General features: G+C 36.3%; 2 protein-coding genes across 5 annotated transcripts; both read left to right on the top strand.

The window, feature by feature from the left end:
- The first annotated feature begins 49353 nt into the window (after nt 1-49353).
- Exoc1l (exocyst complex component 1 like) lies at nt 49354-66024 on the top strand. Its single transcript, XM_026385174.2, has 3 exons — nt 49354-49474; nt 60328-60458; nt 65758-66024. The coding sequence occupies exons 1-3, from the start codon at nt 49354-49356 to the stop codon at nt 66022-66024; spliced, it is 519 nt and encodes a 172-aa protein (XP_026240959.1).
- Nucleotides 66025-81900: 15876 nt separating this feature from the next.
- On the top strand, nt 81901-132832 carry Exoc1 (exocyst complex component 1). Of its 4 annotated transcripts, XM_026386243.1 has the most exons (20): nt 81901-82035; nt 84832-84965; nt 88516-88646; nt 91470-91629; nt 94697-94717; nt 96291-96478; nt 98189-98416; nt 98612-98744; nt 99506-99615; nt 100493-100546; nt 105875-106024; nt 110933-111038; nt 116583-116746; nt 117570-117677; nt 119026-119102; nt 119675-119903; nt 123527-123710; nt 126242-126441; nt 129373-129567; nt 132137-132832. In XM_026386243.1, exons 2-20 carry the CDS (start codon nt 84842-84844, stop codon nt 132287-132289), a joined length of 2715 nt encoding a protein of 904 aa, XP_026242028.1. In that variant the 5' UTR covers nt 81901-82035; nt 84832-84841; the 3' UTR covers nt 132290-132832. The 4 variants fall into 4 exon arrangements, with proteins under 4 accessions (XP_026242028.1, XP_026242035.1, XP_026242043.1 ...); XM_026386250.1 differs by lacking the exon at nt 94697-94717; XM_026386258.1 differs by lacking the exon at nt 100493-100546.
- The last annotated feature ends 11347 nt before the right edge of the window (nt 132833-144179 follow it).

The raw sequence follows: 144179 nt of genomic DNA, 5'->3' as shown, positions 1-144179 counted from the left end.
TTCAGGATTCCAATAGACCTAGTCAAACTTCTGCTCCCTAGAATGGCCACATGGACCAAAGAAGGAAACCAACATCTAGGACCAGGGAAACAGAGCCAGCCAAAGAGCAAAGGGACACCAGAGAAAGTGATAAAAGAGAGAAAAATGGGGGTAATTGATAGTAGTTTATTTTAAACCCATGGGTTCTAGCTCATGTCTAAGAATCCGACTTTCTTTCTCTGATTGCTTAGGGTTTCAATTCCTAACTGAATTCAGTTCAAAGACCTTGTCTAAAATTTAGTTCATGGGGAAATATAGTAGAAATGAATTAAATAGATGAAAGAATTGGAAGATCTAACCAAAGAAAGATTCATGGATTATATATATCTAATGTTTCAGCTCTAAAGAAATATGGCATTGTGTGTGTGTGTCTGTCTGTCTGTCTGTCTATACTGAACCCTGTGCCTCCTGCATGCAGGGCAAGCACTCTACCACCTTAATCCCAGCCCCCTAAGCAAGTGCTTTAACACTGAAACACATTCCCAACCCTAGCATTTCTTTTTTTTTTTTTTAAAGAGAGAGGAGAGGTGGGGAGAGCGAGAGAGAGAATTTATTTATTTATTTAGTTATTTAGTTCTCGGCGGACACAACATCTTTGTTTGTATGTGGTGCTGAGGATCGAACCCGGGCCGCACGCATGCCAGGCGATCGCGCTACCGCTTGAGCCACATCCCCAGCCCCACCTAGCATTTCTTGAATAGATAGATAGGTACAAGCAAAGAGAAGAATTTCATTTTGACATGGGTACAAAAAAAGTCCTAATTTGGCAAAAAAAAAAAAAAACACAACCCATTAGGGGTTAAATAAAAAACACACAATCACTTTAAAGAGATGGTATGATCTTAACTTACGATGGTAACTTAACCTTGATGATATTAGTATATCACTGTAGACTGAGTCACTCAGAAGAGTCATCAGTCCAAGATGGGAAACGAGGATCAGAAAGCATTAGCAGTGAGTTCCCAGCACTGGCAGGATATGGAATCTGTAGATACCATGGGTTTTCTCTGGAGGTGCTCTTAACTGCAGGGTGTAGATTTATACCAGGTGGCCCCATGGCCTGGATAAAAGATCCCTTGGAACCATTTACCTGACTTTACTTCAATCCCATCTTCACTTAGCAACTCTCTGACTGTTAATTCAGTCTCTCAGGCACCCTGATACTGGAAGGATTCATTAGATGATAAAAACGAATGTCTTAGTGACTGGAAGGAGACATTCCCCCATCGAAATTAATAAATCAATAATCAGATTTATGCACCATTCTCTTATAAGTTAATAGGAGCTTGTCCTCTCCTCTTGTCTCAGGAGGCATCCTGTGAGGCACTGGCACAGAAACCTCTAGAACTGCACGTCTAAAATCAAGCCCAGATGATAGGAATTCTACCACCCAGTGAGTCAGTTTGGCAGCCAGACAAACAGCCCACTCAAGTGTTCCGACCCCTTCAAGTTACAGAAAAAAAAAAAAAGAATCATGTAAGAACAATGATTCACTAATGTCTTATGAATTTAGCACCAGAAGATTATGTGAGTTGGAAAGCAATTCTATAAATCAAAAGTCAATATTGAATTAATTTGACTGTGCAAGAAAAGACATCATATTTATTTTGCTTGTTGTGGTCTCCAACTCAGTGTCTGGTACATTTTAAGAACTCAAGAAATACTTTTTAAGTAAATAAAATTTGAAGAAAGAAGATAAAAAGAAAGAATCCAATGTCTTCCTTGAAGATTAAGCTACTGATGAGATGGGATGACTTTTTTGCAAGATTATTATGTTAAGTGGTTTCCATTCTTTGGAGAAGCTATACATAAAATTTTGGGAAGAACAGAGAGAAATAGACTTGTGATGTAATTGGACTATTGATAATAGTACAAAGCTATAAAGATATTAGTTGTCCCTACTTGTGTCAGTCAACTTTCTGCTACTACAACAAAATGCCTGAGATAGTCAACTTATAAAGAGAAAAGGTTTATTGGCTCACAGTTTTGGAGGTTTTAGTCCATGGTTGCCATCCCCATTCCTTTTGGGCCTGTGGTGAGGCAGCAAATCATGGTGGGAAGCATATTGAGGGGCAAAATTCCTCACTTCCTGTTCAAGATGTGAAAAACTGGAAAAGGAAAGAGCTGGGGTTACACAATCTCCTTCAAGGACATTTCCCCCGTGACAGAAAGACTTTCCTCTAGGCCTCACCTCTTAAAGTTTCCCTCACCTCCCAATAGCACCAAGCTGGGGGCTAAGCTCTTAGCTCATGGACCTTTGGGGAACATTCCAGATCCAAACTGTAGCACTGCTTTAATATGAACATAAACTGAGATGATCTTATCCCACCTGTAATGGTTAATGTGAATTGTCAACTTGATTAAGAGAGGCTGATGATTAAGAGGTGTGTCCATGAGGGTGTTCTAGGAATGACTGGCATGTGGGATAGCCAACAGAAATGGAGACCCTCCCTAAGCATGGGCAGCACTATCCAATAGGATGATGGCTTGGATGATAAAAGTCAGAAGAATAAGGAAGCAGCAGCAGATGCAGCTCGGTTCTTCTGGTACTGGTTCTTGATTGCCACTGTGACCATCTGAGGATATTGGACTCTTGCTTCTTCACTCTTCCTCAGTGGACTCTGACAGTGATTCTCGAGGGAGTTTCTGGAAGCCTTCAGTCTCTTGTTCTGGGGCTTCAGCCTCTTGGACTGTGCAGCTACTGGTGCCTCCAGCTCTCCAGCCTGCAGATGGCCATTGTGGACCATCCAGCTTCTGGTCACATAAGCCAAGCTAATAAATCCCCTTTTTATGATTATACTTCCTGTCGATTCTGTTCCTCCAGAGAACCCTAATACACTACCTGAAGAAACAAACACCTGAAAGTCCACAGTATTTGTCTATCATATGACTCAGGTACACATCATCTTCAGAACCAGGCTTCCACAACATATATGAGGGAGAGAAAGTGAGACTAATAACCTCTAAGAAGATAATACACCGCTACCTCCATATTGTCCTCACATTATCTGAGGGAACAGAAAAAGTCACAGATAAGTCAGGACCCTCAAATGTTTACCATGGAGTCTCATCAAGCCTTTCACACTTGCCAGGGACACTGCTGTGGCATCTTTAGTTTGCTGAAATACTATGAGCTCCCTCACATCTAGCAGTTCCAATGTTGTCATGGTGTCAGAGTTCAGGGTCCAAGAAAAAGACCTGCTAAAACCCAGAGAGGACAGGTGCCGAGTGAATAATCCAGTCACGAAAGGGCAGACGCTGCATGGGCATGAGTCCCCTTATCGAGGGATCTCCAGGAGTTAGGTGTAGAGACAGGGGTTACGAGGGCTGGGGGAGGGGGAAATGGGACTTATTACTTAAAAGGTACAGAGTGTCCTCCTGGGATGATCGGCGGTGGTGAGGGATGCACACCAATGTGAATGTACTTAATATCACTGAACTGTACACTTAAAACATGGTTAAAGCCTGGGGGTATAGTATCCTGGCATGTATGAGGCACTGGATTTAATCCCCAGCTCCACCAAAAAAAAAAATTGTTAAAATCACCAGTTTTATGTTATGTAGTTTGCCACAATTAAAAAAAAAAAGAAGAAAGAAAGAAAGAAAGAAAGAAAGAAAGAAAGAAAGAAAGAAAGAAAGAAAGAAAGAAAGAAAGAAAGAAAGAAAGAAATCTAGTGAGGAGCTAGTCCCTGGACTCTGTAGCCACAAGGGGAATGGGATGGCCTGCGACCCAGGCCAGTGATCTCTCCCCCTCATATGGTTGTAATCTAAATGTTCTGAGCAGTGAGCTTCATCATGACCCTTGAGTAGATGCAGAATGTCCCTCCCTTCCTGGGAGTGACCGATTCTAAGAATTCAAGTGTCCACTGCTAATAGCCATGTCGTCATCCACTGAGGTGGGCCATGTGCCAGCATTGATCCCTTTATGTAAGCCATTTCTTTGGAATGAAATCCCAGTACCTTGTGCTGTGCCCTGGCTTCACTCTCCTGCCTCCTCCTTCTCAGGCTGTGTGCTCGACCCCCTGCATCTCTCCAGAATGCACCAGTCTTTTCCCCTGCAGTTACACACACACACACACACACACACACACACACACACACACACACACCGAACTCTGGAACATCCAGCAAGCTGCAGCTAGACACTCCACCTTCCTCTGATGAGCATTCCTAAACACAGCCTAAACCAATGTTTCTCAAATGTTTCTTCTTGGCACCATATTTGAATCACCTGGGGGTTTAAAAATTCTGATTTAGCTGTGATGAGACCAAGACATTGGTTTTATTGGACAACAGTCAAGGCAGAGATCCACGGACCTAAACCGTTACTTACTTTTACCCTCGAGCACCTCAAGCCCTTTAAATTTCTCACTATCTTAGTCTGCATATTATTTTATTATAATTGCTTGTTAGCTTGCCTCTGCCCTTTGAAGTTCAAGTTTATTACCATCTCCAAAAGGCCTGGAATGGTGCCTGGCACATGGTAAAGTTTCAATAACCACCTTGAGTTGCATTCTTGAATTAATTCTGTCGCCACTGTATTTAAAAGACATTATCTTCCCCATTTGCAGGTGAGCCAACTGAGGCTCAGTGAGGCTGTCATTTTATTCAAAGTCACACAGCAAGTAAGTAGCAGTGTCAGGATTAGAATTTATTTCTCTCTGGTCGTTAGTCACAATGCTGTACTGCTTTTGGACTTCTTGAGTAAATTAATTGTATAAAATGAGTCATTCCTACTGAACGAGTCTGAAATAAGGCAAGAGTGGAAACTGTAAGTGTGCTGAGAGCAAATGGGTAATACACATCCGAAGATCAATTTCCTAAGAACTTTTAGGAGACAAGTGTTTGTACAATCTGGACCTCGAATAGATAATCAGCCACATGCTGCTAAAGAGTTTAATCTCTAATCTCACAGGGCCTTTTATTTCTCAGTGCTCAGAACTCTTTTTTAGGGCTTTAGATCTAATCAAACCTAAAATGGTATTGATGGATCAAGATTCTGAGCAAACAAGGAGCAGAACAAACATAGAAAGAGAAAAAGGTGACATTGTAATGTCTCCTGTAATTTTCTTGGGCGACCATAGCAGTACTGGTGACAGCCATCCAACAATTTTGGGTACAACCTGTGATGCAGATGTTCCAAATGCAAAATGAGGCCTCCAGTTCCCTGTGGCTACCCACTCTCTGCCACAGTACTCATCCCCCTCCCCCCCACACACAACCAAGGGAAGACTCAGCAGAGACCACTCCATTGCGGGCTGAGCACAGCACCTACCAGCATGAAAACTGAAGTGAGGTGTGCTCATGTCCTGGGATGAACCTCTCTACTGCTCTGGGGAGAGCGTGGCTGCCCAGTGCCAGGTGGCGTGGCAGCTCCACCTGCCTTCTTCTCAGTACCCAGCCCACCTTTACTATGGAAAAATGTTGAGCATAAATCTAGTAAGAAAACACTGTCACCTGTGCTTGAGCCAGGCGGTTAGCATAGATGTTGAGTCAGGCACAAAGTGAGGTTTGGCAAGGGTTCTGGTGCCAAACTGCAGGATAGGCCACTAGACAGTGAGTCTTGGCACAAATGATTCAAGAGCCCTTTTCATTATCCTGGGAACCAGGAAGTTTCACAACCATCTCTCCAGGCTCACCTAGTCAGGTCCTTGGCGTGAGTCCTAGTTCCAAGGTTTATTCGTCTGGGAACCTTGGATAACTTGCTTAATATCCCTTAGCTTCCCCCTGCTTAATTATTGAAAGAGTGGGGAAAGTAGCCCATGGAATATTGTAAGAATTAAATGAGATAATGCAAGCAAAATCCTTAGCACACCCATGTTTTTACTTTAGAGTGCTCAATAAGTCATAGTGTGTGATACTGTCACCCCCTCTCACTCCCAAGCTCTCCTGATGGGCTCTCACCCAGCAGCCAGTGGCCTGGGTTTCCCCAGGGTCTCATGACCACTGCCACTTCACCGCATCTTCACCTCGAATATTCTAACCACCTTCGGGCAGCTGAGTGAGTTGGATAATTGGAACAGCTCTGAAGTCAGGGGACCGTGAGGCCACTCAGGCCTGAAGTGATCCATAAAGATTTGTTAGTGCAGGAGGCAGAAATTTAAAGTCAATAATTTCATTTATTCATATCTTACCCCATACCAATTATTTGCAGGATTTATTTAAAATGCACATAATACAAGGGTGAAAATGAATAGGTGAGGGGGTCAGAGGGAGGGGAGAAATATAGATAGGAAAAGAGAAAGAGCTGGCTGTGTTATTTTACCAAATCATGTCCCAGGCAACGTGGAGTTAGATATGCATAGATCTAGTTATAAATGTCCCGTTGCCAAGGCAAAGAAGGAACGTCATTCAGTTGCAAAATTCATATATGTCATATACCAGGCACTATTCTAAGCATTTTATCTGTATTAACTAATTTAATGGGCACTGTTAACCCCTCAGTCCACTATTACCATTGTCTCTCTTTACACAGAAAAGAAAATGAAGCTCTTGAAGGCTTAAGTAAGTGGCCATGTGCTCACGGAGGCAGCACTGAAACTTGAACCCTGGTCACCTGAGTTCACAGCCCTTGCTCTTCAGCACGAAGCAAAACGGTTTTGATAGTCAATGTAGCACAGACAACAGCAAACCAGCAATGTAGCATCTCCTGACATGAGATCTGAGTCCTCATAAGACAAAATGGTCTGACAAACTACACAGTTTCCAGATTGGGGGATTTTCCAGAGAGGCTGAAAAAAATTTTTTATCATAGAAGTAGAGGAATTTATCTAGAGCCAGAAACCACTTTTTGGTTTGTGTGTGCCAAGAAAGAACATTAAAACAACAACTACCAGGGATGGTCAGTATCATTTCATTTTTTTAAATATGGCCTTATGCACCAAAAAATAAATAAATGAATAAAAAGGACATTATCTAAAAAGTTCCTCTGAACAAATAGAAAAATGCTGCCCATGTGTTAGCCTCAGGAAAACATATAACGTGCCTAACATCTAAAAGATTCTCCTTTAAAAAAAATGTGAATAAATTCAGCTTTGCAAAAATAATGGACACTGTCCATACTGTTCTCATTCTGTCCCTGGAGCAGAATGAGATTGGAGCAGACCAGTCAGAGAATGTGGTGTGTGAACTAGCCCTTGAGACCACTCCTGACCTCTCCCTGGAGTCACTCCGGGACTCAGAACACCTAGTACCTATGAGCAGAACTGAGACATCTGGTCTCTTCCTCCTGGCTGGAAGTTCTCAAAATCAGTCTCTTCAGAACCAGATGATGTGATCAGATCAGAGAACTCAGGAGGTTTGTGAAGAGGCGCCTGAGCCAAAGCCCACGGGTCATGATCTTCACCAAGACAGGCACAGTGCTCCCAGGCGTGAGCACATCACGGCTGAGATACACCACAGGGACGCTTGTGACTCTATAATCGGAGTCCTGAATGAAATGAACCCTTTAAAAAGAACATGACAGGCGTACAGATTAATGCCAGGAATGTTCTTATGTTTTCCTGATGGTAACACATGGGTAGCATTTTTCTATTTTGTTTGTTAAGGAATTTGAGTTTTGTATAAATGTATACTGAAACCTGGGACATGTTCAGAAGCCAAAATAAGCAACCCTTCCTCTTCACTGTGTTGTATTTACAATACCTAGTGTTCCTGTATTTCCATTAGAATGCAATTATCCTGCTTGGGAAAAAATAAATAAATAAAGGTCACTGGGTTAATGGAACTCACCTTTCTTTCTTAGTCCATAAATAATAAATCAAATATGATTTAAAATGAAAACCACATCCTATATATCATTGTATTCCTGCTGCGTTTTTTTTTTTTCATAGAAACGTTGACTCTGTGGCACTTACTGTGACCATAATAGCTGCAGCCCATCAGGTTCCTGTAGCACCGGCTCAGTGAAGAAGAGCACAGCGTGTTATCTATTAAGTTGCTATTCATCGATGCTAAAGTGTTCAAGAAATTTCTCATGACATTTTCAAATTAGATTACTGCATATTCTACTCCAAATTCAAGGAGCATATCACAGAATGATTAATGCACAGAAAATCTCATGAACTTCATCTGATAAGCATCGACAAAGGTATCCATTTTAAAAATTCTAATCAAATGCAGACTTAAGCACATTCCTTTGCTTCCAGAATGGCTCACCAACAGTGCCTCTGAGAGACAGATGGTTCTTAGGACCATAGGACTAATAATAAATACCTCTAGGCAAGATTCTGATGCTACCAGTTTCTCTAATGAAAGAACAAATAATTTCCTACCAGCTACATAGCTGAACAGCATCCTCCCTAATCAATGAGTTCACTTCAACATTCCCAAGGGATCGATTAAGCCATTTCTCCACTCCCTGGCACATCAAGATTTATAAGGCAGGGTGGGAATGCATGGCCTAAATAGCTTCAGAAAACCATTTGTCTTGAGTAATAATAATAAAACCAAAAAAATAAAATAAAAGATAGCTTACAGTAGCTGTTGTTAGATCACCATTAACCTCAAACTAAGGTCGTGTGTCTTCTGAGATTTACCTAATAAATATTTCTAAATAAAAGGGGGATGATAATGCACCCCTGAGCCTATTATAAAAACTGTTAAACACTTCTAATCACTCCCCCCAAACGATGAAAATTTAGAACTTTGCTTTCCACTCGATGCAGTAACACAACACACAGTGATGGCCAAACACCAGACGCGCACATGGCTCTTGTCCAATTATTAAGAGTCTCAGCAGGGGCTGGGGTTATGGCTCAGTGGTAGAGTGCTTGCCTAGCATGTGTGAGGCACTGGGTTTGAGTCGCATATAAATAAATAAAATAAAGGTCCACTGACAACTAGAAAAGATTTTTTTTTTAAATTACAAACAAAGTAACAAGCCAGCAAACTGTCTTGTTCCTAAACAATACAGCATTTATACTCATGTGACAATTTTATTAGAAGGACATATTTGCCATCAACAGCAAGAACTTATTTGTTCTCATGATAATCAAGAACAGCAACAGTTACTACCACTTACCATTTTGTTCTTTTCCAGGTACAGATCTAACAGATTTAATTTAATCCTTCAAAATGCCTTATGGTGTGTGATAAGACCTAACATTATTTATTCCATAGGCATAATTTTCATTAGTATTCATTCTCAATGTGAATATTTTTAGCTTTGAAAGATATCTGGGATTCCTTAAAACATCAGCTGTTTTAATGTGCATCATCAGATACTCACTTCTTTACTTACCACCAGAAGTTCAACATTTGTTTCACATACAACTGAAGTAGGTCGATTGGCATTTGTTAAGAGGCAGATTTCCTGAAAAACAAAAACAAATGCACCTCTTTAAAGTTATTTCAGTTCTGACATTAATCTTACACTGGAAGTCTGGGAAACTATAAAATTACAATGATGTATCATTTTAAATAAATAACTTAATGTTTAAATTGATACATAATAATTAAACATATTTTGGAGGTACAGCATGATATCTTTTTAAAAATATTTTTTATTGTAGATGGACACAATATCTTTATTTTGTTTATTTATTTTTATGTGGTGCTGAGGATTGAACCCAGTGCCTCACGTGTGAGGCAACCTCTCCCCCACTGAGCTATAACCCCAGCCTAATGATATAGTGATACATATGGACAGTGTTTGATGATAAAGTCTGGTCTGTGGCATATCAATAACCTCAAATAGTTATCATTTCTTTGTGGTGGGAACATTCAAAATCCTGTCTTCTAGTGATTGTTGACTACAGTCACCCTACTGTGCTATAGAACACTGGAACTTGAGAAACTCAAGAACTCAAGAACATCTTGATCTTACAGATTAAATGAATAAGGACTAGTGTGGTCCTTGCTTTCATATAACCCACAGTCCCAGCAGCATTAGTTCATGCAGAGTTTTCTATGAAAACAGAACCCCAGGTGGAGACTTCCTTACTCTGAAACACTTCATGTGTCAAAACAGAAGCATGATCTACAAAAATACGTAATGCTGTGTCCTACCTCCATTTAACACTTTATTACTGAGGAAAAGGGGTGCTTGGTTCTGAAGATAGCAAGCTTGAGGTAGATAAACTGATATAGATCCATGACACTAACGGGCCCGGGCCAGGGACAGGGAGACATTAGTGTGGACATTTACAAAACTGTAACACTTCTTTGTGATTATAAAATTGAAAAGGTTGTGGTAATAAAGAACAAAAGTGTGCATATCTTAGCCAAGGGAACACAGCATGACTTTAATATTAAATTTGCGTTGGGGTTTCGAGGACAGCCTCAGCAATTTAGTAAGGCCCTAAGCAATTTAGTGAGAACCTCTCAAAATAAAAAGGGCTCAGTAGCAAAGTTCTCCTGAGTTCAATACCAAAGGGAAGAAGGAGGAGGAAAGAGATCACAATTTTTTTAAAAAAAATTAAATTTGAGAAACACCAGATGATATCCAAGATTCTTTCCTTTAGTTGAAAAACAATGGCTTAATTTGATCTGCACAGAGTCAGGGCAGCACAGTGGACTCACTAGGATTAAAATCATTACAGAAAATGTAGGAGGAGGCTTCTGCAGCCCGCATCCTTCTTGGTATCCCCACATCCAGTGCCTTGGTCTGGGGGCTCCTGATCAGTCTCCCAACTCCAATTCCATTTTGTCTTCCCTCTGTTAACACAATCCCCACATCACCACTAGTCATTCATCTTAATGAAAATTCAATCCATCTCCTCCTTACTAAAAAAAACCCAACCAGTTTCACTGCCTGGAGAATCAGTCCAGACTCTTTATCACTGTTTCTGATACTATATCTCACCTCAGTTGACATTTCTGAAATCAACCCAGCAAATGCTCCCACTTTGCAAGATCTCTATACTTAGGGACTTCAGGGATCTCCAAATCCAATCTGGCCTTGACTAAATGTAGAAATGAAGTAAGTTTGATTTCTACACACAAGCTGCTTTCTTAGCCTAAATCTTATCCCTTTTACATAAAATCTTTTGCAAGCATAGAATTTCTTTAAAGAACCAAAAAGAGCTCTTTGAGGGTTGCGGCTATACCTCAGTGGCAGAGCGCTTGTCTAACATGTGTGAGGCACTGGGTTCGATCTTTAGCACCACATAAAAATAAATAAAATAAGGGCATTCTGTCCATCTACAACTACAAAAAAAAAATTTTATTGAAAAAAAGAGCTCTTTGAATAAGTAGCAGTTAATTTGTGAATATCACCCTACCTCCAAAGCTACATAGTTTGCAATTCATTCATTAAATTGGTCAATAAAACAACAATTGTTTATTAATTATTGATAAATTTTGAGAAACTATATTAGGAAATATGTTGGCTCTACATTACTAATGAAAAATGTATTGTTTTTGAAGTATTTCAGTTACTAAAATATCTAATACTCGAGGACAACATTGTAGCACCTTGTTATTTTAACACAATGACCTACAGATGACATAATTTTTTTTATTGGTACTGGAGATTGAACCCAGGGCCTCATGTATTCCAAGAACAAATTCTACCACTGGGTGATACCCCCATCACAATTTTAAGAAATTTTTAAATAAAAAAATTATAATGAGAGACTGAGAAAGTGAGACAGTATTTACCCCAATGAAGTCGCCTTCTTCAAACTCACTTAAAATGTCAGAGTTTTTGTTCATGCTTGTGTTACTTGATACAACCCTTAAACGGCCAGCGAGAATCAAGTAGCATTCAAGAGGTGCGTGTCCTTGCCTTAGAACCAGGCTTTCGGCTCCAAACCTGGAGGGAAAGAACATCAAAGACATTTCTCCTGCAAAAAAGCAAAAACCCTGTCATTTTTTGCCTAACAGAGGTTTACTGTTGTTAAGGAGCAGTTACCATCCTCTTCTGTGTAGACCCTGAGGGCAGTTGATACCCAGGGCTGTGGCGGCAGTGCCTGGAATGGCGCTGGTCCCAGAAAGTAGGCACTCAATGTATATAGATTGAGTGAATTTATGAATAGGCAAAAGGAGGTACTGCACAACCACAGAGTGGAAGGTCTCCACACAAATGAATTACTTAGGTGAACCCGCTATTTCACAAATATAGGCCTTTTTTGAAAACCACTACTGCTAAATTCATGATATAAGTCAAAGGTTTTGACTTTCTGGGAGACAGATCTGGTGATGATTTGTGCACCTTTTATCAAGAATTTTTTAAAGTAATATATTTAGGAACAGTTTTGTAAAATTCGCCACTTTTTCTAAATGTAGATATTTAGCCAGAGCATAGTAGTTTACTCACTATTGGTTTATAGAAGCAGTTCATCTCTGGCAATAATTCATGATAAGCTTTAACAGACACAAACGTTTACCTGGGTAAACTTTTAAAAAACATGGTTCTCTTGCAGCCTGGAAATTCTGACTAGGTAGATCTGGATGGAACCCAGAGATCTATCCCTACAAGGCTCTCCACAATACTTTGAGGAAACGATACTTAAGAAACACTGTAAGGCTGAGAATGAACACCATTAATTTTATTTTAGTTTTCTCATATGAATATTACCATTTGTGAAGACTAGAACAGAACATGTTCTATTGAAATATCGGTAAATCTGTGTAATTTCAGATTATCAGTTAGTAATTATACTACCAGGAATCCTTTCTTCCTAGAACAGAAATTATAATCCCTAAGTCCCAAATGAAGTTGGTATCATCATTGCAGAAAAACCTTAGTGAGAAAGATGGCAGTATTACGTGGTAAAGATGCCTCCATTCTGATGTGATCACTGAAAAGGTCTGAATCGGGCATTTGATCTTCTATCAGTTACTTAAATGACCTTGAGAAAATCACTTAACCTCCCCTTCTAATCCTTCATTGACAAAATGGAATAAACATGCACCTATTAGGATTCATAATGTTTTGGGGGGAAAAATAGAGTACATCTACCAGTGATTTAGATTCTTCAAAAGAATGATATTTTATAAACACACTATTGGGATTCAGCCCTATTTCTATAAGTATTACAGTGTGAAGGAGAGTTCAAAGCAGGAAAACCCCACCCAAAAAGAATAACACAAGTTAAGAAGTTAGGCTTCCACAGTGCCATGGATGCTGATAGAAGGCACTAGACTCCTGAGCCACATTCAAAAAATTTATTAGTTACATCAGCCACAGTGACAGTAGTGTCAGCATGGTTGCACAAGTTTCCCAAGGCCCATAGGACAATACCTAGGACTAGTGGAACCTCAATATGCAGCAGGATGAGTCACAAGAGACTTGAGCTTAGGGAATCCATTGATCTTATAGCAAGCAGTGTTCAAGCCTATTATTTGTCTGGAAGGAGCCCAGCTTTGGTACAAGAACTGCAATGCACTATTATCTCAGAATTATTAGGTGTCTGAACAATCCTGACAAGTGGCCCTTTTGAAAAAAATGATAATAATCGTCAAATTTCTGGGAGTTTTGGCATACATGGCAAGGCATGTAGTAGCACAAGAAGACCATAGCAGACTCAACTGTACCTCAACATACAGGACATGATAATGCCAGTGAACAGAATTTTAAGATCAACTTATATGGTTACTTAAAGAACTATGATTCTAGTTCCAAAGGAAGAAGACGCAAGAAGTTGTTATTTTCACTACTGTTAGGAAGAAAATTATAAGATTAAAATGTGAAGACTTCTGACTTTCCTTTTTTTTATGTTAACAAAGACTCAAAATTTTTTTAAAGCCCTTATCTCGACTCCACAGTCTTGAAAAATGATTTAAAATTTCAGAGATAACTGTTACACCATGAAATGTCCTTAAGATAATGATGTGTTTCTAAGAACAAAGAATAGGGTAATAGTCCAGTGGATCACTGTGGAATCATGAGAATGAGGCCAATAATAAGTATGTGATGGAAAAGGAAGGGAGAGGGCACGTGGGAAGGCAAAGTTAGAGGGAAGAGTTCATGTACGAAAAGCCCTCCAGCAGATGCAAGTCTGATTTTCAGGGATCTGTCAGATTAAAATCATCACAGAAAATGAGGGAGGAGGATTCTGCATCCTGCTTTCTCTTTTTTATATTGCAAAAATGTGGGTGAGGGCCAGTTCTTCTCAGCCAGATTTGGAAGTGCATCATTCGGGTGCCAGATGTCCATTACACTAATTGGATCATCAGCCTCTTCTACATTTCATTGACACAAAGATTACAGGGCTGCCCATTTCTCCTGCAGCATTAAAATTTAAGAATATTGCCCATATAATAAAACTATAAAATATTTACATGGACCTGTACTCTACTTTTGTATTATTCTACAACCCCAGAATGATTCTTCAAGAGCCTATTTAGTGATGGAATGCCAATACTAAATACAGTTCTCATGTTTAAACATTTAATTTTATGCTTCCGGAGCATTTGAAGCACTTATGAATGGATTCCTCTTCCTCCTTAATATTTATTTTCCTTGTTAAGCCTAAAGACACAACTATTCCAACACAACTAATATAGAAATCAGAGTATTTTTAAGAATAGAAAATGGCTTAACACCTTCACACTCAGAAATTACACTATCTACATAAATATGCATATGGCTATATAGGTAAATTTTCTATTAAACTCTAAGAAGAGCCTATGAAAATTATTAATTATTTATAGAAAATATTGATTCACTTTTGGTTTTTAACCTCCATTGAAAAGGGAAAATCTGAGTAAATATTAATGGTAATTTTCATTGAATGAACTGGTACTTAATGAAAGTAACTCCTCACTAAAAGTTCTGTATATCCATGATTTTTACTTGACAGTCTCCTGAGAAAAGCAGTCAATGATTCACAAGTTTTTTCCAAGAAGGAATCACAAATGGATCTTTTATTAGACAGCTCTGAGTTGCAGACAACAGAATCCACTTGGATTGGTTTAAGAAAGAAAGGGTTTACTACAGGGATAAGGTACCATAGAAATTCTTTGAAAAGGTTAGTAAAGTGTTTTTTTAGGCTCAACTTCTAGCATCCACTCTGGTGAAGACACTGGGCCAAACCCACTCCACACTATCTCCACCACAGTTAGGAAACCAACTCACTCAAGCAAGGATTCATGTGACCTTTGCCCATACCTGTACCAGAAACACTGAGGCCCTCGCCCTGCTTTTTCTCTATATATTAACTTCAAATCAAAATATCTCAAAGCATATCTATCAGAATCTAAATCATTGTCTTATATATTAAGAGGGGTTCTGAAAAAGGTAGCTATTCTGTTTGTTTATAGTCCATATTGAGAAGGTAGGGTTAACCTATGAAGAACTATGAAAAAGTTAGTTAGCATTTAAAGAGATTTGGGGTGACTCCAAATTACAAATTGTCAACTGCAGACCTTTATCATGAAACTTAAAGTACTTTGCCTAATACGTTTTGCCTGGATTTGCATGTTCTCCCTCATTCTGTAGAAGTCTAGTCATTTTTTTTTATCATTTTGCTCTTTTGCTTATAACAATCTTAGTCATCTCATCATCCTATTTTCTAGTTTGCTTCAGATTGGTTTGAAACTCATCATTGTATTACAGAGTTCAAAGCACAAACTACAAATGGTGACATATTCCTTTTGGTCAATATTCCCTTTTGTAACATGCCTTTTGTTTCTGAAGTTTTGCTAAACTCTACTCACCATCTGGCACTGCCTTTCTTAGGGACTGCAAAGACTTGAATGGGATATTTCTGTGTCACTTACTTTTTTTTATATACTGGTGATTTTCCAAGGGATTCTTAACCACTGAGTCACATCCCCAGCCCTTTTTTATTTTATTTACAGATGGGTATCTCCAAGATGCTTACAGCCCCTCTAAGTTACTGAGGCTGACTTTGAACTTACAATCCTCCTGCCTCAGCCTCTCGAGAGTCGCTGGGATTATAGACCTGTGCCACCACGCCAGGCTGTGTCACTTACTCTTGATAGATTGCCGTCTGGCAAAGTTGGAGCTGAACTTCATTTGGCAGACTGCAAAATGACCTGTTCATCTTTAGACATTGTTGAATCTTAAAAAAAAGAAGAAGAAAAAGAAGAAAGAAAGAAAATAAATAAATAATAGCTCAGAAAAGGTCTAAAGGGAAGTTATTATGCTGATGTTCTGCTATTAGCTTGGATCCTTCAATATTTCTGATAATCAAAACAAGAATAGGTTTTATGTGTTCTCCAAAGGCTAGCCAAGTTTTACATAGTGGATACTGGGATATAAAATATTCTATGTACAGAGTGATAAGACTTTGTTACGATTTTTTTTTTTTTTTTGAGACCAGGGTCTCACTGTTTTCCCCTTGCTGGTCTCAAACTCTTGGACTCAAGTGATCGTACCACCTCAGTTTCTCAAATGCTTGGACCACAGAAGCATGTCACCATGCCCAGCTTGGTATGATCCTAATAAGGCAAAACTTCCCCTGTGGAAGGGAAGAAGTTATGAGACACAGCAAGAAGATGATGGTCCTCACCTGCATTCACACATGAACTTCCATAATGTCAGAACTTCACTTACCTCTGTGAAGATGGTCTTTCTTTAAAGGCTACTGGAAGTGAGAAGTTCAGATATGCCTTTTTTCCCTTCTTCCAAAGTACTAAGTTTGATATGCATTAATATTGATCTGCCTACTATTTTTGAGAATGTACGTGACATGGCTACTAAATCTTTAAAATGTTTGCATTTTTTTAAGTCTTAAAAAAATAGCTCAGAACCCCTAACTCCTACCTTATACAAAGATTAGCTTCAGGGGCTGGCGTCAGCAAGATGGTCAGCTAGAAGTTCCTAGCACTTTTCAACTACATTTCAACCAAATTAACTAAAGAAGAGCACTGGAGAGGAGCAAAAAGGAAACAGAAACCCACTGAGAAAGGAAGGAAACACATTGCCTCCAACACCCCCATCCACCCATTTGGGATCAGCTCAGAACCAGGAGGACCTTCTCCCTGCAGGGAAACAGTAGGCAAGAGGACCCTAGAAGTCCATGTCACCATCAACACCTACCATCTTTGCTAATGGAAGCTCCGGGAGCCTCAGAGGCTCTGAACCTTGCTGGACTCTAAGCACTGAGCTACTTCACAGTGGAGCAGATGCTGTCCTCTGCCTGTGCTGCTATTGTTTTTTACCATCTTAGAACCAGAGCCACTTGTAGAGTGCGCCCTATTCTAGTGGAGAGTAGCCATTGCATTCTGCCATCCCTGAGGCTCAACCACCACTGCACCATACCCACCCAGTAGCATGTCATCCCCAAGCAAAGCTGCTCATTATTATGTTTTAGGGCCACGCTGCCATATAGCTACTTTGTTCTCCACCTATCCCAGTCCCAGCACTGTCCTAGTGCACCATCCCCTTAGGGCCAAGCTGAAGTGGTACCCTGCTACTGGGAATCCCGAGTTTTGAGCTACTGGAGTTGTCCCACCCCAGCACCACAGCCAAGGCAGTACTTCATCTCCGAGGACCCCAGGCCCCCTGCACATTGGAATAGTCACACCCTACCCCTAGCATCATAGCTGATACAGCACCCTACCCCTTGGGGACCTCAGGCCTCCTGCACTTAAAAACAGTCTCCCAGCCACTACAAATAAGGCTTGGAGCACCTCTGGGGGCTCCAAGCCTCTAGAACACAGGAGCAATTGCACCTCTTAGCACCACAGCGGATGTAGCACCATCTCCCTTAAGGGATCCAAATAGCTGTGATTTCTGAGGCTGAGCAGATATGACACCTCCCAACTCAAGATATCTAAGCCTTGGCCAAGTTTGGTCACCCTGACCTCCAAGACAGCTTGCCGACCTGGAATGGGGCTAGCTCTCCACAGTCTGAGCTACTTCTCCAGGCAATGGAGTCATTGCTAAACTGCTCTGTGCCACCTAGGACCCAAGTCACAGCATCCCCAACCCACTCCTGGGTTCTTAAGGCTGCTGCACTTCACCTCACAGAGCATGAACTACTGCTGTGACCCACCATCCCAGAATCGTTACTATATGGTAGCTTATTCCCTAGACCCCCAGGTGCCACTATTCCCTGGTGTTTCTGGGTCCCAGTTTTGCAGCTGTGCCCTGGTCCTGGGGAACCAAACCTCTGGAGCACCATGGTTTCCCAGAACCATGATGGTACCTTGTCCCCAAGGTCAGAACCCCAGTTATACCCAGTCCCTTGGACCTGAACTGCTGGGGTATGTCTGAGAGCAGGAGATCCCAGCTTAGTGGAAGATGACATCCATGCATGCCTCAGAGAATAACCCTGTGCTTCAAGTCCCAGATGCTGCAGTAGTTTCCTAAGATCCCGAGCACAGAAACCTTGTTCCACAGTTTGACACAAAGCGGGACAAGAGAGGAAGAAAGGAAAAAAAAGGAGCTATAAAAAGCCACAAACCAAATTGGAAAAGGGAAGTTAGTGAGTCCTTATCTATCAATAATATCCTGAATGTAAATGGTTTTAATTCTTCAATTAAAAGCCACAGAATATCTGAATAGATTGGGGGGGGGGGATTTGTATGCTATGCTATCTACTACAGACCCAGATAATCTTTAAGGACATTCATAGGCTGACAGTGAAAAGATAGAAGCTATTACCATGCAAACTGTAACCAAAAGCAGGGAAGCTATGCTTAAATCTGATAAAATAGACTTCAAGGAATCAATTCATCAAGACAACATGATAATTGTAAATATATATGTTGCTAATATTGGAGTGTGTTACTATATAAAGTAATCATCAATGGACATGAAAGGAGAAATAGATAGCAACACAACAATAGTAAGGAACTCCAATACCCCACTTTCAACAATAGGCAGATCAACTAAACAGAAAATAAATAAAGAAATCCTAGACTTGAATAGCACTTTTAACCACATAACCCCAACAGACATACACAGAAATCTGTATATGTCCAACAGGAAAACACTGCACATTTTCCCAGTGCATATGGAACATTCTCCAGGATAGATCATATATTGAGCTAAAAAAAACAAATTTAAGAAGATCAAAATAATGTCTAGCATTGGCTCAAACCACAATGCTATGAAATTAGAAATCAACAACAGGAGAAATCTTAGAAAATACATGGAAATTAAACAACATGCTCCTGAAAAACAACATGGTCAAGGAAGACATCAAAAGGGAAATAAAAAATATATTGAAACAAGTGACAATGACAATACAAAATAAAAAAATATATGGAATACAGCAAAAGCAGTTCTAAGAGGGAAGTTTATAACAATAATGGTCAATATTTAAAAAGAAAAATCCTAAATATATAAACTAGCTTTACGCCTCAAGGAACTAGGAGAAGGATTACAAATTAAACACCAAATCAGAAGGAAGTAACAAAAATCAGAACATAAATAAAATAGAGAATAGAAAAACTGTGGAAAGAATCAATAAAAACAAGAGTTGGTCTTTTCAAAAATTAACAAATTGCCAAACACTTAGCTAGTCTATCATAAGAAAAAAATAGAGAAGACGCAAATAAATAAAAAATAAAAGTGGAGAAATTACATATTTTCTCAGGAAAAAAGTGAAAAAAGAATACTTATATAAAATTGAAAATGAAAGCAAAGAAATCATAGATGCCTCACAACTAAAAAGGATTGTAAGAAACTATTATGAATAATTATTTGTCAACAAATTAGATAACAGAGGAAATGAAATAAAATTCTAGAAAAATACAATCTAACTGATTGATTCAGGAAAAAATAGAAAGTATGAGCAGACAAAAAAAAAACAAAAAAAAAGGAGATCGAAGAATAAATTAAAAATCTCCCTACAAAGAAAGTCCCAGGACCAGATGGCTTCACCAGTAAACTTGAGCAAACATTCAAAGAAAAATTAATGCCAATACTTCTTAAACACTGCAGCTGGAGAGAATAGTTCCAAGTATATTTTATGAGGCCAGTATCATTCTAATAACTAAGCCAGTCAAAGACATCAAACAAACAAGCCAAAAGAAAAAAAAAAGGAAGGAAAAGAAAACTACCAGCCAATTTCTCCAACAAACATTGAAGCAAAAATTCTAAATGAAATATTAGCAAGCTAAATCCAACAACACATAAAAAAGATTATATATGATGACAAACTTAGTTTTATCCTTTACATACAAGAATGGTTTAACATACCCAAATTAATCAGTGTGATACACATTAACATAATGAAAGATAAAAACCATACAAACATAGCAATTGACATGGAAAACATATCATAAAGTCCAACATGCTTTCTTAATAAAAACTCTCAAAAACTTCCTTTCATACAGAAGGAAGTTCCCCAACATAAGAGATATTTATGAAAAACCCACAAGTAACACTATAATCAACAGGGAAATAATGAAAGTTTTTCCACTAAATTCCAGTATAAGGTAAGCATGCTTACCTACTCTCACCACTTCTATTCAACACAGTAATACTAGCTAGAGCAATAAGACAAGACAAAGAAATAAAAGACTTGAAATCAGAAAGGAAGAAGGAAAATCATTTGCAAATAACATTCTGTATGTAAAACTCCCAAATATTTCACCATCAAGACTCTTAAAACTAATAAACAAATTCAATAAAATTTCAGGACACAAAATCAACATAAAAATCAGTAGCATTCTTATATACAAATAACAATCTAACTGAAAAAAAATTAAGAGAACAATTCCATTTGTGATAGCTTCAAATAAAAAAACTAGAAATAATGGGCTGGGGATGTGGCTCAAGCGGTAGCGTGCTCGCCTGGCATGCGTGCGACCCGGGTTCGATCCTCAGCACCACATACCAACAAAGATGTTGTGTCTGCCGAGAACTAAAAAAAATAAATATTAAAAATCCTCTCTCTCTCTCCTCTCTCACTCTTTCTTAAAAAAAAAAAAAACTAGAAATAAATCTAACCAAAGATATGAACAGTCTGTACTCTAAAAACTCAAAAATATTGGTGAAAGAAGTTGAAGAAGACACAAATAAGTGGAAATATATATATCACACTCATGGATCATAAGAATTAATATTTTTAAATGTCCATATTTTCCAAATTAATCTGTAGACTCAATGTAATCCTTATTGAAATCCTAATGACATTCTTCATATGAATTTTTAAAAATCTAAAATTCATATGGAACCATGCAATACTGAGAAGAAAAAACAAAATTGGAGGATTATACTTTCTGATTTAGAATTACATTACAAAATGGTAGTAATAAAATAGTATAGTTCTAGCATAAAAACAGACACATAGACCAGAGGAATGGAATAGGGAGCCCAGAAATAAATACAAACATATGTGGTTAACTATGGGCACCAATAAGACACAATGGGGGAAAGACAATCTTCAATAAATGTTGCTAGGAAAACTAGATTTCCATCTGCAAAACAATGAAATTGGTCCCTTTTCTTACATCATGCACAAATGTCAACTCAAAATGAATAAAAGACATAAGTATAAGATCAGAAATTATAAAATTCCTAGGAAAGAATATAGGGGGAGAGCGCCTGGATATTGACCATGGCCATAATTTGGGGGTTATTGCAAAGTTAAATGAGATTATTCATGTACCTATGGTAAAGTCAGAATAATATGTAAATTTTATTTGCTTCAGCTAGAACCATGAACTGACTCAGCATGAGAATATCAGTCATATTGCTGATCAAAAGTGCTAACTGATGGTAAGAGGTGATTTTTTTTTTATTTTTTTAGTGGGGAGATAAACTATTAATGAATGACTTTTGTAGGGGAAATAAAGCCTTTCAAACCACCAAACACAGGGTCATGAAGCTGCAATGATTAGGAGCCAGTGTGCTACTGTAAGACGCCTGCCCTCTCCTCTTGGCTCTGAAAGCTGTCACCTCCACCTCATCATCAGTATCTTCACCCCTGGCACTTCTTTCAATCCTGGAAAGTGTTCTTTGGTAATCTCTACTGTAAATCACAACTGCTTGATAATTTAACACATCTTGACTGATTTGTGCATACTCAAAAAAATATGTGAATTGAGCTTCTATAAACATTGATGTGGCTGTGTCACTGATTTTAACTCCCTTGGATTATACCTAGGAGTGGTATAACCAGGTCAAATATGGTTTCATTCCTTGCTTTTAGAGGTATCTGCATACTGCTTTCCAGAATGGTTGCACCAATGTTCAGTCCTACCAGCAATGTTTACAGCAGCTCAATTCACAATAGCTAAGCTATAGAACCAACATAGGTGCCCTTCAACGATTAATTGATAAAGAAAATGTATACACACAATGAAATGATATTCAGCCATAAAAAAGAAAAACTTTATGACATTTGCCAGTAAATGGATGAATCTGGAGACTATCATGCTAAGTGAAATAAGTTAGTCCCCCCAAACCAAAGGTTCAATATTCTTTCTGATATGTGGATGCTACACACAAGAGGGGGCAGAGAATAGAAGTTCAGTGGAATTATACAAAGGAGAATGAACGGAAGGGAGGCGAATAGGAAAGACAGTGGAATGAATCTAACGTGACTTTCCTATGTACACGTATGAATACATCACAGTGAATCTCCACATCATGTACATCCACAAGACTGAGATCCTAATTAGAATAAGACATACTTCATGTTTGTACGAATATGTCAAAATATACTCCACTGTAATGTATAAATAAAGAGAAGATATAAAATTTTTTAAAAAGAAGATATATAGCTCATAGTATGCATGTGATTCATAGAGTAAACCTCATGTCTGTTTATACACCTTCAGGAAAAATATTCAAAACGATTCTATGTGAAAAATTAATTTCAATCATGTTTACTTATATTACTCTTTCCAGGTTATAAGTTCAGAGCTCAGACAAAAAGTTCAGCACTTAGCAACAAGAATTCCATGGCTGTGCTATTTACTAATGTTCGATTGCCCTGGTAAAAAAATGGTGTAGGTATATTTAAGGAAATGTCAGAAGCACACAAAAAACCCCACTTTTAGAAATATCTGATGTCAAAAATAATGATTAATACCTTAATATGGCACTTTATTCTTTAGGATACTTTGAAATGTTTTATATCTTAAAATGTTTAAAAATCAATACAGCTTTTTACTTTATAGCTAGTTCATAAAACACAACATTCTTTAGAGGCTAAAAAACAACAAACACAATTCTGATTTACCTAAGCATATTAAAATTTTAATAGAAAGAGAATTAGGTTCACCTAATTTCTTAGTGACAAAAATTCACATCCACATAATGGATCACTGAAGTTCATTCAAAGATTAGTAAGTTAAAATTATGGAAAACATTTTAATAGGCTTTAAATAAATTGATTTATATTCACAATCAATTATTTATGTCAAATACATACCTCAAATAAATGGAACACAAAGTAGGAAACTTGAGGACTAAAATTTCTTTAATCAGTGTATAAAAGTAATGAAAGAAAATAATTGCTTCACTAGACCAAAAGAAAATATTAATATCTCCACCACCTTTATTTAACCTCAATTTGATTTCTAAACTTCTAAAAGTTAGGCAAGGATTAGGATGATAGAAATGTAAGTAAAATTATTTGGCATGATTTTTTTATAGTGTGAACTTGTATTTGTTGACTGATAGGTCAGGGGCTGCCCTGAACAGGAGTTATGCACACCTCTTTAAGTCCTGAGCCAGGAGGTACTGGACTGGCATCGACCCACTGCAATGCATGTGGACTTGCCTCTGCTCAGGTAATAAAGGTGCAGCTCTGGGAGTGGGCATCAACCAATGGGGCTGAGTTACACCCATTTGTTGTAACCCTACCCTTTGCCCTTTTTGGATAGAATGTTCTATGGATTCGTTTCCCCCCAATAATAAAGGCCGAGCCTCAGGATGTGCTCCCCCTCTCTGTCGCCTGCCTGCCATGTTTTTCTCTTGCCCCTCTTGTGGGAGCCTGTGACTGGAGGCGGGAAGCTGTCTTGATGCCCAGAAAAAAGTATTTTCCATGTCTGTGTGGTCATTTCCTGTCACCCCAAATTCACCCAAGTGACCTTGGTTCAATAGCCCGAGCTGGAGGGGGGGGGTTATGCTGATAGAAGAAATGCACAATTGATTAACATTGTAATAATCATGTATAGGGAAAATTTTTATTATTATTATTTTTTTACCTCTTTGAGATTTTCTTGGCTCCTTTGCTTAGGCTGAGTGAACAACAGTGTCTTCAGCTTTTCAAACTTTTTGCTCTGTAAAATAATGTGTATTTACATTGAATGTATGCTACTTGTTCCCATGGACAAAATTTCTTCTAAAAACTTGTGAAGGATTTATAGTCTGGGGAACATGAAGCGGTATGTTTATGTAATATTGACTTTAAACTCTGCACATAAACTTTGTTGAAATAACGTGAAGAAAAAGATTTACTTAAAGCAGTTGAAGTAGCAAGTAATGGAATTTATTGACCGTTAAGTGTAGACATGTTTGATTATAACTAAGAAAACAAACCTTTATAATAAGCTGAGGATTGTTTGCACAATAAAATGCTATTTTGTGAGTTATGATCATGAGTCTCTGTGTGAATTTAAATCATCTCAGGTTCACCAAAAAAGACTTTGTGTACCATTAAAAGAGGGTCAACAGTATTTACAGTCCCCTCCTTATCTGTGAAAGATATGCTCAACCACCCTCTGTGAATGTCTGAAAAGACCAACAGTACCAAACCCCAAATATACTATTTTTCTATACCTACACATCTATGATAACATTTAATTTTAAAGTATGCATAGTAAGGGATTAATGATAACTAATAATAACATAAAATAATTATAACAATATGCTGTAATAAAAGTTATATGAATGTGGTCTCATATACTCAAGAAATACAACGGAGATCCATAAGTCAAGGAACTTTGCTTCACTCTGACACCTGCCTACATTGGAAACTATACCATACAAGCAAATTAACACTTGTGCCAAGCTGGGACTAGTAAATGGGATCTAGTAAATGTTATTCACACAGGGCCATGAAAAACACACTTTTACCCTGACAAACCCTACATAATCTACTCTTAATGAGTGCCTGCAACCAGAAGAAAACTGTTATTGATATGACTAATAATAATAATTGAATTGTACCAAATAAAATGAGAATGAATTGTTTTTATTTGATATCCATATACTTACTGACTATATATACACAGTATTAAAAAAGGAAGCATAATCAATGAGTTTTTTGAATTGACTTTTAACTTGATAGAATAAGCTAATTTTCTAATTTTAATAAACTTTTAAGCATTATTAAACATAATAAACTAATTTTCAGAATTAAGTTTTAATTTGATAGAATGATCTGAATAGTAATCTCAAATTATGTTTAGTATTGAATATGCTAAAATTTCAAACTGTTCTACCAAACATATATCACCATAAAAATTTTGAATACATTCATATCCACAGAAAGAAAGGAATCATATATCCAAAATGTTAAGATTGATCATCTGTCCTCTTGGGATGAAATTCTTTAATCATTTTCATTTTCTTCTTTATGACTTTTCTATAAATTCCAAATTTCTTTCATGAAACCTGAATTACTTTTATTTTACTTCAAATTTTTAAAAATAACTATTACAATGTTATAGTAAAGATAATACTTTTACATACCAAAATAAAAACAGTTGAAATGTACATTGCTTTCTTTTTAAAAAGTTATAAACAATTGAAAGAAAATTTTTGAATATACAAATGTGTGCACTTATCTAATCATACTCATGAGGTGAATTTCTAAAATTGCCAAGAAAAATACAACAGAGGTGAGACAACACATGATCCATAAGCCAAGGAATGTGGCGTGCACATTCTGGACAATATTATGTATTGTCAAATTGACCTCCAGATCCCTGTAAGAATTTACATGCCCACAGGAGGAGGAAAGTATTCGTTTCTCCATGTCTTGGCAACAATGAACATTGTTATCCTTTAACCTTTACCATAGGTGATATCTTATAATTATTCATCACATTTATAATCAAAAAATAATAATTTTAAAATCTATTAAGATTTTGCTATTCTAAAAACTATGGTTATTAATTAGGATGCAAACAAAAAATACTAACCAAATTATATTTAGAAAAATCACTCATGGTAAACAAAAATGGTTCATTAGCTGAATGATTCTTCATATTCAAGTAAAATAGTGCCCACTCTTCTGCTCGACTCTTCTCAATGTATCTGCAGGAAAGATAATATAAATAAAAAGGAAAATTATGTAGAAAAAATAGGTGCCTACTTGATGGAGAAAATATGCACAATAAAAAGCTAATATGGAAATATGTCAACTAGAGTAGAACATACACAGATTAATGTACAAGTCAGGATGTGAAGTGAAACTCTATGGCATAGATTCAAAAAATAAGGTGAAATTGACAATATCAAGGCGGTTCCCTTAGTCCATTTTCTGTTACTACAACAAAATATCTGAGACCAAGTAGTTTATAAAGAAAAGAGTTTGTTTAGCTCACAGTTCTGGGGGTTCAAGATCATGGCATTAGCATCTTCTCAGTTCTGCTCAGCACCTTATGGTAAATGGCATCACACTGGAGGGAACGCAGGTGAGTGGTGAGCATTGGAAGAGAGACTTGGGGGAGTTTCTGGACCCACTTATGAGAAACCATTTTTTTATGGGCACTAGTACAGTTTCATTGAAACCTGACCCATTCCACAGGCCAGACTGCATTAATCTCATCAAGAGAGTGATGCCTTCAAGCTCCTCCTCTCTTCTAGTTATTCAAGAAATATATAATAAGTTATTGTGAACTGTAGTTCTTCCACTGTTCTGTAGAATGCTAGAATTTATCTACCTGTGTTTGTGCACCCATTGCCTAACCTCCCACTATCCTCTCTCCCCTCCACCATTCCCAGCCCCTAGCAATCACTAGCTATACATTCTGACAAACATTTTTTTTTTTCTACCCTATGTGAAATGGACCATGCAGATGTTGTCTTTCTGAATCTGGCTTATTTTACTTAACATGTAGTCCAGTTCCGTCCATTTTACAGCAAGGGATAGGATATCATTCTTTTATATGTATACACATATACATGTATTTATACATATATGTATCTATTCTCCACATTTTTTGTCCATTCTTTTGTTTATAGATAGCTAATACCTTAGCTATTGTGAATAATGCAGCAATAAACATGAGTGTGGGGGGTGTCTCTCTGGTATGCTGATAATCACTTCCTTTGGATATAATACCCAGAAGCAGGATAGCTGGATATATGTAGATCTATTTTTAGTTTCTTGAGGAACTTCCATATTGCCATACTGTTCACCACGGTGGTTGCACTCATTTACATTCCTGCCAGTGATGTATGAGAGTTCTCTTTTCGCCACAACCTTGCCAGGGTTGGCTTTTTTTTTTTTTTTTTTTTTTTGTCTCTGTGTTAACAGCCATTCTAACTGGAACAAAAGGATATGTGATTATGGTTTTGATTTACATTTCCATGATGTAGTGAAGTTGAGCATTTTTTCATAAATTTGCTGGTCATTGGAATTTCTTTTGAGAAGTGTCTGTTCATATCTTTTGCCAATGTTTTTAATTGGATTGTTTGTTTTTGTTACAAAGTTCCTTATATATTTTGCCTATTAATCCTTTATCAGATGAATAATTTGCAAAATTTTTTCCCATTCTATAAAAAAAAGTTTCAGGAGATGGAAAAGTTAACTACCCTAATTTGATTGTTACACGCTGTATACATGTATTGAATAATCATGTGGTATCCCACAAGTTTTTATAATTAAAATAATAACAAAATTTTTCATACAGATAATTTGTTAAAATGATCATAATTGAGATACTAGGCTGAAAATATATTTTTAAAAACAATTTCACTTGTTTCTCTCCACCACCCCACTTATACACACCTGTTTTGGATTTTTGATTGTTAGAGATTTTCGTTGTTATCGTTTTGTTGGTTTTTGTAGCACTAGGGATTGAACCAAGTGGTGGTCTACATTGAGTTACAAACCTTTATTTTTTATTTTGAGGCAAGGTTTTGCTAAGTTGCCCAAGTTGGCCTCCAACTTGCTGCATTCTCCTGTCTCCACCTCCCAAGTAGCAAACACTAGTGCACCAGAACCTCTTCCCCTTTTTATTGTGACTACAAGAAAATTCAAAATTACAAATGTAATTTACATTTGTGATTTGCATTGTATTTGTATTGGACACGAACGATCTAAATCAGTAAGGTCAAGGGCTGGATTATGAAGTTATCAGAGTGAATGTTGTGCCCTAAGAATCCTCCAGAAAGGAGCCATAAAGTGAGAATTTAAAGGAGCTAGGAAAATAAACTGTGAATTGGGCTTGGCTTGGATCCAAACTATAGCAGATGCTATCTCAAAGTCAGCTTTTTTTTTTTCATTTCCATGAAAGACCTCCATAGGTACATTCTTCATCCAGTTCATGTCAGGAAAAACAAACATCAAACAAAAATAAAACCCCTCTGCCACCCATGCTGTCCGACTCCCACGTCTAACCCAGAGCTCTCCTGGGTCAGCAAACATTCCCAGGGTTACTCCCTACACTTGGAGCAACACTTACAATCCAAGTCCCAGGGGGCCAGATTCCTGACTCTCGCACTCTCCAGAGGCAAATGTGATAAACCTGGGACATCCTCAGGTCTCTTTGTTTGGGGGCCAAATTGACACCTCTGATTCACTTGGAGAAGGTGAGATGGGTCACTGGCGACTAAACACGGTTCCCCAGAGAAGAAAGGCAGAGATTTTCCCCTTAGGGATTACCAGCAAATTAACAGAGGGGCCGACGGGGCTGCTTTGGCCGGCTGCCTTCTGTTCTGCCCAAGGAGCCCAGTGGAGGCTGCCATTCGCAACCAGGGCGGGAGGCAAGGGGCGGCCCTGGCCGCGGCAGGCCAGCACCTGGGCGGCAGTTACCTTTTCATATACAGCGCTAGTCCGCAGACGTGCGCCAGGATCCCCGCGGCCCGTCGCAGCCTTTCCCTAGCCCCAGAGCCGGGCGTCCCCAAAGAGCCCCCGGGGCTTGGGGTGAAAGCCATCGCCATCTGCGCACTTCGGACTCTTGGTCCCCGGAGACGCCCAGAGAGGGGCGCCCTCCTGGGAGGTGGCCGGAGGGCGGGGTCTGGGGAGGACACTCCTCTGACTCAAAGATCCCCTGGCTCCTCCAAGTGGGCACCCAGGTAGTGAACCGGGTCTGGCAAAGGGACGCGGGGCGAGAGCCGAGGAGTTGGAGCAGAAACAGTCAATGCGTTCGTGGAAGTGGGGAATTTGAACTTTAATTAATTGATTAATTAATTAATGTGAAACTAAAAAGGATAAGCTGAAGAGGTAGAAGAGAACATTTGCATTCGTTTTTAAAATAATGCCTGATTTTAAAATAAATGTAGCTGGGCGAGAGAGACCATCCGGTAGGCATCAGGGATGTCCTTCGGAGACAAGTTTGAGAAGTGCTGTTAGGCAAAAGATGCTTTTTTCTAAATACAAAGTCCTGAGGCTTGACCCTGAGTTCCCTCTTGATCTGGATCCAGGAAACGCCCTTGGACTGCAAACTGCTTGAAGTCACTCACCGGGAAAGGTGGAAGGCAGGACAGAGGACCCCCATCCCCACTCTTTACCAAGAAAGAGTGTAACCTGCATCTGGGCCCTTAGGGAGAAAAATGAAGGGACTGAAGCATTCAAAAGCCATAAGCATAACTTTAGGGACCTGTGCTGTGACAGCCAAGGTCTCTACTTTTATAAACCACGCTGTGGACACTAGTGGTGCAAAGGACCCTAGAAAGTCCTTTATTAGATGGAGTCATAAGTCAAGTCTGTTTTCACCAGATAGCTTAACATTACCAAAATTACCGCCTTAGCCTTAAGTTTCCTGGGAAATGAAGTTAAATACATTTTCGCCCTTTATAAAAATGTACGTCGTCACCAAAAAACAGCCACTGTAATGAATTGATCATCAAGGAATTTGATGTCTTCTACAATTTTCACCTTTTCATTTCATTAGAAAGGCTTCAGGATGGAGTCACACCAAGAGTATATGGAAATTCACTTGGTTTTGTAAGGAAATTCATCTAAGATAGTCAATCTATGAAATCCACTATTGCTTGTATAAACCAACTTTACTTTTTAAATAATCATGATTTTCAACTGGAGAAGAATACAAGGATGCCCAGCTGTCTTAAGACTTAAGGAATTCTAATAGTAATCACGAATATAAGACCTTTCCACTTCTAAACATACACTGATTTTTCTTGTGCAAAATCAGCTCTAATCAATCAGTTCCCCACTCCACAAGATTTGGTGAAAGACTTGTTTTCTGAGGTGTTTCCCTGGCTGAGTGAATGGAACCACCTGTCCACTCGTCCAAGACAGAGATCTGAGAATCACTCTTGACTCCTCCCCCTCTGCCCTCCACCTCTCTGCAACTACAAGAATGACATGTATAAAATGCAAACCTGTACACATACCACTCCCTTGCAAGAAACCTTTAAAAGGTTCTCCATTAGCTTGAGGATAATCCTAATTTCTTCATTGAATTTTAAAGGCTTTTGGACAGGGGGTGTGGCTCAGTGGTAGAGCCCTTGCCTGGCCTGTACCAGGCCCTGGGTTCAATCCTCAGAACCACAAAAAAAAAAAAAAAAAAAATTTAAAGTAAACTAAAAAAAGAGGAAGGTAGATTCTTTTATGCTTCACCCCCGACCCCCTCCACTTGCTTCTCTAGTCTTATCTCTTCTTACCCTCCTTATCTCTCCACCACCCACCATCCCTCCTTCCCAATGGCACTCTTTGGGAAATTACTCCAATTTCCCCAAGGCTCAGGAATGTCTCTTTGATCACTCAACCTGCTGTGCATCTTAGACTCCCCACACTTTGATAACGAGGCACTGTAATGCTGGTACCCCCTAGCACACAGTACAGTAATTACCTATTTCCCTTTATTTTAGTTGACCTGGGCCCAAAAGGATGCTGAATAAGAAAAGAACCTGAGCTTTCAAGTAAGAAAAATTGGGGTTCCAAACCTGGTGACCCACACTTACTAACTGTGCACACTTCAGCGAGTTTCTTAACCGCTCTGCATCTAGTTTGATTCTGTAAAGAAAGAAGATCATAACAAAATTTAAAGTATTTTGCATACAGTCAGGTACTTGATAGATGCTGAGGAGCTTCTTATAAATGGTAACAATTCTGCCTCAAATCTCCATCCTGATTGGTCTCTTCTCAGGAGAGTAGACAGTTCTTATGACACTAAGTAGAGATAGTTGAAGAAAACCAAGATTGTCCCAACCCCAGAAAGATCCTTAATAACTGCATATTCTTAGAAAGGTTATTAGGTCTCTTTGATACCTCATTTTTTTTTAATATTTGAACCTGCTTCATGTAATTAGTATAATCCAAGGATAAACATGAAAGTATTTTGAATGAAAATACTATCTTAAAAAGATATATTCTTTCGCTTATTGTTTGCTGAAAGAAATGTGATTTTAAAACATTAAAAATTTGAAACTAACTGGAGGCTAAGAGATAATAAATAATTTAAAACAGCAAACCCTCATTTTTAGCCAAGACTCTTAACGTTTTTCTTTTCGGCATCCCTTTTACCAGAAAAGATAAGCTATAGAAGAAGTTGTTAGGAATTTCATCCTACTTTCTGGCCCTGTTCAATATGACAGCTATGTAACTAAGCAAATGAATAGCTAGTATAAAACAGGCCCTAGTAAAAGTCAGGAAAATCTATATCTTGTTATCTTTTTTTTTCTAGTTGTTGATAGTTATGTGGTGCTGAGAATCAAACCCAGTGCCTCACACATGCCAGGCAAGTGCACTACCGCTGAGCCCCAGCCCCAGCCCTATCTTGTTATCTTGTACAACACGGCCAGGCATGATTGAGACTAGGCGTGTTTTTGGTTTTTGTTTTTATCCTCACAATTCTACATCCACATTTTAGACTGAGACTCAAAACCAGAAAACATAGTATTCTGGGTAAAAGGAGAAGACTGAGCACATATTTACTTTCATTACCTTCAAATTTTACAAAAATAAAAGTAAAAAAGATTGTTGTAAAACACACAAGATAAAAAAGAATGAAAGAGTACATTTTGCTTTGCAACGAAATTATGTAAGTTGGAAAATGGTAAATGAGAAGAAATTGACTTAGATGACTTTTGTTTCTTATTTTTAATTAACAAATAACTTTATATATGGGGTGTGATATTTTTATGCATGAATATGTTGTGGAATAATCAGATCAGGTTAATTAACATATTCATCATCTCAAATATTTATCATTTCCTTGGGTAAGAATGTTTAAAATCATATATCTTAGCTATTTGGAAATATCATTAAAATTATCTCCTGTCGCCACGCTGTGAATAGGTCATAAAAACTGAGATTTTGTAGTCTTTGACCAGATAACTGATTTAAACCTCAATCCTAAACCAATACAGGGAAAGCTCAGAAGCAGCCCAGTACCACTTCTAAATCCCCAAGATTAGGAGATGGCAACTTCAGGTATTCTTGAAAGTAGGGACAAAACTAGGGCTATTGAAGAAACGGGTAATGTTTTATTTATTCATTCATTCATTCACTTTCTTCTAATTTTGGACAGGGTCTCACTAAGTTGCCCAGGCTGGCCTCCAACTCACATCTTCCTGCCTCAGTATCCCTAGTCACTGGGATTACAGACTACTTGATTACAAGCCAGGTCTTTCAGCAGATTGGGTAACATTTGTTTAAGAAGGATTTAGAGCTTAACATCACTCTCTCCCACTCTGTGCAGCAAACCAAATGCCTTTCTCTACCCATCCAAATACTGGAGTCCTATTTTCTGGAAATAGAAAGACAGAGTTTCTGGACTTGGGGAAATTCAGCACAGATATGAGAGTATTGTGAACCCAGAAATACAAACAGAACACACACTGCAAACGTTGAGATCTCCTATCTCTCCCCAGGCCCTTTTCAATACCTTTTCTTGATGAATTCCAGAGTGAAGGGCAACAGGACTGGCTCTTTCAAGCAGAAAATTAGAAGACACTTCCCTGAACATTTTGTTCCAACAATTTCACTTCTGATCCAACAATTCCACTTCTGAGTATAAACTCACAATAGTTCCCATACACAAAACCAGGAAGTGTTCCATTTAAAAAAGTAAAAAGTGTCAATGGGAATATGGGGAACTCTCTTGCACTATTGATAGGAATGTAAATTTTAATGCAGCCACTATAGAAAACAGTATGACAGTTTCCCAAAAAATTAAACACAGTTGCCGTATGATCTGATAATTCCAATTCTGAGTTCTCAAAAGAACTGTACACCCATATTATTCACAGTAGTTTTATTCACAATAATTGAAAGGTAGAAGTAACCCAAATGCCCTCTGACAGACAAATGTATAAACAAAACATGGTGTTTGCATACGATAGAATATTATTCAACCTTAAAAGGGAAGGAAATTCTGACATAAGCTACAATATGAACAAACTGGTAAAACATTGTTCTGAATGGAATAAGCTAGTCACAAAAAGTGAAATTGCATAATTTCACTAATGTAAAATACTCTATGGAGACAGATTGGAGGACAGTGGTTACTAGGGATTGGTGCAGGGGATCTTGGGGAATTATTGTTTAATGGGTACCCAGTTTCAGTTTGGGATGAGAAGAGCAAAGACAATGGTGAATGCACAGTCATGTGAATGTCTTTACCTCCACTGAATTATGTACTTAAAATTCTAAACCTCATGTACTTTTTGCCACAATAAGAAAAACTAGCAACTAAGCATGTAACTTAAAAGATACAGAGGCTAATATTAAAAAATAATAATTTGGAATTAGAAGTAGTTTCCTCTAAGGATGAGAACTGTCAGGGGAGAAGATGCTGTTTTTCAAAGAAGCTTTGTAGAACTAGCTCTCAAAATTATGAGCACATAAAATTTTGATAGTACTATAAACAAACAACACTAATAACAAATTCAAGATAATTTTCAGTCCTTCGGTTTTATAGATAAGCAACTCACAGAGAGACTACGGTAATTCTAAACAGTAAGTGGCAAATTGAGGTCTTGAACCATGTTTGAAATCAGAGTTCAGCCTCCTTCCCACCTCAAACACCCTGGAACCTATAATAGCATCTTCTTGCATCTCCTAAAATAAACTTTTCTGGGAGTCCTGCCTTAAGCCTTCTTAAATTACTTTTCTTCATGTTTTATTAAATGCATAATAATACTGCAGATTTTTCCATTTTGCCTAGCATCACTTGTTAATGACAGTTTTTTTCCCTAACCCAAGCATACTTTTGAAATAATGTGCTTTTCCTGATTTTCTTCTCTATTTTCATAATTCAAATTGAATAGGATTTTTGGGACTCACATTTAGTGTTACTCTCTGAATTGTTCGGGAGATTTTGCTGTGGATGAATAAGACACTATTCCTTTATTTCTCATGTAGAGTATCTTGTACTAGCTGAGTCCAAAAACCTACCCATGGCCACCTTTTGGCAACAGAAAGCATTTCCATTTCAATTCAACTCAAGTCACCAGTCTAATATTAATTTTAATGTTAATATTTTCCATTAGAAATATGATATCATTATAAAGAGCAGTTAGACTAAGCAATAATATATAATTTACTGTGCTTCAAGCTTTGAGTGAAACCCTTATGTGCACAGTGCTTCCAACAATACCCCATTAGTTATCAGTTGAACGTATGCTAATGGGCATCTATAAAATAATTTTTTAAAGAACTATAAGGACATATCATCAGCACATCCGCCAACACTGACAGAGAGCTTTTTCCCAGAAGAGTGCTTGATAAGTCATTAGTCTTTGAACTCTGAAAAAAGAAATTCACTGTGCAGTTATATTACCACTCTTTATCACAAAGTGGAGATTATTGTGTGTCATTTCTCATCTCATCTGACTGTCTTGACCAGGTTGTGTGCTTCCTGAGGGCAAGGTAGTACAGGATTACATTCATAAGAAGTGCTCCGTTAGTATTCGTAAAGAACCCATGAACCAAGGTGGAATTATGGAATGTTAACACTAAAATGGGTCTTAGGGATCCATGGATCTAACTGCTTCGTTTTTTACAATAAAAGAAATACTAATAAACATTGAATGTGAGACTGGGGTTGTAGCTCAGTGGTAGAGCACTTGCCTGGCAAATGTGAGGCCCTGGGTTCAAGCCTCAGCACCACATAAAAATAAATAAAATAAAATAAAGTTATTGTGTCCATCTACAACTAAAGATATTTTTTAAAAAATGTTGAAAATGTGCTTATGTGAAACATTTCATATGAATTTGGTCATAGCAGCCCCTCTGAATAGGTACTACTTTATTACCCCACATTAAAGATAAGAAAAAAGAAGGTCAGAGAGATCAAGTAACATGCCCAAGGTTACACAGATCACCAGTACTTGTACTTGGACTGCACCAAGGTGATTAGAGTCCAGAGCTGAAGCTTTGCTGCAGCCCAGAGATGGTGTCAACTGACCCACATGGGCATTCGTTTGACTGGCTGCTGAAAAACAGTCAGACCCAGAATTTAGAGTGACTGACTTCCTAGAGCAATAGCTCATGTGGGACCCACTGGTGCATATTTTAAGTTAAAAATAAGTTTCCTTCTGGGGATGCTCTTGACTATAATTTCTCATTTTTGTATAGCAGAATTTGATAAGACTTTGCATGTCAAGTACTCCTGAAAAATTGTCTCTTTGAAATATATATTTTAGAACTGACAAAAGCTATAGCTTCAATTGTCTCCCATTTCTTAAATAAGGAAACAAGCTCAGCGACAGGAAGAAACTGATCTGACACCAACCATCCCACAGATAAGAGAAGACATGGAACTGGGACCAGGTCTCCTGCCTCCTGTTTCCATGCATTAACAGAAGCCACTATATCCCATGCTGTATAAATCCATACTCCGTACACATCCTTTTGGAATTTCCCATTTCCCAATTATTTGCATTGGTATTTCACATACTTTCAATCTCTGGTTTTCTCATTATTTTTTAAATATATTTTTAGTTGTTGAGGGACCTTTATTTTATTTATTTATTCATATGTGGTGCTGAGAATCAAACCCAGTGCCTCACACATGCTAGACAAGCACTCCACCACTGAGCCAGACCCTCACCCTTGGTTTTCTCATTATTGTACATATCAAATCCAATTTATTTATATCCCCAGATTAGATCAGTGCCACCTGCCCCTCGCTCAGTTGAAAGCTCTGGCCACCACCTTGGTGATTTCTCCTCCCAGAACTGCTGAAGTTCTCTTCCTTCCAAGGAGGAAGACAGAGTAGAGGTACGTGGCCTTCCCCGAGCCCCACATGGTAGCAGTCCTAGCAGCTTCAACCCCAAAATTAGGCTTACAGACAGCAGAGGCTCTGTGCTGCACAGCTCACCTGTCCAAAGGGTCAAGTAACACAGCAAAAGAGAAGCAAAGGTTGGCCATTGAGAGACAGGCCGCAGAAGGAAGCAACAAGCTCATTTCATTTCTTTCCCGTGATAGTGTGCTTAGAGGCACAGGGATTCCATGCAGCCTATCTGGAACCTATTTCTGATACCAGTGTTTTCTTTTGCAGCTGTGTCCAGTGCAGGAGTGCTCCACCCTCCCTCTGTGTGTCCTCTCACTCTTGCCACCTTGGGGTGTGACTCCCTGAGAAAACATTAGCATGAACTCTGGCCTCAGGTTCTGCTCCCTCCTGGCAGCATGAAGACAGCTTGGGAAGCAGGTATGTTCTGGAGGAAAAAAAACTCCCAAAGGAAAAGCATCCTTCCACATGCTCAGATGGCTATTGTGAGTGAGGATTCTTTTTGGAGACCTCTTAAGTCCTGGCAAGGGAGAGGAGGGTCATACAGGAGGCAGCAGAGAAGTAGACAGTGGCCGTAATCTCCATCTTTTCCTCCAGTTTCAAAGCAATTTAACACGTAGATTCTAAGAGGGTATTTGATGGACTTGGAGAGAAGGTCCTCCAGTCAGGTGAGATAGTAGATGTGTGTATTTTTCTAGGACATCTAGGCTAGATGTGGAATCGTTGGATTGCTGTTAAACTCAATGCCAAGGGCGAAGACCTCCCTCCCCTTTGAAAGCTAAGTATTAGCCATTCACTCTGGCACTGGGAGGAGGGGAGAGGTTCAACTCGTGGGGGAAAAGGATCAGGAAAGTACCTGGCAGCCCTGGAAACTAAACCAGCTGCAGTATATGGCTCTGGGGGTCCAGCTATGGAGGGTACCTAGAGAGCACTCAGCTGCTGGGGCATCCGGTTTGGGCACTTCTGGTAAGATATAACTGTTAATATTTACTGAGCCCTTTCTATCTGCTTAGCACTGCTTTCAGTGCTAAGGATTAACTTATTTCATCCTTACCACAACCTATAAGGTAGATAATATTATCTATATTTTATAGATATGGAAAGTGAATGAGATAAGGAGACACAGAGAGGTTCAGTAACTTGCCTAAGACCCACCCAGGTTGAAAGGGGCAAAGCCAGAACACAAATTCAATCTGACTGACTCTAGGACCTACTATCTTAAGCTTTATGATACTGTGATACTCAGAAACCCCATTACATGGAAGGGACATGGCAAAATCTTCATCTTCATCTGTGGTCATTATTATGCTACTGTCTCTCAGTTCCAAATGCATGCCTCTATACCTGCCTAGGGCTGGGACCTCTGAAAATCACGTTTTTGCTTTGCCAGTGGGCTCATGATTACCCCCTGCCAACAGAGGGATGCAGGAAAAGGGAGAAGGGGCCTGTCCACATGCTGTGGGCTTCTTGGTACTCTCTGGCTTCCTGCTCCCAAGCAATGGCCCCACAACACTTCTCCAGCCTGGTGGGGAGGCAGTTCCTGTAGCTGCTGCTGAATCCAGTCTGTAATTTCCATGGCTCTTCCAGAGACCACAGCACCAGCTGTCTGAAGATCCCTCCCCAGAGTTCAGGTCCCAGCCCTGGCCCCCTCCCGGGGACTCAGAAACACCAGCCCAGCCCCCACAGTGCCCCTCCTCAGAGACCTGTGTGTCATGCCAGAGGGCCCCTCCTCTAAGTCTCCAAATTTTAATCATTTTAGCCTCCTTCCTTTGTTCCCCCAGGTCAAGGGACATGGTTGCTTCTGCATTTGCTACTCCATGAGTTCTTCTTCTGCCTTTCAGTCAAAGGTTCTTGGTACCTAGTCAACAAGTCTTTACATCAAATCTTCTCTGTCCAAATAACTCCTGCTCTCTGCCTCTTGACCAGACTGATGAAAACTTCATCTTCTGCTCAGTTCTGGCATTTGGGTTTGCATCAGAGTTTAATAATTTATCAATAGCTCATGAGATATTGCCAAGGTTGGGGGGAGGTACATGTAGAATCAACTCAGACAGTAAAAATGCTGGGCAAAGAGATTCAGATCAACTTGTGATATATCATTCTCAAGAAAATAATGCTCAATTCCTCGAACCTGCCAATTCCTCATTGTATACATCAATGATATTCTAAGTCTTCACCTTTTATTAAATCAATATTGGGAATCCATCCAAATATCTATTGTCAATAAAGGTCACAATACATTTCTAATCTTATGAAAATGGAGAGGGCTTCAAAAATATGCTCATAATGGAGAGCACGATCCTGCTGGGTGAGAGACTTCCCAGTGACATCTTTATCTTCCTTCTATACAAGAATCTTTCTGTCAAGCTGAGTGATTCTTCCAAAATTACCTAGCAATGATGGGTAGTATGAAATACTCTGGAGAAGATGGCATAGTGCCTGGAGAATCTCAGCTATACTACTCAATACTAACTTGGTGACCTTCAGAAAAGCATTAACTTCTCTGAACCTCAGTTTCTTTATCTGTCAAATATAGTCATTACTACTACTTCTTCTTCTTACTTTACAGCCTTATGCAATTCACCAAATACTTAGTGATCTCACTTCTAAGGTAGGGTCTTGCAGTATATATCCCAGAATATACAAAAAGAAGTAAAACAGTTCCTGCTTTAAGAGAGTTCATAATCTAGGATTTTCCTTTGCATCCGACAAACAGTCAATAGAGCATCATCTACTAGGTGCTGTGCTAGGAGCTGAGAAACAGACATGACTAAAGTATGGTTCTTTCCTATTGCAAAGATAAGGGCACAGATAACTAGAGCAAGAGACAAAGTATGCAATAAGGGGATAAAACATATTAGTGCGGCAGTTAAGGAAATAGAAGCCCTACATCATTTGAACTTCTTGAGAACAAAAATTTAGAAAGGAAAGATGAACAAAGGACCAAAAACATGAACCTGGCTGGCTAGCAGAAGATCTTGAAGTAGAGTGGAGTCAGTAGAAATGTGAAAGGAATGCAAACAAGTGACAGGAGATGCACAGTGCTTGGAGATCCATGTGGGGTGATTGGGGTAGTAAAGGCGAGTTATTAATGAGGACAGTGGGGTGACTAAGGAAAGCGTGGTTGGGACTGGGGGAAAGAATTCGTTCCCCTATTATAGCCTCTGGTGTAAAATGTGCAGTGTTGGTGGAGAATTTAAGGTTTGGTAAATTCAAAAGAACTGGAGATAATTGCCTAGAAAAGATGGATGGTCATATTCAGAGATCTCAAGAGGAGGAGGCACATCGTGCCATGCAGTGGAGGTGTGGGCACCCAGGGAGACCCTGAGTTGGTCAGGAAGGGGAGAAGTAAAGCCAGAGCTTTAACTCTCTTTCTGTAGGCAGCAACTGACAAGGCAGGGTAAGCTGGTCTAGGATTGGCGACTTTGAATCAGCTCTGGAGCATAGGACTGGCCCTGGTTGTCTAGTACCTGACCTTGGATTAGTTGGTTTGCATCTGAAAGGTGGACTCACAGCTGAGTCCTTTACTTTCTCCTGTAACCCCTGGTAACTCCGGAATCCTAAGATTACAGGCTCAGGGACAACCTGGGCAATTTAGCAAGACCCTGTGTCAAAATAACAGAAATAAAATGGGCTGGGGGTAAAGCTCAGTGGTACAGAGTCCTTGGGTTTGGCCCTCAAACCCTCCCCAGCCCCCCCCCCCCCCGCCACATACACACATATGCTCACTTTACTATCCCTAGGAATTCTCTAGCTTTTGGAGGGTTGTCCCTTCAGGGTTAGCAAGGCCCTACATGTCAAATCATTGGATTACAGAAAATAAAAGAAACAGTTAATACAATTTCCTTAAAAGTTAGGGAGTTTCATATCCATCACAACACACTGTACACAATCAGTAAAGGAAGCAGGAACATTTGTTGGATAGTTAGATTAATATCTCTAAGTCTTTAGTTATTAGAATTGGGCAACTGTAACCCATCCTCCAGTGATCAATTGGGCAGTCACTTCCTGAAGGAGGACCTTTCTGATTCCTCAGACTGTTAGGTACCACTCTAGTGGACAGTATAATGCAATGCCCGCAGCCTCTGTTAATGATTGAGGGCTGATAGCAGACGCCTTTAGAGATTGGCTTCAGGAGATTATAAATAAAAGTCCTGTCTTTTTCAAAGTAAAGGTATTATTAAAATAAAAAAATTAAATGAGTGATTGCTTCTTTTATGGCAAGCTGCTTTATATCATGATTCGTATTCTTAAAATTTTCAAGAGACAGAAATTCAACTTGAACTTGCTTAAGAGGAAAAACAAAAAAGACAATGACTAGAGCTGTCCTGTGACTGGAAGGTTACCTTCAGGCTTAGCTGAATCTGAGGAGTCGGACAATGTCATCAGAATTCTCTCCATCCTCATTTGTCTCACATCTTTCTCTCTCTGTTCACATCTTCATCTTTTCTCTCTTTAGCAGGGTACAGCTCAGAGCCATTCAGTAGATGCAACTTGCCGTGATGTGAGGGTGCAGACAGACTGCAGAAGCAGCCCTCAGATGCCACAGGGTGTGACTGAGCAGAACTGCCTGGAAACGACTGCTGGGCAGTCAAAGTCACATTATTTTATTTTCAACTGATGATAACCAATGCATAGTGATAGTCACATAATGCTCTTTGTCCCGCACTGTTCTAAGAGCTTCTCAGATGTGAGCTTACTTAATGTACCTGACCTGAGACTGTGGTCAGAGGATACAGCTGGAGTTCCCCTGTGCAGTGCCTGTGCTTCCACTCTAATAGCAATAATAGCCCAGGACCAGAACCTGGAATGTGAGCATCTTCCTGACACTATTGCCTCGAGGGGTCATTCCATTGCCTTCTATGATAAAGGTTCACATTCTACCAGTAGGCAAAGCAGCAGCCCAATTTATAGGGATTAGCTCCAAGATTCAAAGCAAGGCAAGAAGGATGGATTTGGAGCTAAGAGACAATAAATAAGGCACAATCCTGCACAGGTCATATGTACTGTCCTGAACCAATCACCGTCGCCAGGAGAAGGAGGATTCTGGTTAATTGAGTCCAGGTCAGCTTCATGTGCTCATTCTTGTGTTTTAAAATGCTATTCGTGGAGGGAGTTTCAAAATGGAGGAATAGAGAAGGTTTCTTTTCTGGCTGCTCCATGGTGTGAAACCAAGAAAGACAGGCAGCTTCTCAGCAAGTGAATTGTCATGCAGAGCACTGGTGCAGGAGTCAGGTACTTGGTGAGTCAGGACTCACCAAGGGATCCATGATCCACCAGTCGGAGTAAAGACAAGTCTTCAAAGGTGAACACTTGGGATCCTGGGTGAGATGTTAGAGGCCCAGTAAAAATGTTGGCACCATAACCACTAAAGAAAAGAATTTCTGACACTTGTGAGGAAGACTACATTTAGGGTTAATGAAATAAGCATCAAATGTATTGCAACCAGGGGGCAAAACTAAACCTAACTCCACAAACCACAAGGACAAAGGGAGACATTCAGTGAGAGGTCAGGGGATGGGAAATTATAAGAGGAAATATAAAGGGTAGCAGAATTCTTGCTAAATTGGCTTAATAGATTTCTTGCTAATAGGAAAAACTACACTTGATTTCTAATAAGATAGTAAAATAGGTGTTATCCTATAACATACAGAAGAAAATACAAATCTTTCCTTTATAACTTTTTTGGACCATTTATAAAATTGTATGAAAAGACAAGATCTTCCCTGAAAATAGTTTTGTGTATATGTTTTGTCAAAAGAATGTTTTTTCATAGAGTATTCCTAGGATTCCTTTTTCTTTTAAAAGGCACTCGCCTGTATATATTTTAAAATCACACCAGGATATTCCAAGAAGATGTATGTACTCAAATTTCTGCGTAAGGGTCAAAGAAGTCCTTCCTAATGTGGACTCTGGCCCTGGCCGTGGATCAGAGTGGCCCTGACTGTGGACCCAGCCCTTCCTCCAGTGACACTTCCTGCAACATTCCTCTCCTGATAAACCGAAGCCTGAGACTTCAGGCAGCTCAGCAGTTCACTTCAGTAATGTCATGACGTGGGGGATGAGAGGTCACAAAAGAAGGGACTGCAGTTCTTTTCCTTTGTGACATAGGATGTATCCTCTAAAAACACCTATGATAGTCAGAGCTATGGGACTATATGAAGTATTCATATCCAGATGAGAACAAACAGAACCAAGAGAGAACATCTCATATTCCTGGATTCAGCCAGCCATAGATGGAAAATCCCCTCCCCTCAAATTCCATCTATATCAGGCTGAACATATACAGACTTTTTTCTTGTCATTATTCTCTAAGTGAAACAATATGACAACTATTTACATAGATTTACCTTGCATTAGGGTTATGGTTTGGATGTGAGATGTCCCCCAAAAGCTCATGTGTGAGACAAGCAAGAAGGTTTAGAGGAGAAATGATTGGGTTGTAATTCTTAACCCAATCAGTAAATTAATCCCCTCAGGGGATTAACTGAAGAGTAACTGATGGCAGGTAGGATGTGGTTGGAGGAAGTGGGTCATTGGTGTGCCTTTGGGGCATATATTTGGTATCTGGAAATTGGAATCTCTCTCTGCTTGCTGATCATCATGTGAGTTGCTTCCCTCAGCCACACTCTTTCGTCATGATGTTCTGCCTTACCTCAAGCCCCAAAGAACACAGGCTGCTGTCTATGGATTTAGACCTCTGAAACCGTGAGCCCTCAAATAAACTTTTCCTCTTTAAAATTGCTCTCCTCAGGTCTTTTAGTCACAACAGTGAAAAAGCTGACTAAAACAATTAGATATCATAAGTAATCTAGCAATAAACTATACAGAAGGATTACATAGGTTATGTGCAAATAGTACAGTCACTTTATTTACAATCCCAGCCCCTACAGTTACTTTATATAAGAGACTTAAGAATCTATGGATTTTGGCATGGGGGAAGGGGAGAAGCCCTGAAACAAATCCTACAAGGATACGGAGGGATGAACTTAGCTTAGGTCATCATTTGCCCTCACACGCACTACCACACATACACACGATCAAGTGGATATATACACACACTCACAAAGTATTCCTAAATAGAATTACCAAAGATATACTGGACTAATTAAAAATTATGATCTGGTACAGTAGAATTTTTTTGTATAGTACAAGATTAAATGTCTTGATAACAACATTATCCTGATTCCCATAAATAAAATTTAAGAAATATAACAAAGAAGTGTCATTTTCCAGTCATACATACAAAAGTATAAAGTTTAGCACTCCGTTAATGAAAATATTGTTACAGTGACATTTTATTACTGCAGACATTACTACAAAGGTGGAACCAATACACGTGGAGAGAATTCTGGAGAGAGAATACTTCCTTTGGAGCCTTAATGAGGTGTCGGTAGAATACTGTCTTCTCACATGTGAAGTGAGGTCAAGACAGCTCCCCCTTAGCTTTGTGGAAAGAGTAAATGAAACAGTGCATGGCTCAAAAATCAGTGAGTAGGGATGGGGTAGAATGCCTGTCCAGCAAGCTTGAGGGCCTGGGTTCAATCCCCCACTCTAAAACAAGTCATTGAGCAGAATTTGGCATTTCCTTCTGTCCTGTGGGTCACTCAAGGAAAGATGATGTGGAGCCAAATACAGTCACAGCCTTTCCTTTAAGAGAAAGAACTGCTTGAAGTGTAGGTCTGAAAGAAAATGGAAGTTGGGGCCCAGTCTGTATTTGCACAGCACCTATCTCTATCTCCCTATGGACCTACAGAAAATCCTGAGAACTTTAGCCCCCCAAACCCTAAGGAGGCCAATTCTAATTCCAGAGGAGCATTAACTGCCTTAGTTTAAACTCTGTGCAGACATATCATTCCCATAATTTGTGACTGTATAAAAGGGACTCATATGATCGTTTGCTCACATAATTATCTTATTACATATGTACAACTAAGGAAGTTACTCACAGATTTCTTCAGCAAACAAATAATTTTGTGGTTAAAAAGAATGCAAAAACTTTAAGTTGAAAGTGAGTTAAAGCAAGATTCCAACACCAAAACTGAAAAGAAAAATTTTCCCCTGGCCTCTGAAAATAAAATGAGGATAAAATAGATCTGGACTCTATTTAGGCTTTGAAATTATAGTCAAGCCCTCTAGTTTAGCTCTTTCTCAACACAGACCTCAGTCCCTCATCTCCGACAGGTCACATATGCAAGACATTTTCTTCCAGTAACTCACTTCCCTCACCACCAGGTAGGCTGTATGTACAGGCAAAGCTTCCTGTAGGCTTTACCACAATGGTGGGCCAGCCAGGCATCCTTAGTACAACAAGAGGTATCAAAAATTCCTTCCCCCTAGGAAATACATTAGAAAATTTGGAGATTTTGGTTGTTGTTCTAATTAGTTACACATGACAGTAGAGTGCATTTTGATACATCATACATAAATGGAGTATAACTTCTCATTCTTCTGGTTGTACATGATGTAGAGTTACACAGGTCACATATATGTACATAGGGTAATAGTTCAATTCATCTACTTTCGTTCCTACCATCATACCCTCTCCCCTTCCCTCACTCCTCTCTGTCTAATCCAAAGTACCTCTATTCTTCCATAGAGCCCCCGCTTATTAGCATCTATATATCAGAGAAAACATTCAGCCTTTGGTTCTCTAAAATTGGCTTATTTTGCTTTACATGATATTCTTCATTTCCATCCATTTACAGGCAAATGCCATAATTTCATTCTTCTTTAAGGTAGAGTATTATTCTATTGTGTGTGTATATATATATATATATATATATATATATATATATATACACACACACACAATTTCTTTATCCATTCATCTGTTGAAGGGCACCTAGTTTGCTTCCATAGTTTAGCTATTGGGAATTGAGATGTTATAAATATTGATGTGGCTGTATCACTGTTGTATGCTGATTTTAAGTCCTTTGGCTATTAACCTAGGAGTAGAATAACTGAGTCAAACGGTAGAAGTTTTTATTCCAAGTTTTCTAAGAAATTTCCATACTGCTTTCTAGAGTGGTGGCACTAATTTGTAGTCCCACCAGGTATGATGTACCTTTTTCTCCACATCCTCGCCAACATTTATTGTTGCTTGTATTCTTGATAATTGCCATTCTGACTGGAGTGAGATGGAATCTCAGCATAGTTTTAATTTGCATTTCTGTAATGGCTAGAGATGTTGAACAGGTTTTCATAAATTTGTGGATGGATTGTATTTCTTCTTCTGTGAAATGTCTGTTCACTTCCTTAGCCCACTTATTGATTGGGTTAAATTTACAGATTTTTAAAAATAGGTCTTTCCCCCCAAAATGCCATTTTTCAAAAGTGTCCTCCTTATCCCTAATTGATAATTCTATATCATTTCAGAAAACAAATTTACTAACTGGATAATCTTTGGTTAAGAGGAAAGAATGTTTTAGTAGCTCTATTAAATATTGTTAGCATCAATGTATGCTTTGGGGGGTCTATTTTTTATTTTTCTACAACCTCTTTTGTGATGTCAGTTTCCAAGGTCTTAGTATTTTATTTGCCTGAATTAATACACAGTGAAATTAAGATCTCTAAAATTTTTCCTTATTTCTATTTTTAATGAATTGTCAATTGCAGTCTTTTAAGGCCAATTCTTTGAATTCTTTAACTTAGATAATGTTTTGGTAGATTGTTCTTATATAATTTACTTAGAATCTTATACATTTGCATTTTAACATGACTTTTTGACTTTTTCTTTATGACTGTCAACACAAATCAATGCCATAAGAATATTCAACACAATGGCAGATAGTTTCTAAAAACACTTTAGTTAACAGTAAACATTTCATTTTGGAATTATAAAGTCACAAGGACAATTTCCAAGCTTCTAATTTCAACATTACTTAAGACTGTATGAAATACAAATTTGCAATTTTTTTAAGGACATGGAGGGAGAGTTGTGGTAATTCCTCCAGGAGTCCACTTGAAACTCTCACAACTGAAGACTAGGTCTTCATGGTAAGAAGAAAAAATGGATATTGGCCAAAAGCCATGACACATGTCTGAATCCCAGCAATTCAAGAAGCTAAGGCAGAAGGATGTCAGGTTCCAGGTCAACATGGGCAACTTACCAAGACCCTGTCTCAAAATGAAATTAAAAAAAAAAATGGGATGTATTTCAGTGGTAAAGCACCTCTTCATTCAATCCCTGGTACCAGGAAAAAAAAAATGGCTATTGACACAGGATAAATATCGGGTAAGACATATACCCTCACTGTACACTTCCTCCATGAGGATATATCACTGCAAAACCATCAAAGCAAAGAATTTTTAAAAAAAAAAAAAACATCACATGATTTTTTGATTTATTTATTTGTTCATTGGTTAATATGTACAAATAAATTAATGACTGAATGAATGAATACAAGAATATCCAATATATGCCAGGTACTGCAGACCACATATCTTGGCTATATTGTGAGATTAAAAAACTGCCCAGGTGCAGTGGCACAAACCTGTAATCCCAGCAGCTCCAGAGGCTGAGACAGGAGAATCACGAGTTCAAAGTCAACCTCAGCAATGGCAAGGCACTAAGCAACTCAATGAGACCTTATCTCTAAATAAAATACAAAATAGGGCTGGGGATGTGGCTCAGTGGTGGAGTACTCCTGATTCAATCCCTGGTATCAAAACAAACAAACAAAACTGTCCCTCACTATTTCTTCTGCTCCTCTTACCCAAATTGTAGGGGGAACAGTCAGTGTTTATTTGTTTGTTTGCAATGCTAATGATCAAACCCAAGGCCTCTCTCATGCTAGGCACATGTTCTTCCCCTGAGCCACACCCCCAGCCCCCAAATTGTTTTTATATACTCTCAGAATCACAGAGAGAATAGAAGGATATTAAAGTAAGAAAAGAGGTTACTTTACATTATTCTATAGATGAGGAAACAGGCCTATGAAAGCAAATATCTCCCCAAGGACCCTGCAGTTCAACCTAGCTAGGAGCATGTCATTAATCTTTCTTTAGAGCAACCATGGAAGACGTTATCAGTTGCCTGCTCACAGTCACACCCAACCCCTTCTTGCTTGTTAGAAAATCCCACTTCCCCTGAAAGCAACCAAAGATGACAAATACTTACCTTACTAGTGGTCATCATGTGACCCAGTTACAGCCACTGAGATGCAAAGGGAGGTCTGCTGGCAGGTTTCTGAGAAGTATTTTGCCTCTGGAACAAAAGAAAAAAAATCAAAATAGCTACTCCCCCCCCCCTTTTTTTTTTCCTATCTTTGGAGCTGAACCACAGCTGCCTGAGGTGGTGTGGGAGGGGAGAGCCAGCATCTGAGGAGAGTAGAATGGAAAGCACTTGGGACTCTCTTCTATCAGCCTTACTTTCACCTTGGGACTGCCTACCTGCAGACCTTATTACATGAGATTATTTATATCTTTATGTCTTGTATTCTGTGACTTGTAGCCTTGTACACCCTGAATGCACTGCTGCTTGGGTTAGTCCTTATTTTCCACCTACCCCAAGGAACTTCTCAGAGCAGGGAATTGGCCCATTTTTTTCATTGTCATATCCCCAGTTCTTAGAACAGAGCCCAGAACATAATCAACTCTTGATAAATGTTTGATAAATGCCCCCAAATCTTCATTGGCTCTCTGCTTCTGTAGAATACAGTCTAAAGGATTAACTTGTTGTAGAAGCATTTCCATGATCTGGTCCCAATCTTTCTTTCATCTTTTAAATACACACACCCTACAACTCAAGAAAATAGGACAATTTTCTGTCCTCCCTCAACACCCTGCCTCAGTCCATTTGTGCTACTTTAACAAAATACCACAGACTGCATAATTCAAAGGATGCCAAAAAGCTAGGTGTCCAAGATAGAGATGGCTTGAGGTTGGATTGTCCAGTGAGGGCTGCATCCTTCAGAAGGTAGGAATGCTGTGTCACCACATGGCAGAAGGCAGAAGGGCAAGCCAGAGGAAGGCTGTGGGAAGCCTGTCAGCCTTTATCCCATTCCTAAGGGAGAAGTCCTCATGACCTACTCACCTCTTAAAGGCCCCGCCTCTTAATACTACCACATTGGCAGCAATGGAATTTTGGAGAGGACACCTTCAGCCACCCTATGCTTACTGATGCAGCTCACAGTGCTCCTTCCATTTCAATATGCCCCTCCTTCTCCACCTCTATGCTCTTCTCTCACTCTCCCAGCTCCAGACTCTCCCATGGTACTTCTTCTGTTCTTTTCAGGAAAAGGTACATTTCCTAGTCTGTTTTCCCTTCTGTTTGGTGCCATGTATCACTTTTACACATCTGGGTTAATTATATGGTGTACTTATCTCTATTAGACCATAAGCTCTTTGAGGATAGAAACTTCCCAAGAAGCAAACAGAATGCTTTCCCTTAGTAAGTACCTAATATATTTTCATCTGTGAGTGAAGGAATACATAGTATTAAAATGATCCCATTTAAATGTCCATTTAAAAAATAATTTTGAAAAATTAAAAAAAAAATGACAATTTAGATCCATAATCTTTAGAGCATTGGAAGCAAAGGTCTGAACACATTGCAGGTGGGGAAAAGAAACTTGTTGAAAATACCGAGAGCGAGAAGGGATGCCTTTTCCTTGGCGGATGAGAACAAAGTTCTTAATGGAAGATGATCCCAATCAATAGAGCCAGACAGCTGATTTATATGATGGCATCCAGCTGCAGTGGTGGTCTTTTCTCTGCCGAGTGCTGCTGTGAAAGGGGAAAGGGTACTTAGATTGGAATAACCAGGGGACTCCACAAGTAGATCTGTGGATATGGCTCGGCGTTCATAAATACGTTCCCCATCAGCGAGCCACAGGAGAGCTCCCGAGAGCAGCCTGCTTGAGGCTGGATGCTCAAGGCTGGCGGTGGGGCTAGTGCCACTGCTGTATTTTAGCTGCTGCAGCCGCTGCTGCCACTGGGCAAATACCGCAGTGAGGGACTGACCCCACGGTACTCTCTGGAGCCTGGGTTCTGGCTGCAAATGAGAAGTTAAAGGCGGGTAAACTGGGAGGATTGCAAAGACTGACGAGGCAGCAAGGAGCAAAAGGAGAGCAAGCCTGAGTGTGAACCAAAATATCAGGCCAAGGGGAGCTGGAGGAAATGTCATCATTGGTGAAGGAGGACTTGGAGAAGAAACTGTTTAAGCCACTCTCACAGAATCTATATGAGTTTATTGAAATTGAGTTCTCGGTGCAGGACAGGTACTACCTCTGTGTGTCAGGTAATCTACTCTTATCGTTCTCATTTCAAAAAGCAAGTCATCTAAAGATGCTTGGGTGGTAGGGGGGGTTTGTCTGTGTTTCTTATACAGCACATGTGTGCCTCTTGTGATAGAGTTTAACTGTGCCTAGTTTGAGAATTGGGATTCCATTGAATTTTTCTTAAAGTGCTAAAATGAAAGAAAGAAAAATGATATCATAATCTTTTGATTATTTGTTCAGAAATGAAACTGAATATGTACTTCTGATTTGATTATCTTGTCTCTAATCTTTTAGTTCACTCTCGTGGTATGTAAGAGCTCATTATTGTGTAAGAGTTCATTTTTAAAACTTCAACAGGGAGTTCTCTGTATACTTTTAAATACATTGAAGAATTGAGTTATACATCTCTATTTTCAACCATTTTAGATGACTGGAATTTTCTTTTCATCCTAGGAAAGAAACAAAACCTTAGTTTTTTTTATTATTATTATTTTATTTATTTTTTTGTTCCATTTATTTGTTTAGATTTTCTGGGATTTAGATTTTCTGTTTTGAAGACAGAAATGAGCCTTTAAAAAATATTTCTCTTATATGAAAAACAATCCTTTAATGATAGAAACTAGCTCATGAAGATGGAACTTTAAGGATAAGGGAATGTTCTCTAAAGGATTTAAGTAAAACAAGCATTTTAAAATTTATGAAAATTGTCACGAATAGGCTTTTTCACTTAATTATAGTTTGCTGAAAACTGTGACTTTTTTTGTGTTGAATTTAGATAGAAATGTCTGTGCCACTATTGAATTTAATATCCCAGTCTGTGCCTTTGAATACTTTTCAGAGGCTTAGGAGAAAAGAAACTTGGTGTTCGTTGTGGACTTTCCTTTTTAAAGTGCACCCCTATTTTCAGAGAACTTGTTATAATTCTTTTCCTGATAATTGGCTTAGAAGGCCTTTCCAAAGGTAACAAGAGGGAGTACTGTAAGGGAAGTACAATATCTCTAAGTTAAGTGCTTGAATTTTAAAAAATATAATAATTTCTAATAAATACAGTCATATTTGCCCAGTATTAAGAAGAGTAATATTTATTGAACACCTTAGCCTCTTTTGCTATACATATAAAGTGTGGGAACTGGGCATATCAACAAATAGAAAAAAATGTAATCAGCTCAGGAAAAACAAAGAATGTAAATTATGGGGGAAGGTCAATCAAACAATTTAAGTAAGACTCCATGTTGTATCCTAACCACCAAATCACTGTCTCATGAAACATCTCCTTGAATTAAATGTTTGGAATTGATTCAAAGATTCTGTCATATATAAGAGAAAAAACAAGGTCCTCTCAAAAATGAAGAGGAAATCCAGGCACAGTGGTGAACGCCTATAATATCAACGGCTCAGGAAGCTGAGGCAGGAGGATCACAAGTTCAAAGCCAGCCTCAGCAATTTATGGAGACCCTAAGCAACTTATCGAGTCCCTGTTAAAAAAGAAAAAAAAAAACCTGGGTGGGGATGTGGCTCAGTGGTTAACAGCCCCTGGGTTCAATTCCTGGTGCAAAAGGAGGGGATGAGAAAGAAGACAATTTTATGATACTTCAGATAAAAGTTCACTAACTTTTTACTAACTTTTCTCCTCTATATCACATCCATCAATTTGTGAGCATTTCCCCCCAATATAGCACATTTTTATGACCATTACAAACCCATTTTGGCAGGACAGTAATTTAAATAATGCTCGACCATCTTATCTTTGGCTATGTTTTACTCAGAAAACTTCCATCAATGGGAATCAAACAAGCTGAATCAAAATTGTTGAGGCAGGTTACTATCCTTGGAGGGCTCTTCCCCTTCAAGGAGAAGTCACATAGTTCTGATTTCCTTGCACACCCTATAATCTAACAGTTCTAAATTTGCAAGGCTCACAGGTCCAGAGTAGTCAAATCATATAATGCATTTTTCAAATTAAAGAAATATATTTGGCAGGAGGTGAAGCCTAGTGGTAGAGCATGGGCTTAACATGCCCAAGACCCTGGCTTCAGTCCCCAGTGCCGAAGAGAAAAAAAATTTTTTTTGAAACTTGGCAAAATTTTCTACTTATCTGACTGGAGTCTGTCCTTCTGAGGGAGTCTCACAACCAGAGTATTGTCATTTACTGTTAAATCCTGATGATTACCTGACCAATGTAAAATGCAGATGTCAGTAATCCAATTTCCCCCAATGTGCTGGGATACACATTGAGGATGTCTTGGGTCCTCAGTTCCCTCCACTTCAGAGTTTACATGTCCTTTTCTCCCTGGGATTATCTTCCCAGTCCTCCAACACCATCATCATTGGCGGTCAAAACCAGCATCTCATGAAAGGGGTAGGAGGTCTGTTAGGTGCAGGCACTAGGAAGGGACAAGTCCTGAGAGAGAGCAATGAGAATACAAATGGGTTCAGGACACTCCAACAGACTTGAAATGGCATATTGAAACCTTAGCCAAAACTGGGAGGTAGCAGGGCATGGTTAACACATCCCTTGGAATGCTTGGAATCAGGTCAATCTAGTTGTAAAATCTGGCCCTGCTTTGTCTGCCTATCAGCTATGAACTTGGGACAAGATAGCATCAATGTTAACATCTCTGGTATCAGTGTTAACATCTCTGGCATCAGTGTTAACACCTCTGAAATGGAAATTAAAATGCCTATGTTTGCATGAAGTGCTCCCCTACAAAGTCCTTACTAGGAAAAAAATAACGACAAACTATATTCCAATAAATGAAAGGTGGGTTTTTAAAAAAGATAGCATTACACTTTTTAAAATGTACAGAAAAAATATATTTACTATGTGGGCTGGGGTTGTGACTCAATGGTAGAATGCTTGTCTAGTATGTATGAGGCACTGGGTTCGATTCTCAGCACCACATACCAATAAATAAATAAAATTTTAAAATTCATCAACAATAAATTAAAATGTTTATATATATTTACTGTAAAAATACATGCTAAAATATGTGTATGTAGGTCTATATTATAAATATGCATTTGTAGTTAGAATAAAATATATAGTAAAGGTATATAAATATGTTCATTTGATATAAAATTAATGGAGTATACTGTATACTATGTTTTAAATTATATGCCTATTAAGACATAGACTATTTTAAGGTATTCTCATGTCTTTCGAAAACAATTTCCATATATAGATATTAATTTGAAATTAAGGGCATTTGCTAGAATTATGAAAATATTATGTGTAATTTTTCTACATATATTAATTTTTGATATCAAAGCAGAACTTTTTTCCTCTGTGAATCAAAGAACCTAACAATTTGACAAATCATTTACAAAAGAGAATTAAGAATATGAAGACAAACAAAGGGGGTTGCTAAAAGTGATTTTTGAGGCTTCATTTGGAACCACTGTTGCTAAATTTGTGAATTCCCAAAATCTTATAAACAAATTACAAAATTAAATTACTTTTTAAATTTTTCATTTCATGATGATAGTGTTATCTGGGGAGATAGTAGTTTAATCTTTCCAGCACTAAATTGAGAACAAATTATTGTAGTGTTTTTTTTTTTTTTTTTTTTTTTTTTTTTTACCACAAGTCACTAAGTATTGTAGTGTTTTTAAGAATGAAAATATAGGATGACATTTTGAAAAGTTTTCAGACACTTAAAGATGTTATTTTGCTGGGGGTGTGGCTCAGTGGTAGAGTGCTTGCCTGTGCAAGGTCTTGGGTCCAATCCCTCGGACATCATAGAAACAAACAAAAGATGCTATAATAGTGGTAGAATAACAACTGTGTGGGTCAAATTATATCCAAACAGCTATGCACATATTCTGACAACAGAGCAGAAGAGAGTACATTTTTTTTATTTTTCAAGTTGCAGATTTACTTAAGGCTGTTTTGATATATCTTCCCATTCACAACCTATATTTCCTTTCAAAGATGAATTCACTTGGTTTTACAACAATATAGTTCTCTGTTCTTGAAAAGAGAGCACTTGGAGAAATTCTAATTTGATTGCACTTATTCTCTATTCTAACAAATTAGGAAAAGAAGAAATATGGGATTGATTGATGAAAAGTACACTTTACTAAAAATAAAATACAAATATCATAAAACCACAAAACTTAGTTTTCATCAAGATTATGAGATGAGGAACAAATCTTGAATATCAAAGTCAATTTTATACCTTAAAATAAAAGGTATATCTTGCTCTGTATCTAAAGGTAGAAAAATGCTTCATTATTTTTGCTGAAGTCCCCCCACCCAGACACTCCCTCACACAAGCAAAGTACATCACACATTCATTGACCATCACGAAATATCTCTATGGAGAAATGTAAATAAAATATTCTGTATTCTGACTCTCCAAATCAGATTAATTATAAGCGGAGAGTACAACACAGAAATGTTCCCTTTGGGATCTCTTGTTACCTTGTATTTATTATGACTTAGCTTTTATACCCGAAAGGGTTGGTGACTTGGATACTAGAAGTGGAATACTATCATTATCTATAAAATCAAAGACTTACAATAACATCATCAGTTAGTCACTCTTGAGACAGATTTTCCCTTTGGTAATTTTCTACTTTGGGAATTTAAATGTGGAAATCAATATGCTCCACCTATTCTAAGGTCCAAGTCACATCAATTGTAAGGTGAACAGAAACTTCATAGCAGAGCTTTTAAGGGAAAAAAATATTAAAATATTATATTTTCATTATTAGCATGGCCTTATTTATTAGAGGATAAAATAAATAGTTGTAAATTATACCTACAGAGTGTCAGGCATAGCCAAACGTGGTGGCGCATTCCTGTAATCCCAGCAGCTCGGGAAGCTAAGTCAGGAGGACTTAGGATGTGGCTCAGTGGTTGAGTGCCCTGGGTTCAATCCCTAGTATCAAAAAAAAAAAAAAAAAACCTCAGCCAGACTGTTAGGCACAAGTCTGTTTAATTCCATTTCTATACATTATTCGTTTTCATCTTCATGACAACTGTATGCAGTTAAATTTCTGTTTTGCAGATGAGAAACCATGGTCATAAGAAGTAAAGTAACTAGCCCACGGTCACAGGAATTAATTTTAAAACCCAAGTTCTTTCCACTTTGTGACACTGCTTCTAACCAGAAAGATGACTGTGTTTCTTAACACACACGCCAGACTATGCTAAGAACTCCCCATGCATTATCTTATCTGCCACTTCTTGTGGACAATAAAGTTGAGGCTTACAGTTACTAAATAATTTGCCCAAAATCATCAACTAGCAAGTGACAAATGAGAACTTTAAATTCAGGTCACTTGTGCTCAACCACTCTCTTCTGTTGCTTTCAGAAGGTGCTCTGAGACTGTTCTAGCTTGGAGCTCATTAAACAAATCTTGCCTGAGCCTTAGCGGACGGCCCTCTTTGTTTCTTTTCTTCTGCTTCCACAAAAAGCACTTTCTTTCTCTTCCATTCTCTCTCCTATTTCTGAGAGTACATCAATAACTCATGTCCTAACTTGCTTACTGTCAGTCATTTTAATATTTTAAAGATACCCAGTATAGCCCCAAAATTGATTTTATAAAAATATTTCTAGAAAAAAATGTTATTTGAAAATTACTTTTTAGGTGGCATTAATGACTGCCTACTCAACAACCCCAAGGCATCATCAGTGCCTTGTGACATGTCACTAAAGGCTTCTCTTTTTCAATATCTGGTGGTAATTTTTTTCCTATTACTTAATTTAAATAATGAAAACAATTATATAAACCTAGGATTAGAAAATAAAAGGATCTTACTTATTTAAAGCATTCCTATGCAAATTACTTATTTGCTACTATTTTTCCTCTATTCTGCCAAATCATGTTGGATCGATTTGCCAATACTGACTCATGAATATATCCATCATTTTGTCATGATAATAGAGGTATTTATCAATGACAAAGTTCATTTTTAAACTTAAGGTAAAAAAAGATTGTTATGGAGTTAAGATCATAATTCTGGAAATGTAGACTAAAATATTAAAAGTGGAGCAGTCTAATTCTGAAGTTCCCTGCATCTGCAGATATCATTCCCTAAGCCATAATTCTCCAACAGAGGCTCTGATGTTAGTGAAACCGACACTCTATCGTTTTTACTATGTAAACACATTTCTGTTTTAAGACGATGTGCTAAGTTTCCACTTTGCCAGTGCCTTAATGTGGTGATGGCCATTTAATTTGAGCTGGCAGCAGAGCTCAAGTACGGAATTTAGGGATTGGGTCAACTCCAGCCTGAGCAGACTTCTTTGGCTTATGGCTACAGAGAATTCTTGGAGCCTCCTTAGTTCTAAAGGAAGTCATTTTGTCAAATTAAGGAGGCTGTAGTCTCTCTGTGCTGCTTCTTTTTATCAAAAGTTTAATCTTTAAAGCATGTTCTTTTATTTTCTTAGCTTTGTGTTGGTAGGGCAGTGACCATTAATGTAAGCAAACTCAATAACTGGTAGATTCTAACTGCTTAGCATCTCCTTTCTCTCTTCTCAACCTCTAACCCATCCTTTGTGGAATGTTCCAAAAGAATTTTCCTTTCTTTCTTTCTTTCTTTCTTTCTTTCTTTCTTTCTTTCTTTCTTTCTTTCTTTCTTTCTTTCTTTCTTCCTTCCTTCCTTCCTTCCTTCCTTCCTTCCTTCCTTCCTTTCTTTCCTTCCTTCCTTCTTTCTTTCTTTCTTTTTTTTTTTGTACTAGGTATAGAGCCCAGAGAGGCCTAACCACAGAGCCACATTCCCAGCCCTTCCAAAAGAATTTTCTAAAATTTAAATCCCTGCCTGTCCATTCACTTAAAATCCCTCAATAACACTTCCTCGCCACCTACCACAGCTTTCAGAATAACATCTAAATCCCATAGCTTGGCATTCCAGATCCTTCCAGGACTAACCCATGCTAAACTTGCCTCCTTCCACTTGGCCACGCTCACAGCTGCTGCCAACAGCAACAAATACTTATAATGACTCAAAAGTGTCAGGCACTTCATGCCTTTGTGCCTGTGCTTCTCAGAGCCCCTTTACTCTTTTCTTAATTCTACTAACTCCTACCTTTGCAGCTCAGATGACCTCCCTCAGGACGCTCCTCCTGATGACCAGTCAGACGATGATGTCCCTCTGTGTCCTGACTCATTCATAGCACCGTCAGCATCGGTTTTCTTTCTGAAGCCCCCATCCCCTGCAATCTCCGTGAGAATTAATTTGGGGAATTAATTTTTTTTATTAGCTACACATGACATTACAATGATCTTGGCAATTCATACATTTGAATCATTGGGGCATAATTTCTCATTTTTCTGATTGTACCTATTGCAGAATCACACTGGTCATAGAGTCATCTATATACATAAATCCCTATTTATATACATAAATCCCAATTTCTAACACCATGCTTAGTACAAAAAAAGGGCACTCAAATAAATATCAACTTAATGAATTGAATGAATGCCTTTATCTTTGATCATTTGGTTATCATAACTTGTAGATGAGGCAGTGGAATTTGCTCCCTGAAAGTTACATTTTCTTAGAGTGTCCAAGTATTTCTCCTTATCTCTCCACCCCCATTCTCTCTCACCCTCTAAAGTAGCTTAGTGAGACATCTAGCTGAACAAGAATATAATCCTCTGATTCTGAGGTACAGCTTCTGTCGGGAAGACACAACTGTCTTCTGGTTGAAGGAACCTCCTCCAAGATCCTGTGCTTAGCAATTGTGACAAGCTACTAAGATCTTTTCCTCACTAAGGTTGCCTCCACTACAGTGCACCAGCCTGATGGCAGTTCTTCCCCTCCTTTCCTCTTTGCAAAGCTGACATCTAGAACTGTACAGATAGACATTTTTAGGGCTAGAGTGGTATAGATGGCAGAAGGCCACCAACTTCTACACAATTTTATTTAAAGACAGGCTCTCACTGAGTTGCTTAGCACCTCACAGCTACAGGGGGACTTCAGACTCTTGAGTCATTCATTGATCCTGGATTAAGATCTTGAGGTCCTCTCTAGACATGCCCCTCAATTTCTCCCTTGACCCTGAAATGCACCATTTGTCTTCTTCTGAACTCTTGGAATATGTCTAAGTCATAGCCTTTAGCCTCCATGTTTATTACCTTGTGTAATCTTACCTAACCCAGGAACTGGCACAGAATGTGTACTCAATCTGTATACAGTAGCACACAAAGGAATCCTCTGCAAACCATCTTCTGCTCTTGCCATTATAGAGAAACTGCCTTCATCGTGCTAATTAATGACCTTCCCAAGTCAGATTCAGTGCCAAGGCTGAACTCCACCTTACCTAACAAAGTGATTTCGCAGGATTGTCTCCAAACCTCTGAAAAAGATCATCCTCTGATTTCCATGGCATTGCACTCTCTGATCTGTCTTTTCTGAGGCCTCTTCTCAGACCCTTTGCTGACATCTCTTTCTTCTCCACTTTCTCTTATCCCTTTCCTCTGCTCTTTTCTTATACACCTGGTCTTGGAAACCTCTCCACACTCAAAACCCTCCAGTCTCTATTTCCATTCCTAAACTACAAAATTCCCATCTCATTCTCTCCTGAATTAATTTGTGAATACCTTATGTGTATGACAAAAACAAAACTCATTAAGCTAGGTGTGGTGGTGCATGCCTATAATCCCAGCAGCTCAGAAGGCTGAGACAGGAGGATGGCAGATTTGAAACCAACCTCAGCAATTTAGTGCTAAACAACTCAGGGAGAGCCTGTCTCAAAACAAAAAATAAAAAGGACTGGGGAGCTGGGCACGATGGCACACGCCTGTAATCCTAGCAGCTTGGGAGGCTGAGAAGAAGGATCACAAGTTCAAAGCCAGCCTCAGTAAAAGTGAGGTGCTAAGCAACTCAGTGAGACCCTGTCTCTAAATAAAATAAGGCAGGAGATGTGGCTCAGTGTTCAAGTGCCCCTGAGTTCAATCCCTGGTACATCCCCCCCCCCCAAAAAAAAAAGGAATATGGCACAGTTCAATCCCTGGCATACACACAAACACACACACACACACACAAACACACACACACACACACAAAAAAAACTCATTATTCCACCCAGCCAGTTCAACCTCCATGCTTTGCTATTTGGGCTTGCATCCAGTGTCTGCTTTCCACCAAGTGCTGAAGTGCCTCATTTTAAACATTACTCAGATTTGCCGCTTGTTTCCCCTACCTTCATCCCCTGCGTTGGCTATCACCACAGCCTGCAAAACAAGCAAAACACTTCAGCAATCACCATGAGTCAGACACTATCCTAAGTCCTTTACATACTTTATCCACTTTAATCTTGAGTAGATAAAGTTTATATCACTCTCACGTCTGCCTTATGGCAGGAGAAAATGAGGCTTATCCTCTCCAGAGATTAAGTGACTGAGCCACACCATATTGGTGTTACCAGTTTGACTCCTGAACATCTGGTGCCATAACCCACTGAGCCACATTGCCTCCTCCAGGGCTCTCTGGTTCCTCTTTCTTTTCTTCTTTAATGTATCCTGTGCATCACGGCCACCAGAAAAATACTCTTTTAACAGGGTATCATTTTATGAGTCTCTAACTCATAGAAGAAGGAGACCTACTGGCTTGGTATTGCAGTATGAGCTTGCACTGGCCGCCTGTCACCTTGCCCTCATTTAGATTTGTCAAATTGCTCAGAATCTCTTCTCCGGTCCTGTTGTTAACTCTGAGATCCAATGGTCATCTTGATTTCAGTATCACCTGTACTTTCAGAGGAGAATTATTCCCTTCCCCAACCCCATTTCTGGAGCCTTTGAGGTCCAGACCAGCCTCCTGTGTCTCAGGCCAGACTAGTGTTGCACTGAGATTAAGTTTCCAACACAAGAACTTTGGGGACCCATTTAAACCATAGCAGAATCAAAAGAGAATCTTCCCCCAAACAAATTCTCATTCTTAGAAGACAGAACCAGCTTGTGCAGCTCTCTAGGTGACATTAGCTACCTTGAAAGAAAGTTTTAGACAGTTGATCCCTATATGTCACCTCTTTATAATATATGTATGTTAGCCCTGTTTCCTGAACAAAACCATAAGTTACTAGAGGGCAGGCTCTTACTTGTCTCCCCTTTGGCATCTATAATCTATCAAGCAAATAGCAAGTACTCGTAAGGAAATCCTCCTTGATTAACTCACTGGTAATTTTCAAAGCAGAAACTCTATAATCAAATGTTGATTATTCTGGTGTGTTTATGTGAAACCAAAGAAACGATTTTAAGATGAGAAAATTATTTCCCTCATTTTGTTCACATAAAATAAGCAAAGATTTCCTTGAATTTTCAAAGCATAGTACTAGAATCTTCTGTGCTGGAGGCATCATTTAGAACACTAGAATTTAAGAGGCATACTGGAGAGGATTAAAAATCTCCAACAACATCAAACAGGACAGTGGTGGTCATGATTTCACACAGCAAATTTAGAAGAAATTGTCCCAGTTCCCGAAGTACTGTCCTGTGTTGCTATGTGAGCAGAACTGTTTGCTCTTCTTACCTCACTTGCTTATACTGTCATGAATTTAAATTATAATGTGTTCTGGTAAACACTTTGGCACTGACTGTATTGTAATGCTAGGCCTCTTATTTCCTGCCCCACATTGAATCGCATTCTCTACCACAAAGAGCTCAAAGCACATAGCTCAGGGTTCTATCTGACAAATACTATTGTGGCAGTATAGAACCACAATTGCTGCAAAAATAAATTTAACATGTGGAGCAAATTTGGGGGGGCATATTCATAAAGGTTCAACTACATCAGGTCTCAAATTTGGGCCAAAACTATAATGTGGGTTCAAGATCATTATATAAAAAGTGTATATATAATCCTGAAAAGTGTAACTTGAATAATTTATAGTCTTCTAAAACTAAGAATTTTTCTGTCCTACAGTGACCAAAAATGAAGAAGTGAAAATAATCATGGTGAAACACTACAGAATAGGTTTAGATGAAAAATATGAAGTAACAAAAAAGTGGTCTTTGAATGATCTGCAGATGATTGATGGAAAAGAAGCAGACACTGTAAGTATTATGTTTCATAAGGGAGATGTGAGATCAATATGCTGGTGATCTTTATGCTCAATATCCTACATCATATATTCTTGTCATGTACTAAGTGTTAAAATGACATATTGTTCTTAAGTGGTATGGATTAATTTCCTGTGATCTACTTTTTTGTTTTGCTTTTATGAGTTTGAATTTGAGTTTTGTCTATTAAATTTAAAAGCATCTTTCCCAAGGTCCACTTAACAGAGTAAACCAGTCAGTCAGGCCTAAAACTCTGAATGCCATTTTCCCAAACATATTACGTTTCCCACCATCACTTTCTCCAATTTCTTCTGCAGGTTTTAAGGATTCCTTCCCTCTGTCAGCAAGCCGCCTTCACCCTGCAGAAGGATCATAGTGCTTGGAAATCCTAGAATCTTAGAGTTGAAAGACAAGAAAGATTCTCCCCTCTTGTCCACTTAACTAGTCATTTTCCCAGTCTGTTTCTAGAGTCTTCTGGAGAGGGAGAGTTCATCCTGTCCCTGAACTTTATATGCCCACAATGCCTAACTAAGTACTGACTCCTGAAGTTTACAATGCCCAATCCCCCCCAGCTCTTACCCCATTTCCAGATTTCCCATTAGGTGAAGTCCTACTCATGACTCCCCACCTGGTGCACCCATTCATTGTGGATGTAAATATGTTGAGGCCATAACCCTACAAACTGCAGTTATTGTATTACTTTAACTCCCCTTTGAGTGGAAAGCCCCTTCTAAAGTTTGAGACCAGGTCATAGCCTTCTACCTGATAGATATCAGGCACTCAATAAAACTCATTTTTTTTCTCTTTCTTTCTTTCTTTCTTTTTTTTTTTTTTTTTTGGTATTGAAGTTTGAACCCAGGGCCTTGCACATTGTAAGTTGCAACCCTTCTGCCTCAGCCTCTTGAGTTGCTAGAAATACAGGTGTGCACCACCATGTGTGCAAAATTCATTTATTGTTGGTTTTTTCCTTTGGGGAGCAGGTACCAGGAATTGAACTCAGGGGCACTCAACCTCTGAGCCACATCCCCAGCCCTATTATATATATATATATATATATATATATATATATATATATATATATGTGTGTGTGTGTGTGTGTGTGTGTATGTGTGTATTTATATCATTTATATTATTTCTAAATGTATATATATTTAGAATCAGTGTCTCACTGAGTTGCTTAATGCTTTACTGTTGCTAAGGCTGGCTTTGAACTCAAGATCCTCCTGCCTCAGCCTCCCAAACCACTGGGATTATAGGCATGGCCCCTGTGCCCTGCTCATTTATTGTTAATCCTAATAAATATCATATTCTTAGTTTGGCCTGTTGTTCCAACCTACCAAACCTTTTAATATCTTGATTTTTAAATATCAGCCAGCTTCAGCAAAAGTGAGGCCCTAAGCAATGCAGTGAGACCCTGTCTCTAAATAAAATACAAAAAATGGTTGAGGATGTGGTTCAGTGGTTGAGTGCCCCTGAGTTCAATCCCTGGTACCGCTCACCAAAAAAAAAAAAAAAAAAAAAAAACTAATAGATTTCCTCAAGGTAACATAGCTATTAAGTGATAGAGCTAGACTTTACTCAGAAATCTGTTAATTTGCCTTCTTTAGATTGGTTGTTCAACCTCCACAAATTCATATATTTATTAATTTCTTTGTTCAGTCCTCTATCAGAATTTATAGCACAGAAGGTCCTGCTAAGCTCAGAGGATACAGTAACAGCCATAAACTCTGCTTAATGATCTAATCTGGATGTCTATCTATGCCTTCTGCTATTACCTTGACTAACACCTAGAAATCCTATTTTTCAAGCTTGCTGTGTTTGGCAGGACTCCTTGGTGAAAGCGCTGGATTTCATTGCTTTGTTTCCTAATTACACACACACACACACACACATATATATATATATATATATATATATATATATATATATACTGAGGGTTGAACCCAGAGGTGCTTTACCACTGAGGCATATCCTCAGCACTTTTAATTTTTTATTTTGATACAGGGGCTCACTAAATTTCTTAAGGCCTCAATAAGTTGCTGAGACTGGCCTCGAACTTGCAATTCTCCTACTTTAGCCCTCGCAAATCACTGGGATTACAGACGTGTACTACTGTATCCAGTCAAGTAATATTTTTCTGACAATATATTTTACCTCGATGTTAGGCAATTAAACCTATTGCTGCATATCCATAGATGGAATAGCATGTAGCCATCACAAAACAGATTTCCAGAAGAATACCTCAGAACATAATTATTCACTATTTAATAAGTTTTTAAAAAAATCAACTGAAAACAAAGCTTTCCTAAAATAGTGTCAATTCTGCATATTTATTTTATCATATTATAGAAATCTAAATCTTAATTTTTTCTTTCTTTTTTTTTTAGTACTGGTGTTTGAAATCAGGGGCACTCAACTACTGAACCACATCTCCAGCCTCTTTTTTTTTTTTGTATTTTATTTACAGTCTCAGTGAGTTGCTTAGCGCCTTGCTTTTACTGAGGCTGACTTTGACCTGAGCCACTCGAATTACAGGTGTGCACCATGATGCCTGGCTTAAATCTTAAATTTTAATGCTGGAAAATACATGTAGTTACATGTATGTGTATATGTGCATGTATATAGGAAACAGCCCCATATAACAAGGTTAAAAATTTTACAGTTTTTATTTTCTTTTTTATACTTTTCTGTACTTGCCAGATTTCTATACTGTACCAAATTTTAACAGAAATCTAGGTCAGTTTCACCAATCCATAGTTCAGAAATTAACCACCCTCACCCAATTATTGGCCCATTTTTCTTTTTTTCTTTTCTTTGTTTCTCGTGTTCTCAAATGTTAGTGGTGTCATAATGTCTCCAAATTTGGCCAGTGCCTGGGATATTTTCATCAGTCCTGTCAAAAGAAAACTATAATATCCTAAGAAGAGTTTTTTAAAAAAACATTTATTTTCTACAATGATGTAAATATATATAAATATAAATGTATATATATATATATATATATATATATATATATATATATATATCCTGAATGTTCTAGGAATATAGGAAAGTCATCTCTCTCTCTTTCTCTCTCTCTCTCTCCTCTCTCTCTCTCTCTCTCTCTCTCTCTCTCTCTCAATTGAAAGGAGTGTTTACTACATTTTTCTCAATGGCAATGATACAATTGTCAATAGAGTAATTTTAAGCCAGAAAATTATCAAGTGTAAAATGGAGTGGAATTGAAATTGAAGACAGTTTATAAAGCATAAATCAAATGATTTAGATTTGGAGACTGACTGATCCAACAGGAGACAAAATAATGAAGTCAAAGCTGGGCCTGGGCAGCTGGGGTGTTGGTTCTTGTCCTGACTCTGCCTCTTAACTCTAGGTGTGGCCTGTGCTTCACCTCTCTGGAAACTATCATCTCATCTATAAATAAGGAATTACTAAATAATCTATGAGATCCCCTCTTAGCTCTAGAATTCTATCAAAGAAAGAAAGGGGGGAGATGAAGAAAGGAAGGGACTTGTATTCTATGTGCATGCACGCTTGTCCTTTCAATTATTAAGCTAAAGCAAAGATTAATCCTCATTATCTCAAAGACATGAAGGCTATTTTCTACATGACAAGAAGCAAATGGAAGAGAAAACTATCTAAGGAACATGATTACTATCTGGTGGTGGGATGGGGATTTCCTTTTGACAGTCTCTGCAGAACTGTCTTTCAATGTATGACAGCTAGAAAAAAAATTCAAGGTATGGCTAAGGGAGCACTACCTTTGAAATCACAACACCCTTATTTCTTCCTTTTAAAGTGCTGTTTTAAAAAAATAATGGTACAAAGCAAAGCAGTATTAACACCAGTATCACAATCTTTGGGGACAGATGATTGGGGAATGATCATTTATTAAGCTCCATACTAGGCATTTTATATGATTAATTTCAAACTGTAGGGCAACCCTAACTAAAATGGAAAAGTAAGAGATCAGATAGTAGTTTGCTCATGGTTACATCAGAGAGTCAAAATGGTCCTCTAGTTTCAAAACCCATGTTCTTTTTCTGGCCTTCTGCAAGAGTTTTCCTGTTTGAAAATATGTTGTTATTTGTATATAATGCTTAAAAGCTACTTGCTAGTGAATTTACACTCTTGTGTGGTTTGGTCCCTCTCTGCCTCTTTGTCATTTAAGCAATGTTTACTTTCATTTTTCCTCTTACATAGAAGCACTTCAGATCAGTTCAACACACATTTGTTGAGAACAATAATTGCCATGGATGAGCATGAGGAACACAAAGAACGCAAAACCTTTGCCCTCAAGGAGAGTTGGGAATGAGGGAGAGTTGTGTAAATATTTTCTAAACAGAAATACACTTTGTACACTTTATAAATGCATGATATAGTTTTTTGTGTGTAGTGCTAGGACTTGAATCTAGGGCTCCACATATGCTGCAGAAGTACTTGACCACTGAGCTGTGTCACCAGCAAGGCACTGTTGTCACTACTACTAATAACAATAGCAATTATTATTATTCTCTCCCCCCTCCTCCCAATCTCTTTTTGAGACAGAGTCTTGCTAAATTGCTGAGGCTGTCTTTGAACTTGAGTTCCTCCTGCCTTAGTCTCCCAAGTTGCCTGGGATTCTAGGTGTGCACCACTACTCCAGGCTCAATTATCATTATTTCAATATGTAAGACCCAGATTAGGTTTAATGTCTACTCTTTTTTGAAGCATTTCTACTAGACATATTGCAAGAACCTAGAGCCATCCACTAAGAGGCATTCTAGCAGTTTGTCAAATGACTTAATGGTCCCTGCTATTATTGTCAAAGATTACTCCTTGCTGTTAACTGCAAAGTCATCAAATTGGCCATCTGTACTATGTCAAATGCTAATTAGCCATCCTGCATTTCCCCCACTTACCTTTTAAATATCACAGAGGACCAAACTCCTAGTAAAGACACCAGAGAAAAATGCTTTTCTCTACCTCCATCCCCAAAAGTCTGTAAGGGGGTTTATTCTATCCATCCCATCTTCTCAAATTTACTACACAGAGAATATGTGATAATTACACATTCTATGACATTCTTTTCATGTGTATAATTGACAAGACATAGATGTTTCAAAAATAATCTTTCTTGTTTATTTTTTAGAAGGAATTACATTTGAAGCAGGTAGTTTTGGAACGCTTATTTGTAGATTTTAGAAAATATATTTGATACTGTCACTTTCAATAGACATATCCAGGAGAATATGAGAGAATCCAGGAAACTACTTTCATGGCTATAAACTAAGTCATTCCTGTCTTTCTCTTCTAGGACAATCCATTTTTTGATCTGCACTTCAAGAAAGTGTACAGTTTGGAAGCATATAGTTGTGCTTCTAAATATTCCTTTGCTAGAACTGTAAATAAGCTGAATCATGCATACCTCAAGAAGGACTTGCAGATTGTGAACTTTGATTCTACTTACATTAATGATGATTCCATTTGGTCCTCCAACAACAAGGATTGCTTGGTTCTCATGAGAATATGCTTTTATGCTTTTAATTTGGTGTGCTTATCTCTGTGCCCCCTGCCACTTTGAAGATGTATTCCATATTCCTTCATCAGTGTCTTACAAAAATGGTTCCTCAAGTAAATGCTGATCGTCAAAATTTTATTTTTCCCTTCATCAGTGGCTATTATTTATATGAAAATAAAGGAATGCTTTGTGGATTTCAGTGAAATGTGTTTTAATGCCATCTCTCAACATTTGGGAGTTTGGGGCAATGTATTTCGTGGTAACTTTGGAAGGAAGTTGCATGGCTTTGACTAAATTAGTATTCTGCTAAAGAAAATTGAGAAGTACTTTTAAAAGACCTGGATCTGAGGAAAGACATTTATGTCTATGGATAAGAAGACAAGATTTTCAAGATGCAATACTATCCAAAGCAATTTGCAGACTTAATGCTATTCCTAACAAAATTCCAACACCCTTTATTACAGAAATGGAAGGTCAATCTTCAAAATTCACATGGAATTGCAAGGGATTCCAAATAGCAAAAGAATCTTGAAAAAGAAGGACAAAGTTGGAGGACTCACACTTTTGATTTCAAAACTCAATACAAAGCTATTGTAATCAAAATAGTGTGGTGCTTGCATAATGATAGACACAGAGTCCACTAGAATAAAACCAATTCAAAAAGAAATCCATATGTCTATGGTCAACTAATTTTTTACATGGGTGCCAAGTCCATTTAAAGGGAAAAGAATAATCTCTTTAACAGATCATGCTGGGAAAACTGGATATACACAGACAAAAGAATGAAGTAGGACATCTACCTTATACAATATACAAAAGATAACTCAAAATGGACAAATGACCTAAACATAAAAACTGAAAATATAAAACTCTTAGAAGAAAACACAGGGGTAAATCTTAAGGACTTTGGTTTGGCAGTGAATTCTTATAATATCAAAAGAATGAGAAACAAAAGAAAAATAGATACGTTGGTCTTCATCAAAAATAAAATCCTTTTACACTGAATGACTTTATCCAAAAAGCAAAAAACAACCTACAGAATGAGAGATTATGTTTTCATATCATCTTTCAGAAAAGGTTTAATGTCTAGAATACATAAAGAACTCCTACAACTCAGTAACCAAAAAAAAAAAAAATCAACCCAATTTTAAAATGGGCAAAGGACTTAAACAGAGCTTTCTGCGAAGAAGATATATAAATGGCCAATATGCACAAAAAGGTGCTCATTAGTCAATAGGGAAGTGCAAATCAAAGCCATAAATGTCAAGAGAAATATCACTTCATACCTATGAGGATGGCTGTTTTTAATTTAAAAAAACAAAAATGGAAAATAACAAGCATTAGCAAGGACATGGATGAATTGAAACCCTCTTCTATTGCTGCTGAAAATGTAAAATGATGCAGCCACTAAAAAAAAAAAAAAAAAAAAAAGAATTTGGCAGTGTTCTAGAACAGCCCAGCACGGTATATGAAACTGGCCCCTTGGTGTCATGAGACCAAATAAAAGAGGCAGAAAGATCCAGGATTTCACAGATTGCAATTTACTAAGGACACACTGACAGTCCTGGGTGGCAGAGAAACCAGTTGGATTCCCACAGTTTGGGTCAGAAGGAGGGGTGTAAATAATGGTCAGAACAAAGTGGACTCATCCAAGCTGGAATGTGCATGGTTTATCTTAAGATAAATCTTATCAAAGATTTCAGCTACATTCCTGATGTTGACAGAGCCAGGATCCAGTCAGGGTCCAATCGTAGCATTGTACATACCACTCTAATGGTCTCATTTACTTATACTATACAGGGAAAACCTACCAGGGTTACTCATGAGTTGTCATGGCGGTTATGACTCAAGATGGCTGCGGTGGGGTCAAGCTGAATCCATGCAAATGGTTCCCTAAAAAAATAAACAGAGGGCTGGGGATATAGCTCAGCTGGTAGATTGCTTGCCTTATGCCTAAGGTCCTTGGTTCAATCCCTGGCACCACAAAAATAAACTAAACAGAGTTACCAAATGTCCAAAAGCAATTCATTCTGAGGTATTCAAAGAAATTCAAAAGGAAATCAAAGCAGAAATATATAATAGATATTTGTACAGTAATATTCATAGTAGGCTGGCTTTCTGAATTATTTGCAGCATTATTCACAATAGCAAAAGATTAAAATAGCATGTGTCCATTAGTAGATGAGTGAATAAACAAAATGTAGAATAACTATACAATGGAATATCATTAAACTTCAAAAAGGAAAGAAGTTTTGATGCATGCTAAAACATGGATAAATTCTGAAAACATTATATATGCTAAGTTAAATAAAAAACAAAAATTGTATAATTCCATTTACAGGAAATTTCTGGAATAGGCCAATTCAGAGACAGAATAGGTCAGAAGTTACCAGAGACTTGGAGGAGAAAGGAAGGAGGAGTTCCTTAATGGTTATAGAGTTTCTGTTTGGGTTGATGAAAAAGTTTTAGAAATAGTGATGCTAAACAACATATGATGAAGGAATGTATTAATGCCACCAAATTGTACAATTTAAAATGGTTAAAAATGCAAATTTAAAAATTACAACTTTTTAAAAGTAATGTAATAAGCCAAAAACCTTGGAGGTTTAAATGGGTAAATTGTATGGAATGTGACTTATATCTCAATAAAGCTGTTAAAAAGGAAGAAAAGACTACCTTAAGTTTATAGGAAGAAAGTATGCATGAATTTTTTATAAACTGAAAACAGGGAAAACTTTCTTAGTGATCACTCAAAATCCAGAAATGAAGGAAAAAATACGATTAACTTAACTAAAAATTTAAGAAACTTACATAAAATATGTATGGAAAAAACTATAGCTTGAGCCAAATAACAAATTGAAAACTAGAAAAAAATCGCAACTTATACAAAAATATGCTAATATCCCTCATATGTAGTGAGTTTCTAAATTTGAGGGGTAAAAAAAGACCAACGTTCCAATTGGCAAAACATGTGAACAGACTGTTCACAGAAAAAGATTTGCAAATGACACTTAAACATATGAAGAGATGCTCAACCTTGCCCACGATGAAAAAAATTCAGATGAAATCTATGGAGCAATATCATTTCTCATCTAACAGATTGGAAAATTTTTTAATTTTTTGACAATATTCCATTGGATATAGAAATAGTCCTCGTTCATTACTATCAGGAATGGAAAATTATACAAAATCCCTAGGAGAGGAATTTGACAATATTTTGCAAAATTACATATACATTTACTCTTTGACCCAGACGTGCAAGGCTATTTCTAGAACTCTATCCCAAAGATACTTTGGCAAAACTATAAAATGACACATGCAAAGGCATGTGACTTTGTTAACAAAAGCAAAATATTTAAGGTGAGAGAGATAGCTCAGGAAGAGTGCTTGCCTACCATGTGCAGGTCCTGGGTTTGATCCCCATCACAGGAGAAGGAGACCAAAAATTAGGGAAGCTGCCAATTATTAATCAAGTCCTGGTCATTTTTGGTTGCCTGAACTATTTCATGGACTGGTTACTGCATGTAGTAGATTGGTTTCCTGGGCTGAATGCTGTAAGTTGTGGGTTGGAGTTCTACTTTTACATTTATTCTAGCCCTTGTTTGTTTATATATTCAGATATATTTTGATTGTCCTGGTGATGGTTACATGAGTACATATGTGTAAAGAAAAACAAAGAGACAGAAGCAAGCAAGGTGTGGGGGCAAAGTAAAAGGGGCTGCTTGTCCAAACTGCCAGCTTTGTTTATAACCATAGGTTACACTGGGTCATTGATCGCTTATTGTATAAAGTTACAGTTATGTGGGCAAGTGTAGGACCAGTGACACATTGGTGTTGTCTAAGAGAGTTCCTTTATTCCCAGAAGCTGAGTGTCTGAGATTAAGGTTGAGGCTGATAAGACTCTAGCACACTGCCTCCCAATGAAGGTCATTACCATAGCAGCTAGGCAAAGAGCATGCATTAGTCATCTTACTATTTCCAGGGAGAAACTGTAGAATATTCCAAGTGTGGATAACTGGACGCCTGTTATCCTCCTGGAGTTTGGTCACCAGAGGAATGCTGCCTTGTACATTTCCACAGTGAGAATCCTTACACATATTATGCTTGTCAAAATCAACGAAATGAAAACACTATTTATAAGTATAATTGTTAGTAGTTATATTGGAGTATTATTTTGACACTAAAATAAGAGCAAAGTAGATAAAGTAGCTTCTACCAGACTATGATGGGGCAATTTGAGCATAAGAAAATGATTGTAATAGAATGAAATATTCAGATATGTAAGTCCATGACACTCAAATAACTAAGAAATAAGTCTCAATTTTCACCACTGTAACATTTGAAAGTGATAAAAAATGCATTATGCATTTCCTATAGGAGCTCTATTCCAGATGACAGAAGATAAGGGAAATTTTTAAAGAATAATTCCAAATAATAAATGCAATAAGAGTGATAGAACTAGAAAATTACCATTTGCAATCTCTAATGAAATAATGGATTTAGGCAACAATTACCAATGAATGCTAAAATCATGAGGAGAAAGGTTATGGAAGAATCAGATACTTAAACCCAAAGAGCAATCTTTTTGTTTGTTTGTTTGTTTGTTTGTTTTCAGTGCTGGGAATTGAACCCAGGGATAGAGTAAATAGAGAAGGCAGGATACATACATAGGAGTCTACCCCTGAGTCATACCCCCACCCCATAATGAGCAATCTTAATGCTAATAAAAGTGAATCAGCAATCCTTAAGTATTTATAATATGATGTAGTGATATAGTAAGAAGTATACAGCACTAACAATAAAGAATTCTTACCTAAAAATGAACCTGAATCTAATTATTCCCCTCGATCTAGCTACTGAATTTGAAGGAATAAGTCAAATATAGAATGTGTAAAATTCTACAGGACTATCTACAGTTTCTGTAAAAACCAATAACATGGGGGAAAAGAAGAAGGAGCACTGTTTAATATAAAAGAGACTTAGGAAATATAGCAAGCAAATACACTATATAGGCTTTATTTGAACCCTGATATGAAATAACAAGCATGAAAAGCCAGTTTTAAAACAACCAATTAAATCGTTGATTTAATCAACGTGATAATGACATGTTAGGTGTGCTTTTTAAAATCTTTCTAAATTAGGAAACACAGATACTAAGATATTTACTAGTTTTGTGATATGCACTGGGGGAAAAACGAGGGAAGGGAATTCAAAATAGGATTGGAAAAATATTAATCATTGTTGAAACTGGATCATGAATCCTTAGGAGTTTATTATACAAGTTTCTCTATATTTGAAAATTTTCATAATAAAATACTTAGAATGCATCTATCATTCTGAAACAAAAAAAAATTGAAGGTCATTTTAAAATATCACTTTTTTAAAAAAAGGAGCCAGAGTGTCTTGGGTATGGCTGGAGCAGGGGGGAAATAATAGATGTGTCTAGAATTTCTTGTAGTACTAGAGGATAAGGAAGTTCTATAAAATAAAGTAGCTCCCAATGGCCAGTGCTATAAAACTTAAGGCAAGAAAACAATGATAGTATTAGAACATAACTCAAAGAGTAAAATAAATGTCTCTTAGTCTATTCTCATAGAAATGTATGAATGGATGAGTGGATGGACAATACTTGCTTACAGAAGAATTCCAAATAACAAAAGTGGAAGAAATGAGGAAAACTAATAATTGTAGACCAAATTAGAAAATAGGAAACCACCAAACACCATAGTTACAGTTGCTGCAGGTAAGATCAACAAATGAATTCTTAAATTAATGAAAGTATAAGGAGAAACTGTGTGATTTCATAACCTCAAAGTCTCTCCCCTAAAATGTTTATTGACTAGAAAGGAAAAAAACAGTTTATAGTGGCAGACACCTGGAAGACATCACCTTGGCCAGGTGGTCAAAGCTAACCACGTGAGTAATGGGACTTATCAGTGTTGCGTGCCACTGATGTAATGTAGGAGGAAGGCACATCACCTCTGTGATGCTGGCCCAAGTCTATAACCTTAGTATAGATTGAATTGAGGGACAAGAAGTATAAGTACCTTTTTATCAAAGTAGGCAGTAAATACTATATGCTAGAAAACGTGCTAGAAAAATCTTATATATCATATTCCAAGTCCTGGGGTGCCTCTCCAAGTAATAAAACCCGATCCAATAGCTCATGTGTTTGCTTCTTGGGAAAAAAAATTCAGGTTGTGGTTAGCAAAAGCAACTACTTCCTATATTAGAGTGCTGTCTTTATAGAAAGAATAAAGATAGTATCTTACTCACTTTGGGATTATACACAGGAGACACTCAATATATGTTTATTTATTTTTGAAACATAATTCTTATAAAGGAAATTTGACTTTAGAGGTACTGTTGAAAATCTGATTATGTTATTTCCTCTTATGTGCCTTTTCTCTCCCTTGCCTTCTCTCTTCTTTTCTTCACTTTTTTAAAGTTTAATTCCACAAGTAAATGTCTTCCTTCTCCATACTCTTAGAGAGACAGAGGAAGACACACACACACACACACACACACACACACACACACACACACATACACGCACACACACAGAGAGAGAGAGAGAGAGAGAGAGAGAGAGAGAGATTTTTTTTAGTACTGGGTATTGGACCCAGGGATGCTTTATCACCAAGCTACATCCTCAACTTCCAACCCTTTTTGTTTTTTATAGTGACATAGCATCTTGCTAACTTGATGAAGCTGGCCTTGAATTTGAGATCCTCCTGCCTCAGCATCCTGAGTTGCTGGGATTACAGGTGTGTGCCACTACATCTGGCAATATATTTTTACTTTTAGTTCATTTTAACTTAAGCCTCTGCAAGCAATTGGAACTCCTAGGAACTAGAAGGCAAGAATGATAGGAGTCTCCCATATAGGCTCTCAGGTAGTACACTATACAAGTGCACCACATCTAAAAGAGAATCATTCCTATCCCAGACATTGTTTAGATGACAATGTACAAGTGACCTCTATAACCTCAGCACCCTGCCAAATTCTGGAACAGTGGGCAAGGGCTCCCTCCTTCATAAACCCTCATCAGCACTCATGAAGAGTACCTACAAATGTTCTCACTAATAAACACTTGAGCTATTGTCTATACCCTCTCTTAGCCACATTGTGAGCATCTCTTTTAATCAGCTACCTGTTTTCACAAGAATGCTATGTAACAAATGGTCATAAATTTACGTAGCTTAAAAATAAGCATTTAGCTCTTGCTCAAGCATCTCTTCACTGACTTCAGTATGGCAGATCTAAGCTGAACTGGCTTCTAACCTTTAGTTGGGTTTAGGTTTGTTTGTTCCACATATCCCTTCCTCCTTGGAGCAATGACTACCCCCAATTTTTTCTTCTTGTGATCAAAGATACAAGGACCAGTCTGATTATGCAATCACATTTCAAACTTCTGCCTACATCATGTTTACTAGCAAGCTATTGCTTAAAGCAAGTCACTAGGTGAAGCCCCAAGTCCAAAGGCAGAGAAATATACTCTACCAACCATAAGATCATATCAAGGATATGAATGTATAAAACAAATATAGAGAAAATAAAGACCAATAATTCAATGTTGCTTCTCTTGCTCACCTGCTACTCTCACATGTCTGGGCCCTTCCTGACTTTGTCTCTTCACCTAGATGGGTATTAGGAGGATGGTAGTCATACAGGATTCATTCTGCCTATCTGGACTCTGGAAATCTCCCTAAGTGGAGTTATTCAAGTTATACAATAAATATTGCTTAGCCTTTTTATTTTATTTTTTGCTATTAAAAAGTTAGAAGGAGTTCTTCATTTAAATTCAGACCAAATCAGTGCATGAGCAAGGAAGTGGTAGGCCCACAGAGAGGATATGTCCCGTGGTCATCAATTTTCACCCCAGGGTCTCTGAAGGCCTACTGAAAACGGGTTCATCTTGGGGTTTCTCATGGCACATAATATAGTACCTACCACAGTAGATGTTTTATAAATATTCCTTGCTTGAAATAGGTGAGATTATATTATTTTATATTTATATTATTATATTTACATTATTAATTATATTATTTCAGATTTTTATAAGGAGACAAATTTTAATGATGTTTCATTGATATTTGCCATACTTCATACTCACAAAATGTACTTTTTAGAAATCCTTAAGCAAAGCACAAATAAGTCTACGAAGCTGCAAATCTAATAAGTTTTTTTTTTTTTTTTCAGTTTAAAAACTTGGTACCCTCGCCTGGTGCAGTGGCACCCGCCTATAATCCTGGCAGCTCGGAGGGTGAGGCAGAAGGATCACGAGTTCAAAGGCAGCCTCAACAAAAGAGAGGCACTAAGCAGCTCAGTGAGACCCTGTCCCTAAAGAAAATACAAAATAGGGCTGAGGATGTGGCTCAGTGGTTGAGTACCCCTGAGTTCAATCCCTGGTCCTCCCCCACCAAAATATATATAGTACCTCAAAGTCTAGTTGTGGGAGAAACCTGAAAACAGTTTTTGGTTATATGAAATTGTAATAAAAGAGAACTGATGGACTCTTTAGTGACTTCTTTCTAAAACCTCTGAGAACAGCTTATTCATGAAGTGAGAGCTAACATTTTTCCTTTCTTGGGCAAGTTTGGGCCAAGAAATTATGGATTAATACAATTATTTCCCAGATACTGTAGGAATGCTTAAAAAGACAAGTATTTGGTTATCTTATGCAATATTTAAAAATCATCTTATTCTATACTCCCTCCCAAAAGAATCCTATTAAAAGAAAACAGTACACACACACACACACACACACACACACACACACACACACACACACGTGCGTGCACACACAGAAAATATCAGTAAGTAAAATAGTGGATGTCAGGGTTTGGAAGGAAGGGAGTAGGGAGTTCTTATTTAATGGATGCAGAGCCTCAGTTTTGCAAGATAAATAATTCACTAGAAAAATGGTGGTAATGATTACACAATATTATCAATATATTTAATATCACCAAACTGTATACTTTAAGGTGATTAAAATGGTAAACAAAAAAAAAACCCTTGAAAACAAAATCATCACTGAAAAGACACTGTTTTCAATTTTTTTCACCCCTAAACCAAAAAAAAAAATGAGCCCAGGATGGATTCTATTATTTTTAATTTACAGATGAGAAAACTGTCTCAGAATGGGTAAATAACTTTCCCTCTGATCACTGGTTCAGGAAAGACAAGATTTTTACCCAGGTCTGTGTGAGTCCAGCAATCTGTAGTTATCATTATTTTGTATTTGCCTTGATTTCACTGTCAAACAACAACAAAAAAAAAATACAAAGTAAATTCTGAAGATATCCATAGCTTTCAGAAACAAAGCTTTTATTTCAACTATGCTGATGGAAATTTGTTCCAGGTAAATTAACTTTTCATTGATGGTTTGCTTTAATAGCAAGATTCTATATTGTTCTAAGTAGCCATTCCAGGCTGGATGACTTAATGTGCACCACTTTCACCGAATTGCCCCTAACAATTGTGCCTTTCTATTTCATGGTTTAATTATCCCTTTTTTGTTTACTACTGACAACTTAAATATTTTACCTGGAAGTCTGAAGATTCTGTGGGAAATTAGGTAAGGAGCTCATTACAGGAGTACCAGATTTCATATTCAATTCTAATACCACTACTGCAGTCTTAGGGACCATTTCATGTCTCTCCTAAGAAGCCCTTGATTTGTAATTACCTTTGCTACCTGTCACTAATTAATAATAACAGCAATAGTCTTATCTTTGTGCAGTTTAAGTGCCATTTACCGGAAAGTTACTTAGTGTTGTTTAAACACATTATTCAGTATATGTGAAGATATATCTTCTTGCTGAATTTTATCAAAATAAATCATAAATAATTTAATAACTTAGGATAAAGGAGGAAGATAAGCTCAAAGAAAATAGAGCTGTCAGATTGTTAGCATCAAAAAAACACCAAATAAATCTGATTATACATTAAATCTCATTTTCATTGAAAATTAAAATGGTAAAGTCCACATATCAGTTATATTTATCTTGGTTTGCTTACACTTCTACAGTGCAGGTCTAGGCTTGCCAGTGGCATGATTGCCAAATCCCCCAAGTGCAGAGAAGATGAAAATCCTGCATTCCAAGCTTGAGATGAACATATTAACAAAGTCAAACTCTGAGTCATTAATCTCTAGTTAAAGTCAAAATATGGGTGTGATGTCTTGGTGGTCAATGTCCAGAAGAGATTCAGAATTAAGTGAGAGATGATCTCTGCCCTTCTGAGAGAACCTCCCAGAATGTGTATAGGGAGCTCAGCACTATGCATTTATAATGACTGCCTTTTAGTGTAATATCAGCCCACAGTATGTATATTGAATAAAGCAGCTGCATAAAAAAATGAGGGGCAATGTTATTCCATAATCCAATCTTTGTTTTTCCTTAATTTATTATATTTTCCATGTTGTTCAAATCTACATCTATTGTAATTAATATTTTTAATTTTTTTGTAGTTGTAGATGGAAAGAATGCCTTTATTTAATTTGTTTATTTTTATGTGGTCCTGAGGATTGAATCCAGTGTCTCACACATGTTAGGCAAGTGCTCTGCCACTGAGCTGCAGGCCCAGCCCCCATTGTAATTAATATTTATGTGCAATATCTATTTAGTTAATATTGATGCGAGTAATTACCATCCCCATTTTGTGGCTCCCTGACTTCCTCCTATAGAGCTGCAAAGAAATGCAAAGTATTACGTGGGGATATTTACAATCTATTTCTAACAAAACCTAAAACAAATGCCAATTGTTTTATATACATAATATCACAGACTCTTCTTCCATGCTATGACTATTAAAGCCATTATAAAATACAGAATCTGAGAAGTGGACCACTGTGTGACTTTCATTATTCCAGAAAAAAAAAGTTTATTTGGTATTTTGTTGATACTAATAATATGACAGCTCTGAAAAACTATCCTTTCTTTTTAGGCTAGGAACATGCATGTTTGAATTATAGGAAAATATATCAAGAAATAGAAAATATAAAAAAATCATAGTAACAGACAAAATAAGAAAAAATGAAATTATATAAACCCACATGACTTGAAACATTTGAAAACTCCCTTGTCTCACCTTAAAAATCAACTGAACTTAAATTAAGGAACCGTTCAGACTCAGTAAAAGTGGGCTATGTGAACTTCTGAGAAATCTGTGATGTTTCCCACCAAACAACCACCTCAGAACCATCTGTGTTACCACCTGTGGGTACTTTCATCAGGCAGAGCCCTGGAGGAAGTAAGACACTCCATCCTTTTTTGATCAGGCTTTCAAGAGGTAAGAACTTCTTACCTCTCCAAAAGGTGCAAAATGAGTGCAATTTGCTTACCCTTCTAAGTACATTAAGTCTCTGTAAGCTCCCTACCTCTGCTCCTTTGGTGCACAGTAACAAGAGCAGTTTCTCCAAGGAAACAATTAACTTCAGTAAATCAATATTCACTATCTTTACCACTTAGAAGCAACTTCCTTTGGAACTTGTTAACAACAGAAAAATTCACACTATCCAAATATAAGAGATTACTTCATAACATGGTGTATCTTAATATAGGAAAACTTCTTTCTGTGAAAAGGAAGCAGAACTTCAGAGATTCCTTGGGCAGAGAACTGAATGACTATGACACGTTTTCAAGAACATTAAGCTACTCAATTTAATCTTCTAAACCAACCTGCATGTACTAATAGCTACCATTTATTGAGTGTTTACTATATACCAAGCAATGTGCCACATGTATTACAACAAATATCTTAGCAAATATGCATTATAGTCCTAAAAGGTGAGGACTATTATTGTTAATTTACAGATGAGAAAACCGAGGCTCAGAAGGATTAAATTATTTGTACTGTGATCACTGAATTAGTATAGGGTAAAGATGAGATTTGAACTCAGTCTGTGTGATTCCAGTAACCATGTACTTCACACTATTTTATGTTGTTTCTCAAGTCTAATTTTTGCAGAGGATTATAGTGATATTTTTTTAAAAAATTTATTGCAAATTACTATGTATCTGCAAAGAGTCCTTGGACTAGCTGTGAGTGGTAAATTGCAAGTAATGATAACTCATAGCATGCAGTAGTGTCACAATTACTAAGACTCTCAACTGTAGTATATTGGAAAGGGGTACAAACAGAAAATAAAGCCATGGATTATATGGTGGGTATGGTACTTGGGCATTATGGTAGCAATTATACAGTAGACTGGCATTTGTTAACTGGTTTGGAAAGCTTTATAAAAGGAAATGACAGGCTCAATTCATCCAACTATCAAACCAAGGCACCCTATGAAAGCCATAGGTTCCCCTGTGTAGCTACTGAGCAGACTGTGCTAAAAATCAGCCCCAGTATCTAATCATAAAGGTGGCAGAGCCACAAAGGAATTCAAATTCAGAGCCTTGGCATATCACCAGAATGCTACAAAGAAAATATTGGAAATTTGAGATTTGAAATGGAAACATTTGTGTGGGCTTTATAATCTTAAACCCCCCTCTTTTTTTTCTTCCTCTTTTCTTCCAATAGTCTCTTTCCTCTTGATAATGGAAAGCAGCCTCCACTTGTCTGGAAATGCTACAAAGAACATGCCTAAGGAAAATACCTCAAAATATGACTTTATTTTCTTCATCCTCTATCTGTAGCCCCACCCTTATTGCCTCAAGTCCAAGGTTGGATCTCAGTACAGCCTATGTGAGGATTTGCAATCCTGGAGAGAACAAGATCAAGCTTTCTCATCTTTGACAATAGTGGCATTTCGGATTGGATAATTCTTTCTTGTGGAAGGCCACCTATGTATTATAGATTGTTTAAAAGCATCTTGCCATCTACCTACTAAGTGCTAGTAGAACTCTCACAGTAATTATAACAAAAAATATGTCTAGACATAAATGTCCCCTGTTGAAAATCATTGAAGTAGACTAACTCAAAAGAAATTACAAAATGGGTTAACATTTACTAATAGGAATGAGGAGAATGTAAGAATAAGTATTTAGAGTGTTAGACCAGAGGAACAACATTACAAAGCTAGACAGGGGAAATTTTACATAGGGGATAACCTGTAGTTTAATACTTTGGCAAGTCCTAATACACAGCCTTCGTCTCCATAAGGACTGGATATGATGACAGCCTGTACTAAATGAGATTAAGATGCTATAACAATCTTAATGGATACTGAGAAAGGACTGTACTTTAGCCCCACTCAGGGATCACTCTAAGGAACAATACCCTGGAGAGGAAACTTTCCAGGTGGCAAAGCTTGGAGCAACACACTTTATCATTCACTTTATAAAAAGGGAGAAATAACCCAAAGTAAAAATATTTACACACTCCTAGATTTGCCTTTCTTGCCTACATCTACAATCACCAGAATTATAGCATTCTGAATCAACATTACTTCAACCAATCACACTCCCCAAAAAGTGACAATATGTGCATGATCACTGATATTCACTGATATTGTCATATTCTTCACCATTTAAACATAGTTAGCCTTGTAAAATGGTGGAATGGTTTGTAATAGTCTTCATTAATGTGCCCTCTTGAAATTGGAATGTTGTCCTACAGTTTTAGTAAATCCACTGAAGGAACCAATGGAGCATTCCCAGCAGCTCAAGACTTAGCTCCAGAAAACCAAGAATAGGAGCAGGACTGATCCATCATATCAATCCCAGTGACCTACTTGCAGAATTTGTATCTTGTACCTCTCAAATTTAGACCTTGCTATAATAACTGCAATAATTGTTTCTCCGGGGTTGAGTGAAGAATGCTTCCAATAGGATACACAGTATGGAATTCTCAGAACTTGAAGCTCTCACTATCATTTTGTCTCTTTGGGTTTGCCGTAACAGTGGACCAGCCTCCATAGAAAGCAGTTACAATACTGGTGGGAGCAATCAACTGAGATTAGCAAAGTATCTGGGGTTGTTGCTACACAGTAGCAGTAGGGATGAATATATCTGTAGTTAAAGGAATTCACTGGAGCTTATCTTGGTGGTTCTGTACCCAAGGATAGGTTGAACAGGCAATTATTGCAATCATGGACCAATTAAAGAAGGAAAATAAATAAAATGGTTATCACTCCATAGAAACAATCTAGATCAGTTGATATGTTACCCAAGGGTGGGGAAAATTAGAATGAATAGTAGAGAAGGAAGTTAATGAATACAAGTATGGTCTTAATATTAGTGCATCACTAAGAACAAAGCTTATTCCATAACTCTTTTACATTAATTCCTTACAGAGATTGTGGCTGGCCATCACCTTGGAGAGACCCGTGTGAAGGACTGGATTCAACCAAAGTGGTGTAAAGGACTCTTTATGTGCACTTTCTCAAATCCCTTCAGACTCTTATTTCAACCACCATTACAGCAACCTGTTCTGAACAGAGTTTGATGAGCTTTGAGCAAGTGCAACATGACAGCACCTCTCCTCTCACTTTCTGCCTCAGCACATCCTTGATATGAGAGTGGCATTCATAACTGCATAATTTTGAAGTGTAGAAGAGTTAATTCTCAGGAGTATTAACCTTTGATCGAAGAGGGACGGGAGTTGATAGATAAATGTTTCCTCCATTGTTTCCTTCAGTGGACAGTTCTGGGACTCATTTCATCAAGCTTCTTAGAAGGTCCTAAGGGATTGGGAAAACAGTCAAACATAATGATGATCATCAACTCAATAACTCTGCCTCAGACTGCCTCTCCCTCTTCTATGTTTCATTTCCCTCTCCCTTCCCTCATTTTTGCTCTTTGGAGTCAAATCCTCAGAAGCCTCACTTCAGGGAGACTCAAGGAGGGGAGGGGAGAAATGAGAATTAAGTTATTGAGTTGAGATGCCTCTGAGTCATCTGAATGGAAAAGCCAGGATAGGGGTGTGGGTAGACAATTCTGGAGTTCAGGGAAGTTTAGATTTCTGAAATACAATTCATTTCCCAATTTTAAGGAAGAAAGTAGCATACAATTGTCATATAAAGTATGCAAAGTATGCATTCCGGGACTGAGTAGGAAAGACATAACAGGTATTTGTAAAGATAGGTCTAGACCCTGCTCTTAAAAGGGAAGTCATTCGACGAAAATGAAAGGCATTTTAAGCAGCCTTGACTACAGCATATTAATCTCAGTAACAAACAGTTCCCTACTATGTCTGCTAATTTTCCCACCAAATTCTCTCTTGAGATTATCAGTGAAAGATATTTTGCACAGCTCATCTGTCACTTTCTCAGTGAATCCATCACTGATAGAGTGAGTTACTCCCTCTTTTGCATTCCCCTTGTTAAGCACTAATACACTGTGAACTCCTTCAGAGTGGGATTCAGGCACGAATCACCTCTCTAACGGGAAGTAAAAGTACCTGGCGTAAGTGTCATAAATAAAGTGACAGGAATGTAGAATAAATGAACCACCTGCCTCATTACCAGTAGCACTGTCATTATATTTTCCTCTCAAACTTAAATATACAAAAGCATCATCTTGTTAAGATATAGATGGTTCTGATTCGGTAGATGTGAAGTGAGCCCGAGGCTGCATTTTCTAAAGAGCCTTCAGATGATGCTCAAGCACCTGGACAGCAGAGCACACTGCAGTAAGAGTTAGAATTAAAAGTGCTTTACATATGCTAACAACAAAACAAAACAAAAAAAGATTTAATCAGCTCTCTTAAGTTGCCGCAAATATCAGAATAAACATTTATAAAGAAGGGAAATATCCCATAATATCAAATCCCCAGTCTCACTTAGGCCTCGCTCATTTGACGTCCCGCCCCTGCCTTTACAAGACACGCCCCTCCAGCGAGAGCCATCTCCCGCCTAGCCGCGCCCGTCGGCTGGCGCCCCGCCCCCTCCACATCTATTGGCCTCTCCCTTTTTCGCACCGCCTCTCCTTCCTTTTCTACGGAATCAACTTCCGGCGCGGAAATTGTCACGTGTCCGGATATGGGAAGTTGTGGGGAAACTGCAGCTTCCCGTTGGCGGTTTAATTGAGGGGCACGTCCTAGTGGTGGTGGCCGCCACAGCCCCATCCGGTCTCTGTGTTGGAGGACCCGCCTCGGCATAGCCGGGCTCGGTCCGGCCTTGCGGTAAGCTTTCGGCCGCGGCTGCTACGAGGTCCTGGCCGCGGCGGCGGCGGACCGAGGAGTGGACGGGCGGGCTCCAGGGTTTGAGCCGGTTTGTCACTGCCGCTACTGGCTCCGCGCCGGGCCTCGGGCACTGAACTCTCGCTGGCCAGGCCTCTTCCCAACCCCGCCTGATGTATAAGGAGCAAAGCCCAGTGGGAGCATCCTCCACCCCTTGCTGGGCGAATGCGGAGCTGGGAGGACAGTCCTCTTAAGTTCCTCTGCGGTTCCGCCCATCGGATCCATATTTCATATTTGACAAACAGTCCTTACCGTAGTTACGCTCTTTGGCGTGGACTAGGAGAGAAGGGCGTGACAGTGTCTTCTCCTTTGTCCTAAGGAACATGTTCTTCGAAATCTCTTAAGCGTGTGTCCCTGTCTCTAGGCAGTTTTGTCTACTAGATGATGGTGCTCCCTGCCCTTAATTGTCTCAACAGCATTCGAGGCTCAACCCACATGGCCTCACTCTGACCAACTAATTGTCATGCAGTGTAATGGCCCAGCTGAGTTTAAGGAAGCAAGAACCAACAGTGGCTTGCTGTCTCTGACACATGGTCAAACTTGGGGTTTTAGACCTGTAAAATAGATTTATATGATCGCTAGTGATTTGTTTACTGACATACAGAAAGGTACTGTAAAAACTGGAGAGATCATTACTGGACCTATAGGATGTAAATTCCATGTAAGTAGAGGTCTTGGTGTCTTCGAGAACATGTTTGTCATGTTCACCACTGTAATAGACTAGCACCTGGTACTTAGTAGACATCAGTATTTGCTGAATGAACGAATGGTCACATACAGCTTTTCACTATGACTGCCTCTTTTATGAGGTATGCCCAGTCTTCTCTTTTTACCAGTTACCATGCACCCAATCATTGCTTTAGACTAAGGAGAGACTGTGTGGTAAACACTGGCCATTATTAGTCATTGATTAGTCACTGATTTGACCATTTTTTACTGTTCAGCTCAGATTTCCTCAAGAAATATCTGTTAAGTACTTATCAAGAACACAAAAGTGATACAGCCTCCCTGCCCTCCCTCCTGTCCTTCTCTACACTCTCTTACTCTGTTAATAGGGCTCCCAAGATCCAGGAGCTTATGCTCACATGAGCCAAGTAGACAATAAGTGCTTGATTATTCAGTAAATGCAATAAGTGCTATAGAAATTTAGAGATGAGGTCAATTTGGATTAAAGTCTTTATTGAATTAACTTCATATAAACCATGAAATGTAATTAGAGTTTGGATAGGGAGGAGATATTTCCTGCATGGAAATGTGCCTAAGCAAAATGAACAGAGTACTTTAAGTGGAAGTTTTGTTTTTTGGAGCGTTAAAAGAATGTTGAGCGAGGTTATGATATGATGAAAAGTATGTTTTAAGATTATTTGTTTTTTAGGATTATAACAGTTTGCAAAGAGATAACCAGGTGCACTCTATAAAGTTCATATGAACCTTGGTAATATTGGAAGTGGAAACAAAAAGAAAGAAATTATATGTAAATGTAGGAAATCACAAAATGTGATCTCACTGCAAATGCCATGTTGACAATGGAGAAGGAAATAAAATATGACAGATTTTGAACCTGGGTATTTGCTTACAGATGTGGAAGTTGGAATATGGGAGTCTTGAGGGAGCCTCAGTTGTTGTTACTTAGTGCTATCATGTTAGTTAATTTGTTAAACATTTATAAAATATACTGAACGTGTACATACTTGAAATTATTTCCAAAACAATATAGTGTAACAAGTGCATAGCATTTACATTGTATTAGGTATTACAAGTAGTCTAGAGATTATTTAAATTTTGTAGTTTATGCAGATACTATGCTATTTAATGCAAAGGACTTGAGGAACTGTATATCTGGGTATCTTCAAGGGGTCCTGGAATCAATGTCCCACAGATACTGAAGGAAGACTATCATGCTGCTGTGAACACTAATGTACAAGTTTTGTATGGAAATATTTGAATTTTTTTTTTTTTTTAGTTATACCTGGACACAATATCTTTGTTTATTTTTTTATGTGGTGCTGAGGATTGAACCCAGTGTCTCACATGCAAAGCAAGTGCTCTGCCACTGAGCCACAACCCCAGCCCTGGAAATGTTTTTTTTTTTTTTTTTTTCATTTCTCTTGGGAGTGGAATTTTGAATCACATTGTAAACCATGTTTAACTTGTTGAGGAACTGCCAAACCATTTTCCAAAGGAGACACACCATTTAACAATCCCACCAGCAATGCCTGAGAATTTTATTTTCTCCAGATCTTTATTGTCTGTAGTTTTGATTTTAGCTAGACTAGTGGATGTTGAGTACTAGGTTTTTCATTGTGTTTCCCTAGTGGTGAATGATGTTGAACATCTTTTCAGGTACTTATTGGCTATTTGTGTACCTAATTTGAAGACATGTTTATTAAGTTTTTAATTAGTTATTTGTCTCTTTATTGTTGAGTTTTAAGTGTTCTTTATATAGGAGACTGTATGTAAAGACTGAGCATGATTTTTTTTTAATAAATCTCTATGAGAGGGGTGAAAGGAGAGATAACAATACTTGGTGAGCATTTCTAAAGATGTTAGAGTTTGCTAACACTTATTCTCTAATTTCATTTTCACACTTACAGCTTTATGTTTTTATGATGCTGATGCATTAATATATCATTTTTCTATACTTATTAACCAAAATTAGATCATTTTTAGATCATAAATGGAATAATAAGGTGGAATGATTTTGAGAGTGAGCTAAATATCTACACTCTGAATTTTCAGCTGAGAAAAGATGACAGCAATCAAACACGCATTACAAAGAGATATTTTTACACCAAATGATGAACGCCTGCTGAGTATTGTGAATGTCTGCAAAGCAGGAAAAAAGAAAAAGAACTGTTTTCTGTGTGCCACAGGTGGGTATTTCATAAGAAAAAGTATTTGTTTGGCATTCTTTTATTTCTTAGGGGAATGTTTTCTTTCTTTTAAAAAATATTCTCATTGTCTTTAAAATTGGAAAAAAATTGGAGGACCAATAAATTAGTTTTTTGTTAAATATTGAGCAAATATTTTAAAAATTTTTATAATATATACATAAGGCATAAAGACAGCTTATTCATAGAACACTTGGGTCCTATAAAAACCTGTAACATTACTTTTGAAGCATCATGCATGACCCTCCTTGACCCCATTCCCTTCCCCTCTCCATTAAGAGGTAACTGGTATCTTGAATTTTGTTTACTTTTTCTTTATCATGTTACCATATATATTTTAAATTTCAGACATTATAGTTTTTCATCTCTTTGAACTTTATATAAATCGAATTATAGTGCATATATACTTTGTGTTTTTTTTTCCCCACTCAACTTGAGTCCATTTTTCATGAGTTTTTCTTTTGTTCTTTCATATAGTCATATTACTTCATGTTTATTGCTCTGGATTATTGTACTATGTAGGTGTCCCACAGTTCACCTATCCATTCTAACAGTGACGAAGGTTGAGTTTGTTTCTAGGTTTTGCAACTCAGACAGCACTTGGATGAGTGTGTTTGTTTTTATCTCCTAGTATATACAAGCAAAAAAGAAAAATTTAAGGTAGATTCTTAACAGGAGGCATTGCTGAATCATAGGTATATGAGTAACCAATTCTGCTCTAATACCAAAGTATTTTCAAAAGTAGTTTTAATTTTCACACCCATCAGCAGTGGGTATGTGTTTTCTACATCCTAATGAACAGTTGATTCTATCAGACTGATAATTATTGTCAATCCAATGGGAGTAAAATAGTGTCTCATTAAGATTTTTAAATGGAGTTCCCCTAATGAATATCAGATTGAGCATCTTTTTATTAATTTGTTAATCATTTAGTTTCCTTGTCTATGAAATTTACCTATATAAGCCTTAATTTATTTTTCTATTGTGTTGATTGTCCTTTTAGTGATATGTACAAATTCTTTATATTGTCTGAATATTAATCCTTTGTCAGTTATATTCAACCCAGTATATGGCTTTCACTTTTTATGATGGCTTTTAATGAAATTTATAATTCTAAGTAATTAAAGTAAATCAATCTGATCCTTTATGGCTTTCCTTTTTGGTATCTTATTTAAAATATTCTTCCCAGATATCTTTTATGTACTCATAAAAATTTTCTTTATTAAAAAGTTGTATAATTTTGCCTTTCACATTTTTGTCTTTGGTTTACCTGTGTCTGCATTCTGGTCTATGTGTGTTTGTGTCTGTTTCTGAGTTCTTTATTATGTTTTGCTTTTGTTTTATATTGATTTTTTTCTTCTCACTCTTTTACCTACCTTTAGAAGTTCTAGATTTCATTGGGATTTTGATTGGAATTGTTTTGGTTCAATTTGAAGAGAACCTACATTCCTTATGATACTAAATATTCACATCCCTAGACTTGGAGCAGTTCTTCACTTATCTAGGTCTTTTATAATGCCTTTTCCTAAATTTCATAGTTCTCTCTAAAGGCTTTGCATTATGTAATTATGTAGGATTAGATTTTTTTGATATTACTATGAGAATAGTCCTTATTAGAATTAGTACATTATTATTTTTATTTATTTATTTATTTTTTAGAGAGAGAGAGAGAATTTTTTAATATTTTCAGTTTTCGGTGGACACAACATCTTTATTTTATGTGGTGCTGAGGATCGAACCCAGCGCCCTGCGCATGCCAGGCAAGTGCATTACCGCTTGAGCCACATCCCCAGTCCAGAATTAGTACATTTTTAAAAAACACATATGAGTTGTTTTTTAAAATACGATATCAATCTTGCTGAACATTATTATTATTAATTGTAATAATTTATAGACTCTGAAAGTAGCATATTTTCCTTCCTTCATAGTCCCTATATCTTTCATTATTTTTGTTACTTTAGTCTGCTAGTTAGGACTGTCAGTACAGTCTTGATCTCAAGGGAATGATTTCATATTCAGTATGATGTTGCGATAAGTTTTTATAGGTATCCCTTATGATATTAAGAACATTCTCATCTATTCCTGGCTTCTTACACTTTTTTCCTACTTCTTTATCTTTTTATAAATCATAAATGGGGATTAAATTTTATCAGTTGCATTTTCACATTGTTGAAGTTATCAGATAATTTTCTCCCTAAATTTATTAATGTGGTGAATAATTAAATTTGGATTTTCAAATGACAAATTGGTTTCTCAGAATAACCAAACTCAGTCATAATGTACTATTTGCATATATTATTATTTTATATACTAGTAAATAGGGGCTAGGGGTATAACTCACTGGTAGAATGTTTGCCAGGCTTAGGTTTGATTCAGAGCTGAAGGAAGGGAGAGAGGGAGGATGAAAGAGAGAGAGGGAGGGAGGGAGAGAGAGAGGAAGGGGAAAAAAGAATGATATTGCATTTACTGTTAATATTTGCCCTGATTTTACACATTTTAAATGTGAAAAGGGTACATCTTAGATTTGATGAAATGAAATATATTTTGTAAATATACTTTTTTAATACAGTATTTAAGATTTTGCATTCATGTTGATTTGTTACATGGTCATAATTTCCTTCACTGTCTTTGTCTGACTTTGTAACTAAAGTTATAAAATAAATTGGGAAGCATTTCCTTGTTTTCTCACACTTATTAGTTGTGTGTGTTTGGAATTGTTCATTCCTTAAAAATGTGGCAAAAGACACCAGTAAAATTGTTGTACTAGTTTTGGCGGGGGCAGAGGATGAGGGAAGATTTATACTTAGCAAAGCAATTGCTTTAATGAATACACATTTTCCATATTTTCTATTCTTGAGTCAGTTTTGATATGTTCCATTTTTAAGGGAAATTGGGGGAGTTTTGGAGGAAACCACTTACTTTTTTATATGTATTGACATTCATTCCAATCACTCCCCATTCTGTTGACAGTGTAATGTTATTTCCTTAGCCACAGTTCTTAAACAGCACCCCACAACTTCATATAAAGACCTTTTATGATCTGAACTCCCATCTTTTGTAGTAACGTCATTTCTCTCCACCTTATTACACATACTACCTATATTGAACAATTTATTGTGCCACTTTGAAGCAATTATTCTCTTCCAAGCCTCTTGGGATTTACATATATCAGTCATTCTTTAGATTTTAAAACTGATCTGGGCTGTGGATATAGCCCAAATGGTAGAGTGCCTGCCTTGCGCATGCACAAGGCCCTGGGTTCAATCCCCAGCACTGCCAAAAAAAAAAAAAAAAAAAGGCATAAAACTGATCTAAAACTTTCTTTCTCAAGGCATCTGCCTCTGACCCTCTGGTCTGATTTAAATGCTTTCTTTAGGATTCTACATTCCTCAGTCTCTACTTTTAAAACATTGCACGTGTTTTAATATTATGTACCAAGCACCTGAAAACTATGTTTACAAGAGTGAATGAATGATGAAGATTGAGCAAGTGAAGGATATTTCTAACAAAAGTTATGTATTTTGCTCAACAGTGACAACTGAACGCCCTGTGCAGGTAAAAGTGGTCAAAGTCAAGAAATCTGATAAGGGAGATTTCTACAAAAGGCAGATTGCTTGGGCTCTTCGAGACCTTGCTGTCGTAGATGCCAAAGATGCTATCAAAGTATGTTTTTCTGTTCTTTGACCTGTGTTCAGAAGTGTCTTTGATTTTATATTATAATATTATGTATACAAAGATGATCTAAACTTGCTGATTTGTGACCACCTAAGAAATAGTCTAAGATGTATTGTTCAACCTTTTGCCTCCTTACCCCCCACTCTGAGGCTACTTGGAATGAAACATGTATGTTTGTTTTATAATTGTTGCTTTTTTGGAATGAAAATCATGTTTGTGCATAAGATACATAAACTAGAGCAAAATAACCTTGACTCCATATATTTCTATTTTAGGTAAGTAAAGTATAAAATCTGTAAATTAGTGTGGGTTTTGAAGCAGTATGTCATATGAGTTCTTTTTTTTTTTTAATCTTCATTGTTTTTAAAAACCTAGTTCCAGATCAAGTCTGATATAACCAAAGTGTGTCCTCATGAGTTCATGTAGAATCACCAGCCAAGTAGCCAAGTTGGTCTTTGGAGGGCATGACTTTGATGTTTCTTATTCAAATAAAAGAAGTGATTATGAGTATCGTAAGGAACTTAAATATTGAGATTTAAAAGAATATAAATCTGATGACTTAATGTGATAGTCACATTAAACGACCTCTTGTAGTCCCTGGAAATTCAAGGCTTTTCACAGCCTTGCACAACAGTAGAAACTATAGAGCTCCTCTGATTCAATTAGGTGTGGCCTCCTCCTGTTCCTCTTCCACCTTCTCCTCCTCTTTCTCTTCTTCTGCAGATCAGAAACACCTCCAAAGCACTAGAGAATACTTTGGATCACATCCACTTGTGCTCTTGATGGCATTAATAGCAAGGCTTATACTAATGCAACTACAGGCATTCTTTGATTTAACTCTGTATATCTCATACATTTATTAAAAAGGCAAAAAGAAGTTAAAAATGACCTTTGAAAAGCACTCTGGTAAAATAAAATTCTGGTTTTATTCTTACCTTGACATAAATCTCTGAAGATCAAAGAGCCAAACGAAACAACAGGTAGTTGAGTTAGATGAAAAAAAAAAAAAAAGGAAGCAAAACAATTTTAGGAGAGCCCTGCCTATCCGTGAGATTCAGACTGCTTCTAATACAGATAATGAATGCCTTTTAAGTATTTTAAGTAATCTTATTTATCCCTGAAGAGTACCCAGTTTTTCAATAAATGTGAAATGTGGAAACAGTTTTACAAGCTCTAACAGAAAGAGAATTTTGTATGTTTAGAAAGAAAACAAGAAATGAAATTTTTAACCAACTTCAGTAAATAATTTGTTAATATGTGGAGGAATCGAGATTTTTGAGTAGGTTTCTGTTTAAGAGAGAATATTTTAAGGGCTTATTAGAAATGCATCTTGATTAAAAAGCTTTTTTCTCTTCACTAGTTTTTCACTTCATGACCCTGTTGACTTGCATAAATCACTAACATTGCTGAGTGCCTATTTGAATGCTTTCTTAAAGCTGATGCCTCTTTTCTGACTGCTTAATGGATGTTTTTTCATTTTATGTAGACACCTTGGTGTATGTACACTATATATGGATAGAAAACATAAAATTTTTATACATAGCCTAACATTAGCCATTTAGTATCACACATTGATTTGTGTGAATGTTGCCACTGGAGCACTCAGCTTCTTTTATGGCATTATGGGAAGTATTCCCAGGGAAGAGATCATTTCCCATCAAGTTCATGTTAGCTGCCAATACTCTTAGATTTTTTTTTAAGTAATAACGTAATTAGCTATAAAGGAAGGTTTTAATTTTTTTGATGCTTCAATTCTTCTAAGCTATAAGTTGAGCTAATTAGAAGTTCTACATTACTGTTAAAATTGTTGTACCAAAGGTCATGTCCTGATCCCTAAAATAACCCAACTCTTCAAAGTAATTCTCATATGAATTTTCTTGCTTTTTAGGTATTGTATTCACATTTAGTTCCCCTTACATTATGCTTTAAATAAATGCAATGTACCTTGTAGAGCATTTGAACTTATTTAATTCCTTGGAAGTGAAGGAAAGTGTACACTCATACATTTTTGGTTATTATCTAATGGTTTAAGTACTTCTACAATTAAGGAAGAAGTATTAGCCTGACATGAAATTATTGCTCAAATGTGGCTTAATAGACATGTAGAAAGCATGATGCAGTTTTCTCAGATTAGTTGAGGTTTTTTGTGACTTGAAAGAACCTTAAATCTTGACAGCATTTTTGGGTTTTGAGACACCAGTAATCATTCTGTGTTTGTCTCATTTGTTCTTGAAAAGCACACCAGGGTGTAGGTTGTATTTCTTCCTCATGTGTTATAATTAGAAAATGTATTCCTTAATAGGGAGTTAGTGTTAAATTACACTTATGAATAATAATACATTATCAAAGATGTAACTCTAAAATTTCATGGCAATTCTTAAAAAAAAAATTACATCCACATCAAAACTAGAGACCATTGTTATCTTATTGACAAGGAAGCTGAAACACAAAGCCTTGAAGTATACAACCTGTACTTCCACTCACAGACCTGCAGGGCATAGAAAGAAAATGACCCCAACAGGTGTGTTTTGTTTTTTATCTAGCCATTTTGGGGTGATAAAGTTTTTACTATAAGTCGAATTCTTGGAAGCCTTATCTTCAAATTACTTAGCTAATTTGTTGTTGTTCTGTTTTGTTTTTAAAGTACCAGGCATTGAATCCAGAGCTCTGCCCATACTAAGCAAGTGTTCTGCCACTGAGTTGTCTCCCCACCCCAAGAACAGCTTTAGTTCTTTTTTAATATAAAGATTTTACATTAATAATGAAAAGGAATCTGATCAAAAACTACTTTTTTGTATATTTTCATTTCAGGAAAATCCTGAATTTGATTTACATTTTGAAAAAGTATATAAATGGGTTGCCAGCAGCACTGCTGAAAAGAATGCATTTATCTCATGCATTTGGAAATTGAATCAGCGATATCTCCGGAAGAAAATCGATTTTGTCAATGTTAGCTCACAGCTTTTGGAAGGTAAAGTTAAATAAGAATGTATGTATAAATTCAAGCGTATCTTTAAGTGACTATATAATTTTATACTACTCACAGCAATTAGAATACTGAATTACCTTTCAAAGGAGTTTTAGAATAACTTCTTATTGAAGAAATGGTGCCTTATTCATTGTAGGATATTGATACATTAAATTAAAATAATAAAAATCACTTGTAAACTTACTCCTCAGAGATAATTACTGTTAACATTTTGGTAGATATTATTCTGGTCTTTTATGTATGCATATATAAATAATTTTTAAAAAATAAATTTACATTGTTTTCTAATTTTTTCATATAATAATGTATCATGAACATTTTTTTACATTATTAAATATTTACCCCATCATTTTTAATAGTGTTCTATGAATATACCATAATATTTTTAACTAATCATTTATTTTTAGTTTCCCATTTTTTTTACTTTTTTAAGCAGTTCCAGGATAAATATTCTTGTGGCATTATTTTTGTACAGAGTATAGGTGTAGTAGTTAAGAATTCAACTGTGGAGTCATACTGCCTGGGTTCAAATTCTGGCTTTACTACCTACTATATGCCTTTATAGTTACTTAATCTCTTGTTTCAGTGTCTCTTATAATAGAAATAGAGATACTCACTGCTAGGATAAAATTTCTTAAATCATAAACATGAGGAGAACAGTGCCAGGTATATAGTAAATGCTTAACAAATATTAGCTATTAATCTATTATCAGCATAAAATCCTTAGATATGAAGTTAATTTGGGTTATTTTTGATCAGTCTGTCTTCAGGAAGGGTGGACAAAAACTACTGTTAAAATTGAAAATGTACAGTAAAATTTTATACTTTGAAATTTTCTTTCATAAAGGCATAAACATAAGAAAATGATTCTAAAGGCCTTGTGGATGCAATTCATATTGTATTTTTTTTTAAGAGAGAGAGAGAGAATTTTAATATTTATTTTTTTTTAGTTTTCGGCAGACACAACATCTTTGTTTGTATGTGGTGCTGAGGATCGAACCCAGGCTGCATGCATGCCAGGCGAGCGCGCTACCGCTTGAGCCACATCCCCAGCCCAAATATTGTATTTTTTATCTCAAAGAAAACAGTTGAAATAATAGCTACTATGCAAGAAAATAGAGTTGTTGCTCCTCTTTATTGAGGGAAAAAAAGATTTGTCCTAAGTTATATATTAGAAGGAAAAATGAGATTTGTCCCAAATTGCAAGTTAATATTTAATAGTAGAAGTTTCTTTTCTTTCAGAAAGGTTGAAACATCTGAAATTACCAATATTGAACAATTTTAATATGTAGTGTAAAAAAAACTCTTCCTGTATTTAGTCATTTGCCTCTGTCGCTTTGGTTTTGTTTTACTTCTTTTTTTTTTTTTAATTCTGTTTGATGATAGACCTTTTCCCTTCTTGACTATAGTATTCTTTCCCAGCATTTAATTGGTGAACTGCTGCTGGTTTAGGCAGATGCTTAGAACTGGCAGAGGCAAGTGTCATCTGTCAGACCCTATAGCTGCTCTTCCCAGAGGAGCTGGCCTTCAGTAGGATTCCCTGAGGTTACCATCTCACCAGTATTAGACCCCAGTGTCTTGGCAGTTACACGTGTTAAGGAAATGACCTTCCAGAAATTTATGATAATTTTTTATACCTTAAATTGGACATTAATTTACTTCAAAAGGCTTTTATTTTTTTTCCCATTTCAGGATTAAACATTGTTCTGAGTTATTCATTGACAATTATTGTCAATTATTCATTGACAAGCTTGAATTCTATTTTCAAATTTGTTGCCTACTAAATATTTTAAACCCATATATTTCATTAAAACAACCAGGTGGAAAAACACATATTGTGCTGATTTAACTCATTAAGAAGTACTACCAAAAGCAATGAGAAGAGTATTACTGTTTTTGAGAATCAAGTTTCTAACTTACAGAGAAAAAAAAAGTATTTAAACTTTCGGGCATAAAACAAAAGTGTAGACATTTTTGTGTTTACAAACATTAACTCTAATTGAGGTCAGTTTTTAAGATACTGAGAAGATCCTTTAGGTTCTCACTATGATTAATAATGGTTGCTTTGCTTTAGTGTTCAGAGAATAGCTTTATTAATGACTAAAAACCTGACTTAATGGACTTTGAAATCTTAGCTATTAATTCACATTTTAATTTATTATTTTAAAATTTTATTCTTTTTTTTTTTTTTTTTTTGGTGATTTTTGAGGGTCAAACCAAGGGCCTCACTCATGATAGGCAAGGACTATATCCCCAGCCCAGTTCCCATTTTATAAAAGTGTCTTTAAGGTTTGGGAAAGGTTAGAAGACAAATAAAAAATTATTACTACCTCCTTTGACAAACTAAATAAGTAAGACTGTTCTAATTGCTAATACTAGTGGTGGTAACTTGGTAGTTTTTATCAGTAACAGTTAAATGTTTAAGTCAAAGTAAGGTTCTTTTAAAAAGGGGAATTTCTTAGTGGGTGAAGTAGAGTGAAGTTTATTTGGCGTTTTCTTTTTTCAGTCTTTTCCTTGCAGCCAGATTTTGAAATAATCTTTGACTCAAATCCTTAAATGTCAGCTTGAACTGATATCTCATGTTTTTGCACTTGCCTCAGTCTTGTCTCTCCTAACAGTGTTTTGTGACTAATCCTTTTTGAGGGAGTGTCTGGGTAAAGACTTGGGCCTTGAGTGAAAATAACTACACTAAATGCGTGAGTCACAACTGACCTAAAAATAATCCCCAGGAAATGTTCTGTTTCCCAGTTTTCTCCTTTAAGGACTAGTTAGTACTGTTTCTTAAAAGACTAAAAGGAAATAGAAAGATAAATACATTTTTAATCATTGTCCCAAAATGAATAAGAAAAATGAATCCTGGAAATTTAGCTGCTTATGGAAATTTTCCACTTTGTAGTTAATTTTAATATTGTCTTTTGAACCTTAATTTAACTTGAAATTCAAATGAAATTTGGGTAGTATTTTACAATTTTAAGTTTGTATACTTTCTACCCAGCTAATACTCTTTGCTTACTTTCTTCTGCTTCTTTCATACCTTTTTATTCTCCAGAACTGCCTAAAGTTACAGAAGGTGCGTAACACCTTTCTTCTTATTCTATTTCATATGTTTTAATTACTTGCCATTGTTATGTACTGTCAGTTGCATATTTTATGAAGTTGTGTAATAGGGTAAATTTATTAAAAAATCCACATAGTAATAAAATTAATAGTGGTATTCATTATTGGCCTCCAAAGAACTGTTTCAGGGGAGAAAAATACTTCTGAAACCTTTATCATAATAATTTAAAATATTTGTTTACTTGAAACATGTACTTGTGTAAGGAACTGTACAGAAGGATTTGAGCAATCCCTGCCCTCTAGTGGCTAACAAGCATTCATACCTGACAGTGTTAAAATTTCTACAGTGAACTAAAATGACCTCATAGAAAGGATAGGGAACTTGTTGATGCCTCTCATATGTATATGCTGTAATATTATAGTCATTATAATTGCTTGTACAAAACATTTGGTCCTATTTTTTTTTTCTGAGATTGTAACTAAATCTGGGCAATTTGTTACCATTCTTCAGAGTAAATCCTTTTTGTTTTAAATTATCTGGTTTTATTTTGGGACAATAATATATGTCAAGTCAGGCTGAATGTAAACACTTTTTTCACGTTAAATAATGAAGACTAAAAGCATACAGAGTTTGATTTAAGTCATATTCCATTAAGCCTAGAAAATCAGTAATTTTATTTAAAGTTGTAAAATAACCTCATAGGGTTAAAAATGATTTCTTCATTTTATCTCCTAACCTCAAGTTTTATGTAAAATATCCATATGCTAAGTGTGTTCTTTGAAAAAAAAATGGACTGAAACATTTATTCAAAAAGCACTTCAGATTTGACCTCTTGGTCTTTTGTTATGAAGCATGAAGATCTTTTACATTTTTTGTAATTTCAAACCACTGTGCTATTCTTACCTCTTACATTAGAGTCACCAAGAAAGTTTCTATAGCTCATCTTTATCTATTTTTTTAATACATGTGAAATTTTTAAGCAAAAATATAGAAATTTAGTTAATATATTCAGTATCCAAAATAAATTATTATAGAGGCATCTTTCATCTCAGTTAAGTTGTTTGAAAGAAAAAATACACACACACACACACACACACACATATGCACACACATACACATATAACAAAGATGAACAAAAACAAAAGAAAATGTTACTTGGTGAAAAAAGGAAAACAAATTATTTTCATGTGTACTGAATTCATAATCATTGTTTTGTTAGAGCACCATCCACCTCAGGTAGGAAAAAAGATTAGGTGCATTTCTTCATGTTTTTGTGTTTTGTTTGTATTTTAGTTTGTGTTTGGGGAATTTATAACTAAAGCCTATTTTAACACTTATAAGTCAGTGTATTAGACTGCATGCTTTTTGTTATTTTTTAGGACTTTATTTCATTAACATATGTATTCCTATATATATAAAAGTAAAATTTTAGGGGTTTTTTTTCATATATTTTGAATCATTCTTTCCTGTTTTTCAGCCACTAAATGTGACCTATGCTTATAACTGATCATAGCTAGCTATAAGTACCATATTTAATCCTTCCTAGTTTTTTACTACTTTATTTTGAATATTTGCCTTCTTTAAGAATCTGTTCCAAGTGGAGAAAATCAGAGTGTGACAGGAGGAGATGAAGAAGCAGTAGATGAATACCAAGAATTAAATGCAAGAGAAGAGCAAGATATTGAAATAATGATGGAAGGCTGTGAGTATGCAATCTCTAATGCTGAGGCCTTTGCAGAAAAGTTGTCTCGAGAGCTACAGGTGCTAGATGGGGTAAGACTTTCTTGTAATCTATGAATAAGTGATGTGTCGTACATTGAGAAGACAGTGATGTTCATATTTTACTGCCTTAGCACTTCAACTTTTCCAGGGTGATTATTGCTGTCCTTCTCTATAAGCACAATACAAGTTGCTATCAGTCTTTCACTGTTCTTGTTCAAAAGATAGAACCATTCCTAATAAGCCAATGAAGGCAGTAGCTGAGGTTCTGAATTTTGATATGAAATAAGGGAAGAAGAAGGTAGACAACCAGAAACCATCTTAGAGGTTGTTTCCCCCAGCCTCTGAAACACCTCAGAATAGTTCACTAGCGAAGAACAGCATTTTTGTGGTTTGGGGAAAAAAATAAGTGCAAATTAAAGTAAGAGAAATGCGGCTGAAATAAGTGAATCATTTACCAAAAGGGAACAGAATAAGTGTGGAGGAAACAAGACAGCTAGGAAATCTGTCCACTAAAATGTTTTAAAATAGAACCTTTTATAAGCACCATTTTTTGAGTTTGTAATCTAAATGCAAAGCACCACATATGTCAGAATAAAACAAATCATGTGGGGGTTTTTTGTTTTGTTTTATTTTTAAGAAAAATTACACCATTAAGAAATTTCTGAGGGAATAAGAACTATTTTAAAGACTTAAAAAGTTTGAATTCTTTATACATGAAAGGTATAGAAATCGTGGGATCTAACTCAGATCCAGAGAAATAACTAAACAGTCTAAGTTTACTAGTTTGCAAAACTCACTGGAAGCAAAACCTAGAAGAGATTTCAAGATATTAAAGTGGAATTGGTCCTAGGATGAATCAAACCATGGCTCTGAAAGACATCAGTGTGTTCTGAGCCACACTGACTGTGGTTGTACTTGTGGGGCTGTACTTACAGTTGAGTTATTGTGAACAGTATATAAAATAAAATGTATGAAATCATAGCATTGACTATATGATTTTTCTTTTATTTCCTTGTCCAGGTTTTTCATCATACCATGTTACTTGCCTTACTATGGTTTAGTGATTTATATTTTCTAATTTTTATTGGATATATGTTCTAAGTCATATTAGCAGCTTAATTTTAAATTTGGCAGCTTCCTTACTTTAGAGAATTTAGAATCAATAGGCAGAACATTTAGAAAACAGTGATAAGGGGATAGTGGTTTTATAACTGCTTTGCTTGATGGAATATAGTTGCAAGAGAAAAGAAAAAAAAATGATAGGAGGAGCTAGCTTTTTTCTATATACTCTTCCATATCCTGTGAGGACTAGTCATCCTGCAGCTATAAGTTAGTTCCCCATATCCTTCAGAGACTTTGTGACATTACGCCCCTCTCATCTAAGATATTATTTAGGTGATTTTGGTCTTATTTAGGGCTGTACATAGATCTTAAGAAGTATAGAACATTTCTGTAGCTGGTGAAAGAAATGTTAAAGATGACATATCATAATGGCATTAAATTTACAGAAAAGAGGATGTGCCTTTACTAATGACACAAACTCTTCCTGTTCACTCTCTGGAAATACAGAATATAGAGGCATGATGTCAGGTATACCTACATGAACTGTTTGTATAAAAAGTAAAACATAAAGTGATAAACTAAACTAGGGTAGATGTATAGCAATTTTTGTTATTCTACTTTCAAAAAGATTTAACAATATTATATATCTTTTATACATTTGAGTAACATGAACTTTTACTTTTGTCTTTCACTTTGTAGGCCAACATCCAGTCCATCATGGCCTCTGAGAAACAAGTGAACATCCTAATGAAGTTGCTAGATGAAGCTCTAAAGGAAGTGGATCAGATTGAATTGAAACTGAGCAGTTACGAGGAAATGCTCCAAAGTGTAAAAGAACAAATGGATCAGATCTCTGAAAGCAATCACCTAATTCATCTTAGTAACACTAATAATGTGAAACTCCTATTAGAGATAGAGTTCCTTGTGGTAGGTGTTGTTATAAATTACCAATAAAAACAAAGACTAGTGACAGTATCTAAAATCCATCTGTAAACATTTTCTAATTTCCTTATGATAGCAGGATTTAAAAGAATTCCAAAGACCTAGTAATAGGATTGAGTGGCATCTTGCCTATAAATTTCCAAAAATTATGTGTAAGGGGTATGTTTGCATGTATTTCAGAACCATATGGACTTGGCCAAAGGTCATATAAAGGCTCTTCAGGAAGGGGATCTTGCTTCTTCCAGAGGCATTGAGGCCTGCACCAATGCTGCTGATGCCCTTCTGCAATGTATGAATGTAGCTCTTCGACCAGGTTTGTTCACTAGAGATGATAAAATCTGACTAAGAATTGAGTCTAAGATGGTAGCTTCATATAAAGATTTTGACAAGAAATTACATAGGCAAATAGTTTAGGCTTACATATTAGCTATTCAGACAAGTTTCACTTATGTCCCCAGGTATTTCTATTGACCATAGGAGCTTTTTCATTTCAATTCCTTCTTATTGACCGCCATTGATGCTAGTTAACATCATGATCTTTCTTTAGTACAACACAACATAGATGCCTTGATTATACCAGAGAACATAAAATTTTTCTAGGCTCTTCTTCTAAAACTTGAATATCCATCAGAGTCACCTAGAGGGCTTATTAAGACAGATGGACAGGCCTCACTCCCAGATTCAGTAGATCTGGGCTGAAGTCCTAGAAACCACATTTGAAGCAGGACCACTGTGCTATGCTGTTTTTAATCCTACTTACCTTTTATAGAGCAAATAAATAAGCTAGTAAAACTTTGGATTCTTCAAAACTTAAATGTGACTACTGTTAGAAATGTTTTCATAGGCAATATGTCAATCAATGGAAGGGTAACTGATGTGATACAGCAATTTGTATACGGGGTAAAAGCGGGAGTTCATAATCCACTTGAATCAAACCGTGTAATATGATGTATTAAGAACTATGTAATGTTATGAACGACCAATAAAAAAAAAAAAAAAAGAAATGTTTTCATTAAACTGAGGAAATACTTTTGACCTTATTGAATCAGTCAAGAAATGCTATTCTGATTTCAGGCCATGACATGCTTCTGGCAGTCAAACAGCAGCAGCAGCATTTCAGTGATTTGCGAGAGTATTTTGCCCGGAGACTGGCCAGTCACCTCAACAATGTTTTTGTTCAACAGGTAATTTTAATTTATTATTAAAATTGGCATGTTTCTATAGTTTACTTATATTACCTTAAACTTAAATTCCCACAAAAAAAATGTTTTGATGTGTTCAGTTGATGTTATAGTATATTCCTTTGTACATTTATTTGATTTTTGAAATATGTACCTATTTTCTCACAGAGATACTTTGGGCTTCAGTTGCCCCTTTTACGTAAATTATCTGGTTCCTTTCAGCTGGAGCTCTCTGATTCTAGAAATCAGATAAATAACTATGTTTATTAATTGCATATACCATTTAGGCATTCTTTCTTATAAAAATTTAAAGTTGTTATGTGTTGACTATTGGACCTGTTTTATTTTTAAGTGTTTTGAGATGAGGAACACAACTTGATTTAGTATTTTAACTGTTTCTTCATAGGTTCTATAGTACACATATTTAAAAAAAAAAAAAAAAGACTGTCTCAAATGTAAATTTCAGTTGATTTAATCTTCATATAAATGATAGGCTTGTTATATGAAAAGGGATGTTATAATTAATGATATGGCAATGATATATTGATAATATTAAAAGTACCTTAAAGGGGTTTGAATAAAAGCCATTTTAATATCTGGTGTAATAAAGTAGATGATTTTTTTTTTGTCTCTTATTCCTTTTACTTTGTTAGGGTTATTGAGTGGAAAAAGTTAGAAGGTAACCTTACTCATTGAGAAATGCCATCTGGGGCTGAGGTTATAGCTCAGTGGTAGAGTACTTGCCTAACATGCATAAGGTCCTGGAGTCTATACTCAGCCCCAGAAAAGAAAGACTGTTTGAAATCATTAGATTTTGACTTTTTTTCCACTTTGCAATATTCTAAAACAATTGTCTTTACTATATTTTATTTCCAATTAGTTTACTCAGGCCCTCCTTCAACTCTATAACAGGTCCTACTTTCTTTCGGTTCCTGTGAGTACATCAAATTTGGCTCAAGCTTCTCTGATTTTTTTATTTTTATAAATATATGAAGTTTACTAAACTTAGCATCTTTGTAGCTTATAACTTACCTTACTGATTTAAGCTACCCATTAACTATATTTGTAAGTTTTTAAATGTTATATAGCAGAGTTTATTTTGGCCAAAAAAAGCATTTAATCTGTTCTGCTTCCCTATCTTCTTGTTATTCTTTCACCCACTCACTACCTCCTTCATTTACATAGTAGTTATTTGTCAGATGGTTGAGATGCATACCATACACTGTCTTGGGATAGACGAAAGACTCATCCTACCATCCTCGTGTAGCTCACAGTCTCAGGAAAGGAAGCAGGAAGGATAGATTCTGTGATGGTGGTGCTGAGAGCATACAGATGATCACCTAACCAAGCATAGAAGGGGAAATCAGAGCAGACTCCCTCAACATTTCGTTTGACCTGAAAAGTGTCAGGAAGAAAATAAACTTAAAGGCCACATAGGAAATAATTCACATTTTTCTTATTATTCCAGTAGCATCTATTTTCATGATTCCTTAGTTTTTAAAAATGATAATATTGACAATGATGTTATTTATGTTTGTAGATGATACCAAAAATACATCTATAGTCAACAAACTATAATCCTTTTTATATCCTTAACTATTTGTTATAACATGCATTTATTTGTGATTTTGCTTCTTTGCCTTGTAAACTAATAGCTTTGTTTATATTGAATGCTTTCTATTTCTGAAAATCTAATATGTATTGTTATATGTAAGTGTTGCATGTTAAATACCAGAATGTTGCAACAACCTGGGATGTGCAAGGTGGAAGGTGGAAGAGGATGTCTCAAGTGCAAGAGATTTTTCTATTCATTGAATTCAGCGTACCAGGTCACCTAGCAAGTTTTTGATGATATGTGAATTTTTATTCCTGATTGGGGGACAAACTAGCTGTGAAAACTTGATTAACATATTATGGTATATCTCTTTGTCAATCACCAAATTTTCATTGTAAGTCTATTATGTACTCGCTGCTACTCACGTGTCAGAAGAAGTAATTGCTCCTGCCCTCAAGATGCTTATAAGAAATTAAGACTGATGTACATAAGGCTAGAACTGTGGGTTGTAAGTGCTAAAGAGGCTTAATCAAAAGTGAAGTTTATGGAGGATTTAAGGAGTTCAGAATGGAATCACAGATAAAATAGGAATTGAACAGAATCCATGCAATGGATTCATAGTAAACGTATAATTATAATATTTATAAATATAAATATACAGAAGAATCCAGTGGAAATAATCTGTTGATCACAACAGTAATGTCAAGGCTTTGGTTCCTGGTCTTTTTAAAATTCATAATTCAGTAAAATTAAATAAAATTTAGAGACTAGCCAAGTCACCAGTTTTTTATTTTATTTAGTAAAGATCTTTAAAAAAATAAATTACTGCCACCTACTTTGACTCACCTTATTTTTAAAATGACATTTTGGCACCAAAAGAATAGAAAGAACTTAATTTCAGACTTTAAAATTTAACACATTTGGGCTGGGGTTGTGGCTCAGCGGTAGAATGCTTACCTAGCACGTTTGAGGCCCTGGGTTCGATCCTCAGCACCATATGAAAATAAATAAGTAAAATAAAGGTATTGTGTTAAAAAAATTTTTTTTTACACATTTACCAACTCATTCATGTCATTTTATTTTTTTCTTATTTCTTTAGGCTAATAAAAACATCTTGCATTTGGGAATCACTGATCCAGAGCATGCTGTTTGTGATACAGCTTTCCTATTAATACTCTCACAAAACTACACTCTAATGAAACTCGAAAGGCACCTTTATGTCATATTCACTTCCTACTATGAGTAATGTTTTCAACAGATATCTAGCTTCTTTAATATGTTTTAAATATTATGAACTCAGCTTCCATTAAAATGACAGACTCTTACCCATAATTGTTATGCATACTAGAGATCTGAGTATTTAGAAAGGTGAATTAGACCAGTTACAGAAATTATATTTCTAAAAGTCGGCAGTGAATTAAGGCTAATGAAATTCAGGAGAATATGTCTTTTTGAAAATCCTTGGGATGGATTTTGAAAGATTTGAAAGCATAACTGTTCTACTCCCACTCACACACATACACGCTTGGTTTTCAGAGACCTTATGATTCTATATCTTTGCCTTTAGCAACATGATGAGACTGATTATGCAGATACCTTAGAGGAAATGAAAGTTAACTAAAATACACTGAACTAAAAGAACAACCAAGAAAAAAATTGATGTTGTAATTTTTTGCTATTTACTTAAGTTTAAAATTTTTTCTTTCAATGTCTATTTATAAAACTTTTTTTTTTTTTTTAGAAAACTGTGTAATAGGGATGGGGATATAGCTCAGTTGATAAAGTGCTTGCCTCGTGTGTTATAGATGTGTTATAGATCACCAATATTCAATCAGATTTCATAAAAATTGTTTTATTAAGCACATATTTTTCCTTTCTTTTTGGGGGGGGGGACCAGGGATTGAACTCAGAGGCACTTGACCCCTGAGCCACATCCCCAGCCCTATTTTGTATTTGTTTTGAGACAGGGTCTCTCACTGAGTTGCTTAGTGCCTTGCCATTGCTGAGGCTGGCTTTGAACTTGTGATCTTCCTGTCTTAGCTTCCCAATACGCTGGGATTACAGCTATGTGCCACCACACCCAGCTGTTCATTAAGCACATTTTTCAAAACAACCAACTGATGATCTTAGGTTCAAAGCTTAGAAAGAATTATGATTGAACTGCTCAGAAGGCTGAAGCAGAATCATCACAAGTTCAAGTCAGCATGGGCAACTTAGTAAAACCCTATATCAAAATTTTTAAAAATAAAAAAGACTGGGGATGTAGCTCAGTAGTACAGCACCCCTGGGTTCAATCCCCAGAAATGAAGGAAGGAAGAAAATAAAAATAAACAGGTCAAACAAACAAAAAAAAAGTTCCCAAATCTTGAAAATTTACTCAAAATTTGATTTGAATTTATCATTCAATAGGAAGTAAATACAGCAGAGTGCGTAAGAGTACAGTCATTAGAGCCAGACTTCCTGGGTTCCAAATCATGACACCACTACCTCACAGCTAAGTGAGTCTGGAACAAGTTAAGCTCTTTGTGCTGCTTTCATTGTCTTATGTTAGTGATGGTTATAAGTATTTCTGTCTCATTAGGTATTATAAGGATGCATATGTTTATTATGTTCAACACTTAGAATGGTGCTTGGCTATAGTAACGTGTTCAATGACAAATTTTAGTAATATGTATACTACTGAAAATTTATAATTCACAAAGTTTTTATTAAAATGTATGGCTTAGATTAGTTTTAAAATATGATATATAAAAGAGTTTTAGCATTTTTTAATAAGGATAGGGCAATGGGGGTAGCTCAGAAGTAGAACTCTTGCCTACCATACATAAGGCACTTAGTCTAATCACCAGAATTGCAAAACATAAAATCAAATGGAAATAGAAAAATAAATGGGAAGAAAAATACATTGCAAGATTTTCATATAGATAACCTAGCAAGGTAGTGGGCAATCAATAAATTATTACTAATTTATTATTAGTTATAGTAAGAAAATTTAAAGAATGTCTTTAACTTTTTAAATATACAAAAAATAAAATTATTTACACATCAGAGTTTTACGTGTGTAGTTTCTATATGTTATGATTTAAGATTTATTTTTTTATTTTCCATAGTTATTTTGGAACTATCCTTTTTTTGTGAACACTAGTCTATTTAAGTAGTAATGATTTGAAGGCAATTATATTCATATTAGAAGTGAATTTTTCAGATGATCATAATGTGAAAATACTGAGAAAACTTGGAATAATAATATATGTGAAAGAGCTTTGTAAACTGTAAAATCCTTTTCAGATGTTAATTAATTCTTCTATTTCCAGGAAAGAAAATGATATGACTCCAACTAGTATAATTTAATGTTAATAGATTGAATAAACAGTTGTAGAAGAACATTAATGATCCTTGAGTCACTAAGAAAAATTCTGTAGAATCTTGATCATCCTTTTGAATTAGCTATTAAAAAACTTTCCTGTAGGGCTAGAGTTGTAAATCAGTGGAGAGCACTTGCTTGGCATGTGTGAGGCACTGGGTTCGATTCTCAGGACCACATATAAATAAATTAGTTAAATAAAGGTTCATTAACAACTAAATATATTTTTTTAAAAAAACTTTTCTGTAAAACAATGTTTATACTGACCTTGTTTGGCAACTATAGAGATAAAAGTATAGTTCAATGATAATACCTGAATATTATTTATTAATTTTGTTTATTGTTAGCTTTTACTTCACAGAAAAGATGTAGGTGTTCAAATATTCCAAATTTAGAGAATTATGCCATTTTCAACCCTATAGCTCTTCGACATAAGTGATCTATTGGAAGATGTTATTATTTTAGCCATCCAGAAAAGAATATCCATACAGGTTTATTTTTCCTTTTGGAATCAGTTTTTAGAATTTTTCAGATTTTGTAAAAAGTGATATGGTAACATATTGTATATTATGTTGTATAACCATTCCATCAAGCATATAATTCTGTAGTCAAAAAATATGAATGGCCACTTTAAATATTATAACTAATCCTATGTTAATTCAGGTCAAGTTTTATCATCAAAATATTTTTTCTCAACATACTTAAACTGAATTTTGGATTTTAGAATTACAGAAAGGGATTGTGGATGTATATAATATACCTTGTATATAACATCTTTGAAAACTATGAACTTCTGTTGCCCTTTCCAATTAATTCATCCAGTTTTGTGATGCTTTTCTGCCATTGTTATTAAGAATTATATAATTCTGCATCTTATTTGTTTTTATCTATTGTTTTAAATATTATGGACTCTAATGGGAATGATATAAGTGTGGACAGTTCAGGGTTTTTTGTTTGTTTGCTTGTTTTGTTTTTTTACTTTTTTGTCCAACTTCCCTACTTGGTGATTTACTTAATGCAGTCTATATGAAGAAGTTAATTTGCTTAGTAAACATACAGTGTGAGAGAGACAGCTTGATTAAAATTAATTCATTCTCAACTTCTTTAAAAAATGGAATGAATGGTTTGTCAGTAACATTTTTGCATGTTTATCATTATTTTATGTTGGTGATGTTCAGTTGATGAACACAGGATGATAAAAGTACACTAGTAAGTACTTGGTTTCTGTTTTTCTGTGATCTATTTGTTTTACTTGGCCACATTTGGTCATTGTTCAGAATTTTCAATTTTAACAATGTTTCTTTGCACTGTCACTGATGTTTATTTTTATTTGTTCATGCCAGGGTCATGATCAGAGTTCAACTCTTGCTCAGCACTCTATTGAACTGACTTTACCCAATCATCATCCATTTCATAGAGACTTGCTTCGATATGCCAAGCTGATGGAGTGGCTAAAGAGTACAGATTATGGAAAATATGAGGGACTAACAAAGGTACGAATTTTATGTCAGTTACTCGCTGAGTATACAATGTAATTTTTTAGAATCAAAATGTTATATATGTTTAGTTCCCCAAGTTTGAAAAACTAAAGTATGTTCTTAGCAAAGAAGAAAATAGCCAGGCACAGTGTCACATACCTGTAATCTCAGCAGCTTGGGAGACTGAGACAGGAGGATTATGAGTTCAAAGCCAGGCGTAGCAACTTAGCAAGGCACTTAGCAACTCAGTGAGACCCTGTCTGTAAATAAAATATTTAAGAAGTGCTGAGATGTGGCTCAATCCCTGGGTTCAATACCTGATACCAAAAAAAAAAAAAAAAAAGCAGAAAATAATTGAATTGTTGAGTGCTCATTAACCAGGGATAGCAGTAATTTTATTTACTTGGATAAAGAAGAGCTCCTTTTCAAACTTTATTATAAAATAGTAGTAAGGCACACGGTAGCCTAAAGCATCATTCAGTTTAGTTAAATGCTGTAATTTAATTTCTTCATGAAAGAAATAAACTCCTTTCTGAAATTTATTTATAAATGTGCGAAGATGGGCGAGTTACTTGCCTCGTAAAAATATTCTGGTAAGAAGTACAAGGTGCCTCTTTATTAAGCAAGCATTCCACTCTGCCAGGCACCTGGGGCCTAACAAGCAAGCCTCCACCTCTAAGAAGCTTTAAATTTGACTGGAAAAAATCATACCTAAAACAGTCAGCAAAAAATTAAGTGTTAGACTGAATTGAGTTTAAATATATAGTAATTTAAAGAAGGAAATCTGTGTACTAGAGCTGTAGGAAAACTTCATAGAAAATAATAGACTTCAATTGAGTTTTAAGTAATTAGTGGAATTAAATAAACAAGACATAAGAGGAAGGGCATCTAGAAGTTGTGAGAGCAAAATGTGCAAAGATGGGGGAAATGTGCCTGTGTAGGACAGTGAGGAGGTTTATCATGACTAAAGCAGAAATTTCATACTCTGCTGTGAGAACTTATGTTGAAAAGATGGGACTTATAGTATCTAATGGCATTCCTCAAGCATGGAGAAAAATAATTAAGAACCTAATGTAATATTCAGATGAAATGAGGTCTTGAACCAGGAAGATGATTGTAGGAATAAAAAGAGAATATTAAAGGCAGATTCCAAAGGCACAAGCAGCAGGATGATGCCAATCTTCACAGGATTAGAGGTTAGGACAGTGGTATATATCAGTGACTAAAATTAGCATTTGGGGAAGAGCAGGGTCATCCATTCATATATTCACTCAGTAAATTGATGGAGTTACCTAGTATGTGCTTACATAGATGTCAGGTTGATGGACACAGGCACATGTTCACCTTCTCCCAGTGTACATTCTAGAGAAGTTAATTATACTGTATGTTAGAAGGTACTGCTTAAATGCTGAGGAGAAATTAAAATCGAATGTCATGACTTGGGGAAGGATCCAGTGTCAAATAGGGAAGTCAGTGAAGGCATTATGAAGAAATGATATTTGAGCACAAATTACAAAATAAGCAGGGATGGGGTGAGCAATGGGGACTCTGGCCGGAAGCTTTCCAGACATGCTGCATTACCCTGGGGCATAGTAGGCCTGCTGTGTTGAGAAGGAACATGGTGGGTAAGGGGATGGATCCCTAGGTGGGAGCTGGGCAAATCTGAAAGGGGAGTAGATCACTGAAAGGGTTTGACTTTCACTAGGTGTGACATTGGACAGGGTGGGGGCAGTGAGTTTTGATCTGCTGAGCAATATTGTCTGACTTAGATTAGTAATGGCCATTGTAGCAGAAAGCCATAGGGACTATACTTCCTGGCATTTATGCTATAATCTTTAGTTTAAAATTGGATATCTTGCCCCTTTTCTTAAAAAATAGAGTTAAAGAATTGCCACCTATATAATTCAGATAAATGAATAGTGAATGGCATTATTAAAGAACAGTTTAATTAAAAAAAAAAGAAATATGTAAAATTTTTTAAGTTTTTGTGAACTAGAATTTTAAAATATAAAATCTAAGCTCATAAGCTGTGTTAATAATTGTGTGAACAATATGACCCTAAAAGATGTCCTGGATTTGAATAGTGCTATGTTTTGTCTTTGTGTATTGAGAATATTGAAATTGTGATATAAAAATAATTCCTATCTAATATCTTAGATTCATACTTCAGGAGAAGGCAGAGGGTAAGATAGAGATTTATGAGAAGTATGAAGTAAAGAAAGAGGCAAGACTATATTTTCATATCAATGCATTGATGTCAACGTATTTGATAGTAGAACATTCTTTATAGAAAGAGTGTTTTGTATGTATATGTATATATACACACAGACATATACATACATACACACATATCTGTCATTCTTTAAAATACCTTTGCCCGTTTAAAGTATAATCTTGCTAAAATAATCTTTTATATTATAATTTTAAAAATGCTTTTCAAGGGCTGGGGTTGTAGCTTAGTGGTAGAATGCTTGCCTAGTATGCATGAGGCACTGGGTTCAATCCTTAGCACCACATAAAAATAAAATAAAGATATTGTATCCACCTAAAACTAAAAAATAAATATTTTAAAAAATGCTTTACAAAAAGAACTTTCATCTCCTAAGGTTTTTATTTATATCTTATCTAGCTAGCAATTTTAAGTGAGATCAGGGTGGGAAAGATGGTGGAATGAGACTAACGTTATTACCCTGGCTATATGTATGATTGTACAAATGGTGTGAGTGCATCATGTACAACCAGAGAAATGAAAAGTAGTGCTCCATTTGTGTACAGTGAGTTGAAATACATTCTGCTGTTGTGTATAACTAGAACAAATTTAAAAATAGCAAAAAAAAAAAATAGCCTGTTAAGAATTATACAACTTTACTGTTGTGTTATATTTTGTTTTGTTCTGTTTTGTTTTCATTCAACAGAATTCTGATTTGGACATATCTTAAGGAAAATATTTACAGTACTGGAATTCTTTGCCTTTTGAAGTTTTAGGAGGATTAATATTTTGAATAATTAAACACAAATTATATCTCCTTAAGAGTTTTGTGCCAACAAGTGCTTTGTCCCCTAGTGAATGTTCAAATAAGTAAAATAATCAATAAGCTTTTTGCCTAATTGTGTTCTCAGTGAGTATTATTGTCCTATCTTTATATATAATGCAGTATTCATGAATGTAATTTAAAGTAAACAAACAAGACTAGAGCCTACCTAGTGATGATTTATGGAATTATTCTCTGATCCAAGGATATTTTTGAGTGACAATATTAATGAGCTTTTTAAGTGAAATTGACTTCTTTCCCAGGAATCTTACTTAACCCTGTGGTTTGAGCTTTTGGAACATTATGGGTTTTTTTCTTCATAATCCAGTTGGGTTGCTGAAATATTATCAAAAACAGAAATTTTGTTTAAAAGGAAGAAGAAACAAAGGAATAAAAGAAGAAAGAAGGAAACAGACAAATAAGTGTTTCTTTTCTAAGAAATAATACCTAATTAAATCCTGATAGCTATTTCCCCTTGTTTGGTGTATACAACTCCCCCTTTTTGGAAGGATAGGAAAAAGTCAAGTCCAGATTCTTCATGTGTAAAGAATCATAGCCATGGGGCTGCTGTTATGGCTTAGTGGCGGAGTACTTGCCTAGCATGTGTGAGGCACTGGGTTCGATCCTCAGCACCACATGAAAATAACAAAATAAAGGCATTCTGTCCATCTACAACTTTAATAACTAACTAAATAGATAGATAAATAAATAAAGTGAATTCTGAGTAAAATATCCAAATGTTTACATAGTTTGTAAGTTCTGGAAAGTTATACCTGATCTTTAAAGCAGGAACATAAACCTGTTCTAAAGAATGATATGTTAATTTGAGAAAATAAAGGAAGTTGAAGCTTAGATTCCTTGATAAATTTTTAAAAATTGCTAGGAATAATTTTTCTCATTATTTGTTTAAATTTAGTCAAACTCTATGATATAATGGCATTAAACTTGGGACTTGGAAAAATGTCTGGCCTCCTACTGTTGAAGAGTCCTTCCTGAGGGCATAAGTATTTTTATGTGACAATAAGCAGAGATGATAAAGAAATTAGTTTGCATGCTAAATAATGGATGTTTTCATGTAAGGAACAGTTAACCAAATCCATTTCAAGAAAACACATTAATTATGAAAATGAGTTGTTCAAAATTCTTACTGAAAATAATTTATATATGCCATAACACCCAAGTTCAACAAGGACTCAGTGAAACTAAATGTTCCCCATTGCCAGGGGCACTGTGTATCAGTCAAACAACATGGCAGTGTGGAGGAAGAATCATAAAGAATCATATTCTTTGGACCCTAGGGACCTTAGGAAATTGCCCCAAGGAAACAATTCATTAGAGATGGATTATAACACAGTCATAGCAAAACATCAAAACCACTTCAGTGTCCTGTATTAGACTAACAAAGTAAAGTACTGTGCTATCATCACAACATGAGACAGCAGAAACATGATTTCCCAGATTCAAATATTCTGCCAGGTATGATTGTAACAATATTTCAAGTGTGCAACGGTGCAAGGTACAATGGTGTAAACCTGTAATCCTAGTGACTTCAGAGCCTCAGTTTAGGATCACAAGTTCAAGGCCAACCTCAGCAACTTTTGTAAGGCCCTCAGCCACATAATGAGACCCTATCTCAAAATAAAAAGTACTGGGAATATAGCTCAATGGTACAACACCCCTGAGACTGAGTTCAGTCTCTAGTTAAAAAAAAAAAAAAAGTGTGAAAGAAAGTAGCCTACTTTTTAACATACTATTAAATGCACCAAGGTTTTTGACCAAAAAAAAAAAAAAAAAAAATTATAAGAAACTTGAGGGATTGGGTGGAGATTGAAAAGTAGAAATTGTTATATATGTTTTATTAATAAGAAGTACATGTTACATTTGTTTTAAGAATTACATGGATTATTTATCCCGACTGTATGAAAGAGAAATCAAAGATTTCTTTGAAGTTGCAAAGATCAAGATGACTGGCACAACTAAAGAAAGCAAGAAGTTTGGTAAGCTTAGGCATGTTGGTTCATTATCTTCCTATTATAAATGGTTTTATTTATGACATAATTCTAAGATGTTTTCAACAAGATGGAAGAAGATACAATAGAATTAATGAAAGAGGAGATCTAATACATTTGATTTATGAATGTTTCATAAAAACATATATACTTTTTTTACTAATTAAAACTATAATTTGTGGGTTTTGTGACAGCAATTGTGTTTATGCTATATATAAAAATATATATTCATAGGGAAAGCAGTTGATGAGAAGATGAAGCACAGTGTGGTAGAGAAAGTATTAGACTATGAGACTGATGTTGAAAGTTCAGTTTCTGATTCCCTAGAAGATCTTTGTAACAGTGGGTGCAGGTCATTGATCTCTTAAGTCATTGCTCTTTTCAGAGAAATGAAAGTGATTCCCGGCTTCTTACTTCTCATTGGCTATTTTGAATTAAAGAGAAAGTTTAAGAATTTTTTTTCCCTGTCAAGGGACTATAAAAATGCCCAAAATTTCCCTCTGATTATGCCTTATTTTCCTAAAGCGATGTTTATTTTTTGTTACACATGTTATTTTTTTGTTGCTTCTAAATATTTTAAATGGACAAAAGCCATAATTTGTGAATAGCCAGTGAAAGTATCAAGTTAAGGACCCTGATGTGCTGAGGCCAAGTTGTGCTCTTGCATGTATCCATCTCTGGAGTTCCATTTGGATGAAAATCTGTGCCTATTCAAGTCCAAACCTGGCCTTAAAGGGCTACATTGTGTAATCCTCCTCACCATGTCTGCATAGCTCTCCTTTAGAATAATGAGTTTAGCATTTGCTTGTTGAAAGTAGCCTATGCCCTAAGCAACTCAGTAACCAGTAAACTTGATCGAAAATTGATAGCACATGTTTCTATTCTTTAGGAACAGAGAAGACTGTCTTTAGTGGTAATTCTTTTTTATTCACCGTTATTTAAAAAATACAGCGCCAACCGGGCATGGTGGCCCGCTCCTGTAATCTCAGTGGCTTGTAAATCGAAGGGAGGAGGAATGTGAGTTCAAAGTCAATCCCAGCAACTAGCAAGGCCCTAAGCAACTTAGGGAGACCCTGTCTCTAAATAAAATATAAAAAGGGCTGGGTATATGACTCAGTGGTTAAGAGCCACTGGGTTCAATACCTGCTACCAAAAAAAAATTAATAATAATACATGAATATATTAGTTATACTGTCCAGACATTAGAAATTGTTTGTCAGTAAATATAATAAACTTTAGTAAAGATACTGATAAGAATCTTGGGACATTAGGCTTTTGGAAACAGAAATGCTAACTCATCCTAAAGGTTAATTGTTCTTGAACAGTGGTGTATTCTTGTTAATGTTTCACTGTGGATATGTTATGCTTTTTTTTGAGTAAAGAGCATATTATTAATGCAGTTACATGTTTAATGTTTCATTAAGTATATTTGTCATCACTTGTTAGTGAACCATTTTATATCGAGAGAACTTCTGTATATGAAAACAAGTCAGAGCCACATTAAAATAAATGAAATAATAAAAATAAACTTAAATCAAGTATAATAGTATCTTAGTGTTATCAATGCATTAACCTGAAACCTAAACTTTTTCTTTCTTACTCCTTGAGAAGTTCTTATATTATCTCATTAAAAACATTTTTAGGGCTGGGGATATAGCTCAGTTGGTAGAGTGCTTGCCTTGCATGCACAAGGCCCTGGGTTCAATCTCCAGCACCAGAGAATAAATAAATAGATGGATAGATAGATAAATAGATAAATAAATAAATTCACATAATGCACATTTAGAAGGCAGTTCCATAGTTTTTAGAAGTGTCAGAATCATATTTTTCCTATGTATCTATTAAAAAGTAATGAATAGGAGAGTAATTTTGTGATGCCTAGAAAACTACAGTAGCAGTTATTTTGATCTTAGCTATAAGAGAAGGAAAACTTAAAAAAGAGAGCAAGAAGGAAAACTAAATGATTCAGAAGATAAAAACAGTTTGGTTCATCTCTGAAGATCTAATTTATTAGTTGGAAACATTCATTTAAAAAAAAAGTAAATTTCAAATTAAATACAAATGACCTAAATGCCAAATAAGGCAAAATGTAGTTTTTTTAAAGATTTTTTTTCAATGATCCAAATGATGTTTAAATGAACTTTAAATAGTAATTATAAACTAAAATAGAAACCTGAAAATTTGGAAAGATAACTTTTCAGTGAATCAAAGTTAAGTAATTATAAATGAAATTTAAATTTCTATTGCTTTTTACTTGCTGATAAGAATGTAACAAAAGGAAATGGGCAGTACTAGTAACTCTGATATGAATAGTGAGATAGAATGTAACAAAAGGAAGTTGCATAGTCAGTATAGTTATAGAGAGCCAAGGGAACATCCTTCTCTTTTTAAGCAACTCTTAAGTCTTTAATATCTACTTAATTCAAATAATTCAAAATATATTAAAGATGCCAGGAAAGTATGTGATAAGGTCTTTATATAGATCATTAATAAGCTTGATTAGTAAGTTTACTTTGATATCCTCAGAGGCAAAGAATTTTTACCCTAGGATGAATATTTTGGTACTTTTTTTTTTCTTTATAGCCTACAAATATACTTCAATAAAATAGCAGGCAAAGGAAATTTAGTAATTATTTTTAAAATCACCATCATTTTTTTCTACATGACAGTTACTTAATATATTCATTTGTTATTATTCTCCCTCCTATTTAATATTATAAATTCTTAAAAATTATGTGCCAAAATCATTATATCATTGTTTTTCCACTAAGAAATCTTGTTAATGCTAAAACCCTTCTTGAATACAACGCTCAATCACAGCTGGCTAGAATTGTAATTCAATAATTAGTCATTAATCACATATAATAATACCTATTATACAATAGGTACTGAGAATGCAACAAGCAAAGACCCTATCTTTATTAAGTTTATATTCTCCTAGGATTATTTAAAGACATTAAAATGTTTACTTGTAGTACTCCTTATTGCTGATAAATAACATAGATTAATTTTATGAACCCCAAATTATAATTAATGGGCACTACTAGTAACTCTGTATTCACTATTGGCTACTAAAAAAAGAAAATTATGTAAATATTAGGCTCTGTCCTGAAACTAGTGAACATAGCATAATGGTAACCAAAGACCAGTAGAAAGTACTGTTCAGATTAGCTAGCTATTATCTCTACTGCAATTCCTCTTTGCCACTTTAATGTGCAGGATTTTTGTTTCATATTCCTTTGAGCTTCAGGTAGCCATGGCTGGGAAGATATCTGTATCACAGGTTTAGTAAGCTAAAAGCTTATACTTGGTCTTTTGCTTTGAAGTATTCAGGGATGGTGTCAACTGGCACATTGTTCTCTGTTCTTAAGGTAATTTTAGATTATGTTTATATTCTTTAGCTTCCTGTTTCATTCTATGGTTTATTTTTTGTCTTTCACATTAACTTTTTTTTAAGTATTTATTTTTTAGTTTTTTAGGTGGATACAATATCTTCATTTTATATCCATATGGTACTGAGGATCGAACCCAGTGCCTCACACATGCTAGATGACCACTCTTCCACTGAACCACAACCCCAGCCCCACATTAACTTATAATTTGAGTTTAGCATCGTTCACAAGATGAGCTCTAAAAATGATATATAAATATTATATAAAGCAAAGTTTTAGAATAAAAGAAATGCCAGATGACCCTAAAAGAGTTCAAAATCTTATATTAAATCTGTTCCTTCAACCTTCCCCTTCCGCATCTCCTGATTGTTAGTATTAAATATGTGCTTTTTCACAAGACAAATTAGTAATTAAGCTCGATATTTGTTTTTAATTTTAAAATGGTCTTAAATCCCTTACATAATTTTCATAAGATATAGTACAAAATTATTTAGCACAGTAGAGATTTCTTTCAGGAACTTTCAAGGAACAAAGATTGTTAATATCTAAATATACAACTTCGTTCTAATAAATCTCCACTGTATTAAATTATTACTTGAACTTCATTTTCTCAAGAAACCAGAACTTGCAAATTACCTTTTAAATTTAAATGTACCAGCTTCCTAGCGTTAAAACAAAAATCATTTAAAAGTATGTGGGGGTGTTGAGAAATATAGATTTTTTTACTGAATATAAAAAACAGTACATTAAAAACTAGTAAAGTTTATTCTCTCATAATTTCTCAAACAGTAGCTGACCAACTAAACATGTGTTTCCACTTCTTGTTACTTGATGCTCATGGTTCTTTGCATGTGTCTTTTAAACTAGAGCTTTAACTTCCTCTTGTGCATGGTTTGTGCAAATTGCAGTTTATTAACTTGTCTTTGTCTTTGATGCTTGCAACCTAATCCATCACAGCTACACTGCCTCGAAAAGAAAGTGCTGTCAAACAGGAAACAGAGAGTGAGTATGCTTAGTGTATTAGAAGGTATTCTCAATGCATGTTTGTTTAATGTCTAGTAACTAGTTATTTGTCTTGAAAAAGTTAATACCAGAAATATCAATTGCTTTGAACTGCCAGGTATTGGAGAAAGAAAACCAACATGATGGTAGTGGTATGGCTATATCTAAGAAATATGTAATATAGGAAATTATATGGCAAGTAGTAAAACTTAGTGTCAGAAATTTATGAAAAGGCTTAACCATCAAACTTCTATTTTCAGGCTGTATTTAGAAACTCTATTTTTAAAAAATTTACAGATATGGTCAGATTTGCATAATGAAGCCAAAGTTTGTCTTAACTGCACTTATTAGATCTCCATTTGTCCCTTCTGACCATTAGCAAGTAGTACAAATTAAATGAGAGGTATTGAAGAAAAATGTTTTTAAATATTATATGTATTGTTTGTATTTAATTCTGAGTCATAATATCACATTTTCTTATAAATTTTGAATCCTTTAATTCCTTGGTGTTGTGAGATTGTCCAGCCGTATGTTCTTACTTCTCTTCATGGCTATGATACCTAAATTCAACCTAAACACAGACATCTCATTATAAGTATGATTAGTGATACATGCATTACATTTAATTTATGTTTTAAGTATAGTAAATTCTCAGTATGCTTTGCTTTTCTTTATTTTTTCTAGTTTTTAAAGAACTGGAGTTAAGTAGTTCATTTACTGGAAAAAGCAGAGTTTCTAGGTCCTGGAATATATTAAGTTGAATTATATGTAATTGACTCTTTTTTTATAGGGCAAAATGATTAAGTATTGGCAGTTACATATAGATCAACCTAATATACAGATTTAAGGTGGACATGAATGATTCAGGCAGTTTTCTGCAGAAATAAAACAAAATCAAGTTAGCATACTGGTCCTTTCAATCCTATTCTATGGATCTGTGTAGTTTTGCTTCTCTTTGCAATATGCACTGGAATGGGACACAAATGTTACTAAACAACAAGGACACTGTACATCCTGCCCCTTGTGCACTAAGTAATGTGAGTCCTAAAAGACCAAGACAGTAGGAGGTAGCCCTGATTTATACTCCAGATCTTTTATTTGTAAAGATCACAACTTTCAAAGTTTTATTATTTCTTAGGTCTTCACGGAAGTTCTGGGAAATTAACTGGATCTACTTCTAGTCTAAATAAACTCAGTGTTCAGAGTTCAGGGAATCGCAGATCCCAGTCATCTTCCCTGTTGGATATGGGAAATATGTCTGCATCTGATCTTGATGTTGCTGACAGAACCAAATTTGATAAGGTAAAATAAAACAAGTACTTCTTAACCATTAGCATTACTTTTTCTTTTCTAACAGCAGTTTACGGTTGCTTTAAGTGTTTTCAAAGATTTAGGTTCTTTGGGGTTTCTTTAAGACATTAGCCATGTCTTTCTTTCCAATTCCGAATTAAATCTGGGGAAAAAAAAATACTAGTCAAATGGCAGCTAAAATGTGAATTATCAATTGAATAACATAAAAGTTTCTTTAAAATTCATTTTCATAAATCATAAAGTGCCAGGCACTATAGTACATGACTATAATTCAAGCAACTCAAAAGGCTGAGTCGTAGAGTCACAAGTTCAAGGCCAGCCTCAGCAATTTAGCAAGACCTTATCTCAAGATAAAGAATAAAAAGGACTAGGAGTATAACTCCATGGTAAAGCATCCCGGGGTTCAATCTCCAGTACCAAAAAAATAATTCAGTTATAAAGTGCTCTCATCTCTAAGTTATTCAAATAACCACAAAGGGAAAATAACAGCTTAACTGGGCTCTGCATTAATCAAATAAGTTTTAAAAGTTTATCTCTGTGTTCCACTTCCTAGATTTGAAGAGAAAAACCCTTTTGAGTTTTTTTAAGTATGTTCTGTGGGCCTGTGTTACCTGGGTTATATTGTATTTGTCCTACCATTTTTGGAAGGGGGTGTCTATGGGGTTCTCCAACAGAACCCCAACAGAAACCCAACAGAAGCCCAAAGGCAATGCAGTATAATCCAGGTCCTTATAACAGAGGGAATTAATTGGGGATGTTATTTTAAGTACTTCATACAGCTTTTTCACTATAGGATCATTTTGGTTTTCTTTAGATCTTTGAACAGGTACTAAGTGAACTAGAACCCCTGTGTCTGGCAGAACAGGACTTCATAAGTAAATTTTTCAAACTGCAGCAACATCCAAGTATGCCTGGAACTATGGTATGATGTACATCTATTTTGACTGGTATTTATAGTCTGTAACATAATTAAACTAAATAACATGTGGTCAGAGTTTCATTATCCAAACAGAAAAGGAAAGAATGTGTGATATAGTGATCTTTAAACATTTTGTCATATCATAAAATAATGAAAGCAGTGATAGTTTGGGCACCTGATAGTCCAGAATGTCTTACACCTAAACATTCTCTAATGTTTGTGTTTACTTTCTAAAGAATATTATTAAAAAATAATTTTAACATTTCAAATAATTACCAAGAAAAAATGTGTATGTGTATGTATATAATATTTACTAACTACACACCTTAAGCCAATCATTTAATCCCTAGTTTTCTCTTCTATAAAGTGGATGCCTGTTCAGCATGCGTTGGGGTGGCATAAATGTGAGGAAACAAAATAAGTGATTTTCTAGCATAGAAAATTTGAAGAACTTAAAAACACAGTACAAATAGAGTGATTTTTTAAATTAAGGTCATCTTAAAAATGTTTTCCTTAGACAAAAAATTCATTTTATGACTGATTTTCATTTGTTGCTAGAAATGGTTGGGATTTCATTGTTGTTAATGATGGTATTGGTGATAAGTTTGCTTATTTGTTGGTTTATAAGAATTTTTGATCTTTGTTTGTTTGTTTGTTTTAGACACTGATGGACCTTTATTTTATTCATTTATTTATATGCGGTGCTGAGAATCAAATCCAGTGCCTCACACATGCTAGGCAAGTGCTCTACCACTGAGCCACAAAACCCCAGCCAGTATTTTTCCAGTTTTTTTTTTTTTAAGGTGGACACAATATCTTTATTTTATTTTTATATCGTGTTGAGAATCAAACCCAATGCCTCATGCATGCTTGGTGAGCACTCTACCACTGAACCACAACCCTAGTCCCCTGATATATTTTTAAATGTTCAAGTTTTGTTACAGTGATTGGTGAGGTTTCCTTAATTGTTTCAATTTTCTTTTAAAAATTGTTTTTGGACATTTTCCATTTTTTTGTTGAGCTGCCTTGCCATTCCTAATATTCCTAGCCTCTAGCACTCTCCCTCCCCCCACCATGTGCACACAGATAAATACACCTTCTCACCCCAAAGTAATTCTCAGGTAAAATTCTAATAAAAATGCATTTCATGAATATCCTTAAATAGCACACTAAATTATATAGCTTCATTAGGAATACTATCATTAAAAAATCATTATACTACCAATAAAAAATCATTACTTTTCATAGTGTATTCTCTCCTAGACATTTTAAGACTGAGCAGGCTTTTGCTATATAAACTAGTCAAATTGTTGGTCTTTTATTATGTAAAGTACCTAAATAATTTTTACAGACTGAAGCAGAGGATCTGGATGGAGGAATGTTATCACGACAACATAATTCTAGCACACAATTGGCTGTGTCATCTGAGTATGTATTTGTTAATGTCTCTTATTTATTTTGGGAAAAAAATTAACTTTTAGTGGGCTGGGGATGTAGCTCAGTTAGTTGTTTTCCTAGCATATGCAGGGCCCTGGGTTTAATCCTCAGCACCAAAAAAACAAACTTCAAATTGAAACATAGAGAAGTGCTGTTCATTGAGGAGTGCAGGTGTTTTCCAGTAACCTGACAGCACTGATAAGAATGTCCATTTTACTGGATTAAAATTGGTGTTGTGTGGCCCTTCAACTCTTCTTCCTAGTAATCACAGAAGATTCATCCAATTCTGACATTTGCTTATAGGAGGCAGCCTTTGAATTGTAATGTATTTCTTAGTATTCATGAAACACATTTCAGAATCCATCTTTACAGATGACATAAAGCTTATTGGAACAATAAGAACTTACCTTCATTAAAATATTTTTATATTGGAAATTGTACAGTAGTAAGTTCATCAATTTGGACATTTTTCATTGAAACACTAAATTTTAGTTATTTTATATTGTGAATTAATTCACCTGAAGCTTATAATAACTTTTATATTCTTTATATTTTCTAAACAGGAAAGATATGATTCGACAAATGATGATTAAAATATTTCGCTGCATTGAGCCAGAACTAAACAACCTAATTGCATTAGGAGACAAAATTGATAGTTTTAACTCCCTTTACATGCTAGTCAAAATGAGTCACCATGTATGGACTGCACAAAATGTGGATCCTGCTTCTTTTCTAAGTACTACATTGGGAAATGTTTTAGTGACTGTCAAAAGAAACTTTGACAAATGCATTGTAAGTTTTTTTTATAAAAATAATTTTAATCATTTCTTAAAACTAGGTACTTATTAGATCAAGGGGTCTCCAGCTTTCTCTTGGGGTTCTAACGTTTGCATCCCCCAAAGCCTTAAAAATGGGTATTGGTGTCCACCTATATGAACAGTGGGATGGCACTATGCCATCTGTGCTGTGCTGTGAATCTTGGCAAGTTCCAGAGTAGGTGGCACAGTGGCAGCAGCTGTGTAAAAGAGCCACTGATTACTGACATCTCAATGACCATTGACTTCATGGAACAAGTCAAACTGTCATGTGGGCTTATTGTTACAATTTTTTCTTATATTCTTATGAGAAAGCTAATTTTTGATTATTTTAATTGATAGTTTTCTTTATTTTAGTAGTTTAATAATTTTAATAATTGTATTGCTTTATTTTAAGAATGAATTATTATAATAATATCCAGTAATCATTATTTTTCTTATTCTAGTAGGGTAAAAAAATCATTAACAACTTTCTTTATAGTCTGTTAGGTTTTCATAAGTTTGTAGGTCTGAATTGAGCTGGATCATATCCTTTAAAAAGGGTTTAATCTTATTAATGCATTTACTTTTTTTAAAAGTGGATATGTATCATTTGAGTATTTCTACTCTGTAACCTCTCAGTTATAGCTAACTCTTGAATATCCATGCAATAATGAGAGGTAAAAAAAATATTAAGGACAATTAAAAACCCATGTTGTTTATGTATTTTTTATTTTGGGAAGTTACTAGGAATTGAACTCAGGGCCTCCTACATGGTAGACAAGCACTCCATTACTGAGCCACATCTCTAGTCTTTTTAACATTTTATTTTGAGACTAGAGTCTGCTAAGTTGCCCAGGCTGACCTCAAACTTGTGATCTTCCTGCTTTAGCCTCTCAAGTAGATGAGATTACAGGTGTATGCCACCATACCTGGCTCATTTTTTATACTTTATGTAAAAGTATAAAAAAGTATATACATTTTTATACATATTTTATTATATACTCTGTAAAATAATATTTACAGAGTTTCTGAAGCTATAAAAGCAATCTGTTATAGAAACTTGACTATCTCTTTAATAAACTTGTTAATCCTACCAACATGATTTCACTTGGTATTGGAAATACTATGAAAGTTGACCATTTAGCTGTCAGCCTAAGTCTGACTATAGACTGACAGCTAAAAGGAAAAGGAAGAGCTACCAAAGGCTAAGATAATGAGTTCCATGTGATGCAGATGCAGTTGTAATGCTAAATCATAAGGACACTACATGTTTACAGAATGTAAAGGCTTAATTGTTTTTATCAGTAAAACGTAAGTTCATGGAGTACCTCTTGCTTGACCCAGTAGAACTTAGGATGTGGCAATAGATAGATGAACACAGTGGTTCAAATGAAGTGCTTAACACACCTGGCATAAAATAAGAGCCTAATCCTGCATAGCTTGTGTAATTAAGAATGGCTTATTAAAGAATGGTCCTGTTACTCTCAAGACAGGTACTAGAAAAATGGTGTAACCTAGAGAAAAGTATAGATTCACATTATCTCCTAAATTTCAGATGTCTAAAGGACCTACCTGCTGCCTATCATTCATCTCTTTGTCTATTTTAAATCATATCTTATAGTGTCTGGCAGACTGTATGTTCCCAACAAGGTTATATGTATTGTATATTTTGGCATTTAAAAGGAGAAAAACCTAGGGCATGCAGAATTTGAAAAGGTAATAAACAGGATCTGTGTGTGTTGAGGAAAAAGCATAAATATCAAATGACTACAGAATGTGGAACAGCACCTGAGTTCTACAGTTCCATCAGGTGCCCAAGCAAAAAGTATCAAGTGTTCTTCAAAGAATAGGACAAGAAAGCTATCCTTGCCTGTACTAGAGTGAAATTTAGAGTCACTTATACATCAAGTTCTACCAAGCTGAATTCTGTGATCCAGAACTTGTCTTAACCGTGTTTCACTTGCTTTTCAGGATTCTTCACACCATGGTGATGCAGACTTGTTCTTTTAAACCTTTAAGAATTATTTGACTTAGTTAAATTACCATGGACAAAAGTTGAACAAATAATATAACATATGGCTATCATTAAAGTTGTAGTCTTAAACAGTGAATAACCTGCATGTCGTTCTGATGATGGCAGTATGATTGGGTAACCACCTTGAGAGAAATTTGGGTGACTTTTGTTAGAATTTCCTCATTGATAACCCTTTTCTTAAATGAATGCACTATTTCTACTCTGTGCTTGACACAAATCCAGAGAGGATTTAAAACATTCCCTGCAGGCTGGGGTTGTGGCTCGGAGGTAGAGCACTCGCCTAGCATGTGTGAGGTCATGTTTAGTATATGCAGTGGCCTGATTTTACACACACAAACACTTTTCCTATTAATGTTAAGTGTCTTCAAACTATATGTCCTATATATTTTAAATGCTACACAGAGAAATACCTATATGAAGCTTAGTAAGAACAATAGACTAGCATTCATAATTAGTGTTTACTATGTACCAGGCTCAGATCTAAGCATTTTGCACACACCATCTCATACCACCACCACTCTCCCATCAGGCAGGTGGTTAGGCAGGTGAAGTGTCTTACCTGAAGTCAACAGTTAAAAAGTCACAGAGCTGCTATTCGAACCCAGACATTGTGGTTCAAGCACCTGCAGTCTTACCACTGCCTTCTCCGCTGCATCCAAATTTACACCTCATGGATATCAGCGTTACTGAAGGGTAACATTAGTAAAGATAATATGAAATAGTTGACAGTACTCACAGGGCCTTCTATATTAATACCTGAAATAATTATGTGTCCATTTCATATGTTCAAATTATACTTCCAAATTTGTGACACATTAAACAATACGAAGAAATTGAAATAATTTGACTGTGAATAGATCTAGATCCCCTAAGAATTACATAGTTCCACAATTGAAGCAACAGGTCTTTTTCAATGCTGGTGTCTGGATTCTGTCTATATAAAACATCCCCATTTTACACTTGATCACTGTCAAGCACAAGCACTTTGCTAAACTTAGAATTAAGTCATTAATAGATGGGCAACTTTATAATACAAACCTATAATAGAAATACCTGTCCTCCCTCTGCATTACTATACTCCCAAAGAGAAAATTTTCCTATCCAAACAGAAATTTTAGATTGATGAAAATTAGAAATGGCTATTGTTCTCAAACTTGGCCACATGGCCATCAGTTCTATTAACCCAGAGAGATCTTACGTGTACTCTGGTATCTGATCTGCTCTAACACAGAATGGGCAATCACCCATAAATTCATAAATGATAGAATTGCATATTTATTGTTTTTTATTTAACAGTCCTGAAGTTCACAATTCTCCAATGTGTCTTGTTTGATTTTTCCTTATTCAATCTTATTTTCTTAAATAAGACATATTAGAAAAGTGTTTTTTAAAATCCATACAATTAGTATTTCTTGGTTTCCCTTGTTGTGATTCATCTTTAACAGTTCAAGCTATAAATAAGCATTCCAAATATTCTCGGGTACTAATGTCCCTGCCTTCATCTCATATGCATTTGATTATAATTATATTTAGTTTCTAAGTTCCTTGGCTATTTCTCTCCCCTCCTTTCTGCCTAACTTTAGAGTAATCAAATAAGGCAAATGGAAGAAGTAAAGATCTCAAAGAAGAGTAAGGTAGGAATTCTTCCATTTGTTGCTGAATTTGAAGAATTTGCTGGACTCGCAGAATCAATCTTTAAAAATGCAGAGCGTCGTGGAGATCTGGATAAAGCTTATACCAAACTCATCAGAGGAGTGTTTGTTAATGGTAAGCTTTTGTTCTAAAGAATTTTTGTGACTATTGTTTTCATTATTTCTGGTAATTCAAACATTGGAGACACAAATGACCTTCCTTTTCCATATTCTATAGTCTTATTTTAAGTTTTCTGAAGTTAAAGGTTTCTTAAATCGAAAAGGAAGCAGTACATAAAACCTATTTATATTCAGAAACCACTTACATTTTAGAGTTTATAGGGACTTATCACTATACAAAATTGAAAATCATTTTTAAACACAAAAAATGATCTCCAAGATTATATTTGCATTTTTTTTTATATTTGCATTTTAACAAGAGTCTCTAAAGATGATGAGCAGTGATATCTATGTAATGTGAACAAATCAATTCAGTTCCTTAGGCCTCAATTTTTGTTGCACAGGGAGATTAGTGCCATAATACTATAACTCACTGTCTTCCTAGTCAAATCCCACAATCAAATTAGAAACAGTATAGACATGTCATTTAATTTGAAATAATGTACTGATTACTTATACTCAAGAATTTTAAGGGGCTGGGGATGTGGCTCAAGCGGTAGTGCGCTTGTCTGGCATGCGTGCGGCCTGTGTTCGATCCTCAGCACCACATACAAACAAAGATGTTGTTTCCGCCAATAACCAAAAAATAAATTTAAAAAAAGAATTTTAAAATCTAAGAAATTCACAAGAAGTGGAATCATTTCATCAGTTGCTTATAACATTTTGAATAGAAACATTTGAGAAAAGATAGATTTAATGATTGGTTGATTTTTTTTTTCTTTTAAAATTCAAATTAGCTTTGTACTGTTTATTCTAAAATAAAATGTGCTTATTAAATACCTCCTCAAAAAATTGGAAAACAGATTCTTTAAAATCAAGAAGGAAGCAAGAATCATTTGTAATCTCATTGTTCAGCGATAATATTTAATTTTTTTAATACTTTTTATTTGTCAATGGACCTTTATTTTATTTATTTATATGTGGTGCTGAGAATCGAGCCTAGTTCCTCACACAGGCTAGGCGGGTGTTCTACCACTTAGGTACAACCCCAGCCGCAATGACACTTAATTTTTATTCTTCCAAAATGTTCAGTGTCACTCTTCTTCTCAGTATATATGCACATATATATTGTGTGGGGGGTGGGGGTGTTCCTGCATGTGTGCTTTAATGCAAAATTTTTTATCATGCCTTACACATACTATTTTGGAAGCTGCTGAACCCTATAATCCTATTGTGCATGCTTGTCAATTAATATGTATGACTATAATCATTTTAATGACTAGATAGTCTTCCATATTTCATTATTTATTTTAAAAATCTTCTATTAATATGTTTTTACTTTGTCTCTAGTTTATTTATCTTTGTATACTTGTTGAATAATTTCCTTAGGGGGGCTGGGGTGGTGGCTCAGTGGTGGAGCGCTCGCCTAGCATGCATGAGGCACTGGGTTCAATCCTCGGCACCACATAAAAACAAACTAATGTGTCCACCTAAAACTAAAGATACATAAATAAATTTTTTAAAAAATTTCCTTAGGGTAAATTGTAAATAAATAGAATTTCTGGGCCAAAGAGGTTGTATATATCTCAAGACTTTTGCCAAATTACCATGATATGGTGAACTCGTACCTATTTAGGGCTATGAGCAGTTGGTGAAAGTTTCCATTACTATATATGCTGTATCAGTGCTAGATATTACTGTGTATTATCAACTTTTTTGCCAGCTGAATACGCTATAAACTATTTCACTAATTCAATTGCCTTTCATTTATTTTACATTTTAAGTAATTAATCAACTTGGAGTTTAGTGAAAGATGTGAAATAGGGATTTAATTTAATGTACTCAAAAGGACCAGTTTAGCCAGGCATGGTGGTACATGCCTGTAATCCCAGCAACTCGGGAGACTAAGGCAGAAGGATCACAAGTTCAAAACCAGCCTCAGCAACTTAGCAAGACCCTATCTCAAAATAAAAAGGGGTTCAGGATGTGGCTTAGTAGTCAAGCACTTCTGGGTTCAATCCACAGTACCAAAAAAAAAAAAAAAAAAAAAAACTCGTCCTGAAACATTTTGAATAGTTTATTTCCCCACTGATTTAAAAAGTCACCTTTATGTTGGGCATGGTAGCACATGCCTGTAATCCCAGCCGCCCAGGAGGCTGAGGCAGGAGGATTGCATGTTTAAAGCCAGATGCTGCAATTTAGCAAGACCCTGTCTCAAAATAAACGTAAAGACGGCCAGGGATGAAGTTCAATGGTAGAACATCCCTGGGTTCAGTCCCCTTTATTGCAGGGGAGTGGGGAAAAAAAAAACTCATACTAAATTTCCATTTATACATGGTTCTATTTTAGGATGACTTAACTGTGTTCAGGTGTCTGTAAAGACTCTCCAAGATAAAAAAAAAAAAAAATTTATTTAGTCCAGAAATGTGCTTGATTCTTAAACATACAAGAGAAAAAATAAAAAAGAATCACCACTATGCTGATAACTAAATATGGTCACAGTCATATCAGAGATTTTATTTATATTTTTTTCTGCTTTGATTTTAGTGGAGAAAGTAGCAAATGAAAGTCAGAAGACCCCCAGGGATGTGGTTATGATGGAAAACTTTCACCATATTTTTGCAACTCTTTCTCGTTTGAAAATCTCCTGTCTAGAAGCTGAAAAAAAAGAAGCCAAACAGAAATACACAGATCACCTTCAGTCTTACGTTATCTACTCTTTAGGACAGCCTCTTGAAAAACTAAATGTAAATATATTTTTATTCAGAATTTTTTCTTGGTTTTGTACCTGTGTGCATCTGTTTACATGTGAATAACATGCATTTATTTATCTTAAAGTTGCTGGTCTACTGACATAGGAGAAAGACTCAGTTATCAAAGATGACAGTCTGGAGACATTGCTAGATATTCTATGCACATTATTTCTTTTTATGAAAATTGATTGAGCTAAGGTAGTATTCCCTCATTTTATAGATGAAGAAACTGAAAGTAAATAAACTTGCCTGCCATCAAAATAGTATGTAAAAGCAAAGCTGGGGTGGGAGTGAACCCAGGCTGGGCTTTCTGTTATACCAGGCTCTTTCCATTCTTGCCTCATAATGACCAGCCTGTGCCAAGATAAAAGGAAACCAAGATTTGTTTTGTACATTACCTTTGCTTTTCTTTCTTTCCTAACAGAGCAGATCAATAATAAAAGGAGATGATGATTTTAGGGTACTTTTTTAACATAGCAGAAGCTTAAATATGAACCCTTCTAACTAACTTTGCCCACATTGTGATCAATCATCTTTTATAATTTTTTCATTTGAAACTAAAACCAAATACATATCTGTTGCAAATAATTCAAAGAAATATTTAAAAGACATTTAATCAAATATAGAAAGCCAATTCCTTATAAAACTGAATCAGACGGCTACTTTTTTTTTTTTTTTCTTTTTGTAACCAGGGATTGAACCCAAGGGCGCTTAATCACTGAGCCACATCCCCAGCCCATTGCCCATTTTTATTTAGAGAGTCTCACTGAGTTGCTGAGGGCTTCACTAAGTTACTGAGGCTGAGTTTGAACTTGTAATCCTCCTGCCTCAGACTCCCAAACTGCTGGGATTACAGGCATGTGCCACCATGCCCAGCAGGTACTCCATTAATCAGACAAAAGATCCATCTCAGCCAGGCACTGTGGCATATGCCTATAATCCCAGAGGCTCTGGAAGCTGAGGCAAGAAAATCATAGGTTAGAAGATAGCCTCAGTAGTTTAGTGCAACTGTAAGCAACCTGGTGAGACCCAGTCTCAAAATACAAAATTTTTTAAAAGGGCTGGGGATGTGGTTCAGTGATTAAGCACCCTCTGGGTTCAACCATGATCACACACACACACACACACACACACACACACACACATCCATCTCGAACCTAAAACCTGCATGATGCTTAATGCATTATAGGCATTTTCTTTTAAATTAAATCTAAAGTGGAAACATCACCAAAAGCCTTTACTATTTAACATAGTTCTATCTACTCCAGTAAGACCTGAAACCTACATAAGAGTTAAAGAATGGAGAGTAGGGATTATCGTTGCCAGTATATGTATGATATGTTGAAAATACTAGTCTCTGATTAAGGGGCAAGATTCAAAAAATAAATATATTGAAAACCATTTATTGCCAGAAATGGTGGTACACACAGTAATCTCAGCAATTAAGTGAGGCCATAAGCAACTTAGCAAGGCCCATTCTCAAAATAAAAAAAATAAAAAGGGCTGGAGATGTGGCTCAGTGATAAAGCACCTTTGGGTTCAATCCCTAGTACCCAAAGGGGAAAAAATAGTAATGACAGGGTATTGTCTTTATCAGTATTAAATCATATTGTAAAGTGCTTAAATACAGGCATATCAGCAAAATTTCATATTAAAAATTCAAATATAGGGCTGGAGTTGTGACTCAGTTGGTAGAGTGCTTGCCTAGCATGTGTGAGGCACTGGGTTCAATTCTAAGCACCACGTATACGTAAGTAAATAAAGGTTAATCAACAACTAAAGAAAATGTTTTAAAAATCTAAACATACTTAAAGACAACCTGAGAAGAATATTTGTAATCATACTGTAATCAATATATTTAAATAAAGATTTTTTAAAATCAGTAAAGTACCAAGACTCCAGTATGTAACTAGGAACAGCTCCTGAATCACTACTAAATGTTTGAGAGCAATTAATTTCATTTAGCCCAAAAATTATGGAATAAAATGACAATCTTTTTGTACTCTGGCAACCATGGTTTTATAATAATTCAATATAGCAGTCTTATATACTGTTGACAGAAATGTAAATTGATTGAACTTTCCTAGAAAGCAGTTCGTACACAACAAAGCTCTTCAAAATGGTCATACTACTCCACTGGGTAATTTCAGTTATTGAAATTTTTGCTAGAAAATAATTAGTATTGTGGGTAAGTACTATATACAAAAGATATTTATGACAATTATAAGGGATATTTTTAAAGATATGACAAGATTTTGTCAACTCCCAAAAAAGGAAAATATCCATTAACTGAATAGTGATTCAGTTATTAGACGGATTATTATGTAACCATTACAATTTGTACTTAAGAGAAATCAAGATGTGTAGTTCAGTGGTAAAGTATGTGTGTAGCATGTGTGAGGCTCTAGGTTCAGTCCCCAGCACCAAAAAAACTCACAATATTCAGTGGAAAATGCAAGGTATGGAGTTGTAATTTCAATTGTGTACTTACATCAAAAGATTAGAAAGAAATCTAAAATGTTAATAATGATTATCTCTAAGTGTTATAATAGGTGATTGTTATTTATACTTTCACACATGTTGTCTGGTTTTTATACAATGGATATGTACTGTATCATAATACCAATTTGGGTTTTTTTTGTTGTTGTTTAGTTTTGTTTCAGTCCTGGGGATTAAACCCAGGGTCTTCTACATGCTAGGCTAGTGCTATTACTGAGCTATTACCCAGCCCTACTTTTATTTTTGAGACAGGGTCTTGCTAAGTTGCAGAGGCTGGCCTTACACTTGCCATCTTCCTTCATCAGCCTCCTGAGTAGCTGGAATTACAGGCATGCATCACCACACCCAGCTATTGTCTGATTTTTGTTTAATTGTAATGATAACAACAGTCATTCTTAACTATTATTTATTTTCATCTCCTTAAAGCATTTCTTTGAAGGTGTTGAGGCTCGAGTAGCACAAGGTATAAGAGAGGAGGAAGTGAGTTACCAACTTGCATTTAACAAACAAGAACTTCGTAAAGTTATTAAAGAATATCCTGGAAAGGAAGTGAAAAAAGGCCTAGATAACCTCTATAAGAAAGTTGATAAACATTTATGTGAAGAGGAAAACTTACTTCAGGTATGCTTCAGGGTTTTTGGTTTTGGGTTTATTGTTTGCTTACTTGTTTGGTTTTTGGTTTGGGGATTGAACCCAGAGGATCTTTCTACTGAGCTACATCCTCTATCCTTCTTATTTTTTTATTTGGAGATAGTCTTTTTGTTGTTGTTTAATTTTTTATTCTTTTTAGATATATGTGACAGTAGAGTATGTTTTTACATATTATACATACATGGAGTACGATTTCCTATTCTTGTGATTGTACATGATGTGGAGTTACACTGGTCACATATTCATATATGAACATAGGAAAGTTATGTCTGATTCAGTCTCTGTCTTTCCTAATCCCATCCCTCCTCTCTTCCCTTCTTTTCTTTTGTTTAATCCAGTGAACTTCTATAATTCCCTTCCCCGCCCCTTGCTTTGTGTTAGCATCCACATATCAGAGAGAACATTTGGTCTTTGATTTCTTGGGATTGACGTATTTTACTTAAACATCATATTCTCCAGCTCTATCCATTTACTTGTAAATGTCATAATTTTCATTCTTCTTGAAGTCTGAGTAATATTCCATTGTGTATTATATATGCCATATTTTCTTTAACCAATCATCTGTTGAAGAGCACCTAGGTTAGTTTCATAGTTTAACTATTGTGAAGTTGATCTGCTTATAAACACTGATGTGACCATATCACTGTAGTACACTGATTTTAAGTCCTTTGGGTATATGCTGAGGATTGGAAGAGCTGGGTCAAATAATAGTTCCATTCCAAGTTTTCTGGGGAATTGGAGACGAGTCTTGCTAAGTTTCTGGTGGTCCCGCCAAGTTGTCCTGGCTGACCTGCCTCAGTTTCCCAAGTCACTGGGACTACAGGCATGTGCCACTGTGCTCAGCTACTTCATTCTTTTGGCCATCCTGGCTTGAATATATATTGCTTTTCTCTAAAATATTCCTCTATAAATTCTTCCTGTTTTCCACTTTTAGTACAAGAAGAAAGTTTCATAATATGCAAATCAGTTTAATAAATTGTGAAGAAGAAAGCAATAATATTTCTGTAATTATAGTCATTTCTGCTTACTTTATATCCATGTTTTATTGTGATAAGGCATTAAGTTGCTTCTCTTTTATTTGATTGGATTTGTTTTTGTTTGTTTAGATCTTAGTGTGGAATATAGTACAGTGGGCTTGTAGAGATTATTATCAGAAATGGGTTCATAATCCGGATCCAGATGAAGCTGTATGATTTGGGGCAAGTTGCTTAATCTCTTCCTTATTTGAAAAGTATAAATGATGCCTCGTTCACATGGACACTACTGTTATTGTCATTGCCATTTTATAAATAAGAAAAATCAAAGCTTAGAGATATGGAATAACATGACAAAGACCTCATAGCTAATAGATGATAAAGAGATTTAAACCTTAACTTAAGCCATTGTTCCTTATAAACCATGCTGAAAGGCCCAGAGATGAGTGAGAGTAATTCTGATTTTAACATCATAGAAGGCCTATTTAGGGATATTACATTTTTGTTGACATCTGAAAGTATAAGAGAGGAGGAATTTTAACAAGTAGGGAGGATGGCATTCTAGCTGGAAGAAATAACATGATCTTAAAGATGAAAAGGGTAATAACAGTTAGGGAATAGTGATTAGTCTTAAATTGATAGAAAATTGGGATTTATGAGGTTCACAAGAAAAAAAAATCCTGGAAGAATATATTTCCTTGTCTGTGAAATGGAGATGATGATCACAGTACCCACCCTCACCAGGTCCTCTTGAGACTTAAATAGCATAATACATATACAAAGCACTTTGCACTGTGCTGATACAGAGTGAGCTTCAATAAATATAAATAAATGTAAGTCACTATGTCAATGTGTGGCAAATTCTGTTTAATAGTGGTCCACATATTAGTCTCCACTGCTGGATTATAGTTATTCGATTGTAGATAGTGATCTCTCTCACCCTGGTGTCTTCCCCAGCATCAAGCTATGTTTTGCATCATCACTTTTAGATAAAGAAAAATTTAAACTTGATCTGAAATGGAATTTAAACATTAATTGTTGCATCACATTTAATCTATAGTCAGTTCTCTACATAATTGTGCATAGCCATATCTGTGTTGGTATAATAGCTAAAACATGATGAGTGTGTTTGTGTCTGATGCTCTTGTAAGTGCTATACACGTGTTTATTCATTTAACTCTCACAGGAATCTTAGGATGAGAAGGTATTATTATTAATACCCTGGTTTACAGATGAACTTGAGGCATAGAGCAGTGATAATCACATACTTGAGGCCACAGATCTTGTAGGCAGAAGGTCTTAGGATTCTTGCTCCAGAATGCATGTTCTTAACCACTATACTATGCCAAATTCTTAGACAATGTCTCGCAATTATTTCTACAGACTTGATTATGAATTATTTCCACTCATAATTTAATGATTTTAAATTTTTTTCATTGTCAATGGATGTCTATTTTGTTTATTTATATGCAATGCTGAGAATCAAACCCAGTGCCTCACACATGCTAGGCAAGCATCCTACCACTGAGCTACAACCCCAACCCTTGTTTTCTTTTTAATAATAGGTGGTGTGGCACTCCATGCAAGATGAATTTATACGCCAGTACAAGCACTTTGAAGGTTTGATAGCTCGATGTTATCCTGGATCTGGTGTTACAATGGAATTCACTATTCAGGACATTCTGGATTATTGCTCCAGCATTGCACAGTCCCACTAAACCTTTTGAAAGAAGAAAAGATAAATGAATAAAGCACTTGTGGTATATCAGAAACTATTTAAAAAATCAAGCCACTGATTTGAGAACCCAGACTTAAAAAATTGGTGTAAAATTAAATGTCAAAGAAATGGATAGTACTATACTACAAAAATTTAAATGCAAAAGTATAAATAATATGGCAATTTTATCTGCCCAGTAAGTTGTATACTAACTTAAAGCCTTTATCTCATCATAAAATGCCATTAGCATTTTATAACATCTGAGCAGGAAATTTTCCTTTATTGCCTAGTTTCTTGTGTTTCAGAGTGGTTATCCTACATGTCATACATTGGGAGTTCTTTGGCACTTGCTACTGTTTCTTTTGGTTACAAATCATGTAATTATTAAAATATTGAACAGACTTTTTTCCCACTAACTAATGTGTAAATGAACATAATGGAGTAAATAACAGAGCTTATATGATGGTCTGTTGCACACTGAAGTTTTAAGGATTATGTAACTCTTCGGTAGTAATAAATCTGAAATAAAGAGATTTTCAACAGAGTTAACAATTGGTGACATTATTCTTAGTGGTTGTATATGCTGTCTTTTATGTAAAAGCAAATTCTTGCAAAATCAGTATATAAAAATTACTTGCAAGTGTGTGTGTGTATACATACACACACCACAAAACACTTCAAAAGTGTAATAAGAAGGTTAACAAGACAATAATAAAAAATACCACCTCATAAAATAGCACCAAGGATAATTAGAATTTAAGACTAAATCTAACAAAAGATGTGTTATGGAGTGAATTGTGTCCCTCCAAAATTCATTATGCTGAATCCCTGGTCCCCCATGAGACTACATTGGAGATACAATTTTTAAGGAGGCCAAATTAAATGAGGTCATAAGGGGGAGACCTGACTATAAAACTGGTACCCTTAAAGGAAAAACTCCAGATTTCTCCCTTCCATGAGGGGACACAGGGAGAAGGCATCTCTTACAAGCCAGGAAGAGGGATCTCACCAGGACCCAGTTGTGCTGCCAGAATTCCAGCCTCCAAAACTAAGAGACTAAATTCTTTAAGGTACACATTCAACAGTATGTACTTCGAAGCCTGAGGTGAATAATTCAAGAGGCATAAGACCTTTATGGAGAAAATTATAAAATTGCCATGTTTCCAGATAAGAATAAGGTAGAAATGACCGTTATTCCCAAATTTAATGATTTAGTGCAATTCTAGTCAAAATCACAACTGTTGATTTGGTTTTGTTTTGGTAAGACTTGACAAGCTGATTCTAAAATACATGTGGAGGAACAAAAAAGGCTAATAGCCAAGACACTGCTTGACAGGCAGGAGTTTCCTTATCAAGAATCATAGCTAAAGTAGCATTGTATTGGTTCAGAGATAAAGAAGTAGATAAATACTAGGAAAATAATGTCAGGAGAGAAAAGCAAATTACATTCAGTATGACTCTTAATACAAAAGCTCAAAGACCTGCAAAAGTAAACAATACATGATTTAGAATTGCAAATGTAAAACTAAAGAAAAGGAAGTGATTGCAAATTGTGAAGTGACTGGAGGAACAAGAAAGTGAATGGTATCTAACAGGAACATAGAGGATTAAAAAGGAGCATGATAAGGTTCTTCTACTTCTATATAGGTTCTTCTACTACCTTTATAGATTTCATTGTATCCTGATACTTTATACCTTACATATATACTGTCTTATACCAGTTCAGCATTTAATTTTTTAAAATCACATATGTGTGTATGTGCATACATCTTTACCTGGTATATAATATTAAACTTGGATATTTATGGATGACAATCTGAAACCAAGGAAGATCTGGTAATTTGATCAAGGTCAGTGAACAAAACTAATAGTCTACACACCAAACTCGTTCTCAGAGTGCTGGACTTTTGCCTTTCTCTCCTAACAGCAGGAATAATACATATATAAGCATATATCACATCAAAGGACCAAATGCTAGTAGCAGACAAAGCTAACTTTTAACCCAGGTGACTTAGCTTTTCCTTAAAGAAAAAGGAGTGCCTTGCTCCCCTCAGCAACAGTTTTCTAGACCTTAAAGATCTATATCATTATTTTCTAGAAAAGACATGTAACTTTTAAACAAACTAATAAAAATCCTGAGAGAATATTAGTAAACAAAAAAGTACTGAGAAAATAAAATACACAGGAAATTAAGATATGTAATATATATGGAATATCAGTGCTATTGAAGAAGTTCACTTCTGTTCACTCTCTCCTTGGGGATCCTCCTTTGAGAAGCCGGTGCTTCTCGAACTTTAATGTACTTGTGAGACAACTGGGGACCTGGATGAAATACAGATTCTAGTTCAGTAGGTTCTTTGAGGCCCAAGATTCTGCATTTCTAACAAACTCCCCCAAAATTTCAATGCTGTTAGTCTGTGGCCCACAGTTTGAGTCCCAAAGCTTGAAGATGTAAAGGTACCTTGTTCACAACTCTAAACAAGTCGGGATTATCTGTTGTTTCTGTCTTGGGAGATGGCTGACATTTATGCTTGCAGTTTGAACAGTGTTTCAGGATGTTATTTTTGGCATTACTGTGATATAATGCTCACTTATCCAAATTCCTGAGTGAATATACTTCTGAGTACATTTCCTAATTTCAAGAGAGGGTGGAAGGAGGGGTCAAAAGGCAACTGGGCAGATCGAACATGAGAGGAATATATGAAAAGAGAAAGGAGGTACTAAGAGGCAACCAAGAGAGTAACAAGCTAGATATAAAGTAACAACAATCCATAAGCATATTGCTTCTCTACCATCTTGAGAAAGCAGATTCTCAGAGACCAGCATCTCAGTAGATTTCACTTGTCCATCTGAATCTTATGCAAGATGGGTCTTCCTTGGATTGGAGTCGTGGCTTAGTGGTAGAGCACTTGCCTAGCATTCATGAGGCACTGGGTTAGATTCTCAGCACCACATATAAATAAATGAATAAAGGTCCATTGATAACTAAAAATATATATTTTTTTAAAAAAAAGATGGGTCTTTCTGGAAGTTAAACATTTTCCCTAATTGTCTAGAGCACAGAGTAGTGAAAAAGAAATCAGGAAACTGAAGGGCAATGTTCTAATCTGAATTTTTTTTTGACTCCATAATATCTTTTATTTATTTATTTTTTAATACGGTTTAATATGATTGAACCCAGTACCTCACACATATGAGACAAGTGCTCAACTTCTGAGCTACAACCCCAGCCCCTAATCTGAATTTTATACCTGCCTCCATTTAATTTTAAACAGTTAGCTTTTCCTGGCTGCCTTTAAATTACACATTGCCCTATAATTCTCTCATAAGAGCCTATTATTTCCCTTCATGGCACTTACCATAATCGATTTGTCTGTTTTACTTCATTAGTATCTTGTTTCCTCTAACTTAGACCACAGGCTCTGTGAGGAGAATCAAGACTATTCTGTGTGCCAGTGTCTGTCTAGCAAATATGAGTACTTAATATTAAGTTAAAAAGGGAAAAGTGAAGGCTAATAGTTCACAGCAGGAGGAAAGTTTAACTCATATTTCTGGACTTTGCCTTCAGTGTTATTTTCCACTGAAGGTCCAGATGCTGGAGGCTCAGCCTCCTCTGCCCATTGCTTGAGTCCAGTGCCTGCCCAATAGTCTGCCTTTCTCTAAGTGCTTGTGACTACGTTTAGCACTTACTCCCGTAGGTGCTGAGTGTAGGGATTCTTTTTCTATTTCTGCGTGTGATACTTAGGATTTAACTCAGGAGTGCTCTACCACTGAACTACATCCCCTCCCCACCCCCTTTTTTGTTTCCAAAGCTGGCCTCTGATTTGTGATCCTCCTGCCTCGGTCTCCTGAGTTGCTGGAATCCCAGGTGTGCAATATCTTCCTCAGCCTTGATCCAAGGAATGCTTAAAAGGAATTGGCCCACAAGGGAAAGAAAAATTGTGCTCTGCTCCCAGTTCCTACAGCCAATCCAGGGCCTTTCACAGACAGTAGCATAAGTTTACAAACACTGTGAATTGAACTAAGTTTATGGAGGGACCTAAGTAAATAATGTTCCCCATAGAATTCAGGTATGTTCTCTGTGGGAGGAAAGTTTCTAGATCTACTTTTGTAAGCTCCTCTGCTAGACCTTGGGAGCCATAGAGTCTACCAAACCCTTCTGGTTAATAAAACTTGACTTTTCATATGATAGGAGTATGCCTGGACTAAGGCACATTATCAAGATTGGCATAACCCATTGGCTCTCAACAGGCTTCAGATTAAAACCACTGGGAAAATGTTTACAGATACTGATATCTGTGCCCCATCTAAAGGTGGGGCACAGGTATTTCATAAATCTCTCAGGTGATTCTAGTGGATACCTAGGGCTGAACTGATCAGAGTCAGCCACAACAATTACGTTCTCCCTTTGCCCCTATTTGGTGTAGGAGTGCGCATCTGTGTGATTCAACGAAATGAAAAAGAACTGCTAAGGGATCCTAGAAAAGATTTCCCACCCTGATAAAAGGGGAAGTTCCTATGGCATGCAAGGCCTTTTGCCTTCCTCTCTTCTTCCTTCTTGGAATGTTGTGATACGAGGAGCTCTTCAGAGCTGTAGCAGCTCTGATGTGAAGAGGTTGGCCAGCACACAGCCCACAGAGCAACAATGCAGGCACCCTCCATTGTAGCATTCTCTTTATATGAGCTAACTCAGTCTCTCTATTATTTACACCAACAGTAGTCAATGGTACTGTGACTTGCATATAACTCCTTTTTCTTCCTACTTATAATCTTTATTCATTCTTTCATTCATAATTTATCAATGTAAGTTGCATCATGGTTAAAAGCATGAACTTTGCCATCAGACAGCCCTAGCCTTGAGTTGGGCCTTACATACCTGTTAGCTGCATCGCTTTCTCTGTTTTGTTCCTCCTCTTATAGAAACAGTGATATCTATGTCACAATTCCATTATAACAATAAAATGAAAGGATATGCAAAAAGGAGCACATTGCTTGACACTGTACTCAATCAATCAGCCATTTTTATTACACACCTGCTCTGTACTCAGAACTTCCTCTTGTTCCACTGAGTCAAAAAAAAAAAAGGCTATTTACTCAGAATAAGCAATAGTGTTGCATTTCATTATTAAATACTATCCCAGGATTTTTCTAAGGAAACATAGTTAAGAGTCTTATTATTCACAAATTCTACATTAGATTGTCCATATACCAAAGTGTGAGATCTATAACAGGATAATGATTTGTTTTCCCCAAGTTTCTTATGAAAAGAAAGAAAAAATCAGTCTGGTTTTAGTCACTTGCAACTGAAACCAGAAGGTGGGAGTAACTGTGGACACTATTGTGGGTTAGAGAACCAGTATTTTGTTTGATTCATGGTTTTGCAAACTCAGTTTTACTCCTCAAGAGAGGTAACGAGTTGTTTTTGCATTAGATGCACTAGCATGTTAATTTTAAAGTCAGGTTTCAATAGTGCTTTAGAGCTAAGTAGAGAACAGAAGATATGACCAGAAAAATGAACTAGAACCCTTTCTAGAATAACACAGTGCCCTGGTGGGGAATCTGAAGGGAGAGCTATTAGTTTGGTTATTGTGTTCAGTGAAGGGAAAAGTAGGAGGGTTACATGGGGTGATCAAAAAAAAAAATTGAGTGATATGTACTCGTCAATTAAAATAGGTAAAAATAATACTGTAGAGTATGAGTGAAATCATTTAATTTGTTAGGGAGTTGGTCTTTATTTATTTACTGGTCATCTACATGTTACTATTAATCGCTAGAGGTTTCAGTTTAACTCTTTGTTAGGTAACACATTATATGGATAAAAAATTCTTGCCCATATTTTGTACTCATATACTGAGTAACCTTAGGCAAGTAATTTTGGGCCCTTGAAAAGCACAATCATGATCCTTTTGTGTTTTACAGATGACTTAATAATATGTGCAGAGGGGCTGGGGTTGTGGCTCAGTGGTAGAGCCCTTGCCTAGCATGTGTGAGGCACGTGGTTTGATTCTCAGCACCACATAAAAAAAAAATTTAAAAACAAAGATATTGTGTCCATCTACAGCTAAAAAAAGAAATTCTTTTCTTTTTAAGAGAGAGTGAGAGAGACAGAGAGAGAAAGAGAGAGAGAAAGAGAATTTTAATATTTATTTTTTAGTTATCAGCGGACACAACATCTTTGTTGGTATGTGGTGCTGAGGATCGAACCCGGGCCGCACACATGCCATGCAAGCATGCTACCACTTGAGCCACATCCCCAGCCCAAAAGAAATTCTTTTAAAAAATATATATGTACAGGGGCTGGGGATGTGGCTCAAGCGGTAGCGCGCTCGCCTGGCATGCGTGCGGCCCGGGTTCGATCCTCAGCACCACATACCAACAAAGATGTTGTGTCCGCCGAGAACTAAAAAATAAACATTAAAAATTCTCTCTCTCTCTCTCTCTCTCTCTCTCTCTCTCTCTCTCTCTCTCTCTCTCTCACTCTCTCTTTAAAAAAAAAATATATATATATATATGTACAGAAAGATTTGAGGGATATTTGGAAAAAAAATTATATGGTTTCATGAGAATTTAACATAGCAGGCATTTGTTCTGTTTTAAGAGATCTTTATCCTTGGATGGTTTTTCTAGACCAACAATTCTTATTAGTTTACCCCCTAGGCTTTGCCAAACTGAATTGAAGCCAATATCGATTACTCTGCAACTACTTTGAGGTCAGCATGGACCAGTCAATATTATAGCACTTAGGGAAAGAGAACTTTCTAAAAGGATTTTTAAGTAGTGGAATAATATCACATTTAATCCAGAATACCACATGCTTTCTTAAGAAGATTTGTAAGACCTAAAATTTAATATGATAAGAACAATCTTGAAGTGGTATTCAAATCTACTTATAATAACTTTTCTTGGAATTTATAAACCAAGTTTCCTTTAAGTTAACTGTAGTTACACATGCACTTCTAAACTGTGCTCATAAAATCCATATCCATATTTGTCTATTCAAAAAGAGCAATCTACTTTAAGATTGATCAAACCATAACCTGTATCATAATGAACAGAACTCTGAATAGAAAATAGGATAGAATAGTAGACTGAGTACTTCGATTTTTTGACTGACAAAGTCTGAAGTGCTGTGTCTCTCCTGAGGATATCACCCTAAGAACTGAGATTTCCTTGCTTATTCTCAGGGTCTCTTGTCTTTAACATAATTTCCTGCCTCTTTGACTTGTCTGGGCCCAGTTTTTTCTGCCTAAAAAGTTATATTGTTCTTCATCAGGAGATATAAAATTAATCAAATTTCTCTAGAAATGAATTGGATTATTTCCCATGTCTTATCACAGTGCAATCACTCTGGACCCCAGTGGAAATATCCATCAAGGTCCCTGCTGTAGAATTGTAGGTTTGGTCACATGACTAAATTAGCTGGACCAATCAGGTTCTCTGCCTCTCTGCCAGGAACCGAAATCTTGACTAGAATGACAGAATAGAATTAATATAGTTGGAATTAAATCATTGCAATGGATGTACCACATGAGTGTCCATAAATTTCTTCACAACAAGCCCCAGAATTGTCCTGGTTTCTATCCCTTCCAAGGGCAGGTGTATCTTCCTTTGATTCTAAGAATGACTCAATATTTTCCCACTTTGGGGTAAGAGATGATTGGAAGCACCTAAGTCAGCTGAAGTTATTTTCTCTAGCTTGCAGCCAAAGGCCCTCAATTGATGCAGGCACAAGACGGGTGTAAACACACACACACAAAAAAAAAAAAAAAAAAAAAGACAACAAATGATAGGTGTTAAACAAATGGTACAGACAATACATGTTGAAAAAGCTCAGAGGAGCTAGATAGTTAGCTTTATTATGATCTGATAAAGTCATGGAAGATTTCATAAGGGAAATAAGCCATATGTCTTTCAGTTTGCCTTCCACCCATTGGGAAGCATCTATAAAAGATCAACAACAGTACAGTATTGAGCTAAGAGCTCAGGCTATGGAGCCAAAGAGAGTGGAGCCCAAATCCTGGATCTTTCTGGCTGTATGATCTTGTTCAAATAAGTTTAACCTTGTGGTGCCTCAGTTTCTTTGTATGTAAGATGCAAGCAGTAACACTCCTCTCATAGGTTCATGGTACACATTAAAATAGATGAGATTTTTAGGATATTTAGCACAGTACTTACACACTCAATTTTAAAAAGAAATAATTCCATTGTGTATTTGTTGGCACTAGTTGAGAAACAACTCAAATTTCCATGGTGAATGAACGAATTGGTGCAACATCCTTGGTCTAAGAAAATGGCCACAACAGAAAGGGGTTCATACCTCATTTCACACCCTTCCCCAACACACATGTATTTGTCAGAATGGAGAATCTCATCAAGTTCTTTGTGCAACTTTAATATCCACATCTTTAATGACTTGCTGATGGCATTTCATTAGCCTTGTAGTGACCCTGAGAGATGGGCCTCTTATCACTATTACACAGAGAGATACAGCAAGTAAAATGTCTCCACTCAGATCACCAGGGTACCACTAGATGACTAAGAAATTGGCTTTTATTAATTTTATGCCTTTCCTAACTCACAAAGCCCCTGTTCCTTTTAATAGCCAAGCATGATTAAGAGGGCAACTTTTACTAATTCTTTTCACTATCAAGTCTTTGAGTATTTCTCCAAACTCTACTTTAGCTTTCCGAGAGAGAGAGAGAGAAAAAAAAAAAAAAAGTAAGCTCCAAATTCTAAGCTCCTTGAGGAGGATGTAGGACAATGATATAACAAATTTATAGTTGATATGCTAGAATTATGTATAATATAGAGTGATTGATTCTAGCTATGAGATTTTCAATCTTTTTTTTTTAAATGTTTATTTATTTTAATTCTCAGCGGACACAACATCTTTGTTTGTATGTGGTGCTGAGGATCGAACCCGGGCCGCACGCATGCCAGGTGAGCGCGCTACCGCTTGAGCCACATCCCCAGCCCGAGATTTTTAATCTTGATCAGTTTTTTTCTTTATATTCTGTATAATTCATTTTTTATAGGAGCTAAATTAATATTTAAAAACAGGAACAGATCACACAAACTTCCCTGTTTAAAACCTTTTGGTTTCAGTTACTGTTATGTAACAAATTATCCCAAGCTACAATGCAGCAAAACAATCATTTCATTGTGCTCATGCGTTCCGTGGGTCAGGATTCAGAGGGGGCTTGTCCTTTGCTCCATGACATCTCAAAATTCAGCCGATGCAACTCAGGGGTTGGGGGCTGGAATCATCTGAAGACTTACTGTCTATGAATCATCTCAAGACTAGGGTTCATACCAGGACCTTCAGTTATCTCCACGTGGCTCCTCTAGATGATCTCTTTGTGAAGACTTGTTGTGGAAGGAACTTTGTCAGAGCATGATGGCAAGGTTCCAAGGGAGAGTTGGAAGGAGAGAGAAAAGAACTGTATTTTTTAAAAATTTTTTTCTTAGTTGTTGATAGATCTTTATTTTTTTTTTAATTTATATGTGGTGCTGAGAATTGAACCCAGTGCCTCACACATGCCTGGTAAGTGCACTACCACTGAGCCACAGTCCCAGACCAGAACTGTATTCTTTTTATGACCTCTCTGCACAAAAGTCACATACCTTCACTCTGCCATTCTGTCTAAAGCAGCTCTCCTTCTCCCGTTATTCCCTTCATATCAGGCCATCTCTTTTTTCCATATTATCTACCATAACCTGAAATGAAGTTATTTGCAAGTTCATTTACTCATTTATGTTCTGTATCTCACCCATACTCCCCACTAAATGCAAGCTTTCTGAGAGCAGGAGTCTTCCCCTTAACTCCTGGCAATGGTAATCTACTTTCTCCACATATAGATTTACCTACTGTGTATTTTGCATGTAAGGAATCAAACAATATCAACAATATGCACTCTTTTCTGATAGGCTTCTTTCACTTAGCACATTTTCAAGGTTCATTCATGTTGTAGCATGTATCAGAACTTCATTCCTTTTTTTAAAACATTTTTTTCAGTTATAGGTGGATACAATGCCTTTATTTTTATTTATTTATTTTTATGTCGTGCTGTGGATCAAACCCAATGCCTCACCCACGCTAGGTGAGTACTCTCCCACTGAGCAACAACCCCAGCCCCAAAACTTCATTCCTTTTTATTACCAAATAATATTCTGGTTTATGGACACACTGTTTTATTCATCTATACATCAATTGATAGACATTTGTATTGTTTGCATCTTTTGGATTCTAAGAATTATGATTCTCTGAATATCTGTTGTGTTTTTCCACATCCTTGCCAACACTTGTTATTTATCTTTTGGATTATAGCCATCCCAGTGGATGTGAAATAGTATTTCATCTATCTGGATGATTTACCTATTCCTAATGGATGAGGATGCTGAGCATCTTTTGATGTGCTCACTGGACGTTTGCGTATCTTCTTCTTTTTTTAAATTTGTTTTAGTTATAGATGGACACAACACCTTTATTTTATTTATTTATTTTTATGCGGTCCTGAGGATCGAACCCAGGGCCTCACACATTCAAGGCAAGCGCTCTACCACTGAGCCACAACCCCAGCCCCTGCGTATCTTCTTTAGAGACACGCCTGTTGAAATCCTTTGCCCATTTTTAAATTAGATTGTTTATCTCCTTATTATAGAGTTTTCAGAATTCTTTATATTCTGAATTTAATTCCCCTGTCTTATTTGTGACCTTTAAAAAATTCTCCCATGCTGCAGATTGTCTTTTCACTTTTTTGAAGGTATTATCTGTAGCACAAAAGGTTTTTAGTTTTGAGAAGAAAGTCAAATTTTTCTTTCATAAACTTATGCTTTTGGTCCAGTATCTAAGAAATCATGTCTAAAAAGCAAGTGTTCTTAGGTCAGGGAAACTAGATGGCAGAGAGAGATTGTTACAGTGAGATTACAATAAATCACCAAGTCGATCTTCAAGCAGGAGATGGAAACTTTATTCACCAGTTGGTGGTCCGGATCCACCAGATGGAGGGCCAAGGGGTAGGTAGGCTTTTTTATTCCAAAACCATATTAAAGTATAAGTGTATGTTGCTATGATTCAAAACCATAAGCAAACATCATGAGACCTAAAATCATGAGCAGAAAAGGGAGTGGGCCAAAATGTCCCTAGTTGAGTACAAGTTAAAGAATTGTTATTAACATCTAGACACTCAATCTCTGAGGGTACATTGTCCAAGAAAAATGGGAACCAAAGAGAGAACACTTTTACACTGTATAACAATTGCCATTTTGTGTTGCCAAACATGCTATGCTAAGCAACTGTTGATGGGTTCAGAGGTGGGACATTCCCTGGGAGAAGCATTTCTTACAGGACATGGAATCTCAGAGCAAAATGGAGTCTGCTTGGTCATTGCCCATATAGCCTGGCCCATAACAACATAACAAGGAAGAAAGAGCCGTGTAAGTAAAGGCAGGAGACAGGAAACCTGCCTGGGAGACAGTTTCAGAATTCAACATATCTGGAGGCAGAGGTAGAGAAGGAGGCAGCCTACGGAGCTGAGAGCATGCAGGATTTCTACACAGAAGAGTTGTGGAGATTTGAGGGTAGGTACTGTAGGCATAGTGTCCGAATTCAGAAGTCAGTTTGATGGCCCAGTGTACTAGGAGGGGAGAGCCCTGAGGCTGGAACAGCTGAGAATGCCCTTGGAAGAACCACCATCCAGAGAGCATGAGGAGCTCATGATGGAGTCTGACAAGGACCCGCCAGAAAGGTAAGAAAACATCAGGAGAGATTGGGTTTTTACCAGTGGTGGTCCAGGGGGTCTTGTTGTGTTTATCTGCTCTTACATCCGTGCAGGAGAAAATTTCAAGCAAAACATCAATGGTAGTAAAAGCATAGCAAAGTTTATGACAGT

The sequence above is a fragment of the Urocitellus parryii genome, chromosome 10 (assembly GCF_045843805.1).
Source record: "Urocitellus parryii isolate mUroPar1 chromosome 10, mUroPar1.hap1, whole genome shotgun sequence".
NCBI lineage: Eukaryota > Metazoa > Chordata > Mammalia > Rodentia > Sciuridae > Urocitellus > Urocitellus parryii.
This window is presented reverse-complemented; position numbering and strand designations above follow the sequence as displayed.

Excerpts from the sequence above, each read along its gene's own strand:
- Exoc1l (XM_026385174.2), top strand. The coding sequence starts at position 49,354 with ATGTCATCATTGGTGAAGGAGGACTTGGAGAAGAAACTGTTTAAGCCA. Across the intron at positions 49,475-60,327 it reads GTACTACCTCTGTGTGTCAG|TGACCAAAAATGAAGAAGTG; the intron begins GTAATCTACTCT and ends TCTGTCCTACAG. Across the intron at positions 60,459-65,757 it reads ATGGAAAAGAAGCAGACACT|GACAATCCATTTTTTGATCT; the intron begins GTAAGTATTATG and ends TTTCTCTTCTAG.
- Exoc1 (XM_026386243.1), top strand. The coding sequence starts at position 84,842 with ATGACAGCAATCAAACACGCATTACAAAGAGATATTTTTACACCAAAT. Across the intron at positions 84,966-88,515 it reads CTGTTTTCTGTGTGCCACAG|TGACAACTGAACGCCCTGTG; the intron begins GTGGGTATTTCA and ends TTTGCTCAACAG. Across the intron at positions 98,745-99,505 it reads GAATGTAGCTCTTCGACCAG|GCCATGACATGCTTCTGGCA; the intron begins GTTTGTTCACTA and ends TTCTGATTTCAG.